Genomic DNA, 121896 nt, shown 5'->3' with positions numbered 1-121896 from the left:
GAATCATGATGGAGTCATCTTGACAGAATAAAACAGACAGCCAACATCCAAAAGAAGAGCTTTGAATGTCTTTCAAGAAGAGTGGAGACTTCCTGGAGACAGCTTAGAGAAATGACAAGAAAGCTTTCCCAACAGAGTTCAGGCTGCGTTGAGTAAAGAATAAAGGTGGCCATAAAGAATAATATCTTCCCAGCTCATTAGAATTTTACAAACTCTATTTTTGCCTTATAGTTGCACGATTCAATAAATCACCACAATTAATTCCCATTTTACTAGCAAAATATAAAGAAATCAGAAATAACCAATTTTTTTATGTTTCTATTTCATATATGCATTTAAGCTTTGTTTTAATATTTTGGTTACAATTTTCTTTAATAAAACTGGTAAATTTCAAATTATGCTTCGTTTTCTTCCCAAGACTCAATTTCCCATGCTGCCTCTCGAGGGGGGCGTCGTCAGCGAGCGCACATGTGCACACGCCGAATAGCGAGCATGTACTGAAGTGTAAATAAATAACCCGTCAATATTATTTGCACTTTTTCCCGGTTTGCCAGTCGGTCCCGTCGGACAGCATGGCCTCAGAGGAGGACGACGTGCTGCTGTTTCTAATCTACCAGCACCTGAAGGTGAACGGCTACCAGAAAGCTGCCCAGGTGCTGGAGAAGCACGTTACCCAGGTAAGAAGTTTGGGTTGAATTTTCAGTGCAATATTTAGCGTGCAGTCGGCAGACTGGGTTCTAGCTCACACACGTTAGTTAAATGTGAGTTAAAGGACGATTTTTAATGCGATTTCATCAGCTGACATGCGCATCTTGCATGTTATATAACAACTTAAATATAAATGTGATGTGTGTGTGTTTGCTTCAGTGTGGCTGTCGGTAAGATGCACTTCAGTCTGTGTGTGTGTGCGTTAAAGCGTGTGGCTCCTTGTTCAGGCCTTCTGGAGGAAAAGAACATTATGTTACAGGAGCTGCACAAAGCAGCCCTGCTCCTGCGGCCTAATGCTGCACGCTGTCGCCCCATTCAAAACCTCATCACCTTTTCATAGTGTTTAGTGATAACAGTTGACCTTTTTTATCTAAACCTTCTGGAGCTGCTGTGATTAGCTGATTAATTGATTCTTTTATCAATTTAAAAATAATCGGCAGCTTTTTAATATTAAATAGTCAGCTGAGATGAACTTCTACTTCCATACTTTTCAAATACGAGACCTGGATGCTTTCCTCTATATTTCGTTGTAATTCGCTCGTTTTTGGAATTTGGGGTATTTGGACTGTTGGACATAATCACTGCAGCTCTTGATTATCCAGTCAGTGTGCCGATGACACCTTATGATGCAACCAGACACTGTAAAATAAACTTTTCTGGTATTTTCTTTTTTTAACAGGGGAAATTTAAAAAATAATTTATTGTCTTATTCTTCCTAAGTTTGTCTGTTAGGAAACATGCGCTTAGGTGTGATGTAAGCTTTTCCTGTAGACCTTATGAGATAAAAATGTCATTGTCAAAAGTTGCTCATACTTAAAGTGGTGGGTGCTCATATTTAACATGATAAAAAAATTCAAAAAATGAGATCAGAGTCGGTACAGGTACAGAGAATCACAGGGGTTCTCTGTTTGCAACAGTTCTTTTCTATTTTGGCTTCACAGGTCTGAATGCATGTACATAAACCCCACCCACCTGCAGTTCAGGCCTTCTGTTTATGGGGGACAGCCAATCTGAAGAAAGTTGGCTTAAAGGGAGAGTGAATTAACTGAGGGGCTCTGCTGAAGCTCATTATAAGATATCATTTATCTTTTCTTTTCATTTTCATAACCACTTATCCAGCGTTGTGTCGCAGGGTAGCTGGAGCCTGTTCCAGCTGTTATAATGCCAGAGGCAGGGTAAACCCTGGATAGGCTGGTTCCTAACCATTAAAAAGAGGGGGAAGGGTTTTTCAGACACTGGATGAGCTGTGGGCTCCACCAAAACATAAAAATAAGGAATATTATACTGTCGTAGAGTTCAAACATAAAAAGAGAGCTGGAAAGGGCATAATACAACACCTTAAAGTCTGAATGAAGTTACAGCAGCAGTCTAATTAGAATTTACTTACGAGTATCCTTCACTCCTCCATGTGAACATTGTGTATTCATCATACTCTCTTCTTTGGCATATTTTACATGAATTCACATCTGGAAGCTTGTGGCAGCATTCCTGCAGCACAGGAAATTTGCTATTTCCCTTTGCTATCTGTGTTTTTCTTTCTTTTTTTGTCTTCTGTCTATGTAGTTATGGGACGCACAGGAAGTTTATCTGAAGTAGAGAGAGAACATTCAGGGTATCACTGAGAAGGACAAATTGTATTTTGAAAACACTCTTGAAGAATCAGCACTGAGCAAGTTTTAAATGCACAGTATTTCTCAGGCTGTTGTGTGTTCTGTTGTAGGTGGAGACACCGCTGGAGAGCTCCTCCACCCTACATGATATCTACACAGGCTGGATGAAGTAAGTCACACCCAGTTACACACTTGTATACATAAATGTATAACGTCACAAGTCACCAAAAAGAAGGTAATCATAGGAAAATTATAAAATGTAACACATCAGATTCTTTGTGCTGTTACTGTTATATGTTCTACAAATCCTGTGAAAACTGACTGTACAGGTGAGCATGTGTAGATTAAAAATGTCAGTAGCTGAAAACAGGATGGGGCTCTTTGGCTCCCAAAGAACCTAAAAACAATCATTTAATGGTCTAAAATGGGATTAAGCCCAGTGCAGTGCATAAATAGTGGCTTGTTTTCGTTTCAGACTTTTCTATTGATCACTTAAATCATTTCTCATCATCCTGTGTTTTTCCTTTATCTCCACATTTTATGACTTTCTGCTTTTTGGAGTCACAGCTCAGCAGGTAATGCGATTCAGAGACACACTCAGCTTAGGTGATTTGTGGACTCCACACTGTCTGTATGAGCAGGATGCGACTGGTACGGTTTGTGTGAGTGATTTCCTGGCCATGTGCCCAGTGCATTCTGGGATCACCTTCAAATCCCTGCCTCCCTAATGAGGATTAAATGGGCATCAGATAAATGGCTAAATGAATGACATCAGCTCATTTGCCAAAGTGAATCTAACACTAAAATAACAGAAATCTGTGGAAGTCAACGAAAATACATCATTATGTCCTGAATATAAGGTACCTCTGATTGTCAGAAAAACACTCTTTTCAAACAGCTGCTCATTAGGGATAAGTACTCATAATGATACTTAGCCCTATTGTAATTAATGCAACTATGAAAATGATCAAAAACCTGTAGTTCATAGGCCTCTGAGATTCACAGAAATGGCTTTAAAAAAAAAAAAGATGGTCAATTCAATTAAATTTTATTTATATAGCATCAATTTACAACACCTGTTGCTTCAACGTGCTTTATAATGTAGGCCCTACAATATAAAAAAAAATAAGAATACACTTAACCTCTCCAACAATTAGCTGACACTTTGTAAGCAAGCACTTGGCGACGGTGGGAAGGAAAAACTCCCTTTTAACAGGAAGAAACCTCTAGCACAACCAGGCTCAGGGAGGGGCGGCTAGTTGGGGGTTAAGATGGAGAAAGACACAGAATTGAATTACTTCACTGCACCGATAAAGAGTAAAGATATGTAAACAGAACAGTGTAGTCTATAGCTGTGCTAGCTATTTGCTTCCAAGCATAGCTAAATCAAGTTGAATGCTTGTTTACGTTCACGACCATTTAGGCACACCTTCCCAGTATCAGGTGGGACTCCTTTTTTGCTTTGAGAACTGCCTTAATTCTTTGTGACATTGATGTGCTGGAAACATTCCTCAGAGATTTTCCATGTTGATAGGATAGCATCACACAGTTCCTGCAGATTTATCAGCTGCACATCCGTGGCTTGAGTCTCCCGTTCCGCCACATCCCAAAGACGGTCTCTTAGATTCAGATCTGTGGAGGCCATCTGAGTACAGTGAACTCGTGTTCAAGAAAACAGTTTGAGATGTTTTGAGCCTGAGTGCTTATAAAAAGATGGATGTGGCCACTGCAACATCACATATTCATGGGTGTTGGAACACTAAGGCTCGCCATTTTGGTGCTGGTGAAACCTGATGTGACTAATGAGAAGTGAATATGATTGCCAAGTCCAGTTTGCCAATCATACTTTATGGTGTTTTTCTGCATACCGCATCCCCCTGTCGCCAGTGGCACATGCCAAAAACGATGTATCAGCTGCTGGTGTGCGCTGCTGTTGTGGTGTCACTTCGGCCGGTTGTGCGCCTTTTGATTTTTGTAATCTGGCTGTTGAAGACTCAAGTGTATAATCACCATGTTTTTTTTTAATGATTCCATCACAGACGCTTAGAGATATACAGATATACAGAGGGAGATGTTATAACAGTTTGAAAACTTGAAACTTATCAGTAAAAATCTTACAGAAGACTGTAGCACAGGCTTTAAGTTACATTATTAGCCATATGAACCAGGGCTGCACATAAGATGTTGAAGAAGCAAAAGTACCTATTAGCATACTCCCTATCTTCTCAAAGATAGCAGAAAAGTGGGTTGCTAATTCTATCATCAAACATCTTAATGACTCGTTATCCGGGTTTGCACCCTATGCAATTCGGATTGCGTTAGCGCACTCTTCATTCAACTGAAACGGCTGTCTGTGTTTTTGTTGAGAGAGTGAAATTAATACTGACAGACAAGAGCAGTTGTGTTGAATATGACTGTTTTCTTGATTTCATCCTAGTGCAAAGACAATGTGAATCATCTTAAGCAAGCATGTCTAGAAACTGTACCGAGTCATTTAACTTTAGTTATCATTCTCCTTAAATGGATACAGTCTTATCTATCATGCTGAAAACAATGTGTGCAAATAAAGAATAGCAAGTCACCTTATATTTTGAAGGTGTCCCCAGGGTTCAATTCTAGGCCCCTAATATTTTCACTTTATGTAAATGACTTGCCTAATGTGTGCAAAAATGTGGACACGATCATGTATGCTGATGATTATTTTTTAAAGCCAAAACTGCTGATGATGCAGCCCATCAGCTTTCACTGGCATTACATGATTTACAAAAATGGCTGAATGACTCATGCCTGTGCCTTAAATTTAAAAAGACCGTATCAATGTTTTTAGTAAACCTAAAACAACCGTGGCTGCAGTAAAAGTTTGCTTGGGTGCACAAGAATTAATTAATGTTGAGGAATTTAAAGTATCTGGGACCGCTACTAGACTCTAAATTATCCTTTAAAAACACATTAGAAAATAGTGAAATATGTAAATGTTAATATAGTTGAACTTTAGACATATCCTAGTATTTAACAGACACAGTTAGCGATTACATTTTAAAATTCTTTGATACTGGCTCATATTGAATATTGTATTACAAGTTGGTCCTATACTGTTCTCTGTTTATTGGGCCAATTGACAGTAGTTACAAAAGAGCATTGAAAATATTAGATAAAAAAGATTTTTTTTAGAATCACCATTGTCAAATTTTAGATAAATACAATTTTTAAATTTTACTAATTTCCTTTATTATTTAAATCTGCCTGTCTAATATACAAAGTTATATTATGGTCTGGCGCCTCCACCAATGAGTGATTTTATTAAACAAAAATCTAGCAGTGTTGCGGGTCTCGATTGACTCGAGCCACTGTTAGAGGTGATTGTGAATTGACATTCATAGACCACCTTTTCACAGAATGCTCTGTCATATCAGGGAGTGAGCTTCTGGAATAGTCTTCCACTGTCAGTGAGGAAAGTACAAGTCTACCCATCTTTAAGAGTCACTTAAAAGGGCGGCTGAGGGACACACAAACATGTGATCATGTTTAATAATCATGCTTTATATTGGACATTGAAAAAATGAGTTGGTGTATTACTAAAAGGGAGACAACTGTTAGTGCAATGGGTGAACAATATCACGATAGTCAGGGCATATGCAATACTGGGGTTTGTGCAATATAATTGATGATGTTTCCGTTATTGTTATCTATGCTGTCCATCTGTGTCCACTCTTCTTGTCATTTGTTTGTTCTGAGTATAATGTGATGACTGTTTTTGTCTCTGTTACATGACCTGTAAATAGTGTCTCTGTATGTTTTTACTAACTTGTGTTTAACACCAACCTGCCAGAGGGTCTGCAGATGGATGTATTAGCCTGGTGGCTATAATCTGTCATATTTACATTTATTAAAATCTTCATTAATATGATTGCCCTTTTCTAAAAAAAAAAAATAATCAAATGCTCTTTAACAATTATTTTGGTGTTCCATCCACCTCTTAAGAAATGTCAGAAGGAGTCCGAACCGTTAAAAAGCGCGTATTTTGAAAAAGTTGTTTGGAGGTGAAAAAGCTTCAAATTATATATGAACTCCACAGAGATGTTGCAGAATATGCCACTAAAACCCCACTCAGAGGACAAAAACAGTTCATTTCAGACTTTCTGGGCTGAAACTTGTGCACGCGTTATCAACTTCTTATCTGGTCTGTGTTTTTACATCTGACAGCGAAAGAGCACCTCACGCCATAACTTATGTGCACCAGCAAAACTCCACTAAAATGATTGCAAAAGACTGTCCACAGGTCCAGTTCATTTTAGACTGAAATAAGGGAGAAAACATACATGGAGGCCAAAAATACTTCTCATACTAGCATGTAAACGTGTTAATTTCATGGCCGAAGTTGGGCATTTTAACACAGGAATCTGTGAGTCTGAGACTCAGTTGTAGAGTCAGCCTCAAGTGGTCACTGGAGGAACTGCAGATTTGCAGTGGCTGCATTTTTCAGCTCATCAGTTGTTGCTTTACCTGATGTATAAGCATAGCCAATGAGAGAAATGTAATTAATGTGTGTGTGTCTTTGTGTGTTACAGACTGTACTCCCTAGCCCAGCATGCCAAACAGGAGTCGCAAGAGTCCAGTTACTCAAAGAAAAGCATCAAAGCTGAGGCTGCAGACAGCAGACTCTCCACTGTCCCAGGAGGAGATGATGTGGATTCCAACCCTCCACTCGGTAAATTTTATGTTTTTAATTTAAGTTTGATTGCAGTAGTTAAGATAAAATATAGCCACTGTTTGATTTCAGTGAAATCTTTAATTACGTGGATCAAACATTATCTAATTAATGCTTGTTTAATGATGATTTATTTCCAGAATTTTTTATTTTTTCTGATGTTTTATAGATAAATAGAGCAACAACTTGGCAATTAATTATTTTAGCAACCCGTCAGTCATACAACTGATTCATTAGTTAGTTTTCTGAAAATGCATGAAATGAAATGCCAAAAAAAATTTATTTATCTAATGCTAATTTAAAGCTAATTTAACAGAAAGCTGAAGTTTGTTCCACAGCGCTGGAACTAAAATGGTAAAATTATGGCTCCCGTGCTTTGAGCACACACTGCAGAGAAGCTGTAACAGCCATTGATTGTCTGTGATTTAAAAGTAATCAGTGCAAATTTTAATTGGATTCTGTAGCAAATGGGAAGCCAGTGTAATTCTGCCATGACTGGAGTAATGTGTCCCATATGTCGAGTTATTGTTACTAACCTCACTGCTGTAAATGGTCAGAAGCTCTCGGGCCCCTCTCCTGCACAGCTAGCTCACAGTTTAGATTCAGGAGACGGACACGTTTCTCTCCTTTTAAGATCAGTCTTCAATCTGCCCTTTTTGTTTATTGTTAGATTCTTGCCTTCTTTGTTCAAACTGGACACTTTTTGTTACTTCCCCACATCGCCTGCACTTTTTAAGAAATGTAACTACTAGATCGGTTGACCCTGACACATCCCTCAGTAATGCTGCTGAGTAACGTCTCGTAACTTGTTCATACAGGATCATCTGATTGTTGGGCTGTTATCTCTAATATTGTAGGGTCCTTACCTTACATTGGAAAGCTCTTTGGGGCAACTGTTGTTGGAAACTTGGCGCTACATAAAGAAAACTGAATTGAACTTTGCATTGTATAAGTTATCCTTTTTTTTTTCACTCTGTTATTATTTCTTTTACAAATCTTGGCACTGGTGACTGAAGCCAGTCTAAAATATATTTGATTTTCTCTTTCAGAGCCCAGGCCTGATGTTGTTGAGCCACTGAAGGCAGAGAGCATCTCTGAGAGTGTCTGTGAGCAGCTGCCGGCTGCTGATAATAAATCCCAAACAACAAACTCTGACAGCGAGAGCACCGGCTCCTCTGACAGTGAAGTGGAAGAAGAAAAGATAAAGGAGGAAGAAACAAAAACAGAGCAAGAGGTGAACATCTCACATATCATGAAAAATGGGTTTGAGTTTTTCTGTGCTAGCTTTGCCCCCTTTTTCTCAAAGTGAGGAGACAGAATACTTTCAGTTAGTGTAGCCCCTGTTATGTCATCGCTAAAGTGTGCTTCATATGAGAGAGCCAAACTGAACAATGAGCGCAGTGAACACAGCGTAAATGTTTGGTATTTAGGATGTGTTGATGAACACGTGCACCGAGAAAACCAGAAGATATCCTGTAGCCTTGAAATGGTACATTTAAAATCACAGGAAAAATTACAAGATAAGATAAGAAGGAGAATATTTTTTCTCAGCTAAGATGCTAACAGTTTATTTCCTGGCATGACTTAAGCTTTAAAAATGTGTTTTCTTAAATCCAAAAGAGGTTTCTCAACAACAGCAGCTGCAGGAAGGCGTGGTTGTGGTTGGTCCTATGCAAAGTTTTGCAGCACGTCTGCATGCTAATAATCCTTCGCTCTGTCACCAAAGAGCTGCGTAAACAGACACAAAGGGGCGCCATGTGTTCTGCTTCTGCAGTAGTATAATGTAGCAGATTAGCTTTTACAGGTAATAATATTGACATTCTGACACCCAAACACTACATTTATAATCTGAAATAAGCTATGCCCTGAAGATAACAATCATATTTTTCAAATAGTAGCATCTGAAAACTAATTAAAGTAGGCGAGGAATCTCCAGCAGACCTTATCTAATTAATAATAAATAAATGTGTATGATTAAGCATGAAGTGAACACAAGTTATTTAAGTCTTATCTCATGAAGCAACTCTTGAAATAACTACAAGCAGGGAAAGATAAAGCTGCAACATGTTAATGATCATTAATGTAGGAATATTTTTACTTGGATTTGATGTTTTAAAGTTTTCATTAAAGTTAAAAGCATAAAGTAAAAAGCGTTCGAGTAAGTATCAAGTGCTGAGCGTTGTTACAGGAGGAGGAAAGCAGTGCCATCATGAACACACATAGCTGTTGTCCAGCCACTGTAATAATGTGCTGATAGATGGACAGTAGCTGCAGTGTTGTTATACGCTTGTGAAACACACGGACACATTTCCACTCGTCTCATCTGTCCTGTATCTCTTAGTTTCCTCTGTTGTTATTACTGCTCTGTGTGTGTGTGTCTGTGTCTTGTCTTTTGTGTTGGCCCAGTGATGCAGCAGATAATGCCGTGTGGACACAGAATGTGTGTGCGTGTGACAACGGTAATCTTCGGAGACAAATTGTGTGCGTGCGTGTTTCTGTGCGAACTATTCATTATGGTTTCTGTTGACAGCTGCTGGAAACACTGATTACTTTGTGTCTAATGGTAAAAGCACTGCGGCTTTCTTTTTGCTGTACAACAGCAACAACACATCACATTCTTAGCAGCAAAGATGTTTCTACTCAGCAGAATTTCTAGTTTCTTTTAGTTGTAGTTTTTCTCCAGCTGGTTGAATTAAATCTGCTCTCTGTGGATTAAAATGGACTTCCTGTGATGTGGAGCGGAGCTAGCAAGTTCTCCAGCGACACTCAGTGGAGTCATATTTTTACTTTTGGATTGCATATAAAGAGTTGCTAGCATCTCCTCCTCACGTGCCTTCATAGCCTGTTTGTACTTGATGGTGTTTTTTTGCCTAAAGTGGTGAAACAAGTTTGTTTTTTTCCATATTTAGTGGCAACAATTGTTTTGCATACTTTGCGAAACAAGTTTGTTTTTTTCCATATTTAGTGGCAACAATTGTTTTGCATACTTTGCAAAGTAGTGTGGTTTGTTGGGGGTTGTTGAAGTAGCTCGCTTTTCATGTAGTAAATATCATTGGAGGCTGACAGGCGAGTATCGCTCTCAGGCATGTCTGGGTTTGTTGTTGTGCATGCTAGGGGACGTAAACACAGGGTGTCTCTATCTATACAGTTCAAATATATTTGACACGACAGGTTTAAAGTCTTTTTACTTTGAAGTCTGTGTGCAAGTATTTAAAATTGCTCTGTTGCATTGTTTCCCCCAAACGTAAAAAGCACACAAATGAGCCACGCTGCTGTACTGAAGCCTGTACACTGTTCTCAGTATAGCACCTCATTTGCAGTGAAATATAGTCTCCAATAAATGGGGGATACAGAGCAGTAAAAAGATCCTCAAGTGTCTTGGATTTGTCTTCCTGAAACTAGCAGATATTCTGAGTAAACAGCAGGATGCAAGTTCTTCAAACTGCCTGTACATATTTTCCAGTCGGCTCCAACTAAAGTGTGCGCTGAGGCGTCCAATGAGGCAGAAAGCCTGAGCTCTGCCTCTTCAGACGCTGAGGAAATAACTGCACCCAGCCAGGTTAACAACAGCCTGGTGTTATCTGATCAGGCTGAGGACCAATCAGAGGTCCCCGATCCAGCTGAGGCCTCAGTTTCAGGCGGTGACCTTAAAGACGAGCATCAAGAGGGCAGTGATGATCTGAAGCAGGTTAGTTCATCTATTTCATTTTAAACCTTTGTGTCAGATATTTATTTTCCTTTTCATCTCATCATATCTCGCAAACCTTTTTCATGCGACTGACGCTTGAGCACATATCCATCACTCACTCTACCTTGATGTCTTTAAAGGCTGACTGTGATGTTTAATTTTCATCCTGGCGCACTGGATCGCTCTGCAATGAGCAGAAATGTTAATCACCTTAAACCACACTCATAAAAAAAATGGGAGTAGCTGTTGATTCCTGGCTCAGCAGAGCCTCCTTCTCCTCAGCTCACCTCTGCACAGCTGAAACTTATTTTGCAGTGGACTGTTTGTGTTGTTACACTTCCAGTAGTCAACACTGCAGGCAGCCTTTCTTTGCTGAATTGTGAGTTTTTTAGGACTTTACTGGAACGTGAAAGATTGCGATTAAATGTCACTGTGTTTGATGTTGCTCTTAATTAGTGCGAGCAACAAGTCGGTGCATTTTAAATCTCTGTATTCATGTTTAAATCATCTGAAGCTCCAACAGAAACAGAAACGTCAGATTTAATTGGCATTTATGTTTAAACAAGCAATTTGGTGCCAGTTGTCAACAAGAAAAAGATCAAATAAAACATACAGAAATTAAAATTATGATTTCTTTGCATAAAGATGAGAATTTGTGGTGCCAACTTTTTACCATAATAATAATTTCGCAACATTCATCTCTCCAAGTGTCAAAACAGGACTGTTAAAAGCCAGCAATGAATAATTCATGTTATTTGATCAGTTAAATAGCGTTGTATTTGCAAGATTTATTGCTCGCATGTGGGAAGATGGAAGCGCTAGTAATAATAAATCGGACATGAGCAATCAAAAAGCTGTTAACAAAAACTCAGATCAGCCAAATATTAATTAATTGTCGCCCAAACTGTTGTAAACATCTGGCTCTGTTTACAGACTAGTGCAGCATGCTTGCTGTGCTATGCATCAAAGATCATTATGCTCGTTCCTCTTATGCTCACATCCATAGATGTTTAGTTTATATCAAGTCTTAGACTATTTTTTAGTTAAAAAAAAAAATCTAAATTTAATTGTCATCTTCCATGAAATCCAGAGCAGCAAAACAATAAATCGTCAGAAATGCAAATTTGGAAACAAATATCAGTCCTCTTGTTATTATTGCCTGCATGCATACATCAACATAGACCTGAGAGTGTGCTGGACCTAAAACTAAAGATTATCACCTGCACTGGTATCTAATTTGGTGCACGAGAAATGCAACACACAAATGAAACTGCATTCATTTTCGTCCCAGCAGTCCCAGCTGTCCTCTTCAGCGAGTGCACCATGCTTGGCAAACTTCAGAAAATGGTGCCGGCTGAGTTTTAAAGCAGATACTGGCCGGCGCTGGCACCGGCGCCGCCAGGCTGGAAGCGTTTAAACCATTATCCATCTGACTTCTCTTTAGTGATGCAGCCATGTTTCCAAGACTTAACTGTGGCTTTGAGTGCAATTTTAGCTTTTATTGACAAAAATGAGCTGCATTAATTCGCCTTTGTTTTCTTGTAGGATTAAAATAAAGAAGTTAAATTGATCTTTCTGCTCGGTTTTTCTCCAGGAAGCAACCACAAACACCTCAGAAGTCATAGAAGAAGCTTCGGCGTCACAGCAGACAGATGTTCCCACTCAGGAAGTCAGTGAAGCCGATTCTCCAGAAGGTGAAGAAGCCACAGCAGGAGAGGTGCAGTACTGATTCATATTCATATATTAATTGATACGAGTACAGAACCTGTGATTGCTTTTATTGTGCAGCCTTGAAGCGCCTGCATATTTTGATGTTTTCACTACAATTACAAAGTATTTAAATAATTCAGTTAAACTAAGGACCAAATCTGTAAAAAGATCAAAAGATCTTAAAAGTAAAAACTTGACTCGTCATGTCTGGTGGTGAAAGAACTCTGTTGACCTCTTACAGATGCCCAGCCTGGTTGAGCCCACCACCTCTGGCTTGACAGCTCTGGAAACCAGTGACCAGCTAGGAGACGGTCAAGCCCCGCCCTCTGGAGGTATGAACAGCCAATAGATTTTTCATTACCGGGTTGTTCTTTCCCCCTAAATGCATGGCATCTTTTCCGTCTCTTTCTCACTGCTCTGACAAGAGTCACAAGCTGTTGTTAAGAAACCGAGGCTTCAGTGCGGCTGCCTCTGCAGCAGGTTTCTTTTATTTATTATGAAAATCAATCTGATAACATCTGCCGTCCAGGTTTGTTTCCACAGTTACAAGAGTTTCAAAATTACACATTTCTGCTCAGGCATCAAAATCACTGCAAGTCGATGATTTAAGAAAAAAAGTGAGATCTGTCTTAGGCTTGTATCTGTAATCAGAATGTTTCTCCTGACTGATTGATTTAAACTTTTCACTAAATTTGTAGTTATGAGCACCCACACATTCATATTTCCTTATATATGATTACATAAGACAAAGAGAAGATGCACGTGCTCATGACCGACATAATTAAATGATTGATTATAAAAAATATTACACACATTCATGTAATCTCTAAAATTGGTTGATCTTTATAGCTTCTTATCTTTATGTGTGAAATTATTGTTGTACATTGTTATGGATGGCCCCGCCCCTCCCTGAGCCTGGTTCTGCTGGAGGTTTCTTCCTGTTAAAAGGGAGTTTTTCCTTCCCACTGTTGCCAAAGTGCTTGCTCATAGGGGGTCATATGATTGTTGGGTTTTCTCTGTATGTATTACTGTAGGGTCTACCTGACAATATGAAGCACCTTGAGACGACTGTTGTTGTGATTTGGTGTTGTATAAATAAAATTGAATTGAATATGTATTTATGATTACTTGGACATCTTTTTTTCGTCACAAGTCAACAATAGAAAAAAAAAAGTATAACATTACTTCTCACTTGGAGTGTGAGCTCAGGCAGCTTGATGTTCATTTTGTAAGCTGTTGTGCCACAATGACAAAGAGTTGAGGTTAAGTAGGATATGCTTTAGGATGCGCTTCCTAACATATGGGCACGAGGTCTTCAGTTTTTCATTCAGCTGCACCGCTGAAGGACCTGAAAACTGTGATACACGAAGTGCTCAAGTCAAGGCAAACGAAAAAACCAGATGTTCTCAACTGAAGAAGACTAAACGGTCTAAATACTCAAAAATAAAAAAGATTTCAGCACTCACAGTTGTGTATACACTGATATTTCATAGCATCAAGAAGAAAGACACATTTCAACCTGTTGCTTTGCTCAGCAGTTTTCTTTTTTCCCCAAAAGATTAATTAACCGGGAAAAAAAACTATATATTGTCACACCTGAAGCACATCTGTAGCTGTGACCTTGGTGTTCGCCATTTCCTCGCAGGACACTCATTTGATTAAATCAGCTGTGGTTCGTCTAGCATGAAGCACGCCAGGTTGTTGTGATCTTGCAAATCTAGTGAGAATCCAGCCGCCTCTCAACACGTTTCTTGTGGTGATGTGACGACACACCTCGGGAACAGAAGGGGAGATGGATGTTGGCTTTATCTGGACTTGTTGTGGTGGATGCGCACAGCTGTGAGGCTCGACTCTCTTTTCATTTAATGGCTGCTGATTTGGACGAACTGACCTAAAAGTTATTCACTGATATTAAAAAGCAGTTCCAAAAAGGGAGTTGTTGTTGGAGCGGTTTCCAACAAAGCACAGCTTCGTCGCTGCTTTTCATTTAACTGTACTCTGGATTCACTTTTTTCCATTTATTTGCAAGGGAGAAAAAAGGCATTGTTTTTTCCTTTTTCCTTTTATTGACAGCACGTCATCTCCGGCTGTTTAAGCACAGACGTTTTAGACCATTTTACTGAAGGAAAAAAACCAACAAAGTTTGAATATTTTTACCCCGAGGCAGCTGGAATCAATGCCAAAACTTGTAAAAGAGTTTGACAGATTTCTGCCAAAGCCGGAGAAACAGCAGTTGTTTTTCGACGCCACTCACTTGTGTAACTTCTCAGAGGAGTTTGTAAAGCTTGTCACAGCTTGTTAAGTAAGCCGGAGTTATGACTACTCTGAGAGTTGCAATCATCTGGAAAACAATCGCATCTTTCACCCAAAAATTTGAAAATGATACATGACGTTTGAATAGAAACGGAGGTTTTTGCATTCTGACCTGTCAAACACGGAGGCAGCTCTGGATTTTACTAACTGAACTGCACAAATTCCTGGAAAGGAGCCTTTTGTTAATAATATTATTATCGACCTGAACTCCCTGCTATGACAAGTCCAAACATCTGCTGCAGAAAGGCTTCAGAGCTGGATTCCTGTGGGGGGTGGGGTGGGGTTCTGATGCTGCTATCAAGAAAAAAATACGACTGGAGATGCTCATCAAATAAGTGTTAGATATATCACAAACATGTCGTAGTGTGAGCTCTGCTCTCCACTTTAATCCTCAATACATCAGACAGAAGCCATCCTGAGATCCCATCAGGACAATTTAAAATCGCTCGTTATCTTATTTTTCTTTTCTTTTATGACCAAACCAAAAAACTGCCTTAACTTTACGTTGTTGGCTCAGACATATCTGTTTGCACAGTTGCCACTGTAATAGACTGTCGACTGATTTTAAAAAGATGATTTTATTGAGTCTCATGTCATGTACCTAATCTTGAAGCTCTGATCGGGTACAAAAGACTACAAATGTAATCTAACGTAGGCATTTTATAATCTTTTTCAGACCCTGATGGTGAATCTCAAAATCCAAAAGAGGAGGTGGAGGATGACGTGGAGGAGACAAAGAAATCTGAGGTGATACACTATTTACGGTGAAGCAGATGGGGAATAATAATGAGGACATTTGCACTATCTGTAATGACTGTGTATATGCAGCATGTTTTATTTCCCGTATGTATCTCTGCACTCAGATGTCAGAGGTCGTAGCTCTTACATCGGAGCTGGAGGGAGACACAGAGATGTTGAAAATCCCCGTGGACACTGGGATCCACAGTGATCTCTCAGCCACTCCAACTGGTATCAAAGTCATGTTGGTTTCAGAAGAGCGATCGGACCCAGAGGCCTCCATCATCATCAACATCACAGTCAAAGATGACGAAGCAGCTGAGCGAGAGACCGGCCAGCTGTCCCCTGAGGAGACTGCCGAGTCCTGTAAAGACCGCAGCATTCCCAGGAAAAAGAAAAGGAAGAGCAAACAGGATTTTGAGACGTCAACAGCAGACACATCGATCACGGACACACCCAGCAGCACTGATGCATCCACCCCGGATCCACTTGCTGACACTCCTCTTCCTAGGAAGTCTGCCAAAAAGAAAAAGAGAGACAAAAAGATACAAGAAGAGGAGGTGACAGAGGATGGCGGAGATCAGGAGAATGAGGATGAGGCGTCTCAGTTAGCTCCACCAGACAAGAAAAAGAAGGCTAAGAAGAGGAAAAGGGAAAGAGACGAAGAAGAAGAGAAGGAAGAGGAAACTCACACTGTCACTGAAAACAAAATTAAAAAGAAGAAGAAGAAGAAGAAGAAGGCTAAAGATGTGGAAGAGGAGGAGTGTGAGGCAGGAGGAGCAGTAGAGGAGAAGGCTGAGAATCCTGCGAGTCTGACAGAGACAACGGAGGAGAAAAAGAAGAAGAAAAAGAGGAAAAAGGAAGGAGGTCAGGAGAACGAGGCAGTGCAATCTGAAGAAAAACCAGCAGGGGGCAGTAATGGCACAGAGGAGAAAATGGAAGCCACAGGTAGAGAGAGAGAGAGGAAAAGCCTTTCCTGAAAGTCCCCTTTAATAAGACATGAACTTGTATTTCATGTGGCCTTTACTCTTAATCATTAGTGGTGATAAATCTAGTGTGATTTTTAGATAACTTTAATTGTGCATTTTATTTTCGTTTTGGCCTGCTCCTGCAGAGGGAAAGACTTCTTTGGACTCCTCGGCCAAAAAGAAAAAGCGTCTCAGGAAGAAGCTCAGCCTGAAGAGGAGATTAAAACTTCATAAGAAGGAGATGATGGCGATGAGGTTGAAGAGCAACAAGTTACCTGCAGATCAGAACCACGTGAGGAGGAAGAAGTGAGTAGTTTCTGCTCTTCATATCTTTGTCATATTTCTTCATAAAACTACACGTGAAACAAAAGCGAAGCCAAACGATTGTAGAACTTGGTGCTGCTATCATTGTTTCAGTTTTGGTGCTGTAGAGGTTCATGCTAGCGTTAGTGCTTCTTAGTATGTGCAGAAGGTTCTTAAGATACCAAGATCACAGTAAAAGTTAAAGGATTACTTTCATTTTTCAGACAGAGACACATAGAAGAAGAAACAGAGGAAGTGCTTCACCCAAAGCCAAGCAAAAGACCCAAAGTTGAGCCCATTCAGGAGGACGAAACGCCAAAGAAGAAGAAAAAGATGAAAAAACATGCTGACCTAGAAGAAAATTCGTCAAAGGAAAACCAACCTCCCAAGGCAAAGAAGGAGAAGAAGAGGGAGCTGCAGGCTGAGGATCAGAGCGGTGTGGTAGATGACCAGAGTGCTGCGATTCTTGATGATGCCGATACGTCGGCGCCTTCAAACGGAGGGAAGAAGAAAAAGAAAAAGAAGGCAGTTAAATGCGAGGAAGCTGCAGAAAATTCAGCTGTAACTGTGAGCCAAGATGTGCCTGCTAAGAAAACAAGTAAGACTTTCTTCTTACTAAGTTAGTATTCATGTTGCGCTGACTTTAACTTTAACATTTAACATGCTAACTGAGGCCTGTAGAGTCTGAGCTGTAGCTCTTGCAGTTTCTCTGAGCATTGCACCGATGGAGCTTATAAGTAACTTGCTGGGATATGTTCACTCATGGGAACATTGTGGCATTACAGTAATACTTCTGAATGCTCCAGACCGACTGCTTTTGATTAGTTAATTAAGTCAATTTTATTAGCAACACCTAGCTGCTATTTAGCCTCTTAATTCCTATGCAGACAGTCAGGATGTGCATAGTTTTTCAGGACACTACGTCACAACAGTGTGCAGTTCTTTAGACTTTAACTATATCTCACTGCCTGTTTTTGGCTTTTGAGGTTCAGTGACCTGCACAGGCTGAGAAAAGGGCGTGTCAGGACAGACTCCATTAAACTGTAATAAAGCACTGTCATAAAGATGCTGTCTACATAAAATCCACAAAGCTTCCTATCAAAGTAAATGGGCTGGTGAGCTTTCCCACAGAGAAGAGCTCTTCAGCGCTTCCACCTAAAGTTCAAAGGTCAGCTTGTTAACAGTCACAGTGCAAGGCTACACAAACTCAACAACCTCACCACAGGTGAGATGGAGCGAAATCACCATGTCTTTAGTTTTTGATGCATTAATGTCTGAGAAGGACAACTTGCTACCCTCTGTAATCTTCCACTGTGGGGCCATCGCCTCACATTTTTGTTGCTTTGCATGAATCAGGGTTCAAAATAATCCTTATTAGTAACATATCGTGCATTAATGTCGCCCCTCGGTTCATACATCGTCATACACCGTCTAAAACAAAGACGTAGCTGCTGTAGTTTTCTCTCTCAGCTCAGAGCTGCACATTTGTGCTGTTGCAGCCACAGCTGAGAGTGCACTCCCTCTCACTGTAGTCTGTTACATGATATTGAATCATATTTATAACCTCTGAAGAGAAACTGGTGTATTCATATACAGAAGGGGAAGAGACAAGATTTTTAGTTCTGGTTTCTTTTTGTAGTCAGAGTTCTAGTGACCAATTGCATTTGAGGAGGTTTTTGTTGCAGGCAAAATTCCCATGTGGAGAGCCAAAAGCAAATATTTCCACCCGTAAAGAATGACCAGCACATTTTTTAAAAAAAAAAAAAAAAAGAAACTGTGGCCCAGATGTCTTTTGGCTTTCCCCAGTTTATCTTAAGTACAACTCTGCTTTCCTATTGCAAGAAAACTATTGCAAGATGATGCTTGCAATCATCCAGAGAGGGGAAAAATGACCATGCAGGGGTTCCACACACCACACTAGCACAAAGTGCAGCAGTTCCTTTAAATGACTTCATAATTGCTGATATTCACAGAGAAGAGCAGACTACAGGAGAAACTAGAGGCGGAGCCTGCTGCAGACACACACACTCCTCCAGCTGTTTCTGGGGTAAGAAACACTCCTGAAAACTCTCATCCTTCCTTTTAAAATATTCAGAGCTATAGTACGCTGCCGTTTACGTTTTCCCCCTCGTTAATGAGACTGACTGACAGTTTGAAGAGACAAGAAAAAGAAATCTTCGGTCTTTGCTTAAAGTTTTTTTTATAGATCTGTGAAGAAGTGTTGGCACTCATCTAGCTGCGAGGCATTTTAAAGTAAAACTTAAAGCTTCCTCTCCAAAAAATTTGCATGCAGAAGCAGTTAAGCAATATTATGATTTTTTTCTTATTCCAGAAAAAGAAAAAACCTTCCAAGAAGAAGACAAACTGATTTAAATTTGGGTGAGTAGCTGCTCCAGCTTTCCACTTAAACTTTATTGAAACTAATTTGTGAATTTAAAATGCTGCTTTCTTCAGAGGTTCAGCTTAACTCTTATACGGCCGTCTCCGAGTCGCTGTGTTTTCTATGTGAAATGAAGCGTTGCTCGTGCCTTCACAGGCTCTTCAGAGGCCGTGTTCATGGGTCATCTCACCTGTGATTTAAAAAAAAAAAAAAAAAAAACGTGCTTTTTTAAAATTTTTTCATTTCAGAACGCCACTGCAGCCTCAGGCAGCGCTGCTTTTTCAGAAAACATCAAACAAACAGAATCAGAAAGTTGTTTAGAACCACTGAAAACATTTAGTGATAGTAGCTAAAACTTAACGCATAAGTCTGGTTTCTCTCTACAGCAGACGCGGCATCATTGTCTGTTTACTGAGGATTAATTATGATGTTCCCTTTTCTTCCCAGGGCGTACTCAGGAGGATGACTGCAACTTGGCCCTGAAAGCCTAAAAATGTCAGCGTCTTTTCTCCCGATTATTCTGTCTGAGATTCATTTTTCCACGAGAAACAGATTTCTGAGAGGTGCTGAGAGTAACTTCGCACTACCCTTTGTTCCTAAACTGTGAATTTAGCACAATACACACCCTAAATCCCCCTTTATTTAGCAGATTCGGCTTTAAAGCTTTGTTGGAGGCAGACCTGCTCTGCCAGGAACAAAAAAAGCATAGTAATTAGTCAAATTATGACTTTATTATGCATTTCATTCAGCGCAGCCTTTTTAACTGGAAGCTTTTCCCATTAAAGTCTCATTAAAGAAATTATTTAAATGAGCTGCCGTTTGAAAGAATTCACGCAAGTGAAACATAAATTTCTATTTAAATCAAAGAATCAGATTATTAACAGAATTGCTATTAATTTTTTTTAATCACAGTTTATCTGTTTAATCATTTGGAGTAAAATGGCCCTCGAGTTAGTCAGCTTGCAGTTAGTTTAAAACTGAGAGAAGATGGGATCTGAGGATGTTTGGAGGCTGTGAAAGATGATTAATACGTTTCGACTGCAGCTCCGTCTTTAAGTTTCAAAGCTGCAGTCTGCATCTCCTCAGCACTGATAAAAACTTATGAAGGGGGAACTTTCACAGTCGTGTCTTCTTACAGTCAGAGGGGCTCACTAAACCTCCACATCTTTGAGTTTGAGTTAGAAATAAGCTAATAAGGTGGGTTGATTTTCTTTTTTGTCAGTTCTTTTCTTTTTATGTGAACTGATTGATAAACCAGCATTTGTGTTTGTTTGAGGTAGAATATGTAGTTTTGTTCTGATGTGCATATGATGCGAACTTTATCGGCCATCAGCTATGCAACTGATTAAATCCCGCTGCTGTTGTTTGAGGAATCTTTGTGCAACTTTAACTGCTTAAATTTGCTGTTTCTAACGATGAGCACGTTTCGAGGATGCCGGTCGTTAATAGCTTTAATTCTGCAGCGGCAGTCATTTTCTTTGTTTTCCTTCCCACACTGTTACACGTGCTGTGTTCATGCCACATTCACGGTGAAAGTCACACTGGGAAACTGATCTAACTTGGCATTAAATTATAAAGCAAATGGCATCACGTCAACACAGCAGTGTTTGTTTCTTAGGCGATTAAACCCAAATGTGATGCTGTTTATAAGGTTTGTGCTGTCAAAGCTCAGCAGGAATCATTTCACCTCTGCATCCATCATTGCTGATTTAAGTGCTTCTCACGTCTGTTTCACAGTCGATCGCTTTAACCAAACCCTAAAAACTTCACATTTTTGGAAGAAATGTTTTGGTTGTGGTTCAGTTATTTTGTTTCCAATTGCAATTTATTTTATTAAAACTAATAAAGCAGACACCAAATAAAGCACTCTGAAACTTTGGCTTTATTTGGTGTCTGAACTTGTGAGCGAAGCAGACTCAGCTTGGAGCCGATGCCGACATCGATTCTGAGAACTATGAGGAGAAATTAGGTTTTCCACACTCGGTGTCTGTGTTTACTCGCCGCTGGTGACGCCGTCTTTCTTTCTTTCTTACACAAACAGCCTTTTTCCCTCTGAAACAGAAATCCATCAAGTCAATAGGCGGGGCAGTTTGCGAACGTCACATGGTGACATTCGATAAACCAGAGTTCAAATCTAATTTGTCCTGAATTAGATTTGAGTGGGGTCAATTTCACAAAATCCTGTTGTGATTTATGGATTATTCCTTGGAAAATTTTCTCATAATTTCCTAAACATTTGTTGCTGTTTAAAAGAAAAATAACAGGTATGCTTTTTTTTTTTTTAAAGATCTTTATTCCCTATGAGATAAAAACAAATGAATTTGGTACTGTAGCAGAATATGGTGCAAATCTATGAGTTCAAAAGATTAAGAAGTGGCTCTACAATGTGCGCTCTGGACTGCTGATCAAAGTAAATACTCGCAATATCAGCTGTAAAGTCTAAGGAAATTATGAGCAACTCAGTGTCTCATGAGTGTCGACAGTTGTCAGATTATCAGTTTACATTTCTGTTCGTGTTTTGTCCTGTAGCTTCTGTCAATAAAATGTTTTCTCCCTTAAAATGACTTTTTTTGTTCTTTTTGTTTGTTTTTCAATATCAGCAGCTGGTTCAGCGTGTAACACTGATCGTTGAACTGAATATAGTCAGAAACATGACTTTACGCGGAGGCATGCCCTTTAACTGCATTAATAAAACATACATGTACATGAGGAACATTCGCGTGATGTGTGTGCTGGCTGCATGCAGCTGAAACTCATTTTAGGTCCACTCATATTACATTTATTCATTTTAAAACCACTTCTTGAATTCGTGGTCATGACGATGCTCTAGCCTATCCCAGCTCACAGAAATGAAAGGTTCATATTTCTGCCCCATTAAATACAGTCAAATCGACCTGAGCAGTAAGATTATTTGCACTGTTTAACCAGTATTATTTATTTATAACAAGTATAGCAAAATTGTTTCTCACTTGCTGTCTTTTTCTAATATTTGTTAAATGTCTTCATGTTTTGCTTGTTCAAGCCTGAAGAATCCTGCATAAGATTTTTCCTCAAAAAGATTTTTACTTTTTAGGGAAAAAAGTTGATTTAAACAGAAATTCAAATATTCTTAGTGCAAATATCCTTTTCATCTGGGATGTGGGGCACAAACAGGGAACAGTGTCCACAGCAATAAAGAAAGCTTCCCTTTTTATTGAGCACCTCTGCTGCTGATCAAAGTAAATACTTGCAAGTATTCATGAACCACATTTATTCATCTCTTAAACGAGACTCATTGACCCAAACAAATATGGCAGCAAGGAAAGCAATAGCTCCCCACCCTGAGTTTTATTCAGAACAAATAAAGATGCTTAAGTTGGAAGAAATTCTAAAAGTTTGAACCATTTAGGTTGTTTATTTGCAGTCTAAATGGATACAATGGTTTTACGGTCGAAAGAGCGAGAATCTGGGAGCGCAGAGAATGATGAGGACACCAGTTCTCACTAAATCATTTTGAGCGACAGATGTGTTTTAAAAGAGTTAACAAAGCAAAATCTCTAAAATGAATGAAAGTACCTTCAGTCTGCTTGACTCCCGAGTGGATTTCCTGCTTCTCTCCCGTGTAATATGTACTCCCAGAGCCATTTTCCTGCTGGGTGCACTGGTGCGGTTTCTCCTGTGAACAAACGAGGCATCGATCAATAAATGGCAAACAATCACCAACTCTGTAAACACATTGTGTCTTGAAGGTTTTGTGTTTTCCAATAAATTTGAACCAAAAGTTTCATCACGACTTTCTCAACAGCTTTTCACATACTTTTGTCTTTCTGTCTTCTCCCTGCATGAGACACCCACACAGACACAGAGAGCGACACCATTACTCAGTGACAGTGTCTGGATTTGATATAGGAATGCTAACAGCAGACAGGATGTTCTTGAGTCTGATTATACATAATTACAGAGCTGATGCAGCAGCTGTGCATGGCCGGCATCTTTAAAGTGGCCGCAATGACATCTGTGGCATAGTATATTGTTTTTACACAACCATATTCGCCATCTGGAGGAGGACATTTTCTTTAAGGTATGAGTGGTGAACTCTGCTGCTTCTTCTCTCTGAACTCGTACTTTATTTATTGTTATTTATATTTAAAAAAAGAGGAGCTTTAACAATAAATTTAGTTCAATTATTAGTTTTTTTTTATATGTTTCAATTGTAGTAAAATACTTTTTTGTGAGTATGCTACAGAACCATGAGCCACTTTAGGGCCACATTTTGATTTCAGGCATGAAGCAAGCAGCAGTTTCCTGTCACACACTATAAAAGATGGATGTAGCTTCCAGGTCTCAGAAGTGGGGCCTGGGTAACCCCAGTCTGGGGGAGCTAACTTGGTCCACATTTTAATTTTCTTCATAGAAGTCTTTTGGTTCGCTCTTGGGAGACCCCAAAAATTATCCCTGACAACATAGCTCCTGGGATAACTAGGACACACACCAGCACGATAATCTGGCAATTCATGGAGTGGTCTCCTTGGTTTTAGGTGTTTCAGGCAGGAGGCCCCGGGGCAGTAGGACACACTGGAGAGATGACCTCTCTTGGCTGGTTTGGGAAAGCCTCAGGAAAAGATGTCGAGTGGTGTCCGGGGAGAGGGAAGTGTGGACTGCTTGGGCTGTTTAAATAATTATTTAAATATTTATAATTATTTTAGCTGATTAGTTCCATTCCTGTTCATTGAGAAATAGCTTGAGAGTCGCCACTGCTGCTCTCCCGGTTGGACTGCAGCCAATTTTCTGTGCAACAGGATTAGGAAGTAGAATTCATCAGCCTCTCGCTCACTTCCAACAATGCAACACAAAAAAAAACCATAAAGGAAAACCTGTAGATATTTTCTGATGCTATATTTTACATTTCCACTGCTGCACTAAAACGCAAGAGATGTTTTTCCTTTCTATTCAAGGTCACAAGAAAGTCTGACAGATGGATTGGAAAGTACAAAGATTTTGATCATTTGCACAGCCACTCATCCTGCCCAACTTTTCACAAGCTGCACATCAGCAGGACTTTACCACGCTTCAGTAACTGCTTGAGAAATCCTCCAGCAAATAACTCCCACCCCCCCTTTTTTCCTAATCGTTTCTTTCCTTCAAGGCAGCTGTTGCATCATTTGAAAAAACAAACCTAATGAAGTGCTGAGTCACAGGCAGATGAACTTATTTAGGGAAATATCCAACAGGAAGTAACGGTAACTTTAAATCTATCAAACGCCTCAAAAAGTTTCTACATTTTCAAAGTGACAAACTAGAAAAATAAACTAGAAAAATAAAGGATATAGTTAGCGTTGTCCAACGATAGTTTGGCTGTTACACCCATCTATTAATGACTGACTTTCAGAGGCATCCTGCTCATTCAGCTTAAAGGTGAATGAGCATTTTATTTATTTATTTATTTTTTCAGGTCAGAGGATTTAGAGCAGGGGTGTTGAACTCCAGGCCTCGAGGGCCGGTGTCCTGCAGGTTTTAGATATCACCCTGTTTCAACACACCTGAATCAAATTATTAGTTCATTACCAGGCTTTTGGAGAACTTCAAGACATGTTGAGGAGGTAATTTAGCCATTTAAATCAGCTGTGTTGGATCAAAGACACATCTGTGTCCAACACATCTGTGTCCTTGATTCAGCTGTGCAGGACACCGGCCCTCGAGGCCTGGAGTTCGACACCTGTGGTCTATAGCCAATCAGGACACAGAACACAATGCACTGTGTAAAAAAAAAAAAGTGCAAAATTGCATTAAAAGAAATCTGCGAAACAGTGAGGCTGCGAAAGGTGAACTGCGGTATACAGTGGTCCCGCGGTATACCGAGGGATATACCGCAGGATATGTTCTGTTCAGTAAATGGAGTGAGTTCATTGTCAAAGTTTATATAGTCAGGTGTTCCAATCACTTCCATGGTGACAGGACCTTGGCATGCAGACTGCTTCTGCAAAGTATTCTACCTTTATAAAGAGTTCGGTAATTTTTCAGCGATGCCTGGTAAACCATCCTACCGGTAATTTTTCAGCGATGCCTGGTAAACCATCCTACCGGTAATTCTGGTAAACCATCCTACCGGTAATTTTTCAGCGATGCCTGGTAAACCATCCTACCGTTAATTCTCGTAAACAATCCTGCCGGTAATTTTTCAGCGATGCCTGGTAAACCATCCTACCGGTAATTCTGGTAAACCATCCTACCTGTAATTTTGCAGCGATGTCTGGTAAACCATCCTACCGTTAATTCTGGTAAACCATCCTACCTGTAGGATAATTTTTCAGCGATGCCTGGTAAACCATCCTACCGTTAATTCTGGTAAACCATCCTACCGGTAATTCTGGTAAACCATCCTACCGGTAGGATAATTTTACAGCGATGCCTGGTAAACCATCCTACCGTTAATTCTCGTAAACAATCCTACCTGTAATTTTTCAGCGATGCCTGGTAAACCATCCTACCTGTAATTTTTCAGCGATGTCTGGTAAACCATCCTACCGTTAATTCTGGTAAACCATCCTACCGGTAATTTTTCAGCGATGCCTGGTAAACCATCCTACCGTTAATTCTAAGTAAACAATCCTACCTGTAGGGATAATTTTTTTCAGCGATGCCTGGTAAACCATCCTACCGTTAATTCTGGTAAACCATCCTACCGGTAATTCTGGTAAACCATCCTACCGGTAGGATAATTTTCAGCGATGCCTGGTAAACCATCCTACCGTTAATTCTCGTAAAACAATCCTACCTGTAATTTTTTTCAGCGATGCCTGGTAAACCATCCTACCTGTAATTTTTCAGCGATGTCTGGTAAACCATCCTACCGTTAATTCTGGTAAACCATCCTACCGGTAATTTTTCAGCGATGCCTGGTAAACCATCCTACCGTTAATTCTGAGTAAACAATCCTACCGGTAATTTTTCTGCAGCGATGCCTGGTAAACCATCCTACCAGTAATTTTTCAGCGATGTCTGGTAAACCATCCTACCGTTAATTCTGGTAAACCATCCTACCTGTAATTTTTCAGCAATGTCTGGTAAACCATCCTACCGTTAATTCTGGTAAACCATCCTACCTGTAATTTTTCAGCAATGTCTGGTAAACCATCCTACCGTTAATTCTGGTAAACCATCCTACCGGTAATTTTTCAGCGATGCCTGGTAAACCATCCCACCGTTAATTCTAGATGTAAACAATCCTACCGGTAATTTTTCAGCGATGCCTGGTAAACCATCCTACCAGTAATTTTTTTGGCGATGTCTGGTAAACCATCCTACCGTTAATTCTGGTAAACCATCCTACCTGTAATTTTTCAGCAATGTCTGGTAAACCATCCTACCGTTAATTCTGGTAAACCATCCTACCTGTAATTTTTCAGCAATGTCTGGTAAACCATCCTACCGTTAATTCTGGTAAACCATCCTACCGGTAATTTTTCAGCGATGCCTGGTAAACCATCCTACCGTTAATTCTCGTAAACAATCCTACCGGTAATTTTTCAGCGATGCCTGGTAAACCATCCTACCAGTAATTTTTCAGCGATGTCTGGTAAACCATCCTACCGTTAATTCTGGTAAACCATCCTACCTGTAATTTTTTCAGCAATGTCTGGTAAACCATCCTACCGCCTCTCGCTAATTCTGGTAAACCATCCTACCGGTAATTCTGGTAAACCATCCTACCGGTAATTTTTCAGCGATGCCTGGTAAACCATCCTACCAGTAATTTTTCAGCGATGTCTGGTAAACCATCCTACCGTTAATTCTGGTAAACCATCCTACCTGTAATTTTTCAGCAATGTCTGGTAAACCATCCTACCGTTAATTCTGGTAAACCATCCTACCGGTAATTCTGGTAAACCATCCTACCTGTAATTTTTCAGCGATGCCTGGTAAACCATCCTACCGGTAATTCTGGTAAACAATCCTACCGGTAATTTTTCAGCGATGCCTGGTAAACCATCCTACCGGTAACTCTGGTAAACCATCCTACCGTTAATTCTGGTAAACCATCCTACCGGTAATTTTTCAGCGATGCCTACTAAACCATCCTACCGGTAACTCTGGTAAACCATCCTACCGGTAACTCTGGTAAACCATCCTACCGGTAATTCTGGTAAACCATCCTACCGGTAGGATAATTTTTCAGCGATGCCTGGTAAACCATCCTACCGGTAACTCTGGTAAACCATCCTACCGGTAGGATAATTTTTCAGCGATGCCTGGTAAACCATCCTACCAGACATCGCTGAAAAATTACCGGTAGGATGGTTTACCAGGCATCGCTGAAAAATTATCCTACCGGTAGGATGGTTTACCAGAGTTACCGTAGGATGGTTTACCAGACATCGCTGAAAAATTACCGGTAAGATGGTTTACCAGAATTACTGGTAGGATGGTTTACCAGACATCGCTGAAAAAATACCGGTAGGATGGTTTACCAGGCATCGCTGAAAAATTATCCTACCGGTAGGATGGTTTACCAGAATTACCGGTAGGATGGTTTACCAGACATCGCTGAAAAATTTGTTAAACCATCCTTCCATGGTTTGCCAAAGTAGGATGGTTAGTGAGAACACTGGTTCTCGATTTCCTGGGCACCTTATTTCCACTGAGGGTGCTGTTCCGTTGCCAGACAAGGTCTGGGCTGTTTCAGATTTTCCGTGTCCGACATCTGTTAAGGCACTGCAGGAATTTTGGGGGATGGTGAATTTTAACAACCGCTTTCTCCCCAGAGCGGCGCAGCTGCTGCAGCCGCTGTACAGCGTGTTGAAGAGAAAATAAGGTTAATGACTCTGTTGACTGGCTCCCGGAACGCATCCGGGCACTTTCCGATGCTAAGTATGCATTAATTAATGCTGCCCTACTGGCCCACCCATCCCCATTGGCGCAGATTCCATTGACCACCGATGCGTCGGACATAGCAGTAGGTAGGTGCAGTGCTAGAACAGCCAATCTCAGGTGGCTGGCAACCGCTTGCCTTTTTAGCCGCACGCTACGGGACAACAAGCGCAAATACAGCTCTTTCGACAGGGAGCTACTGGCTCTCCACCTGGCGACACGTCATTTTGGTTTTTTTCTCGAGGGTTGTGACTTTACCGCACACGTGGACCACAAACCCTTGATGTTTGCGATGTCCAAAGTTTCGACACCTGGGATTTAGAGTTTTTTAAGTTTAATCAGTGAGAGTGTGTGGTTGGGTGCCTCTTTCTGTTACCCCGGTGATGGAGTGGTGACCTGTTTGGGGTGTACCCGCCTCTAACTCTGTGTGTGGGGGGTAAGATTAAGCACACCCATGAATGGAGGGAGTTTTAATTAACTTGATACAATTACCGATACAATACGGAATACTTTAAATGCATGTCACAAACATTTGTGCTTAATGTTCTCCTCCTCATACTTTGCGCGTTGACATTCAATCAACAGTACTTTTTTTTCTAAGCCAAAACCCTCTTTTCGCAGACTTAGTGCCAGATTTACTAATGCACCAAGTCTGTGAAAAGAGCTTTGCTTACTTCACAATAAGGTGCAAACCAGTCACCAACAAGAAAGTCAGATTAGACCTTGGCAGAAAACAGATCTACAGAGTTCTAAAGAGAAAAATATGGAGGAGGAGAGACATGATGATGGCAACATTCTGGCAACATATAATTATTGTTTATTGATGATGCTGTACTGTATACAGAAGCTGCAAAACTGCACTTCGGTACTTCAAAGCACAAATGGGCCCAAAGCATACTGCAAAACCAACCTAATAGTTTCTTAAAGCAAAGAAATGGCACAATCGCAGCCACCTGACCTGACCTGACCTGACTCTGGTAGAGCATGCTTTTCAGTGTCCGAAGACAAAACCGATTGCAGAAAGACCCACAAACAAGCAGCAACTGAAGGTGCTGCAGTAAAGGCCAAGCTGAGCATCTCAAGGGAGCAAAGAAAGCATTTGGTGTTATCCATGGGTTCTAGATATCCATGGGTTCAGTTATTATGGTAGTTTCTCCAGTCAATTTTGTGATTCATTTCCCGTTGATTTGTTTTTGTCAAAACCCTGAAAATCTGCATTTTACTTGCATATTGATCATTTGATTTAAAATCCACAGGTAAACACAGGTAAAATATACTGTTTAGTCTCTAAAACTGTAATGAAAATCCATCCAGAACTTTTCAAGCAATCCTGACAAATCATTTGACAAACAAAATCAAATAAAGTGTCATTTTTCCTTTTGCAGGCATTTTTATACCATATTCTGCTGTAATTTAATTTGACACCTATACTGTCAATCTCATCATGTTTGAAAAAAATAACCCACAAAAACAAAACTTATTCCTTTGTTTAACTAATTACAAAGCCTCAAATTAAACTTGCCCCTCAGTTTTGCGGCATCTTTCTGTGTGAATTGTAATAGCCTCTCTTTGTAGTTTTGAAGTGACTGAATAATCTTTTCCACACAATTGAGTTCTTGGATCTCTCTGACATTCCTAAAACAATGAAACATACTCCTCTTTATGTTGTCACTCTCATTGTGATTGATCGGATATGCGATTAGTTTTCAGTCATTTGAAAACATTAAAACATTTTGCAGAAGTGCATACAGCCGCCTCTACATAGCATTTAAAATGCAACTCTTCGTAATCTAACATTCATTTTTCTCACTGAGACGAATGAGAAATTATCTGCGTGAATGATTTTTGGTGCGGGAAACCAATTATGTGTAATTACAGGACAAATCTGTGATGAGATTGGGAGGTGGGAGAGGGAGAAGCAGAGAAAAATAACCTGCTGTATGAGAGCCAGGAGAGCTTTACCGTGGAGCACACACTCAGCTAAAAACAGCACTAAAGGACAAATACATTAAACAAATGAAAAAATAACTTTTTTAAAGTACTACAGCCTGAGGTGAAGTTGGTTTTTAGAGAGCAGGAGATTCCTACTGTAATGTCCAGGTAATGAAAATGTGCTCTCATAATGAACCTTTTACCCGAAGCAAACTACAACACAATGAAATTATAAATATGTAGTGTGGGTTGTTTTTGTGCAAATTAGTCCTACAGCAGTTTTCTGCAGTTATTGTAGATATATATAATGCACCCCTCTGCTGATGGGCTTTGTTGGAAGAAAACACATAAGTTTGAATGCTGAATGCTGAATTAAGACTTAAACAGAGACGAGTAAAGCAGCATCTGACAGCACAATGGGCTGATCATAGCCATACAAGAGTGAAACTCTGCCAGTGAATCCCAACAAGAGGTTACTATAACCACAATATTTCATTAAAGACATTTGAGTTTTGCTTTGATTAAGACATTAAAACTCCACATCACATCAGTGGATTTTAAATCCACCAATCAAGATGTGATTGAAATGCAGATTTTTTTTAGCTTTAATTCAAGGGGTTTAACAAAAGTGTCTATTAATTGTTTTGGAATTACTGCTATTTTTATGCACAGTCCTTCATTTTCAGTAGTAATTGGCAAGTAGTTTCTTGGCCATGTAAGGCCTGCTCCCTCATTAATCCATGACAAAACTATCCGATAAACAATCTGGATTTGATTTAAAGAGTTGGATTTGTACTTGGGAGCTGATTCACTGTAATTCTCAATATGAGGGTTAATAAGATACACATGACTGGGAAAAACAGCCTCACAACATCCAGCCTCACAACATCCAGCCTCACAACATCCAGCCTAGTTGAGATTCTAAGAATGAAGGTGTATCATTGTCAAGATCAAAGAGTTTACAACAAGGTGCAAATCACCTGTTACACTCAGGAAGAAGAAAGACCTCTAAAAGAGTCGACACAGTTCTGAAAGTGGCATGGTTGTTGGTGCCATACAGGCTGGTCTACCAGCTGACCTACTGGGATTTTCCTCTACAATCATCTATAGGGTCTTTTAAACACCACAGCCTACCAACGTATCATCACTGACCATGACTGATCCTTTTATAACCACAGTGTATTCATCTTTTGATCACAAAGCTCAAATAATCACAACAGTCCAATAGACCAGCTTGTGGTCTGGGAAGTGCTAGAACAGGAAACTTGCAGCAACTTTGTGATGTTATCAACCAAAATATTATAATAATATTTCAACATCTTGGTGAATCTTTGTCACAAAGAATTAAAACACTTCTGTAGGCAAAAAGTGGTCCAACCCAGTACTTTCTTTCACCCCAACCGGTCACAGCAGATGGCCGCCCCTCCCTGAGCCTAGTTCTGCTGGAGGTTTCTTCCTGTTAAAGGGAGTTTTTCCTTCCCACTGTTGCCAAAGTACTTGCTCACAGTGCATACTTGCCAACCTTGAGACCTCAGAATAAGGGAGACAGTGTTTATTTATTTAAAATTATTTACTTAAAGTAAGTTAAATGTCACTGTCATTACTGTGGCCTCAGTGGGCCGGGTTCTCTGAAAAACTGTGACGGTCTAGCCTTCAGAATTACGTCACGAGCTCTCACGGTAGAGTGAAGCTCTGCCGTCTGCTCCTTGCTATCTAAATATAATCGGATGCTGGCGTAAATTCTCGACCATCTCACACTTCTGTTTAATCAGTTTTCTGTTTGACGTTTATTCAACTGTGTGAAAATCCCGGAGGAACCCTCCCGCGGGATTAATAAAGTTTTGTTTAATCTAATAACTTTAATCTCAGCCAAACCGATTTACTCAGGAACAAATAAAACACTGAAAAAAAGCCAAACAATAACATTTATAGGCTATCTAAGTGACTTATACGTGAAAACGATGTGCAATGGGTGTATTTTTAGTTCGCTGTTCTTGCCGGCTCAGATATTGAAGTTCTGTACAGAGCTACATTCTCACTTACATTATAAAATCCGGTCCTTTATCCCCATTATGCTAAAGAACTATTGTTTATTTTGCCATTTCTGACCCAGAAAGAGTAATAAGAGTAATATAAATAAAACTAAGTAGCTGCCGCCATTGTTGGAAACTGATGAATTCATCCATGAAGGATACATTTGACATATGTTTCACATATTATAGCCCAACAAGTTACTTATAGAAGTTTAAATACGAGCAATCAGTTTTTGGCAAATACCGAATCCGTTTTGGCAGACAATCAGATTTTTGGCACAACACCGAGATATTGAAGTTTATACAATTTTGAGCTTTTATTTTAAAAGTTTATTGTTGTCCGGGTTGGAAATCAAGAAAATTCGGGAGAATGGTGGCTCTGGGAGATTTTTTTTTTTGTTGTTGGGTCTGGGTTGGAAATGAAATTTGGAGATTCTCCTGGAAAAATCTCCCGGGAGGGTTGGCATGTATGTCATAGTGGATCATATGATTGTTGGGTTTTTCTCTGTATGTATTATTGTAGGCTCTACCTTACAATATAAAGCGCCTTTGAGGGAGGGACTGCTGTTGTGATTTGAAGCTGTATAAATAAAATTTAATTGAATAGAAATGTATACCTAATAAAGTGGCTGGTGAGTGTATGTTCTGGCGGAGGTACCAGAACATACATACATACTCATCAAGGTATAAGATTGATTTCACTGTCTGGATAAACTGAGATGCAGTAGGTGTAGACGAGATGTTACCTTGTGTCTCAGGAGCAACATATTCAAGGCAGTGATGAAAGACTGATGAAATTTATAGTGACATAAACTGACTGCACATGCTTTTTCATTTATTTTATTTTATGTTTTTCTTTAAAGTCATAGGTTCAGCTGATGCGTTTGAGCCAGACTGCAGCGCTACATGTCAGCTGCTAATCTCAAGACGTGCTGAGAGTGTTTGGTGCTGATAACGATATTGATTTAGCAAACTCCTCAGGCTTCCAATACCATCTATTAAGCATCTGATTAAAGTGAGTACTGAACAATAATTGTTGTGTCTTATTCAGTGTGGCACAATTGACGGAGCATCAGAGACAAATTCTTGCTGTCAGTCAGCTGGTAGAGGAAGGTAAAGGCAGGAAATGTTTGAATACTGCAGCAGTTAGCTTAAATTAGCATTTTTTAATTCTCAAACGCGTGTAAGCACTGTTAATTTTCCTTATTTCAGGCAGATTTCTCTTTAATTAAAAAAAATGTAGCGACAATTTAATTAAGCTTTAATTAAGTGTTTGATAAATTTGGATCAGAAGTCATAGGGGCTGATCCCATCACTGCCACCACCCCCCCTTATAAAATGTTTCTTGGTTTTCCAGCAAACATAGCTCTTAATTGAAGAAACCAGTATGTCAAGACAAAGGAGCTGTTATTTCTGCTCATCTCATGATGTCTGTACTTAAAATTCACTAGTAAACTCAGGAGGTCAAGCATGTGCTGAAACAACCGCAAGTACCTTCATTTTTATAGTAATTGATGCATCTGCTCACATCGAATACAGATGCTTTCAGATGTTCACCTTCAACGACAACAACTTCTTCCGTTCCTCTGCAAACAAATCTGTGTTTGGCGGAGTGAAGCAAATAAAGTTAGAGCGGTAATAACAAGCAGTAATTAAAGCTCATTTCACGCTGCCGCAGTTTGTGATTCTGCACACATCGAGCTGTTTGTCAAAATTAGTTAGGATCCTCAGAAGCACATCGTCCCTGTCAGCAAGTCCCATAACCTTTCCAGACACTGATCAGCTGATACTCAGGTTTTCACTCACTTACATCGTCAATATGAAATAATAGGATAAAAATCAGCTAACCAATCAGGCACGGCCTTATGACCCCTGACAAGCGAAATGAAAAACACTGATTATTGTGGGAATAACTGAACATTTTGTCCTCAAAGCTGATGTGTTAGAAGTAAGAAAAAGGATTTAAGCAAGTTTCACAAAGGGCAGATTGGATTGGCTGTGACTGGACTATAGCATCTCCAAAACTGTGCCTGGTCTGCAGTGGAATCCATGCCATCCATGTGGATGTTGCTTTGACGTGCCACCTATGGGGAGAAAGACTGTTTGCAGAGCATGTGTGGTTCAAAAAATGGTATCCAACAGGCTGTGCTACTGTAGCTCAAAATATACCCTGCCAAAAGAAAAAAAATAGGTCAGGATGGAAAGATGTCAGAATAGTCAGTTTGTTGTGACTTGACCTGCAAAACCACAGATCTCAGTCTACTTGAACCCTGTGCAATGACAATGACAGGGAACATGAGCATCAGGACTGGACAGTGGAGCAATGGAAGAAGGCGGCCTGGTTTGATGAATCATGTTTTCATGCACTCCATTGGCATGCATGTGCATGATCAGTTTGCCTGGCAGAACCTGGCACCAACATGCATGGTTAGGAAGAAAGCAATGCTATGCCACAGTGTGAGGTTTTCAGGCAAAACCTGCTGGAAAAATTTTCTATCAAAGTAATTCCCATCCATGTGGATGTTACTTTGAGATGTACCACCTACCTAAACACTGCTGCAGAGCATGTACACCTTTTCATAAAAATGGTATTCCCTAATGGCTGTAGCCTCTTTCAGCAGAATAATATACCCTGCCACAAAGAAAAAAAAATAGTTCAGGAATGGTTTTAGGAGCACAACAACAAGTTTGAGGTTTTGACTTGACCTCCAAAACCACCAGATCTCAGTCTAATTGAACAACTGTGGCATGTGCGGGACAAACAAGTCTGATCCACGGAGGCCCCACTTTACAGTTTAGAGGACTTCAAGGATCTGTTGCTAACATCTTGGTTCCAGATACCACAGCACACCTTCAGGGCTCCATTGGAGACCATGCTTCGATGACTCAGTGTTGTTTTGGCAGCAAAAGGGAACCAACACAATGTTAGGTATGTGGTCATAATGCTATGCCTGACCGGTGTAAGTGTGTATGCTCATCAAAATCACATTCTTAGAAAATTTTCTATCAAAGTAATTCCTTCATGCCTTAAAAGTGGCTTAAATGTTACCACCATGCTAGAAGATATCTAGCTTCAGGTTCTAAAAAGTGAAGCCACAGTGTAAGTGCCTTAAACCTGTACTACTTTTTTCTTTCATCACAGATGTCAGGGCCAGATGTTCTCTTGACCGACTGACTGTAAAAACAGCTTTTCGGTACAGACCATTGACTGTAGAAAAGCTCCCTGGATGATCTTCAGACTCCGCCTCCCGATTGTGCAAAAATGAACCCAAAATATCCCGCTGTGATGGAGGCTGCCATCTTGCAAATTTGGAGCCAGAGTCTGCGCAGTAGTGACTTGAGGTGATTGGGACGACTGTGTAACTTTACAGTATTATATTCAGTCCTGTAGAAAGTTATATATTTAACAGATATGCTGGACATGACCTGGTATGACGCCCCCTCTGACTCACTTTACGTAGCCACACTGCTCGCAAAAAACTTTTGCTGAATTACCACGATTGACAACTTTTTAATTAACATAAAGTGACAACCATGTCACTGTTATAAAAACATGGAAAATCTAAAAACATCATGCAGAACGTTTCAGTAGTGTGCAGGTGTGATTTGTTCTTTTCATTTAATAATAGAGTCCATATTTTATCAACAGCTACATTCACCCTGGAGAGAAACTAGTGAGGGAGACCATCAGGACCAAGCTGGGTTTCCTGGGTCCAGAGGTTTGGAGAAACTTCTTCCTTTTCTTTGGATGATCTGTCACAGATGTCCTGTTGACCGACTGAGGGAGACTTCATTTAAGAAACACCAGGAAGACTGAAGCTCATCGCATTGATCAAGCAGGACTCATGATCTTCACCAGCAGCTCCCTCACAGGGAATCTTCAGCACTCCTCCTCATATCTGTTGTTTGCCCCGATCCAGGAGATGGATAAACCCAGCATTTCATGAACACTGTGATGGAGACCTTTGGTTTCCACAGAAACCTAAGAATCTATAAATACTCATATACCATCCCCACCAGAGGCTCGAGACTTTTACATAAAGATATTATATTCAGTCCTGTAGAAAGTTATATATTTAAAAACTTATGATCCTCTCTGGTTACTCTGGTATGAATAACTCTGAATCACTTTATGGTAGATAACACACTATCTGCAAAAATTCACTGAAAAGAATTCCAGATGACAAGTTTGTAGTTCAACATACAAGTGATTTCGACCTTTGACCTCCATCAGGTTTTATTTAATTGTGTCAGAGAAAATCTCATATGCCGTTTCATGCAGCTGAGTACATCAAGTGTTTAAAACGGAAGCTGTGCAGGTCTGAGATCAGCAGCTTTGTGAAACATCAAACTGAGGTCCTGTTAGTGCTGATATATAGTGACACAGTTACATGAGTGATTAAACCTTTTGTTTTTTTTTTAAAGGGCTTTAACTTTATCAATAAAGCTGCAGCTGTGTGGTTAATTCACTACAGCACATGTTTAGGCACTTTAACCTTTGTACTGTTTTCATCAGTTCATTTTGGTGCAGTTAACATGTGAACATGTTGGATGATCTGTCTGCTGTCACTGGGTGGTGCTGAGGTCTGAATCTGAGGGCAGAGAGAACAGAACCATCAAACTCAGATATAAATTTTATCCTCAAAATTGAAATAAAGCTGATTCTTCTGTCCTCACACATTCAGGATCTGAAGTTCTTCTCTTTACATTTTTGAGTATTACAGTACACTACAGTGTTACTTTAATCCATAGTTCCTGATTAATGAGGAGTTGCTGAAGTACAAGCTTTTAAAAAGATTTACTGTCTTTACAGATGTGGCAAGAGACTGAAAACATGCTGTTGTTTGCACATATTTAATATTCAGCTCTGCACAGGAGCCAGCAGGGTGCAGCCTGTTGTTTTTAAAGTATAATACTTGTAATAAAAGTGCAGTAATTAGTGACTGATTAGCCCGGAACGTTTTTCTTGATTTCTTTAGTAAGTTCATTCACCTGCACAGATTAGCTGAACGAATCCCGATAGCCGAGTGCTCATCTTAGCTAGCTAGGTCTCAGGACCTAGCTAAGGACAGTAGTTACGGATTAGCTTACAAACACGATTAACTTACCGAATAAGTGCAGCAGGGCCTCGGGTCCTTCTGTCAGGTAGTCCAGTTTACTGAAGATCACCTCAGGCTGTCAGGTTAAAACACTCGGTCGTGTTTTCGTAGCGTAAACGCTACCCCTCCTCTCAGAGCCTACGCTCTATCTGCTATTCCCGAACAGACATACGCAAGTTTCTCCGTGACTGCAGCTGCCAGTCAAAGCTGTTATGATGACGTTTCACCCCGATTTAACATCACCGCGGTAGGAATTAGAATCAAACTTATGGGGAAGGAGACCCCTTGGACATCAATCAGCATGATGAGAACTATTGATAACAAAAGAAAGAATCTTTGGAAAAAAATTATCTAAGGAGAATAAATTTATTTTAGTCTGACCCCAGTCCCATCCACTAACATGGAGGAGGCGGGGTTTATGACCTATACTGCAGCCAGACACCAGGGGGCGATAGAGACGTTTTGGCTTCATTTTTGGGGAGCTGTGGCGTCGTCCATGTTTTCTACAGTCAATGGTACAGACATCTTTGAGAAAAAACAGTTTTTGTTTGCTGTGCATTAAGATCTCTGTAAACACTTTCCTGATGAGTTTGAGCTCATTCAACAGTTTCACATCGTGCTGAATAAAATGTTCAGTTTGTAAATTGTGCTCATTGTTAACTTCAGAAAGAAGGATTATCCAGGATTTGCTAATTGGCTTACAATCACAAGTCTCTACCCAGTGATCGTGTGATGTCCACATCCACTCATTGTTCACCGCAATGCGTTTTAAAACACCAAGCAGGCAACAGCAACCAGGGGGTGACATCACAGAGTCTACACCGATCTTCTACACTGTATGTGACTGTAATTCTATAAAACTGGTCTCAACACGAGCAGGCTTATGAATATGTAAATTGCTATTCAAAACCTCCCTCTGCTGCTTTTCTTGTTCACATTCTCATTCTGCTAATACTTTTGCCACTCACAAATTTTCTTGTTACATAGAGGGAAACGCAGAAACAGTCCACATGTGGAAATGCGCATTAATCAAGTCAAGGAAATTCCAGAAAATGTATTCCATTCATTTGGATACAGAGGAAGTTGTTCAGTGGGGGAAACATTTCATAACTCATCCACTGACTTCTTCAGTCTGACTGCAGGTTTCCACAAGCTGTTAAGTGCCAAGAGCATCGCTGTGGATTACACACTGGAGGAAACCAAACCACTGGCTAAGCAGAGGGCACAATATAGAAGAGCTCTCTCATCAGGCCAGGACTCTGCCACGTAAAGATGGTGGCCTCTCCTTCAGTGATAAAGATATGAACATCCAGGATGAGCAGAAAAAAGAAATGACAATTGATAAACTGAGGCAGGGGCCAAAAGTTTTAATGCTGGAGAAAGGAAAAGGCGCTAAGGTTTGGGAAACCTGCAGTCAGCTAAGACTGAAGAAGACTGGATTGAATGATGAAACATTTCTCCCATATCAATTAATTGGTCAATCGGTCAACCAGTCAGTTAATCCATCCATCGTGGTGGGTGGAGCTGCCATAGGGCAACACAGGTTACACCCTGGACAGGTCTGTCACAGTGCTAACACAGAGAGGCAGCCAACCACACTCACATCCACGCCTATAGCCAATCACCATTTAACCCAGTCCCACTAACTGCACGTCTCTGGACTGTGGGAAGAAGCCGAAGTACCCGGAGAGAAGCCACACAGACACAGGGAGGACATGCAAACTCCACATAGAAAGACCTCAGCCAGAGAGTTGATTCAAACCCAGGACCTTCTTACTGTGAGGCAACACTGCAAACCTGCATTAAGATGAACACAATCAAGTTTCTGGCACATGCTAAGGTCTGACTTTTGTATCACAAGATGGAAAAAAGCCCAGTGCCCAATGAGTAAACCAGCAGGTCTGGCACAAAAAGGCACCATTTCTCTGGGTCAGGGTGACAAACTGTGACAGAATGTATAAAAAAAAGTAAATAAATAATCCCACGCTATACACCAACATAGTTTAGTGCAATGTGCACAATGCACAAAAACATTCACAAGAGATAGGATAGCTTGTTCACACATTACACATATAATACCATCAAAATATGAAACCTGCATTAAACTCTGGGCGATAAAGGGCTATAATGATGCAGCTGGCTACTTCTGCATGTACTGACAGACCAGCCGGAGTTTGTTTCATATTATGGCAAACAAAAAAGAAACACTATTTTTTCAAGTAATGAACATAAGTGGAGCGAGATAAACTGAACAGCTCAAGGTTAAAAGGTCATACAAGAATATAGGATACTTTGGCTAACTTAAAACATTTCCACTCAGGCTCACTGGGTTGGGGCAATTTGTTAAAGATAGAAATTGCTGAACAATAATACAAGCAACAAATATCAAGTTAAAATGAAAAATAAATACAATTGAAATTTGCAATGTCAATTAAAAACAATACGAACCACCTAGATACACTCTGGGGTCCTCAAACTCAATAAAAGCGGTAAGCCAAATGACAAAAATATATTTTAAGGAGGGAGGGAAGTCCAAAGTCATTGGGCCCGTACTGCAAAGACTCACCCTTTAGTGACTAAACAAGACTTCAGAATCAGTAACAAGGCCACGCCAGAAGATGTCAAGCAGCAGCCAGCCTCATATGGAGCATCTCACAGACACAGGCAGGCCTGTGTAGACTTTGAAAACCGACAATAAAATCTTAAAATCAATTCTAAAACTAACAGGTAGCCAGTGAAAGGCTGCAGGGACTCATTCGCCTGCTTTCCAGGCAGCTAGTCTATTCTTTACATCACTTCCTCTTTCTCACGCTGTCAAACTCAGCCTCTGTTCGGTGTGTTTTAAATCTCACTGCTCTTCTGTCATTCTGCCTTCCAGACTCTGGTGCAAACCGCCTCCTCCCCAACTCTCCCCTATCCCCATCCAAGCCTCCATCTTCATCTTCACCACCACCAGTGTGTGGACTCCGGGGAGGAGGGGTCCTGTCATAATTTCTGTTCTGCTATGTTGGTTAATCCGAGTTTAATTGTCAAATAGCTTATTAATCAAAATCTGTATCTTAATAAATCATATTAAATTCTTGCAAATGATCTCTCCTTATTGAACCACCTTTGTTCCCTGAATCTGAGTCAGAGTCAGTGTTGAAATTCAGAGTGTTTAATCCAGGCTCCCCCACAGAGCAGACAGATATTGTTCTGAGATGTAGTCTTCAGCTCTGCGAAGCTGTAATGGGAGTTTTCTGAAGATTCTTTTAGTTTCCTAAATGGAGCAATTAATCAATAAATTGAAATGACATGTTGAAGTCAGTGTAACAGTTATATTAACCTTTTCTTTTGCACTTTCGCCGATAAGCAAGAGCTATTAGGGAACAAACAGCATTTCAAGATAAGTTGATTCTCATGAAGCTTCAGGCTGCCCGCTCACCGTCTCTATCATTCCTGCTGCACGGTTTCATTTTGATTTGTTGGTGAAAAACTCATTCAGCCCAACGAACCATAAAAGCTGAATTTCATCCCTGAGTGAGATAACTTAGAGGTATATTGACTGCATGGACATTAGAAGCAGGGGAAAGAGCATCGCATAGAATCCACCTGTGTCTTACGTCTCTGCGAGTCTCCTTTTTTCCTCTCCATTCATTCACTACGACCCACTGACCCTCTCACTGGGTGCCGTGAAATGGACAAACCTTTCGGTTTTTCAGTGTAATTGAAGACCCCAGCAGAATTACAGGTTTTCCAGTAGGGAGCACTGTTAGTATGTGTCAGTGTGTAACAGCAGATGCCTGCCGAGGTTTGTCCCAGTGATTTGTTTGTCCTGCAGAATGAGTTTGCTGCCTGTCATTAAAGCAGCCAAGCAGGGAGAAACAGTCTGTCTGTCACGAGTCCCTCTGTGGCTGTGCCGAGTTCAGCTTTCCCCAGGCTCGCTCCGTCTATATCTGTCTGTGTTTGTCTCTCTGCTCCCTCGTCCATCATGCTGCAGACACAATCTCTCCATCTACATTTCAAACATTTAGCTGATGCTGTCATCCAGAGCCGATCATAACATCTGCAACTTTTTCAACTTTACTAGAAGAAAACATTGTTTGTGTGCTATAACAAAGCTTTGACACGAGTAGCTCAGTGATAAACACTGTATCACAGTATCTGCACATTTGAAGCCACAAATTTGACTTTAATGGACTTGATACAGTTTGAGTGCATGTGCACACAATCACCATCCTCTATGACCTCATTCACTTACGCTTCAAAGGAGAAGTAGATAATAGATACATGTGGAAAGCTTTTTTTGGAAGGCTGTCTTGCTCAGCCTTAAACATGGATTGATAAGACTGGTCACCTGGGAGCTGCTAAGAGTAGAGCTGCTGCTTCTCCACATCAACATGAGCCAGTTCAGGTGGTTAAGGTGTCTGACTCCTTGTTGTAAGTGACGTATTTTGGATATGTCCAACTGAGAGGAGACCCTGTTGTAGACTGAGGACAGACTGGTGGGGTTAAGATTAAGGAGGAGAGAAGGTGGATGAAGAGAAGAAGATAAAAGCATCTATGTTAAGATGGAAAGAAAAGGTTAGTGGGGTTATTGTGCTGTTGTTGAGAGCTGGAGTTAAACAAAACAAATAAAAGCTTGAAATTAACTGAAGAAAAACTGCATATGTTCTAGATAAGTGAAATTATGGGGTGTCATGTACTGCTGTTCTTAGTAAAAAAAAAAAGAAAAAGAAAAGATGAATGTAGAATAAGTGCTTAGTGCATCATGGGAAGCTCCCCAGCAACCAGACCTTATTGCAGCATAACTAAGGGATGGCTCAGGGTCACCTGATCCAGCTTTAACTGTAAACTTTAATGAAAAACAAAAAAGGGTTTAAGTTTGTTTGTCTCCTGCATCCAAAGTGAGAGCTGGTTCATTTTTAGTGTAAGTCTTCCAATTTCACTGCTAATTGTCTGTTGTCTTCTTACTGTTTTACTTCGAAAGTTCATTTTCTTAGGCGTCTTCTTGTGGTTTTCAGTTCATTTTTATTTATATGGTTCCAATTCACAACAACAGTCACCTCAAGATGCTTTATATAGTAAGGTAAAGACCATTCAGTGTTAGAAAGAGCACTTGGTGACAGTGGGAAGGAAAAACTTTCTTTTAACAGGAAGAAACCTCAGGTAGAACAAGGCTCAGGGAGGGGCTGCCATCCACCGCCACTGGTTGGGGATGAGAGGAAAGAGAAGAGAGGAGAAGCCCCCCAGCAGCCTAAGCCTACAGCACCATAACTAAGGGATGGCTCAGGGTCACCTGATCCAGCCCCAAGTATAAGCTTTAATCAAAAAGGAAAGTTTTAAGCCTAATCTTAAAAGCAGAGAGAGTGTCTGTCTCCTGAATCCAAACTGGGAGCTGATTCCATAGTAGAGAGGCCTCATAGCTGAAGGCGACGCCCTCTATTCTGCTTTTAGGAACCACCAGTAAGCCCGCAGTCTGAGAGCAGTCCTCTGTTACTGTGTAGTCTTCACAGGAAGAAAACTGCAGCACACTGCTGCACTGTTATGGTATTGCCAACAAGTGGTACGCAATGTGGGATTTTAGTAGGATGAATGGATGTCACTCACAATGTTGAATATGTGCGAATTAAAAATACTATTTGTACATAAAGAAGTGTGCAAGGAAGAGCTTGATGAACACGGTGCAGCAATTACTATTAAAACACTTTGGGAGCACAGCCGCGTGCAGACTTATCTGGTTTTAAACTGATGCTCTCTTTTTGTGAACCTCCCTTTAGTGAAATTGTCAGTTTTACTTATGTTCAACTCGTCTCTACAGCTGGAGATTACCATTGTTGTGCAGAGGGAGTGCAAACTATAACTCGATCTATGTTTTCTGCTGTATAAATATGCCGAGGAGGGATCAGTGCAGTCTATTAAAATGATGAGATAGTAAAGTATAAACACGCAGCACTCCCTTGAGTTGTCATAGATTACTCACTATGCTTTGGGAATGTGTTTCATGCATATATCTAAGCTTTATGTGAATGTGAGTACATATATGTGTGTTCCTACCCTTTATCAGAACCTCCCAGCTCTCCAGAGATTTCATTTACAGTACATATGGATTATTGTCTGACAGCTCAGTCTATATTAAGGCTGTTTATTTCCATCCATTGCTCTCAATAATCCCCGAGGTGCAGCAGTGCTCTCATTTCTGCTGCTGCGGTGTCTCCCTTCTCCCATACATTGCAAATGTAACGGTACTTTCTTTGTTGAATGAGATGAGATCTGGGAGCTTTCCTCCCTGCCTGTGTGGGAAGCTAAGCAACCAATCTGTGTGCCTGGCTTTGCATTGTTATTGTTCAGCAGACACTGGAATCAATTTTACAATTGCAGCAGGACAGTAAAAGCAGGAGCATCAGTAGCAGACTGCACTGAGCCCAACACCTTCCAAAATTTCATCAATAGCAAAGTCACATGACACCCCTCTTCACTCCAGAATGACTGGAAAGAGGGCAGTGTAGAGTATGATATAGTGGAAGGCTTATCAAAAAATGCGGCTTTGTGCAATCACAACATAATAGTGACTGTACCCTCCATTCAGACGGTCAGAGATGACTCATCTTTTTTTTTATCAGAGACACAAAAAAGTATTTTTATCCTAAACATATTGAAAATGTTTGCGAAGATCATGTATTTGTCCACAGTTGTAGGATTGTCCTTGACGAGCGCTCCAAAAATACCCTCGGAGCACGACTCTGAATACAGAGGCTGAAAGCAACGGGGTGTGGACGCGTTCATGCTTTAAGATGATTGGAAGCATTTTCAAATGTGAATGCTATGAGCTTGTGCTGCCAGAAACTGCTTATTTTTTCAGTAAATGTTATCACAGGAAGGCAGAAATATGAGCACAGGACTTATAAAAGGGGACATGTCACTTGTATTTTAAAGAAGGAAGGCTTAAACAAGGGAAGGAGAAGGACCTGTATTAGGAGTCAGATTCATCCACAGAAACAAAGGCGCTTTTGAAGAGCAGCTTATGCATAATGTAAATTGCATTGTAAATTTAGCACTTAGGGTGAATGCAGACCTATAAACTGATCATATATGATGCAGAAACTAACTACAAGAATTGATTTGTAACTCTAATGTAAATAAAGCTTTTAGTCACACTTCTCACTAAATTCATGGGTGTAAGAAAAGTAGTTATAGTAGCAAAGTTGGCAATAATTCAGTTCCATTCAACTATTTATATTGCCCCAAATCACAACAACAGTCGCCTTAAGGCAATTGATGTTGTAAGGCAAAGGACCCAACAGTTGGACAAACCCCTATGAGCATTTGGCAACAGTGGGAAGGAAAAACTCCCTTTTAACAGGAAGAGACCTCCAGCAGAACGAGGCTCAGGAAGTGGTGCGATGTCTGCCGCAATGTTACAAGTTAAAATGATGGCCAATGAATACTCAAAAACACACAAAAGCAAAACACCGATTGTCTCCTCAACAGAAAATTGATGAGACTTTGTTCATTTTACTTGGAGAATTTTGCACTGACATAAGTCACAGACTGTATCTGAAAGACAATACACACACAGGTACAGAATCTAAAGCCACACAATGGTCATAATGTCGATATTGCCGTAGTTGTCTATAGCTTGCATGGAAAATATTGCGGGGAAATGCTAACCCCTGGCTAAACAGCAGGAGACATTTTTAAAAATGCAATATAGGAGTTGCCTTCAAAGGAAAAGTTGTGTCTCACTGCCGCAGCCAATACATTTCAGAGGAACAACTTTTACTTTGAAGAAAAATGGTTTCCATTTCCAGTTTGCATTTGCACTCCTCACAGTTTCGCTACTGCCTGGAGATGGTTGTTGAATTTCTGCACACAAGTTGGTGTCTTCACTGCAAACTACAGCTACTGTGGCAATCTGCTAGCAACTGAAGGAATCACAATTTTGGTGCAACACCAAATGTCTCTTTGTGACCAGTAAGACTCCCATAACCTTCAGCTACCACTTGCCAACTGGTGAGGAAATGCAGATTTTTCTCTTGTGATTTGGTAGTTGCGAGGTTGCTGACCGATCTCTCAGGCTGTGCCACTGAGGTTATTTGCACCAATCTAGCTTGCAGTGCAGTGAAAATTTCAACATTATCGTGAACAGGGAGGAAAAGTGTTGAGACCCTGACCATGCTGACTGTAACAATGACCTGTTTGCTTCAGCATTAAGCAACTGGCCTTATATATTTATATTTAAATATATAAGTGGATATATTGCACATCCACACATGTGCAATAACACTAATGTGCAATAATCTTTTCTGGCATCGTTGTATTTTTACGCAGTTGTATATAGCATTTGTATTCTATTTTTATCTTATTGTATATTTTATTCTATTTTATTCTACTGTATATAGTATTTTATTTTATTCTATTCTGTACAGTTGTGTACTGTATTTATTCTTATTTTATTTTATTCTAATTTTTGCTTCATAACTTTTGCACTGTCCACTTCCTGCTGTGACAAAACAAATTTCCCACGTGTGGGACTAATAAAGGTTATCTTATCTTATCTTATCTTATCTTATCTTATCACACTTTGGTTGGACAAGAAAAACAAAAAGGAAGTCAATCTCCTGCGCACTTCCCACCTGACTCCTGGTGGTAAAACACAAAAACACACAATATAAAAAGCTAATTTAAGTATTTTTTTTCTTAAAGGAAACTGACAAATGACTCACAGTTCAACCACTTTGTCACCATAAAACTCATCCAGTTGACTAATCAGTACAAAAGGGTAAATGGACTGCATTTATACAGAGATTTTCACTCCAAGCCACATTTACCCATTCATACACACACACATTCATACAGTGCTCTTTCTTCATTGTAGATAAACAGGGCCTCCTCTATCAATTACTGAATGGCTCAACCTCCTGAGCCATGGCAGAAAGCGCAGTAGAAGATATATACAAAATCACAAAGCATCTTATCTCACCACTCAAAGTCCTGAAAGTTTCCGCTTAAAAATAAAAAGCAAGAGCAAATGAGTAAAATTACCTTTAGCAGTTGTTTGACTGAACTGTTTAAATGCTCAAATCCGATGTTGTTTTTATCATAATATTCAAAACATTGCTTCGACAAGCAGCTTCACCTGTGACACTGCTCTGATTCGGAGTCTAAAGAGCCCAGGAGTCCTCTGGACTACTCCTAACCTCACACAGACTTTGGAGGTACTTCTGGAGGTAAAAAAAGTTTTTTCTTAATTAATATTTGATCTAAAAAGAAGAACCGAGGGTTGGGAATTAAACATTTTTGGGCAGCATCCACATGAGACTGGGGATTGATTTCTCCCCACAACCAGTTTTCTGAAAATCAAGCATGAGACCACTGGAAAAAAACCTCAAAATGATAAACTTTGGATTATTTAAGCAGACATCAACCTGAAGGACCTAAACGAAGCAAGAAAATGACATAAGACACACATACAATTTATCATCTAGTATTCAAATATGATTCTCATTGGTTTTCAGTTTGAATAAAACAGACAGCAACCACTAAATACAGCTTATTTGATATTTAGTAATCGCCTATAAAGAAATGAGTCCAGTACAATGTGCAGTGTTGATAACGTGGCTCGAGACCCCGGCCATTTCATATAAAAGGGTGCATTACAGGTTAAATAAGACTGACCATCAAATTACTTTAAAACAATGAGAAGAAACATTTAAAAAGGTCTCAAAAAGGAAAAATATGCATATAATTAAATAAATTATGTTCAGATTCAACCATCTACTGATATTTTTATTTTTGTACGACTTGGCTTATTTACGCAGTCAAGCATGAAACATGAATGAAAAGAGCTTTTCCTTTATTTTTGTGACTAAGAATTTCATGTTACTTTTTTCATTTTGCATTAAAATAGAATACAATTTTAGGGAACCTGGGGGGGTATTTGGTGAGATGTCCACACCTAGGACGAAGACTGTGGCACTGTTTTAGCATACACTCTGTATACTTTTATAGAGGCGCTCACACTTGCTGATGATCAGTTAACTGAATGTATTTGATCAACTGCACTTAAGGGATTATAGCACCTAACTCCTACAGAAGCAGTAAGAATGGACTTTGTTTTCAGAAGAATCTCTGCTATCCTTTGTAAACCTATCCTTTTCACATGACTGTATGTGATATGGAAAAACCTCAACAGGCCTATCAGCTGTGGCGTGTCCAGCGGGGTGGCCTGGGGGGGGCACAGGCCACCCCCCCAACCAGACTGGCCACCCCAGGTGCCACCCCGAAGCCAAAACAATAAAATCCAATGAAATATCAAATGTACGATTATGTTTTCACAGTGAAGCTCAGATATCCGAGTGTAAGTGAATGCAGCATCGGCTTCTGCGCTATGAGTATCATGTTAGCAAAGGTAGGAGAGCCAAGCACGAAAGACAGCATCACAGAAAACAGTTTTTCGGCGAAAGATTAACAGTTTAACATAGCTGGACTGGCCATTGGCGGAGCTTCCACGGCGGCTAGCAGGTGGATGAGGGAAGGGTAGGCAGGAGGAGGAGAGACCCGAGGCGGCTGCTGGTCCGAGTGTCAAGTGAACTGAACTTCAGGTAAGAAGTTATGACCTGCAGTCTATCTGGGTCAGATATAAACCAAGTTTAGGTGGAGTTTATTTTCGTTGTGCTGACTTTTTACAGTCAGTTACAATAACCCGTACTGCGTACTAGCTAGCATGATGGAGTTTCTATACAGCTGGGTGGGTGCTATGATGTTACTGATGGTGAACTTTATTTTATTCATAAGATTAGTTAGTAGAGTTGCCAACGGCTCCTTAAAAAATGGAATGGTCCCTCATTCAGAGAAAATATTACGCGTTTCGTATTGAGCTGAGAAGGAACACAGTTTGTCCTGTACTTAAGCTAGAATGAAAAAGACACAAAGCTGGAGTTATTCTGTGTCTTTGCTGCACAGCTGCCTCTTCTTCTCTCCCCCTCCCTCTCCTGTTGCTACTTCAATCATGAAACTGATCAATGATCAGCTGATCGCCCACTTTGCGCCAGAAAGAGGAACCAGCGGAGGTCGCGCTAAACAACAGCAGCACCTTTAAGCTTGATCAGCTGTTGTTAGAATTTATTTAATATTAATTTCTAGTATCAGCTGATGTTTGTTGGAGCCACAGCTGTAAAAGCTGCTGGTCATGATATCGGTTTGGTTATCTGGTGAGAGGGAAACATGCAGATGAAACCAGGAGATGTCCTTACTGAATCATCAGAGCTGAACAGGTGATGGAGAAACAGGTTTACATTTTAGGTGACATGAATGAGTTGAAGGGAAGTTATGAACTGTTTCTGAGAGACAAATAACACCAGCATCCTTTTCTGAGCAGCTGACAGCTGGTAACTGTGCAGGGGCGGGTCTAGCAAAGTTATGCCAGGGTGCCAGGTAGGGCATTAACAGGGAAAGGGGGGCACAAAGAAATACTTTTCTTACTTATTCTCATTTAAAATATCTAGCTTTTATTAAATAATTATCTGAATCTTGCGAACAAAGTTTTTATCTGACGTAAAATTGATAGAAATCATACATATACCAACAAGACAGTATACATCACTGTCACAACAGCGTTTGTTTTCATTCAAAGGCTTTATGGCTTTAATACCTGGTGGGCCGGTCTCTCGTCAAATTGCCCAATTTTTTGTCCCAGTCCAACCCTGCAGGTTAATACTGGCAGTGTCACCATACCAGCTGACTGTATTTCATCATCAGCCAGTGTTGTTCTTTATACATCAATATTACCAAAGTTTACCATAAGGCAGCATAGAAAGTATTTATTTGCTTTCAGGTTTCATTCAAATGTTAGTCTTTTCATTTGTTTCCCCACTTTTTCCCTGTTTCAAAATCAAACACCAGTTTGTGAGAAGATTATCTAAAAAAAGAAGATAAAGTTTTGCATTGGCTAATTTGCCAATTGTATGTTAAAAATGTTTGTATTTTAATATTCAAAAATGTTTGTGCCCAAAACATATGTGCACTATATGTCAGTAAAAATACTATGCAAATATTGCTGTCCTTGAATGCTGAGTAAACACTGACAAAGCACTGATTGTATCTCTTGTACTTCATCAACGCAGTATCTAAAAACTTTGCACCGTAGTGGTTAAAACGTCATTCTAATAAGAGTCAAAAGCAAATTCAGTTATTAGGTTTACAGGGTTATTGAATGATGGTTAACTGTTGGTAGAATTTTTTTTAACATTATCTGCCAATTACATCTGCCCTTCACCAAATCTGTGCCCCTACCTGGCCCCCCCAACAAAAATTTTCTAGACACGCCACTGCCTATCAGACGGAGGATTGAGGTTTTTCTGCACAACGACATGCATGTTGGACCTCCTGACTCCGAATGTGAACAGATGTTTACTTGTGTTAGAAATAAAACAGGGTAAATTATTCAATTTGGTGTTGTTCTTCTTATCAACTTGAATTAAGTTGTTTCTGTTTAAGTTTTAAAAAGTCTAAAATTAGATTTTAAAAGCGTTCAACATCCCTAAAACCCCAGGGATGGAGGAGGCTTGACTGATTGCGAGTTAAATATTCTAGTGTTCCTTGTTTCAACTTGTAGTGAACCACTAGAGTATTGAATTATTGAAGTAATCAGTATGTTATTCTGCGCTTTGACCGGAGGCAAAATTTGGATTTTAGTACAGCGAGCTGAATAATACAAAGCAGACGGAGGAGAGACGATGAGGGGAAAAAGGACAGGCCGCTACAGTAAAAACTCATGCAATGAGGTAAACATTTGAAAACGGGAGCACAGGTGTAGTCTGACGTGGAAGCCATTCAACAGGAGATAAACGAGGGCCAGAAAGCGGTACGTGATCACGTGACCTCTCTAATAATAAAGATGACAGTTTACTCAGACACAAGGGAAGGTGACCCCAGACCAACACTGTCACATAATTAATCAAACTTTTTTCGAGGATAGAGATTGAAAGCTACCATTGAGACATTTCTTCTCATACTGGTTTTCCACAGCAGATGTCTTCTTATAAAATTCTAAATTTCTCAGTGACCTAATGCCACCCTCACAAACTAATAAACATTTCACAGGTTTGATCTCAGCTGTAAAAGAGGAATCAGAAGCCATTTACCTGAGTAGAAGTTCAGCAGCATGTTGGCTTTGTTCTTCTTCTTTAATTTTTATGCTACACACCAACATTAAATGTGCACACTGCCACCTACTGAAAGCAAAAACTATTTTTTTCCTGTTCCACTTTCCTTAAACCTTATTCTAAAACAAAAACCTTTAAACATATTAGCATCTTATCGGCTCATGTTAAACTATTACTTTAACAAAAGTGTTTACATTTATCTCATATATATATAATTTATTTACATAATGTCTTTTACAAAAATCCTTGACTATATCTATATAAAAAACATTGGCTTTAAAAGATCAAAGAGAAAAGTATTTTTCAGTTAAAGCTTTAAATCTATATTAAAGCTATTAATGATGTCCCCAAAACAACTGGGATGTTGTGTAAAGTGTAAGTTCCAGTAGATTCCAGTGATCAGCAGATCACTCAATACCTAGTTTATGGTACACCATCTGGTGCCCCTGGACACATCATCAGTGATGTAACCTGGGGTCATTGGGGGTTTCGGGTCTTTCAACAATCAGACCCCCTCTCCCAGGATCAAGCCCCAGCTTGTGTCCAGGTAGCGCTACCCTACATGCCATGCCTCTCCTCTTTTGATCCACAGCCACCTCGATGCTGCTTCTGCGTTGGTGACCAACTTGATAGCTCTTCGCTGGTTAGCCCCTATGATGCCTAGCATTTTGTATGCCCTGTAAAGGGATTGGTCCGCGAATCCTCGACATCCCACTTCCATGGTTTGGCATCTTTGGCTACATTTAATTAAAATAGTACCAAAGCAACTCTTCTTTGAACAACAGTGTTTCAGAGTTGAGGAGACCTGTTGGTGCTGCTTTAAAGGCGAAACGGTTTCCCATTCTCACTTGAGCTGCTCAGCACTTTAGGGGCCTCTTTTGTCATAATACCATGAAGGCATGGTGCTGGATTATGGAGCAGGATGTGGTTTGACATTGTCTTGCCATCCCTGAATAGTTGTTATCTGGATGGCTGCATATGTTGCTTTAAAACCTGTATGTTTTAAAGCAACATACTGGAACCAATTCTATGGAACCAGCTCCCAGTTTGAATTTGGGAGACAGACACTATCTCTACTTTTAAGATCACTTCCTTTTTGCTAAAGCATATAGTTAAGGCTGGATCAGGTGACCCTGAATCCTCCCTTAGTTATGCTGCAATAGGTGTAGGCTGCTCCCATGATGCTTTGAGTATTTCTTCTTCATTCACCTTTCTCACTCACTATGTGTTAATAGACCTCTCTGCATTGAATCATACTTGTTATTAATCTCTGGCTCTCTTTCACAGCATGTCTTGCATCCTGTCTTCCTTCTCTCACCCCAACCGGGTGCGGCAGATGGCCCCGCCCCTCTCTGAGCCTGGTTCTGCCGGAGGTTTTTCCTTCCCACTGTCACCAAAGTGCTTGCTCATAGGGGGTCATATGATTGTTAGGTTTTTCTCTGTATGTATTATAAAATTGAATTGAATTGAATGAAAACCTGCATGTGTTGTTGAATATAACGGGGCATTCACGGATGCCGAGTTTTGAACTGGGCATTGGTAACAGGTTAGAAAGTCTCTGGCCTTATTAACAATATCCACAAAATAATTTCAAATTTTGATTGGTCAGACCACAGGTTACTTTCCCACCTAGCTTCAGTCAGATCAGCTCTTCTCTCATAGATGAGAAAACATTATAAAACAGTATTATTTATACTTACCAGTTGTAACCACATTTCACCCAAAGTCACTATGATTCACTTCAAAACATAAACAATTTAAATTTGCTGTTAAACATCAGTCACTTCCTCTCATGGACATCATGAAAGGTTTTCCTTGCTCCAATCATCCCTTCTGTTCATCCTGGACATTCAGTGCAAGTGATAAACACAAAACACACAGTCCTTATTAAATTCCAAAATGGTTTCAAAAGTTTATGTGAAATTAATATTAGGGTTCAGCAGTCTCAGCAAGGAACATCAAATCCTTCTGCTTGTTCCTGCAACTTAAGAGAGAAACACAATAAGAAAATTTGGCACTTAAACAGCTGCAAAGCTGGAAGCTTAATTTATCTAATTAAGACTGCTGAGGGTTCATATTACCTTCGGATAAGCCCTAAAATACTTTTCTTCACAAAACAGGTGCTGGGAGTTTTGCTTCCCATTACATCATTTGGAGGCACAGGAGGAGGGGATCTCTAAAACAAACACTGCTCAGTGTTCGTGTGCTCCCCTCACAGTTACAAGAGAAAACCGTCAGCCTGTTTAAGCTCTGAGAAGAGAAAGAAGGTTACGAACAATAAAATCCACTTTGCTGCTACAGTTTTATGTGGTTTGGTTGGCAGCAAACCTTTAGAGTTTTATCGGTCACCAGATGCTGCATTGGTGAAATTTCTGACTATTTTTGTACAACTTCCATGGCCAGATAGCAAACATGTTACTGCAGACGACCTTTGTGAATTAGTTATAGCACAGATACATTTTATGTGGCCCAAACAAAAAAACATCTGCAATTTGGCCCATATGAGATGGACCTGTGGCTGATTTGAAGCAGCAGGACACAAACCAAATCAGTCTGTCAGTCGAGGTCAAATACAGTCTGGGCAGACAGACAATCATCGCTGTGTGGGCAATGTTCAGCAAATGTTGCCATGTGACCAGGATATTTAAACTTTGAATAAACTTTTGATTAATTTGTGTCAAACGTTTCGGACGGCTGTATGTATCAATTTAGTTTGTTACACAGTGTCACTTTGAGTGACAGCAATACCCATAAAAATGTTTATTACTACATCAAGATGGATAGCTTTAAATCAGTGCAAAATATACCACAGTGAGATGTTGCGGTGGATATATCATATTTATTTACAGCTCGATATTTTAAATATTGGATTTTGTTAGCGCAGCTTTGGATGATCGACACTCCTAAAATCATTTTTTATCTTATGCAGGGCCTTTGTGCAGCTGCTTATGATTTAAGCAAGCTGTTTCTTTTTCTTTAAGGCCAACCTTGCCTCAAGCCGACCTGCATCACCTGCAGGCTGTACTGAATGCAGCAGCTCACCTTATATCAGGAAAGAAAAGGTATGATCACATCGCTGGAAGCGCTACACTGGTTTCCAGTCGATGTCAGGATCCACCCAGTTTAAATTTCACAGTTTTCAGCAGTCTTAGCAGTTTGTCACCACCCTATAAACTGAACAACTGAACTTTTACAGCCCCATGCTCCTACTAGAGCTCTGAACTCTATGAACCAGCTGCTCTTTGAAATTCTTGGTTCAAGGCTCAAAAGCAGAGGAGATGAAACCTTTTCAGTGGTGGGTCCTACTCTGTGAAGCAATCTACCTTTTTGCATAAGAGCTGCCAAATCACTCCGTCATTTTAAAGCACTGTTAAAAACACGTTTAGTCATGCATGCTTCCAGTTCTAGTCGAGCAGAGTATCCTGGTTTTTCATTGTACAAACACAGTCATATTTCCTTCTGTTACTGTTTAATTTGATGATTTCTTTTTACCAAAAAGCCCCACTGAACGACACAGGAAATCATTCCTGCCTGTGGCCATCTCCCTGTACAACTCCTCCAGCTAATATACTGTAAACACTGCAATAGTTACATCCTTTTGCACACAGTCTTTTCTTACTCTGTAATGTTGCTGTCTATTTTCTTGATATTTATTTATAATCACATCTGTCAACCCTGGATATTTATTATTTGGTGATTTGCATATATTGTGCTATTTCATATATCTTAATAGTCTGGTCTGTTTTTGTTTTTCTTAATGTTACTGTACTGGAGCAATCGTAACCCACATAATTTCCCCAGGGATTAATAAAGTATTCTGGTTCTGATTTTTCAAATTACGATTTATCATTTTTGTTTTTCATTGTGCACTTTAGTCTATATTTATTGTCAACTTACTGACTGCTGTGTATAATACAGATTTTGCATAGGCTGCACAGCAGTTCTTTAGTTGAATAGCCTACTGAAGTTGTTTTAAATGCACTGTAGAAATAAACTTGAATGTCTTGACGTTTTTTTTTTTTATTTTTTTTTTTTTTAACCTGTCCTGTTTGGTTCTTTTGCCATCAGAATTATTGTCTAAAGGCCGAAGAAAGATGCCCAACGGATTTACTTTACCAAATTGACCATCCCAGCCTTGCCGTAATGGTCCATTTGATTCACCTTTATTGTTTATTTTATTTTCACTTGCTGAATACGGGACAGACTTAACTGGGGAAAGAAAGGGAGAAAGAAAGAGGAAAGAAAACAGCGGGGAAGAGGGACGGGGAAAAGGGCAAAAACCAAAACCAACAGAATAAGCAGACAAAAAATACATATATCAATCATCTGGATCACCTGTTGAGAAAGAAAGAGAAAGCAAGCAGAAGAAAACGAGAGTAATAAACAACATCACAATGATCTATGGGAATATGACAGTAAATACTAAATGTTAGACATTATTGTGCAGCACGTAAGATCGACAGCGCACAGTGTGCTTTGAGGTAAGAGCCAAAAAGGGTGTAGTTTGTGTGTGATCACCTGTGTGTACACCTGTGAGCATGTACGCGCTTGTTTTTTTTGTTTGTTTGTTTGTTTTTTAAAGGTTCCTTCATGTAATGATCTGCTAGAGGGTGTGGGGGGCCACTGCCCCGTCCTCCAGGGCATGACGCAGGTATGGAGGAGATCAAAACTCTAGACATCCAGAGGCCCCCAGAACACAAGAGAGCAAGGAAGACCAACAGAGGGGCAGCCGCAAAGGAGAGTCCCAGATGAGGGGTCACTCAGCAGCCGCGGAGCAGAAGCCAGGGGGGGTTGCAGTGACGTGCCCGTGACGTCTTTCTTCTGATTGGCTGTCCATCACAAACTGAGGGTTTCAACTGCAGGTGGGTGGGGCTAAAATACTCACAGCAAGAGAGGCGTGCCTAAAATTGGATTCATACAGAGCTCTGACATCATGCAGAGCTAGGAGCAGAAAAAACATGACAGAAACTGATTAATTGTACTTGTGTGGATCTCATAATTTGAGCATCCACCACTGTAACACAAACTGAATCAAAGAAATGAAAATACGTCCACTTTAAATACTAATTTTGCTGAACTGTTAGAATGAGGTTTTGACTCCATTGCTCATCATAGCCCCGTCATGGCTCCAGACTCAGCCCTCTGGCCCACTTCCAGCCTTAATCAAGTCCTCAGCATCATCCTACACCGCTAGCCTCAGACTCCTGCAACACCCTGCCACCCTTCCAACACTTTGCCCGGCTTCCTGCTTCACTTTGAGCTCCGGCTCTTACCCCTAAACTGTCAATCACCTGCTGCTGCAACCGTGGATCCAGTGGACCGGTGGTTCTGTTTTCCACCTCAGGCTGCAAAACCAATTAGTGTCTGACAGTTGGCTGTGGAGCGGCTCCTCAAGTTTCCAAACGCTGTTTTTATTTTCTTCTCTGCGTGACCACAAAACAATCTCATCCTTTGACCCGTGTCAGTGCAGGTCATGCAGAAAGGAGTCTCTGCAGGATGCTTCATTGTTGTGATTCATGTGTCCCCAGACTGTCCAAATCAGATTGTGTTTGTCCTTGTTTGCATTTCCAGAAGGGCTGTTTGAATCCTCTAATGTGGTGTATTTTCAACCCTAAAGCATTTTTGCATTTACTCACTAGTATTTTCCACACACAAGAAATCCCACAAAAGATGTAACAATCATCAAAATTACCAGCAGAGTTTATCTGAAGTTCCTAAGCTGAGATGAGACCAGGCACAAATGACCCTTGTGGAAGTGTTAATTTGCTTTAGCAGCATGTGTCTTTGTTATTTGCATATGAAATCTGTTTTATTGTTCTCTGATGAGACGTTTAGCTTAGTGGCATTTAGAAAACACAAGTTTCCTCATCTGATTCCATTTGGCAAACACAACAGGAGCAGTTATGGGTCATCATGGCTAAATGTTTATCTCATTTTAAGCATACTGCAACATCTCCATTACAGAAGCGAGGAACTCTTCTCTGAGTGCCGGGAGTGCCAGTCACTGAATTCAGTCTGCATTAGGGATCTGTGCAAGTCCTGGAGAAAGTTTATTGTTCAAACAGTTGTGTAACAACAAAAAAACACTCAAAATCTAACAAAATTAAACCCAGAAAGCCATAAAACACATGTAATATTAATCAACTAGCATAAACACATGTTTCTCTCTACTTATGTGCATGCAGGTCATGGAGGATGCAAATGTTCTTAAAGTGAAGATAGAACCTTGCTTGGTAAAAACCGTTTGAATGCACTGGGTACCTTTGCTGTACCTTGGGAGTAACACCCACATTTATTTAGTTTTTAGACACTTTTACGAATGTGTTTTAGTTCATCAACATCTCCTCTAGCTGTTCTAATCTCCACCCAGTTGTTTACTCTTGTTGTCTCTCTGCTGTTTGATGCTCAGCAGGTTGTGTGCAGTGTTTCTGAAGCTTTCGTGACACTAAGAGAATGGTGGGCGGTAAGCTGAAGCGTTGAAATGAAAACAGTTAACTTAAAGGTGCTAAAGCTCTACACAGGTTGGCAAGTAGTAGAAAATCTGAAGTCAGTGAAGTCTGAAGTCCACCAGTAAAAGTAATTAGAGATTATCATTAAAATAGCTCACAGCTGTACTACATAAATCTAAGGCATAAGCTCTGACAGATGCTGAGAGGGGGGACCTGGTAGAGGAGAGGGGCCTGAAAATGAGCAGCTGAAGCAAACTTCCACTTCCACAAAAGTCATGCATACTACAAAAACCAAAAGAAGATGCAAAGTGAAGTGAAACCCATAATGGGACAAAATCTGGAATGCAGCAGACACGAAATGATACAAAATACATGCAAGTTTCACAGCTGAAGACAAAATAACCAGAAATCATACCTGTGATTTAGATTTTAAAAAAAGAGGGATTGAAAATGCAAAGCAGCTTTTGCCACAAACGGCTGATTAAAACGATTTCTGCTGCAGTATTTCCCCACATAATATACATAGACATGTAGAGGGCACTGAGGTAAAGCTGTAACAGATATAACAAGGTCATGCTAGTGGAGTCTGAAAGCTTTTTGTGTCTGTCGTGTCAGACAGGTGAGTCATAACACCTGGGGAGGTTTGCTCCACTGAGGACAGCCCGTCTCTGACTTTGTATCCACAGCAGGAGTGCAGCTGAAAGGAAAAGAAGGATCTGGCTCTGGGTGTAATCTTACTAAATTCTGGAGATCAGTGTCTGTGGTTGGATCACATGTAAGCGGGAGATGACAACAAAAAGGAAAAAGAGCCAGAAAAGAACAGAAGGGACAGTTGGAAAAGTAGAAAGAGACGCCTGCAGGAAGCATTAGCAGAACAGACACAGTAACACGACCAGACTTACGGTAAAAAGAAAGTTGTCGAGTGTTTCTTTGGATTCCGAATAAATACCAAATGACTGGGACAGAACAGAGAGGTAAAAACACCACCAGGAAATCTCTTATTTGAGGCAGAGAGAAGCAGGAGAGAGGAAGAGAGATAAATGGAGAGCCTCTGGGGAGCTGCACAAAGGAAAAAGCAAAACTGTTACCCTCCTTCACCTTGACAGCTTCCTCCTCCTCCTCTGTGAATTTTCTTTCTCCCTTCATCTGTGACGTCCACCTTCTCACACAGCACTTCTTCTTGCCCATGTTTCTACCATCTTAAACCTTTTATTGAGGGTTCACCCATTAAATTAAATCGCTGTCACAAAAATAAGACAGTGTGCATAACTGCATGTATTACAGCACATACTTAAAAAGCTTGCAGGTTTATGTTTCTTAATATTTAAACAATGTTGTTAATATACAACACAGGCTTTTTTATAAAAAATAATAAAAGTTTATTTCACTCAGAGCATCTTAAAGATAAAATTTTTCAAATATACTTTGACTGTATGTTAGTCTAAAATATATCAGACTAAGACATGAGGGAGGTCTGGCTTCATACATGCATATGCAGCCATTTTCTAGTTATGTGACAGTTAGAAAAAATGAGCAAGATTATTTGCTATACACATAACTGTCATCAGATTTCATCACAGTGCCAGAGAAATGTAAGCCCTACTATCACCTTTTAATTATTTTTTTTTTTTTAGAGGAATATATAATTGCAATTTGTCAAAACAAGACATTAAGTTTCCTCTATGTTGTCACTTTGAGCATCCTATAGAATTTTTAAATATGTTTCTGGTAGCCAGCAGACATCTCTGAAAGATTTGACTAAAGTACATGTAATGTGTACTTTGGTAAAATAATGTATTTGCCGTTTTACGTTCCCTATTTGAACACAATTTGAGCCTAGACTGTGATGCATGACACGTTTCTGCAAATACTTTTCCTTTTTTGCTCTCCACAGTTTCCTTTGTATGTGCCACAACCGAAGCCAGCAAAAACTGATTAGTCATATCAATATGACAACAAGTGGACTTCAGATGGAGTCCATGTTTAGATTAACATGATTTTAAGGAAATAAGCATATATGTAAGAATAACAGAGCTACTCTAAAGACTTACATCCATTGAAATCATTGCACCTTGGGTCTCTCATACATATTCTGTATTTATATGCTCTAATCTTTCCAAACTAAGGTGTAAAACAAAAAAAAGGTCTGTGTGTTTGAGTAGTAACATCAGGCGAACTAATGATCAGGCAAACAGCTTCAGGCTGTTGAACAGCAGCAGCAGCAGCTGGACCGACTCCCACTGGACTCCACCCGAACATCCTCCAGCAGTCCAAACCTCATCAAACATTCCAACACTGATACCAGAACTGGACAATCGACTGAAATGATTAATGGGACTCTGCTGTTTTCACAAGAAAACGTTTCACAGCTGTGATGAAAGCGTCAACGGGGACGATAAAGGAACATAACATATTCTAGGAGTGACTTTAACCGTTTACGAAAGAGTAGAAAAGAGTCACAGAGTGGCACGGGGGGATAAAGTGAGACAAAAGAAAGGGCTGACAGAGGACGGGGTGAGGAGGAAGAGGAGGGAGGCAGCTGATGTGGCTTCAGAGGCTCAGCTGGAAGTTCGTTCATTCGCTTGTCTGCTGATAGAAACATCACAGCTCCATCCTCTCTGACTGAAGGTCTGCTATCAGCGGGCTGCAGCCTGTTATGGGAGACAGAAAGAAAAAGGAAAAAAAATAGAAAGAAAGTGAGGCAGAAAGAAAGACGCAGCCGGGGATCAGCAGCTTAAAGTTCATTATGCAGATTGTGGAGCTAAAATGCTTCCAGTCTGCGAGTCTAATTTCTCTTTCATGGTCTTTGTGAGTGTGGCGTTCCTCCATTACAGGTTAGCAAAGAGCAGCGAGGTCAGAACAATCAGATTAGCAATGCATCCCTCTGAATTCACCATTTGGATTTTTCCATCGGCTTTGAGCAGAAGTACGGTGAGCACAAGTTAGAGAAGGCAGCGTGCAGGTCTCTGAGAGTTTTCTGTTGGGCTTTCTAAAAAAAATGGATATACTGTGATGGAAATAAACATGCACACAAGCTCAAGGTCAAACACTCACACACACAGACTCCCACGCTCAAACAAATAATACGCTTTTTATCTTCTTCCTTTACTTTTTTCTGCAATCGACACTGTAATTTAATTCACTAATTATAATCAGCTTTCGCTTAAGGCGAACAAAGCAGTGCTGTACTGTATATGTATTATGCAAATATACGATAGAGAATTTAACTTGTAAAGCTCCTGTCTGAACATTGTTCTGCCTGTTAAAAAAAACAATAAGGTTGTGCTGTGTGGGAAATAAAATATATGAAGTGCAAAGAAAGGTCATCTGAAGATCTGAAAACTTTTCCATAACATATTAATCAAATTATAGAAGGTCTACGATAAGTTATAATAAATAAAGTACAATAATTAATATTTATTTGTAAATTTAATGTATTTAGGGTAACGTACAAGCCCAGTGACTACTCTTTACCACAGTCATACGGTTAGATATTTATCACAAAAGCTGCAAATGTAAATAATGCGTTTCTTAATGCACGGCGACTTACTGTCCAAATAGCCAGTGAGTGGGCTGATGGGAAGGAGTGGGAGGAAAACTGATAATTAAAAAAGATTATGTTACATCTGCAGATGGTTTACGGTGGTGAGATTTAGGAAATATGCTTCAATTTCTTACTGAGAGAGAAAAAAAGATCAAACTGCTGGTTATCTGAGTCTAGCTCACAGAATGGAAACGCTGGACCGACTTTGTTCAAAGGTAATAAAATCAGCCCATTTGATAGGTTTTCTACCTGCAGAGAATGAAACACCAGACAGCCCTGCCCCCCAAAAATCAGGTTTCAGGACATTTACTCTTATTCTTTTACCAGTTACATATAGATAACTTACTGAGTGATATTTTCTTTTAAGAGGAAAAAAGCACCACATTTATAAAAGCCAGTAGACGCTATAGTTCACGGTCAGACTTCCATCTCCATTAAATAAGCACCAAAAGCACTTTTGCCAACCCTCTGAGGTCTCTGCTTAAACATGGTTGTGCGTTGGTTCCATGTAGAGCCTATGAACAGCACTGCGGACCGTGGTCTACATGTTGTAGTCGTTTATTCCCACCAGGTTTTACTGTCACAAACACCAGCTTGTGGGCTACTCTTGCTAGTGACCTTGAAGCAGCTGTAGAGAAGTGCAGTTTTCACATGCAAAGAGCTGTGAGTAGAGAGTATTAAAAACAATGGACACTGTCCACTGAGCCGCTGCCTGTGCTTTTCGTGTCCCCACCCTTTTAATCTGTGATGTTTTTGCTATCCTACACTTCCAGTCAGGATTCAGTCTAAGAAGAGCATCATCCAGATACACCTAAACATGGGTTGCATACCTCTCTGGGTAGGGTCTGCACAGGCAACTATCTAAAAATGCCAATGTAAAACCTGTGTCATCGGTAATGACTCCAAACCAATTCTTGACTCTAACTGTTGCTTGAAGCAACTTAAAAGAAATCCAGATGCTTTCCTTTCCAAGCTCCTTCGACTACGATGACCTGGATGACTGAAAACCTTCACAGACAGACTAACTGTAATTTCAGTTTTTATGAAACTGTTCTCCCAAATCTCGGCAATCAGGGAACAAAGAAAATAACCGTTCTATCTGACAAACATCAGCAGTTATTCACATTTTTCTCCATTCTGATGTGGAATTATGGTAGGATACAACTGATCCAGAGTTAACATCTATCATGATTTAGACATCAGAGGGTTAACTTATAGCAAAATTGTTTGCTATGGTTAAACACTGTAGACTAATTTTTCTGTATTAAACTAAACTGCTGTCTTTTTGTCACAACAGAAGGACTTAACCGTTGGTAGAACCTCAAATTCCAATCGGACTGGTCCTCGTGGCAAGAAAACACCAGAGGTTCTAGAAAACACTGCAACAGCACACTGAGAGGCACAACGGAAATAGGAAAAAGAAAACACCAAATAAGAAAAACAGATTTCAAAAGCACAGGGAAGTGTTTCTGGGGAATACAATAAACCGAAACCAGTTGCAGGAACCAAACAGATATGCTAAAATTGCACTGGGAGACACTTTCTGAAGGGAGATCTATCGGGTTTTGTGAGGAAAGAAAAGATGAAAGGTGTGTTAGCCTAAAAATCCGTCATCAGTATTACATGAATCATGATAAAACGCCTACCATGTTTTGGGTTCCTGCAACTGGTCTGTCGGGTTATTGTCTCCCCAGAAACACTTCCCTTGCGTTTTTCCCATTTCTGTTTTCTTTTTTCCTATTTCCGTTGTGTTTTGTGTGCTTTTGGAGCCTTTTTCTTATTGCTGGTGTTTTCTTAAGTTGCAGTACGTTTGGCCTCTCAGGGCCACCGTACTTAACCCTTATTAGCTGGCAAATACTAAATAATCCAACGTGTCTACCATATTAATGGAGTTTAATGTAAATCAGCGCTACGTGTGCTATGTTACAATTCAGTTTTCGAAAGTGTGGCCCTTCACTTACTTTAGCTTCATCAGTATTGCCCACCCTGACCTAGATCTCTGCAAAAGTGATTGTTCTGAGGTGTAGCGAACCAAAACTTCATGCTGTAGTGATGCACAAACTGCAGCTTCAGCTTATAATCAGCCTCAAACAGCTCGAAGTCTGTGTTTGCATACTTGTTCTGCACCTTCAGAAGTGTTACTCTTGACCAAAGAACTGGCTCATTGTCATGTTAATATCCGTCTAGTCCACCCTAATCACGACATTCTGCACTGGCAGTATGCTTGCTGCTGCCCACAGCTGCTGGAGTAAACACGGAGATCATGAGACTGGAAAGCAGTGATTAAATTTTCTCTTGAAATGTAATGTGGGCTTCAAAAGTCAAGACATGAAGCAGACTAGAGATGTCAAGACTGGGCCAAAAAAACCAAACAAACAAAAAACAAACATATTCCAGTTTGTAACAATCCTTTAAGGCTTTAGCACCATCATTTCCTCCTTGAATCCTGAATACGTCAGACCTGGAAAGAACTTTTTATAACCATTTTGGCCAGATAGGGAAATAATTAGACCAGCTCCCTGAATTACTGTGAAACAGTTAATTAAGGCTGAGTGGGAGTGGATTTGAGGTCTTGGCAAACATAAGATTAATATTCTTCTGTTTACTCACACACACACTGGATGACAGATTACCCATGAGCCTCTGGGGCCAGGCCAAGGCATGCAGGCAGAGTCGTGGGTGGTCAGTTAGTTGACACACTAACGAGCTGCTAGCCAGTGGCCTTCTGGGAAGGCGGCATCCACGACAGCCTGCGGGCTGAATGAGAAACAAGCAATGTGAGCATTCAGACTCATGATTAATGGCTGCTGCTGGTTTTACAGCAATGAGGAATATAAAAGTAAATGATACTGTGGGTGTTAGAACAGAAAAAAATAACAGCATGTATCGAGGCACAGAATCACTCGCTGATCCATATGTTTGGGTATCGGGCTGCAGAATAATGAGAAGGTCTCAGAAACTGAGCAGAAATGACCCAACAAGGAGAGAACTGAGTAGAGGTGAGCCTCCTGGGAAATCAATATAATGAAACCTTCTCACCTGAAAGCACAGACGGACCGGCCGCAGAGTGACTGCCTTTCATCAGGCCGTCTAGCTGACAGTGTGGACAAACACAGAGGCTTCTGACTGAGGATTTAAGCAGCCTGTAAGGACACAACGGTGGCTTTATACACTGTTTGATAGACTATAACTGCTCTGCTGCTTTAAGCCCTGTGTGGGAGACTTGCATGGTTCCCATTGAAATGCTAAGGAAAAGGGGTATTAAAGGGCTTTTTAAGGAGGCTCTTTAAATGGCAACCTCAACCTCATATTCGTTTAAAGATTTAAAATGACGGTTCTCATGTACTATATTGCCAAAATTATTCACTCATCCATCCAAATTACTGAATGAAGATGTTCCAGTCACTTGAATGGGTGTATCAAAATCAAGCACCTAGGCATCCAAACATTTGTGAAAGAATGGGTAGTCTAAGGCAGCGGTCCCCAACCTTTTTTGCGCCACGGACCGGTTTATGTCCGATAATATTTTCACGGACCGGCCTTTAAGGTGTCGCGGATAAATACATAACACATTCATAACACATGGGAAAAGACCCAAGGAAACAGAGTTAACTATAAAAATGTTTAATAAAAATTAACGCTAAAAACCAATAAAAACCCTGAAAACCACAAATTTCACACCTGAGCCTCAACTCTCGCGGCCCGGTACCAAACGACTCACCCCAGGGGTTGGGGACCGCCGGTCTAAGGAACTCAGTGAAGTTTTGGACAATTTCATGCGCCTAACTTTGTGGGAAGAGCTTGGGGATGGCTCCTTCCTGTTCCTGTTCCAACATGACTGCTTACCAGTGCACAAAGCAAGGTCCGTAAAGATGTGGATGGGTGAGTTTGGTGTGGATGAACTTGACTGACCTGCACAGAGTCCTTCACACTACACTAAACTTTTGGCAGTATAGTGTATGTGGTGTCTTCTTCACTTCAGTCTGGAACAAAGAGTAATTGGGTCAAATGTTTGTAATTAAATCACACAAAAATAGCACATGCAGAGGAAATAAAACAGTTATACCATGAACTGTATATAAAACATCAACGTAACCACCAAGTAGTAACATGTTGGTTTGATAATGGTTTTTACCAAAAAGTGGAGGGTAGTTCTGACCAAGAACCTGAGAACACCTGTGTACAAAAACTTGTCAACCATAATTTACAACATGGATATAATGTTGTGTTGAATATAACTCCAACCTAGCATTTGAGACTCTACATACACTCATCAGGAAAATATTTGCTAAAGTAATAAATCAAGGGAGAAGTAAGGTCGTTCCCTCATAGACCTCTATATAATTTGAAGTCAGGGGAGCCAGCCCTTGCTAGCCATTACAAAAAACTGCAGGTTTAAGACACTTCCACATGCATGGGCTTCACTTTTAGACTCAGTGGCTAGATCCATGGTAACTCTTGCCAGTCTGTTGTACAGTGCAGCATATACCTGTGAAAAGTATGTCCAGTAAAGAAACTATGTGCCATTTGCAGGTCAAATTGTAATAGTGACAAGCAATACCAAAGCTTAGCATGTTATCGCTGTTATTGCTGGCATCTCAGTTGATCATGAGTAACAAACCATTTATATGCTACTCAGTAGTAGCATATATTTAATTGAAAAGTGGTTTGTGGCAATGGAATATCCTTTTCTGCAGAGAGGAATCTGGGTGATCCAGAGCAGGCTTAAAATTTAATGGACATGTCGTGCAGAGGTCAAACTGGAACAATGTGTTACAATAAATATAATGAAATCATCCTGAGAGAACCAGGGCTGTCTGCAGCACATAAGCTGACGCCATTACAGCTTGCTGGACCTTAAGAAGTAAATGAAGGAGCAGAGCTGGAAGGGCTTGGTGTGAGTCTGTGTCAGATTTAAGTGACTTCTATAAACAAGCAGGCTGGTTCACATCTAATATACAGGTAATGAAAAGAGCTGCCGTCTCCAGGAGTGGCCAGTGGGAATAAACAACCAAATGATGCTGAAATGAATATGGGTCAGATCTCATTATAGCTGCACATGTTTTCTTTCAGCCATGTGTGAATTTAATTCCTCTAATTAGCGGTGTGTACGTGCGGTGAAAGTAGAGTCTGGCTAGGTGTTAAATACGTGACACTTTTCATTTGGGCAGAGAAAGTTATTTGGTGTCAGACGGCCGGTATTCCTGCTGAATGTGATTATAAAATAATGCACAGCCAGATCTCTGCCATCTGCTCTGGTGGCTTCACTGGTTTTTATAGATCAGAGGAGCCAGAGATTAAACCACGGATGAAAAATACAGCTGTAGACAGGATGATATGACTGCAGCCAGACTCTGCACGCATGTGTGTACAAGACAGCTTCCTGGTATGGTGTTAGTAGTGTTGATATGCTCAGTAGGGTTGTGTGCACATACAGTATGGGAACCACATTAACCATCTAATGCTCACCTTTACACTGAAGACATAGTTCAAAGTCAACATCCTTGTTTTGCCTCAAATTGTGTATTTCCGCTTGCTACTTTGTTGCTATCTTGTGTGTTCACACTAACACGCATGGCTACATGCATCTGGGGGAACTCAGCTGTTGGTGAAAATCTAAGATCAGGTGCTGCACTGGAAAAAACAGACAGCACCAGAACACTACTGGACCCAAAGCTGGAACCACAGGAGAAATTCACCAGTGATTTTCTGCCCACAGATTCTGTAATGAGTTTCTGCCAACATAAATGACTAACTTCTGCTAGCAATACTACATGAAATACTGCATACGTTATTTTTCAATCCTAAATTTGCTTTGGTTTCAAACGGTATACTAGCCTGGCAGTGGCACCCAGATGGTGGCCCAACAGTTAAAAAGTTGAGTATGAAAAGCTGTGGATGCTTAATGGTATAATAGTCAATCTACTTAATGGCATAGTGGCTGGACAGAGGACAAGGTAACCAACCAGTTTTCAGGTGGTAGGAGGAATGATGGTCTGCACAGATAGCAAAGCCTAAGCTGTGTATTGCTAGCACAGGCAGTATAATAGATTGACATCACCAACATGTGCATAATGTTTTTGCTATTGCCATCTTCCTGTTTTGAAACCGTTTTCTTTAAAATGAAGTGAAACTACTAATTGAGCCTGTAAAGTCATTAGGGAAGTGTTTGCAGAGTGAAGGGGAAATGATGGTTTAGTGGTGGTGGCACGTTGGCACTCTAGTGACAGAGGGGTCCGTCTACCTGAAGAGAGCATCTGTTGTCAGACCGGGTTGTATATGTGGTACAATCAGCCTGTGGGCATCTCTGACTTGTGCTGTTGTTGGTCTGTCAGCCAGCTGTGGAGAAGAGTGAAACTAACATACAGAGTGAAATGGAGTGTTAAAAACTGTGAAAACCGTCCACGTTAGTTACTGTGTGTATTCTCCTTACTGTATTTTTTAAATCTTTGATAGTTGCTCCATAGTATAAGGATTTATAGATTTGCCTAACAAGTAAAAGATACCTGGTTTGATCCTACATGGAGTTACAGATTCCTTGTGGGTTGCATTAGGAGGGACATCTGGAGTGACAATCTGCCAAATATGCAGAGTTACCTGCTGTAGAAACTTCTTGTGAATAAGGGAGCAGCTGAAAGTACCTTTTTGTTAATGTTTGAGTTTTTTGTGCTGCTCCCATTTCTGGTGAACCCAACTGTTGCTTCCCAGTTCTGGATCACTTGTCAGCTAGGCCCAGCTAGCATTTCACTAGCTGGGCCCACGTCCTCATTTATGTTTGACAGCGTTTTAGTAGGTAAAGGTGAATGGCTTGGACACGAATCGAGCTGCAGTTTGGGGAAGGCCTCGAAGGGGACTGGCGGCGGCTCCCGGGCCTGGCAGATCCCCAGAAATGAAAAGGGGAGGGACGGTGGGGCACGTAAATGAGAATGAACAGCTTATAGGACTGGGGGAACCTATATAGATGAGAACCGCAAGAAGCATGTTTAGAGGCGTGGTCCTGCTCCTGAAACTTCATCTTCATTGGACCGGCACACAGCGTCATTCACCTCAAGGAATGAGAAGTCTGGATTTTGGAGGACTGGAAAGAAGCACGTTTTCAGTAGGTGCTCTGTAGGCATATACACATGCAAAGTAATGCAACCTTATCAACATTTATTAAACGTGAAACGTGATTTATTAAACGAACTGTGGACTTGTATGAACTTCGCCTCACCCCCTAGTGGCCATTAAAAAGAATGCACATGTGAAGCACAAGTTTCTTGTCTTCGCTTTTCAGATTTTTATACTGTCTATGCTAGGTCACAGCATCAGTTCTTGGGCACACTGAAATTACAGTGGTTTGTATTACCTCATGTTTGTGTGTTAATTTGCCATTCATGACATAGAAAACAGTGTTATATATGTGTTATACATGGCAAAAGGCCTGACAAGCTGTAAATGTTTGCAAAAGGTGCAAATCATGGTCAAAATGGTGCAGCTGTCATTGCATGTTCAGTTTGAGGCAACACAGTTCTGTCAAACATGTATCACGCCAGTAAGTACTGCACATTGTGTGCTCACAGAAGTACCCAAATTGAGACAGTGTCTGACTCAATACATAAAAGACACTTTCTAAAAGTTTGCCAGTTCATAATAGAAATGCATGGTGAGTAATTTTCAACATATACTGAAGAAATAATATTGTTCGCTGTATGAGCACACAGCAACAGAAGAAAAGTGTAGGAGGCATTTCTATTTTTCAGGTGCAATCAGCATCGCTAAAGTAACTCTAAGTGCGTCTTTTAAAAAAAAATGTGTTTGCTGCATGAAGCGTGAGAGGGGAGGAAACAGTGTTTACTTGAACAAAAATAAAAGGCAGTCATTATGTGAAAGGCAGCCAGATATAGAAAGAAGAAAGGAACTAAAGCAGGCAGGTATCTAAGATACAGTGAAGGGGTCACAAATTCAGGCTGGCAAGACAAAAAGAGGACAGAAAAATATAAATCAAATGAAGTAAGCTGGAGAAGTTTATAAATGTGAGCAGGGTAGTATTCATTGGAAAACAGGGCTGATGACAAATGAGATGCAGGTATGTGGTGAGGAGACTGACCAGGCGTTGAGGGCACGAAGAATAAAATTCCAGTCACATCTTAAACGTTCAGCGATTCTGCTTTCTATAAACTATAAAGAGCTCGACACATTAATTTGCACTGTTTACTGATAAACTATTTGGAATGTGCTACAGTTTGACATAATGGTCAATGGATCATAGCGTAGCCCCTTATTTGTCCATCATTCACTTTGTATAACTAGAATTTAAACTGAAACATGAAAGAGGAATGAGTTGTGAGGCATAAATATTTGGTAAAAAGTGGCTAAAACTAACATTCTACAGTTAAAGATGCAATGAAATGAAAAAAGTAGTATCTGTTAGTGACAACCCTACAATGACTTATCACCTAAATCTGAGGCTCTTCTTGGCTTCACAGAGTTTTATGGTAAGTTGTAGCTCATTGTTTGGCTGTCCAGCCTCTAAATTTATAGTTCTGTTCCACTCTCACTGCTCTCCTATCGTCCTTGGCACAATAGGAACTACTCTCACAGATCAGGGAACCGATAATTGTTTGACGACTTGGCATCTAGGGTTATTGGCTAGTTTTTAGGGGCTTCCAGTATGAAACATTTTGGTAATTTTCATTGCATAAAGTCAAATGAATTTGTGCATTTCTGTGTCCATCCATTGAAAGAAAGGCACAGATGCCTAAAAATCCCTCTCTACAGCACTTCTGTGCAGTTACTGAGAGATCCCACATGAATGTGGAGGAGCAGCTCCTGAATGACAGAGGTCCTCATCCTCTCTAACTGTATCCATGATCTTATTGTTTCAGTTACCACCCAAAGTTTGTGGCCATAGGTGAAGAGTTAATCAACCAGTAAATCAACAGCTTCACTTTAATGCTAAGCTTTGTCTTCACTACAGCAGATTGGTACAAGATGCGCATCACTGCAAATTCTGCTCCTGTGTCACCAGCTCCACTCTTAATCCACTCAACCATTAAAAGCAACCAAATAATTAATACACATAAAGAACTTTTCATATTTATATGAACTTCCTGAAGAATCATCCTCAAAAGAAAGATGTTCTTTGAAGAGCCAGGGAGCCTTTAAATCTTTAAATAACCATAATTTTTCTTTCTACTGTACACATATGGGGACCAAAACGTCTTGTGTGTAGTGGAGTTTTGAAGTCCTGTTTTGAATACAGGTAAATTTACAATACAGTAAGTAACAAAAACCTTCATGAGGGGATAGCCGATGGTTTTGTGATTGCTATTCAGCCAGTGTGCCCTTCTGTGATCTCCATGGAGACAGTTTACCTACAGAATATAAACCCACAGATGATTCAGATGGGATGGATTAATACTACTCGGACAACAAATGTGTGATGACAACTGAAATGCTCTGGTAATATTCATGTTTACCTTTTTGTCTTATTTTTACATTGTGCTGTAAAGCTTCCGTGATTATAAGTTAATCAATTCTAAATTTGAGTTGGTTTGTAATACATGACAGCTAAAGCTATAGTCCAAATGATGGCATAGAATCTGTTTTGTATTGCTTGTTATGATAATATGTATATATGGTATATTAATTACTTTCTGTTCTTTTTGACTTACCTGGCTGCCACGCCAGTCCTTCCTGGTTTGGGTGAAAGAGGAGGCTGAGGGTGGAGCTGGTTTAAATGCAGAAGCCAATAAAATGGACTGATCCATCTATTGTGACCATGCAGGGGGGAATGGGGTTCTTCTTGAATTATGGTTAGCTGGTATCTCTGTGGTTTTCACCTTTGGAATATACAATGGGGTTGTTTCTCATTTGGGCAGGTCAGTTGGTTGAGTTATGTTTTATTAAGTGGCTTTTGAGTAGAAATTTGTTAGAACCTCCTTTATATTTGTTAACCTCCTAAGACCTCTCTTCCACAGCATGCATAATTTCTCTTTGATATTTTGCCCCCGACTGTAAAAACAAAGGTTCTTATTTTTTTTTAAGAAAAATAAGAGCCACATATGTTATTCGTTTTTTTGATAGAACAGTTTTAAATTTTGGATATCAGACCCTAATTTTGGTCTAAATTTGATGTCCTTGGGCGCCAGGTCCTAGGGGTTTTGTAATAAAATAATTTTGTCCTTTTGGGGTATAATAAAACCCAATTTTTGAAGATTTCACCTGTGTCTGTATGTTCTTGTCTGCTTGGTCCCTGATAAAATGGAAACCAGAGAGTAAAATCTTTTGTCACTTGCCACTAGATTCTGTGTGCTCAAATGCAGATCTCTATTCATGGAGATTACCCAGAGAGAAAAAAACCAAATCTGTCTGTTAACAACTTCACCAAAAAGGCATGACGTGACTGATGTGAATGCCGCTTTCTATAGCCTGACCTCAGTGCTGAGGTCTCCACTGCTTCCAAGCTGCACATAGTCAGATTTCAAATTCAAATTTCACACATGATTAAACCAACTTAACTCTACTCAACCTTAGACCATTAGATCATTTTTATACAAAGGAGTGATAGCAGGTGATGGTGACATAGCTCACTCTCCCTGAGCCTCAGATGTGTGCTGCATGCGGCCGGATTGGTTCGCCATCTGCATCATGATGCAGACTTCCAGGAGTCCGTTCGAGCAGCAGGTGCGCCTTTAAACAGCTGCTTATGTTGCCTAATGGGCCACGCCAGCATCGGTGAAAATCTCCCTCGATAAATAAAAGGAGCTGCCTGCTTTTTCAAAGTCACACTGCCGTCGAGCTTCAAGACAACCACAGAAAACCCAGCAGGTATCTGCTTCTATCTGCTTCTAATGAGGATGTTCTGCTCTGTTTTGTTTTGCAAAACCCAAGGGGTGTGGATTTTGTTGCACCTCTGCAGAAGTTTCCCAGTCTTCTGTACTTTCTAGAAAGCCATCCCTGCATTTTTGATCTTGCAGCCATTTTTCTGTTCATATCAAATTGTTTCTTGGAGCTGTGAAAGCCCCGTGGAGCGTTGAGCTGTGCCAATTCTTATCAAAGCCCCCAAGACTGGGTCTGAAAACAACAGTCAAATCACAGCAGGCCTGTTCAATGAGCAGACAAAGTGGTGGAGGTGGCTGTAACAGGCAGGTGTGTATTTAGAAGAACTGTGACTGAACATGAAAAGCCCAGAGCAAAGCCAGTTTGTTATTTCCTTACCAGGTGAGTCCCCACAGATCTCCTGCACCTTTCAAACAAAAACAATCCCAAACACATGATTGTGTGGTGCGGAGCAAAGACAGGCATAAACAACAATCAAATGACTTTTGTAGTAAAACCAGCAGGTATTATTAATTATTTAGCAATAAAAAGGAACCAGCACTGAGGAGAATCTCTCAGGATTACTCGCAGGGCTCGTGACACTAAATGTGAATAAAACAGGATCTACTCTTCTTACTGACTGAATGCAGCAGCGAAAGAAGATGCAGGACACCTTCCCTTTAGGTGAATTCACTTTCTGTATTCATGGAAACAGCTGACATTTTCTCGCAAATTCCCTAAGGGGGAATTCCTCTGATTTTACACATGAAGCTCAGGTGAGAAGTACAAATCAGTCAGTCAGAACAGGAATTTAATGTCTTCTGTGGAACTTGATACGGCAAGCAAAAACAATTACAAACCTGAGGTGTGCTGTGTTTGCTGCTTTCACACAGAACCACTTCAATTTGAGTGTACATCCCTGGTGCAAACCTTGCTGTCACATCAGATAAATGTCTAAAATGATCTGCTTCTGTTTTGTTAACCAGGTCCTTTGAATAAAAATATTGACATAACCACCTGCTGGTTTGTTGAAACCCACAACATAATGGCCATAGTCCTCTGGATTCTTTGGAACCTGAACAAAATATCTGGATGAGAAAGTGAAAGAAAAGAAAGAAGTTAATGCCTGCAAGCTGTGTGAGCAAGGTGCAGCCATACTGTATACTGTGTGTGTGTATGCAATGCAGATGCTAATTAGTGCTAAATTACCTACAGTTTGGAGCACAGGCAGCCATATTATAATTATAGCAATGACACAAACGTATTCAGGAGGGCCAGTTCAGTAAAGTAGTAGCGAAGTCGACCAGATCTAGCTGCTAAAGCTGCCTGTGATCCCCAACAAAGCATACATTTATATTAATTCAGAAGTTTACATTTCAATTTCAATAATTAACTTATGATGTTCTCTCAGCAGTTGTGATTAAACAGGCAGTTTATTAATAAAAATTAAAACAGCTTTTTGTGTGTGTGTGTGTGTGTGTGTGTATGTGAGCCTGTAAAAATGTTTATTTCTGTTGTAAAGTTGGGCATTTCAATGTTGAAGGCTATGAGGGCGTGAGTCTGTGTGTGAGGGCAAAGGTTTATGTTGTTTCTTACCAAATAAATCGTGTTAAATTACCCGAGTGAAATTAAAGGCACAGTATTACTGGGCTGCAGTTTTGTGCTGCTGTGAACCAGCTGTGGGGGATTTACAGCTGTTATGATTCAGACCGACAGGAACATTTTTCCCAACTCAGGGATCATAATAATAAAAAAAATATAATGTTAAGACAGTATTAAGAAGGCAGAGTTAGTCAGTCTAAAGCAGGGGTGTCAGACTTAAAGTCTGGGGGCCAGAATTTTTGTAAATTAACAAAACTTTCTGCTTCATAAATACGGGACAGTCTGAGCAACAAGCTACCAGAATTTGTTTCCATAATTTTCAGAATACTTTATTAATCTCTGAGGAAAAAACTATTGTTTACAATTTAAGTTGTGCTGACAGATTTCTTTCATTCGATACAACAGCATTTCTGTATCATGCAGGAAAACTGAGACGTCTTGTTGAAATTGCACTTCTTCTTCTCATATTAAGACATCTCAGGGATTGAATGTGTTGTTAAACTTCTTTACTCCGACAGAAAGGGGAATTTCACCAATCTGGCCTACTTAAGATCACAGTATCTAGCCCTTGATGCAAAATCAGGTTGACATCCTTGGTTTAAAGCTGTCTTGTTAGTCTAGTTTTGGTAGTCAAACTGGAGTAAAAAGTAAAGATGTTATTGCATCTGTTGTTTTGACTTTGACTGTTTACTTTAAAGTCTTCCTATTCTGAGTAACTTTATGGAAGTCACTGATGAGACCTGATAAAATTTGTAAATACATTACATATTCAGAAGTTGTTTGTTTATTCTTCAGAGATATACAAATGAATCAAGATCGCTGTAATTGTAAAATGTAAGCTAAATGGCTAAAGCTATCCCTTTGTTCCTTCCTCATGGGTAAAGTAGCAAGTATCTTTTTAACCACATTTGTGATTACATGTAAGGGATCAGTAAGACTCACTGGTTTGCATATTTAGTGAAAGGATGGTGAACAGGTTTCCCCCTTGGGACAGTAGTTTCCACTCTTTTTTTGCATCTAGAAAAATGTCCCACCATTTTTTAAATAAATTATGGAGGTGGTACAACAAAGAAAGAAAACATACCTATATGACAGCGATTGTCCAGTGCCTTGAGAGCTTATTTATATGCAGACTGCAGAGGCTTTATTACTGCATCAGTGGTGAAATAAAAAAAAAGAGGTTGTTATTTGAAGCAATAATAACATGCAAATAAATCTGAACAGCTTCCGGTGTTGGGTAATCATGAATAAATTTAGTTTAACTAAGATTTTGCTTTTGTAGGAAGGCGCTAAACTTGTTCTTAAACCAAAAAAAAAAAAAAAAAAAATCAAGGCTTTACTTTAAAATGATACCACGATATTTAAAATTGGACCTACATCACTGACTGAATATCGCATTTTTTATAAAAAACACAACTTTTTAAAACAAATTTTAGCATAAATACAAAAAAAGCTGCAAGCCACACATACAGTTACTTTAAAAACAAACATACACAACAGCAGAAATATTCTCCTCACAGACTAAAAACAATTAGGCAACCAAATCAAGAGTTCAGGCAGCAGCTTTGGTTCAGTCCACTGATGCTGTCTTCCTTGCAGAGCAGCACGGTACCTTCTAGCAATGTTTGACAGCTTTGACAACAGTTACATCAGAATCTGACATACTCCTATGACTGCTGGTTTCCCACCTGGCACGCTTCTCCCTCACAGAAATCTCAGGAGAGCAACTCCATCCTGTCTCATAAGACAGAGGGGCACAGGAGGAATTCTCCGCTCAGTTGGCGTGCAACCTGCTGCAACTATTTCAAGTTGCTTGACACTAACCTCCTCCTTCAGGCAGAGAAAAATACGACCTCCATTCTGGTGCAGAACCAAAGCGAAGCACCAACATGCAGAGATCTTCTATGATGGAAGCTCGGTAGCTTTGACATCTCTGCTGGGCAAATGTGTGATGCAAAGGGCTTGTCAGGAAAAAAAAAAGTGTAAAAACTGACCCCGTTGAGTCTGATTACATAGTGAAGCAGGAAGAAGAGTAAGCTTGGGGCTTTGATGCCCCGTGGTGCCACAAGATGAATTTGAAGAGATGTAGTCTGATATTTTTTTCTTTCCTGCAAATTCTGAACAATTTTAACTCATTATTCAATTTAAAAGAGCAAAATAGGAAGGATTAATCCTGCTGTGGTCTCAGTACTTAATGTCAAACATGAGAAAAACAGAGATCCTGGACACGGTGGCCATAATATCTCTTGAATAGACAAAGATAGAAAGCCTGCATTAAGGATACAAAAAGACTGGAAGTGCCGCCCTTGCTTGGCGTGCCAAGGCTAACTTTACGTGCTTGCATTGTGGTTAAAGAAAGATTACATTAAGCACACCATAAAAGGACTACTTAAATAGAAGCACTTTAACATCAAGCACATTGCAAAGAACCACATGCACACAACATAAAATACTGTAATCAATAAAGTGCCGGCGTCAACTGATTTTGCAAAAGTAAAGGTTTTTGCAACATAAAGCATAATAAATAGCATAAAAACATATTGCGTGTGGACTGTGACTTCTCATCTTGTATGGTGAGAGTGTGAACAGTCTCAGGTAGAAACTGCTTGTGTGTCTGTAAGTCAGTTTTTAGTAACCTGTAGCATCTCCCTGACCGCAGAAGGTCAAACAGATGGTCTCTGAGATGAGAACAGTCTTTTACAACATTTTGGCCTCTGGAAAGGTGACGTATGTTTGCAACGTCTCGAAGGGAGGGACGGGGCAGTCAATTACTTTTTGGGCAGTGATGATGACCCTCCGTGGAGCTTTTCTGTCAGCTACAGAGCAACTGGCATAACACACTGTGAGGCAGTATGTGAACATCCTGTCTACTGTGATATGGCAAAACATCACCACAAACTTTTGTTTAGAGGTTATTTAAACGAAGGTACCGGATGGGCCTAGCTGCAAGGCTGGGTATGACAAGGAATGACATTAAGCTAATGGTCTGATGATAATAATAGAGAACTAGCTTCACCAGGTTACTGTATAACTAGCAAGCTGCACAAGAGGCATCTCTACATACACAATAACCAGCGTTCACACAGCCAGCTCGTAGACATTTTTAAGGCCATGAAAATGCAATACTCAGTGTCAAGAACATACTATGAGATACAGAATCCTAATTTTTCAGCATTTTATTAAAAAATGCTGATGTTATTTATTGAGGTTACCTGTTACACATTTCTTTATTTTTATTATTTCACTCTATAGCAAAGTAACTACGCACAATGCAAGCGCTCAGTCTATCCACAGTCTGAAATAAGCTGCTCATCTCTTTAAGCCAACTTTCTTCTCATTGGGTGCCCCTCGCTAACGAAACATTTTCAGGTGGGTGGGGCTTCCGTACTCTGACCATATTAGGGCTATCTGCTATTACTGACACCATATTGGTGACATCAGATCAGTCTGAAGCCTGAGTTTTTGGCTCACTCCAATTACTTTAGTCACACCAAAAGACCTTTAAAATTCACCGTATTTTTCAATATGAAAGACTAAACGCATGAAGACATTTAATTCACTGGAGTCTTGTAGTCTGTGAAGGAAATAATGTGAAGCACATAGTGATTAAACAAGAATGTGCCCTTATCTTTGAAAGGAAAGCACTCTTATTACAAAGTAGGGAACTGCTGTTGCTGTAACGTTGACATTTAAAAATGATTTATACTCTTTCAACGCCTCAGCTCTGTCTTTTCAAATTACACATAATCAGGCCAGCGCTCTTAGAAAGTCTAGAGCAGAATTTTCACCTCATCTGTATTCAAGCATGAGGTTATATGGAAAATTTAAAGCAAATTTAAGGCTGTCACCAGCAAAGCTCCCGGAGAAAAGCTGCAAAAGAAGTGAGAAGTTTAAGGTCAACGCAGTCAGCAGATTGGCTAAAGATTTCCTATTCCATGTCTGTCAGTGTGATTTGTTTGACTCCCATACAGTATCTTCTTCTATCAGTATTGTCAACACAAAGATAAAGTCCCATGGGTTTTTTGTACAAGATGATCAAAGTGATTCTGATTGTTGTTCATTGTCCCACTCAGGAGAACTTAGAGGTCATTTTTCATCCAGCCACTCTGATGCTTCAGCCTGAAACGCTCCACAGAAAACTGCTTTTCTCCGATTCACTGAAATCTGTCTCTGTCTCATGCAGTTCAAAGCTGTGCAAAGTAATAATCCATCATTGGGCGCTCTGACCTTGGGACATAAGTGGCATCACAACAACAACACAAACAACTTTTAACACCTGCTCCGACTGGCTCGCTGCCCGTTGCCAATATGGATGAGTAGAAATATGGATCCAGGTGGGATGTGAATATGGATGCGATTACAGCTCTGATTATGGTGGAAACACAGTGAGATGGAGCTGGGAATAGATTGATGGATACATGGCGAGATAAAGAGAACGAAGTTATATTCGTGTAAAATATTCTGATGTAGTGAATTTAATTATGATGACAAATCTGGTTATACATGAAAACAGCATGGGTGGCAATATAGATGGTTTCAATAAAGTTGCTTTAATGCTATCCAGATAAATCCCTTCATATCTGCTGCGCGTGGTAAATTAATGACTCCAAATGTAACTCTATATCACTGCTCAGTGGCGCTCTTGATGAATTTCTGATCTCATATGTTAAAAAAAGAAAAAGAAAAACACAGCAGGAGACACGATCATAAGGAAGCAGGCCTAAATACCCCCATTCACAAAAAAAGATGTGAGGGAAAGATACTACGATCTGTTTATTTGAAGACACTAATGCCATTAAGTCCTCAAGCAACACGATCATCACAGTCAGGCGTTGTTACGACATCTGAGGGGAACCTGCGTACTCGTTCTGGAAACATTTCTACTTTAAAAGTGGAAACAGGAGAAGGATGGGTGACGCAATGCTCAACCAGGAGTAATAACACAGATTGAGTCTTTCCCACTTACTAGTTGCACTCAAGTAAACACAGAACTCGATATGAACATGGAAGGCTCCCTTTAATTATTATTTTAATTAAATTTCATGCTTTTTTTTTTTTTTGAACAAATCAATGGTGGTTTCATGTAAATGGTCTTTTTTTGCACCATGCAGATATGTAGTTCAAGCTACAGCGTTCAAGTTGTATGTTAAACCTTTCATAAACTTATTACTGCTGTATATAATCAGGATAAGGAACAACATTTACCGGTAGATCTTATTTACATAAAGGTTTCCACAAACTGGGGAGAAATTTCAAATATTTTACTTTTGCAAACAATGAAATGCTTTCTTAATGTGATTTGTTGCAAAATACATTTGTTGCAGGAGTGGTACTAATTTTTGGTCTGGATCACCAGTTTTTGCTAATATCTGCAATATAAAGAAATCAACTCTCTCTAAAAAAAATCTAACTTCATGGGAGCCTCTGCTTCGCCTCCAGCTGGGAGCGAGGAAACTGAAATGTTTTCATTTAATTTCTCTGAAAGCATATCAGTGAGGGTACAAATCCAGCTTTTCTGTGAAGCTTTACACTAAATAATACCAAAAGGATGAGAAAGGAAAAAGATTAACACGACTGATCTCAGCCTCCTCTGGACAGAACGTTCAATCACAGATGGTTTTCTTTTCTCTCTCTTTGACACTTTGTACGTGAAGAGGATTTCTCACCAGTGACCACATGACTTCTGAATTTCAATTAGGGACCTGGAATATGTGGACAGCTCTCACTTAGCAAAGATAGAGATCTTTTAAATGCCTTAAAATCTATATACACTTACTGGTCACTTTATCAGATACACCTTGCGAGTATTGATTTGGATCACCTTTTGCCTTCAGAACAGCCTTCATGTTTTCATGCCATAGATTCAGCAAGGTGCTGGAAACATGATAGGATCACACAGTTGCTGCAGATTTGTCCGCTGCACGTACATTATGTGAGTCTCCATTTCCATTACATCCCAAATGTCCTCTATTGTAGGACTGAGATCTGGTGACCGTGCAGGTCACTTGAGTACAATGTTCAAGAAACCAGTTTGAGATGATTTGAACTCTTTGACTTGGTGTGTTTTCCGCTTCAAAGCAGCTCGCAAAAGATGGGTACACTGCGGTCATAAAGGGATGGACATGATCAGCAGCAATACTCCAATTGGTGCTAGGGAGCCAAAAAATATACCTCAAAAGATTACATCACCATCAGCCTGAACTGTTGATACAAAGGAGGATGGATCCATGCTTGTTGTTGAGCAAAACAATCATATCAGTCATGCGTTCTTAAGAGATGAACTAGCCCAACTGAAGGTAAGCTGTGTACACATTCTTGAAACATACAAGAGACTAATGTTGTTTATAGTAATCCTATTACCTGGTGCCCCATTTTGATGTGTCCAGGTGAATTTTAGCCTTAGTTTCATGTTATTAGCTGACAGGAGAGTGTGGTCTTCTGTTGCTGTAGGTCATCTGCCTCAAGGTGTGATGTGCTGGTTTTTGAGAGATGCTATTCTGCAGTGGTGTCAAACTCCAGGCCTCAAGGGCCAGTGTACTGCAAGTTTTAGATGTGTCCAACACAGCTGATTTAAATGGCTAAATTACCTCCTCAACATGTTTTGAAGTTCTCCAGAGGCCTGCTAATGAACTAATCATTTGATTCAGGTGTGTTGACCCAGAGTGACATCTAAAACCTGCAGGACACCGGCCCTCGAGGCCTGGAGTTCGACACCCCTGCTCTTCTATATTCATTGGGTGTAATGAGCTCAACAGAGTCAAGTAATTCTGCTACACACTTTTTTGCATTCTCTCTTTTTCTGGACCACTCTGTAAACCTTGATGGTTTATAAGTCAAACCCTGAACCCTGAAGCGGTTTGTGGGGATAATCTTCATTTACTTATTTTCTGTACTTATTTACTTTTGTCTGTTGTGGCATTTTTCTGTTTTTCTGATATATACCAAAGCAACATGTATGTCCTATCTAATACGTGGTTCTGATTAGACGTTATTGCCACTGGTCGTGTTCATGTGACTTATCACGGGTGATTTAAAATGGCGTTTCCCTGTGTTTCACTGTCTGTTGAAGAGGAGGTGTCCTCAAACCATCGCACATTACTAGATGCAGTAAATAAGAAAATTTGAGTTCTGCTGTGTGCAAACTGTCAGTTCTTTTCTATGTTCAGTTCTGCACCTGCCCCACGTGGTGGTGAGGATGTACATGGATTTCTTTAAATAACAGTTGAACAGGAGTACTTGGGGAAGTGGATGGCGACTTTTTGATGCAACATTTCGCAGCCTTGCCTGGTGCAGCATTAAATGCCTTCTGTGTTTTCCTATAAGTCCAGTCAATTTGATTTGTAATGACTTTAATCAAGGCTGCAGTCTCACAGGGCTTCACGACGCCTACATTTTGAAAGAACAAATGAAAACAAGGGTAGCAATGCTTTCTAAAACTAGAATCTGCCTGGTGGGGAAATTAAACCACAGCTGCCAGTTCTAACAGCTTTCTCTGAGCAAAATAAATAAAAAAAAATGCAGAAAACCGATGTGAGGTTAAATAGATCTATTTAGAAATACATTATTCATGTGCCCTTCAGTAGACATTAAACTGACTTTAAATTATAGCCTGAAAACATTTCTCTTGCCTCGTTGTTGGCTGAATATATTGCCCTTTTAAAGCATCTGCAGGGATGGTTTTGCACTAATGATTCCTGCAACGCTTGACCATAATCCAGTTTACTCTGCTGTAGGTTGATAATATAAATCCCACTGTCACAACAGGAAAACATGTTAAGAGATTTGTGGTTATATTTACAGAGTTTATATCCCGTGTACTTTGGCTTAATAAAGCTGTTTTCTGAGCATCTTATCGAGCACCGAAAACACACAACCAATGTCAGTGTAATCCTCATGGTGCCAGGTGACTGTCAAAGCATCTTTGTTCCTCTGCCCGTCACCTGGATAAAAAGTAAACTGATCCTAAATTGAACAATATACGCTGCCACTGCTGCTCCTGTGAGAGTCATTTCGCATTGACTCTGGAAAATCTTTTGAAAAAGCCCTAAAATAAGAGAAAAGTTGACCAAGTTGAAGATAGCCTGACAATATCTGGGAAAATATAACAGCAAACTGAAGAAGAAGAAAAAAAGAGACAATAATTTGAGGGAGAATGAGATGGAGGCTCCTGCTGAGCAGAAAATAGCTCACCATCTCGGTTTGTGAGATAACAACAAATAGGAGGCTTCTGTAAATGTCATCCTGTGGGCGTGTGTAATGGGAGGTGTGTCACAGGGTAAATGAGAGACTTTAGCTGGAGAGAACCTCATGATATCGACTGTAATGGGACAGCTTAGGTGATACCTGCAGGAAAATGGAGGCTTCTTACCGAGATAATTATATATGACTGAAAACACGGGTAATTTTCATTACAATCTTAAAGAATTGAAAATGACTTGGGCTTGTTGAATATCACTTTAGAGTCCAAGTCATTTACGTGCAAACATGAGAAAATTGGCATTTGTGCAGGTGGAAGCTGAATTTGTGAATTACATTATGTTTCAATAGAACAGGCAGCTCATGTTCTAAAATGAACCGAGGCTGCTGAGAATAAATCGGAGTTTTTTTGCATAGCAGAATGTTTTTAAAGGTTTAGTTTCATTAAAAAAATCAAAGAAAAGAAAAGAAAAAGATTTTGCTGTACTAACATGGATTAAAATGTGTCTAAAACTATCAAACAGATTATGACATCTAAATTTTTAAGGTAACTTCTATTACAGGAGTGGGCAATCTCAGTCCACGAGGGCCGGTGTCCCTGTAGGTTTTAGATCTCACCTTGGGTCAACACACCTGAATCACATGATTAGTTCATTACCAGGCCTCTGGAGAACTTCAGGACATGTTGAGGAGCTAATTTAGCCATTTAAATCAGCTGTGTTGGTTCGAGGACACATCTAAAACCTGCAGGGACACCGACCCTCGTGGACTGAAATTGCCCACCCCTGTTCTATTATCTTAATCTGTTAACGATCCTTAGACTGCATTTAAAAAAATGGACATCTTCTCATCTGAAAAGTGAGGCTGTGACTCAATAGCATAGCAAAGTGTGTAATGGACACACTGGTCCACCCTGTGAATGTCCAGCTTTCTCTGTCCTAAGCGTCAAATAGACATGCATGGTTAATTTGCACTACCAGCATGGGGAGAAAATATTTAAAGCCAACAAGTCGCTACCAGCTGAGGAAGATGTGAAATACATTCCAGGCCATTCCAGGAACTATTAAGCTAGGTGGCTGATATGTATTTAGAAGTAAATGTGCTAGCAATGTCTCTTTAAATGTTTTCCATTTATTTTTTCATGTTGGCTTGAAATAAAATATCGCCATCTGCTGGTATTGCAACTTACTGCAACTTAAGCAACTTACTTTCGACAGGCAAAGCTTGACGTCGTTATACGGAGTGTCGCAAATCTGTATTTTTTTGAATGCCCACCCGGGGTTACTCATCTGGCTGCAAAAATAAATATGACTGTGTAAAAGTGTAACAGAAAAAAGCTATTTTCAGTTCAGATCAGTTCACAGTCTTAGTAGCTCGTTTGAAGACTTATTTAATACTACAAAATGTTAAGTTTGTAAATTATGGATTCTCTAAGGCTACGTTCACACTGCAGGCGAAAGCGCATCAAATCCAACTTTTTTGACCCTATGACAGTGTGAACAGCACAAATCCGATATTTTCAAATCCGATCTGGGTCACTTTCCTATGTGGTGCTGAATCCGATACATATCCGATGTTTTAGAAAGCGACTGCTGTGTGAACGGTCAAGTCGCATTAAATCCGTCTTTTATGTCACTGACACAAGACAGACGCCAATTATCAGCGCCCGAGAAGACATCGTGAACACTTCCTGGCCATTCAGTGAAACTGTTGGGAAGACAACGTTGGAGAAACGTGAACATTTTATTTGTACTGTATAATCTGCAGATTTTGACACAAATCTGCAACTATCCTTTTAAGCACCGCTCCTCTAAAACAGCAATAAGGATCATTATTAGGTTATTTACATTATTATGTAAATAACAAACAACTTAAAGCAAAATTGGCAAACGTAAAGTCTGAAATAAGTCTTTATATTAAGGGCAATCAGTCAAACAATATTGTTTGCTCTGGGTCTAAACAGCGCGTTGTGTGTCACGTCTTCTTTTGCGCATGCGGGCCGCTTTGAGTGTTCACACTTTGCTGTCACATTTTATTTGTGTCAACATTTTACAAAAAGTGTTGTGGTGGACCACTCGGAATTGAGCCATTAAGACCTGCAGTTCTCAACGAAGAGTCAGAGTACTGTGATGGACTTCTTTTGGAGGGTAAAATGTGACCTCACAGTGTTGGACGAGGAATAACACCATGATAATTTTGATGGGCTGCAGCTCCCTTGTGACCCTGAATTGCATAACATGCAGAAAGGTAGAGAATGGATGGATGGATATATGATGGAATAGAGACAGAAAGGAAGATCAAACAAGATATGCTTTAAGCTGGGATAATTGAATTGCATTTCTGTTGCAGAACTTCTCATTCAGTATTTACTTGCTTACAAAACACCTCAGCTTGATAGACTTATTTAATACTACGTATGGAGGTTAAGTCCATCTTTACATTATGGATTCTCCTTTTCAAAAAAAGACCCTTTTCCGACTAAATGCTTTGCTTCTGAAATGCTCCCAGTGTGACTTAAAGTTCTGCAAAGGATAAAAACCAACAGTCTTGGAGACACGGCGCCACAGACATCCAGCTGATGCATTCCTGGGATTAGATTGTTGGACAGTGTCAGAAACCTCCCACACTCACAATCTTCCTGCTGTCAGATATTTGAAGGTCCTTCCGGCACATTTTTTAAACTTTCCAGTTTATGCAGAAATTTTTGAGGAGATGTGAAATTCTTTCAAGCTCTCTCTCTTCATTCTTCACATTTGTGCGTACTACTGCGACAACAGAAAGGAAAGGAAGAGCCCCCTCCTGTTTTAGAACAATGGACTTTTTAAATTACATCATGAAGAGACAGGGGAAATACATATTTTCTTATTTATTGCAACAACAAAGTAACAAAAACAACACAAGCATTATTTTTCAAATATATGACAAGGTATATAATGTCTAATGACTTGACTGGATAAACATCTGACAGCACTGTGTTCAGGTTAATTACACCTGCTAAAGGCTCCAGGATACATGAGCCAGGAAGTGCAGGGCGCAGAGACAGGTTACATAACTAAAGGTAAAGGATGAGAGCGAGCGTTAAAAACAGGACTATATTTTATCCATACATGATGGTGATTAATAATGAAACCAGGCAGCTAAAAGACAATAGAGATGATGTAATCATAATGGAGTTAAAGAAACAAAAATTAGGAAGTAAAGAAGACACGGTAAACACACAACAGGCTAGCACTAAAAATGAAAAGCTGAAACCAGAAAATGTCTGTATAGGTTTGGTAGCCCTGAGAGCTTTTTGTTCAAGCTCTCAATAAACTAGAAACACAAAGACAAGCAACAAAACCAACAAATATAACAGGGACAACAAGAAGCTGGTTCACATGTAGACATAACATTGATTTTAGGCAGCATCATGTGTCATCGTTGAGATGCGGTTGGATTATCATGCAAATGTCGGGCTACAGTGCGTTGCTGATTGTTTTTAAACCAAGTTTTCCTCCATGGTCACAGTGACTCACCAGTCTGTGATTGAGTCTAACAGTAAAACAGACTGATGAGGGTGGAAGATGAAGGAAAGAACTCAGACAGAGGAAGGTAGAAGGCAATGACAAGTCAAGAGACAGAGTTTAAATGGAGCATTAGCTCTCCCGGTCTGCAGAGAATATTTATCAGATTGCTCCACAGTTCCCCAGCTTCAGTTTAAGAGCACCTTGACTCTTCCAACCTCTCCTTCTTAATAAGAGATAACACTGGTCTAATCTCTAATGGAAAAATAACAGTCCCCAGAGAAACAGAGCTAATCTGTGACAGAGAAATAACAGCAGACGAGGACAACTTTTTAAACATGGCTGCCTGCAGACGACATGTACTTTTAAAGGATTATCCACACACTCATCGCCTTCTCTCACCAAAAACGTTTCCAGCCTCTCCTCTGTGTCTGCTTCCACAGAGAGGAGTCAGTGTTTGCCCTGATTTGTATCGGTTATCACGGCAGAGCTACCTTACAACCTTGCTATCCAATAATGAAATGATTTTCCAGTTTCACCTCCAAATGCTCTTATCAGCCATGTTGAAGGCTGTGAGGAGGAGGGTCAAGCTTTCAACAGCCCATACATTTTTTCTATTAATTAAGATCTTTTATCCAGCTTTAAATCCCTCTAATCTGCAGGTAAAGACTTAAATCTGATAAAAAGTTAGAAATCAATTGGATTTGTTAATTATATCTTGAGTATTATGGAAAAAATGCTCAATATATAGAGCCTGATTAAACACCAAGTTTACTGATGTTTACCTTACAAATATAAGATTGTCTGTTGTGTTGCCTGGATTTACCCTATTGTGCAGCAGTGCAGTGTTGTTGCTGCATGAATGAACCATGGTTACTTTTCCAAGCAAAGCAACACATTCACAGTCACACAGAAATGCAAAACCAGAAACAGAATGAATTCTTATGAACTGATTATCGACATGCAGAGAAATGTACAGTCCAACATTATCCTGTGAAGGTCGGGAGATCCCTGAGAATCTCCATATTGAGTATTTGAAACATCCAGGAATTTGTTTGAGCTGGTTAGGCAGCGTTTTTGTGCAAAATCTTAGATGTGGAGAAGTGGGGCCCAGTGATCTTCTCCACTGACCTTACTCTCTACAGGCTCCTGACCACACATGCATGTGGTCAATAAACTGTCTATAGTGCCGATATAGTGCTGAGGGTGGGAGAGGGAAGGTGAGCTCCTCTCAAAAATTGCACGAGCCGCTGAGCTCTCTTTATAAGAGCTCCGGTGTTCAGTGACCAGAACAAACTGTCTGTTATCTGTAACCTTTTTATTTATTGAAGTAAAAGAAAAAAGAGAGGCTAAAACCTCCATCTAAACTTAAATACACATGTACGGTATGGAATCCAGGGCAGTTCTAGTGGGTTAAAACTGCTTTTTCATATATCTTTGTCACATATTTCCTCTGAACCGCTTTAGTTTTTTTCTGTTTTATATACTCATTCAAAATATAAAACATATAGGGAATATGAGTACAAATCTTGGTATAATACGTGTAGCAAATGTGCATTTCAAATGGCAACATGTTTAAGGTGTTAACGAAATTATTGAAAAGTAAAGCACGTTGCTGTCAAACTATTTTTCTGCTTCTGTTTAGAGAAATAGAGAAATAGATCACTTTACATATACAACAGTGACAAAAAATGACAAAAATAAAAAATACAAATTAGGTAAGGTAATAAAGAGCAAAAAGTAAGACTGAGATTATCCAAGAGAGTAGTTCAAATTTCATTGATAAATAATAAGTATGGTATAAATCTGAGAAAGAGCTGCAAGAAGGTATAATACAGAAAAATGCATGATAGGTATGTTGATGTGCCACAGAATGAAGAGTTATTGTTCAGTTTTATACAGAACCGTGATTTCCTGCAGCGTTCTTTATGTCAGAAAGATAAAAACCCAAAATGTAATTCTTCAAAGTGTTATAACTAAAATGCAAATGGATAGAGCTGATTTTAACCATGTTGATCGGTTTCTGACATTTAGGGACAAATAAGGCTTTGCACTTGATTTAAAAGAGAGACAAAGTTGGAGAGGCAAGTTTGAGATGTCTTGGACATGTGCTATGGAGGGATAGTGGATATATTGGGCAAATGATGTTGAAGATGAAGCTGTCAGGCAGAAAGAAAAAAGGAAAACCACAGAGGAGATTCATGGATGTAGTGAAGAAGGACATGCTGACCACTCTGATGCTTCAGATGAGGTGAGACTGAGGCAGATGACCCCTAAAGGAAGCAACAGAAAGAAGAAGACAGGATTTAAGCACCACTTTCTCAGATGAGAGCACCATTATATGAATCCCTATATGGATTTCCTATGTCTCACCTGATCTGGTCTGAAATCCCTGTGATAGACCCAAGTCTCTACTGACAGGATCGTTTTTCTCAAGCCTGAAAAAGAGGCCAGAGGAAATACAGGAATCTGGTTCCCTCTCGGAGCACTCGAATATGCTGAAAAGCTAACACGGCTTATTGTCCAGTGACACCATAAACACTCTGCCTAACCCCAGCTTTAATTGATTGTAATGAGCTATTCAGATAAGGCTCCTGTGTCAAATGTCTGAGTGTCTCATTTAACCAGCCCACACATGAATGGAATTAAGTGTGTTCATTAGAGATGAATGAAGGAGAAGTGGAGGGAAGTACCAGCGGACAGACTTTGTTACTTCCTACATGCTGTACTGTAGGTGGGCTGATAATTAGCAGGACAAACTCTGCCATCTAATTACTCCGCAGTCGGTCAAATTATAATCTGTGGGAGGTCTGGATGATTACCAGAAGCCTGCTATTAGAGAAGAGATCTTTTCCCTTCAGCAAAACATCATGTCAAGATATCAAGGGCTTCAAGCTGAACCAGACACTGCTTTTTAATGAGAGCGCTTCTCTGCTCTGCTCACTTCCCTGAGAAAGCAGCACAGAACTGGTTATCATGAAATAACTACCTTTGCTGGTAGCTGTAAGGTCTCTAACATCATGTTGCGATGGTTTGATGCTGACATGGTGAGCAGAAAATATATAAAAACCGTATTATGTGCTGATCCTTGTAGCTGAATGTGAGGAAGAGAATTACAGACATTACAGCAGAAGTTCGGGCTGTTGAGGGTCATTTGTTTAATTCATTCAGTAGCAGGTGCTGTAAACATCAAGGAAAAAACAGCATCTTCACCCTGTTACGGAGCTTCAAAGGCTAAATTAGACTGGGTTCCTTTAAAAGCTTTGAAGTCTGTAATGCAATGAATTTTCTGTCTTTAGTTGGTGCATTAACACAGATGTAATATGCTTACATGCAGTACTGATATGACATGGCCTACTCGCGCCCATAACCTGTTCCTACCAAGTGGAGACGCTGGACTTTGGTGAGACTGACTAACGATTATACTTTTTATTAATGTTGAATTTGGAATAGATATTTAATTTAAATGGTGTAGGTGTGTGGGAGAAAAATAAGAGGAGCAAAAGAAGGGAACTGAAGACTTTAGTGGGTTGTTAATAATAAGCTAGCTCAACCCCACCGGTGCTCTGCCAAAAGTTTAGATGTACCCAACAAACAGCAAAGCAACGACAAAGCCAACACTGGTCACTACCAATTATTACTTCACGCATCTGGCTGAAGAGTCTCTTTCACTTTGTCTCAGAGCATTAGCAAGCTTGTATTTTCACTATGTACACAATGTGCAGGGTGGTTGAGTCCAGCATCTAAGAAGGCAAGTTGTGATGACCTCACTGACTGCAGTAATCACCTGCTAAAATCTGCCAGCTTTTGCTCACTTAATTTAGCTATCGTGTACCTGCTGCACGGCTTGAAGTTTTTATAATTGCTCAGTCACACTAGATTAAAAGTAGCATTGCAACTTTCCAGCAACTGGGAAAAAAAATAAGTGGTTTCCAGTTTTTTTGCATTTGGTTACTTGGTTGCAAGTAAGTGTAGGGACCTCTTTGATCACAAGGCGATTGCACATGTTACCTAGTCAGAGGTAACCCAATTCCAAACAACTGTGGTTGACTTTGTCTGAATATGGTTTGCAAATAACTGCCATCTAATTTATAAATGCAGACAGACTGCCAACACATTGCAATGAATCTGACTCAGTTCAGCTGGATGTAGTTTGGTTATATTCCCAAGCATCTGTGTTATTTTAAATTGCTGTCATACAGCAACTATGTAACTATTTGTGAGCCTCATATATTTATGTTTATCTTGATTCCTTGAAGTTGAATTAAAGACGGCAAGTGGCTGCAAGTGGTTGCAGAGCCGTTCCCCAACTTTGAAGCAATCATTTCAAAAGCACACACAGTTGCTGTATTTTAGTCTCCAACCACTCCTCCCTAGTAAGTGAAATTATTATTTTGCAGTGTTTACTGTTACAACTGTAAAAGATCAAGCTTCCTTGGTTGCCAAGTTCGAAAATGTATCAGCCACATCCATCTACAGATGTTGGCTACACATAAGTCATTGCATTTTAAAGTGATGATGATATGTGTTTAATGTTAAGGTTAGATTGAGACTGGGACTACGTTGAGGCCCTACAGCTTTCCTATAACCACCCTATAAATACTTTGGTTTACCATTAATTCAGTTCAAATGAGTCGCCTCAAGATGCTTTAACGGAGTGTGTCTCACAGTAAATAATGATGAGATTTTAGGACATTACTTGATATCAAAAAGAAGAAAAACAAATGCAGAAAAGCTGGAATCAAGTCCCTAATCGGAAGTTCAGTTTTTTCTACCCTGTCTTCAGCTGAGATGAGGAAACACACAATATCTCTACACTATCAAAAGGCCTTTCATAGAGCCCAAACAGCGCTCCATTTTTCCTGCATCCTAAAAAATTGCGAAATCTCACCAAATACAGGGTTTATAATCTGGGTACGGCTGCACTACTTAAACACTGATCTCAGCCTAACAGTATGTGCAAATCCATGCATTATGTACTCTTAATTGCAAGTATGAAAGAACATGATTTGACACACAACAAATTTTAGTTGGTTAGCTCTGGGTTAACTGCAGGGTTTAGGGTGAGCAAAGAGTCATTTCAATTGCAAAGCGGGATTAGTGGCCTATTCATGAAAATGTGTATTTCCATCCGTTCAACTGGCTTACAGTACTATTGTGCTATTGCATTGCCACATATTCTGCTCATTTATTGTGTGAGTGATGACATAACTGCATACTTACTGCATTAGCGTCTTGTACGTAAAGATTAAAACATAATTGCACCATGTTTACAGGCGCACAAAAAGCATGCATCAGCAGCTCTCATCAACATGCAGATCTGTCCCGCTAAACCCTCACTCACCCCTCTGTCATCTAAGCAGCCTTTAATATAGCTGAATACCACAGTAATTACAGATTTTAAAGCTGCTGTTTACATCGCTGTTGAGGAGTAGAGGTGAATAATTGAGGGATTTAAGTCAGCAAAGTGGCCAACTGGCCAACTGGAGGAGAAAACAGAGCCAGAGATTTTTAATGGGGGAAAAAACATGAATAATAACAGCAGTACCTGATTTCAGCAAAGGTCATGCTTTTTAATTTCACTCAGGTTTCTCTATTTTCTGCTGATGTGACTTATAGATCAAACTTACCTGCCCATTCATGACAAAATAAAGAAAAACAAAAGCAAAGAGATGCCAGTAAAGTTTAAATTATTCATCTGTGTGGAGGTGCTGTGAAGTAACTCTGCATCTACAGGCAGCACTGGGTGATATAGTTCTGTCTCAGACCACTGACCACTGCTGTAATACTGCTGTAAATGGTAAATGGACTGCATTACCATGGTGGTTTTCTGGACTCAAAGTGCTTTACGCTATAAACTTCATCCAGCCACTGGCACGTGCTTTAATATAAATGGAAGTGATTTCAATTCACCATTACCCACCATCAAAACAATATCTTTTTCATATTGTTTTGATGGTGGGTAATGACTATGGAACTGCCTACCTTTGTGACACACACACTTTCTTAAATATATTAATAAGTAATACAGCTTGAAAGTTCAGATAATAATAATAATACACGTGAAACCTTTTCTACATTCATATTTCATTTGTCTGTAATACAGTGATGTAATGCATTACAGTATCTAAATATAATAATCACATTACATTTACAGTTTAAGGTAGTAAAACCTACCTTGCCTTGATTCTGTGAAGCCTCAGTCACACAAACCTCGAGACTGGTCAGTGACTCCCTCACTATGGATAATGTGTACACCTGGACCATCGATGAGTGGTTGCTAGATGTTACTGGCAGTCACTAGTTGAAATTGATTACAAAGAAGTGCCATATTGTGCCACATTAAAAACCTTGCAGTTGCGTAGTTTGCTAGCAGACTGCAGCGGTCGCCACTAGTTTGCATGGAAGATATCAGCTGATCTGCTAAAAATCACAAACATCCATGAAAACTGTGAAAAGTTCAATCTTCAATCTAAAGATGGGCTTTTTGAAATGTAATGGTTCAAATTTTAGTCTGAAGGCAACTGGCAATAGAAATTGCCAGTTGAGAAGCAGTTGCTCTCACTGAAACTTTTAACGACCAGCTTGTACTAACCAGCTATGTGGTTGTTTGAGGGTGAAACCATACCATAGAGGGTCCTTATATAATTATTGGGGTAAGTGGACTTACATTATGTTTATTGTTATATTGTTAGCATTTATCTCCACACAAAAAATACCATAAAAAGCAGGAAGTAAAATAATGCATTACTTTTAAAAAGTAATGTGTAATTTATAACTTTTAACCAGAACAATTTTCAGGTGCCTTTATCTAACATGTGAATGAACATCAAGCAAAACTATAATAATGCCAAGCTAAATTAAAACATATTTGTTGCATTTTGTATATTTTGCAAAAATACTGTATGATTGTGACAAACTTGCACAGCACACCATTCAGGAAAAACGCTCAGTACGGCATCAACCGGTGCAGTTTTAACACAACATCGCTTTAAAACAGAGGCAGCTCCAAAGCTTTAACCACGGTGTGTATCCAAAATAACCAAAGGAAGGGAGCTACATAAAGCCCCGTGAGTCACAGCGCCATCGCAGATGAAAAAGCCAGCACATCAAAGCTTTTTCAAATGTTAACCCAGGATGACAGTCTCTTTCCCTCTGCTGTCAACTGATTGGCAAAGAGGGGAAGAGACTGGTATTTATCATCCTAATCAGACGCATTAGATGTATACCGCACTGCCCACAGCTGAGACTGAATCCTTTAACGAGTTTAAATTCTAGTTGGCTGTAGAGATTATTTGATCCGTTTGATGTTTTCTTCAGCGAGTCTCTGATATCGCCGCTGATGCTGAAGATGTCAGTTATCAGCTTTACTTGTGGCCTCTGATCACAACCAGTAAGCGGATACTTAAATGAATCGAGCAGGGACCACTGATGTGCGGCAGCTGAATCATATCATAACCTCAGGCGTCTTAGCGCTTGAACAGAGAGAGGCGCTAAGTGACTCTTCACAGGCAATCACTTTGTGACACTCTGCTCCTGGATGCCACACGGCTTTACATATTTCTCTCATCTCTGGGATGTTAACAGCCATCATAAATGTCAGCACTGAAGGATGAGCATCCTCCCACACTCCAGTTAAAAGGAACACACATAAAAGATGTAAATGTATGTAAATTGTTATGGTTATTGAGGGGGAAGTCTTTGCTGTATGTCACATTCATTTAACAAAGAAACAAAAGATCGCAGTGGTTTACATTTTTTTTGTAAAGAATCTTACCTCAACTAATTTTCTTTCATTTTGTTTCAGAGACACGTGTCATCGTCCTGCAGAACCCTTCAGATATGTAAATGCAAGAACAAATTGATTCACAAGCACAATTACTGTTAGCGTTTAACACTTCTGTGATTCATGTGTAAAGCATGAAAACGTGATGGATTTTTTAAAAAAAGCATTGTTATTTATTTTCATCAAACAGGCCTTTTTTGTTGATAACCAAACAACCAGAATTATGGATGAAAGCTGTATATTTCTATTGCATGTCACTCACACTCACATCACTGTATTCACCAACACTACAGATACACTGACAACATTTCATTGTTAAACAAGTGCATTGTCAGAGAGAAACTACACCACTGTCAGTCAAAAAAAAAAAAAAAAAAAAAAAATACTGAAGAATAAGACTTTCATTACTCTATATTTATCTCAAAGTCAACAAATCCCATGAAAAGGTCAAATTTCACTTCCCCAAACTTTTTTTTCTAGCCTCAGTACTGTTGAAAAAACCCAAAAAACTAACTTGAGACCATGGTAGTTTTTGGCAAACCTTACTGGGATTTCGATACGTGCTTTATTTTTTAGCAACTCAGTTCAGCAGTAGATTCACAAATACTTTAGCAAGCATTTCCCATAGCAGGACAGTTTATGCACAGACAGTATAAAGGATGGACGTAGCCACTCTGACGTGGCCTGTTGGTCAGTAAAGTCCTGTTATGAAGCCTTGAGTAGAGCATTTCAAGCCATTTGAAACCAGATGCAATGAGGGAGGGGCAGCTCCAACTGTGAAATAGTGTGCATTGAGCATATCTTTGATAAGTCCCTCACAACTCTCTGGATGACAGTAATTTACAAAATGGGTTTAATGTTGTTATTCGTTATGGTGAATGACCATAAATCCATCAGGGGAATATTTACTGAAGTCACACAGAGCAAGGGAGCCAGGGACTGTTTTCCCATAGACTTCTATACAACTGTAAGTTTTATTGAAACTAGAGGAGTCGCCCCCTGCTGGACAATTAAAAAAACTGTAGGTTTAAGGCACTTCAGCAATGCTTTTCAGACCTGGAAGCTATGTCCATGTTTTATCCTGTCTATGGGTGCACCTGTGTACTGTGTTCACGGTAACAAAATGACTCGTCAATCAAAGTACAGAGAAATATATATCACAATTAATATCAGTTACCTGTTGTTGTTGTTGTTGTTGTTTTTTTGTTGTTGTTTTTTTAACTTCACAGAGTTTGATGACAATAAGAAAACTGCATAACTTCAGACCTGGTCACATGATGTAAGTTTCATCAAATTAATAATAATACCCCCCCAAATCTGCTAGGGTAATGATCTAACATGGCACCAATGAAAAGTGAATTGATGCAAATTTTTTGCTTTATTTTAATCACATTAATTTAGGTTATTAGCCAATTTGCGTATTTTATCCACATCTGAGGGAACATAGAGCCAGAGATCATAGAGGAAGGTTTTGTGGGTTATTAGCTATGTTGCATCAATCACTTCTATTTAGATTATCAAAAATAAATAAAATCGGGAACTTGAAATTTAAAATACATGATTTTAAATATGTATTTAAAACGTGTAAGTTAGTAAGTGGACAAACCTGGTGACAATAAGGACTTCCTGATTTTATTTTGGAAAGTTCTTTACTCAGTTAATCTGTACTGACAAATATGATGACAAAATGACAGGCAGTGTAACCAGCCCGGTACACAATTAAACTAAAAGACAGTCCAGAAGCTGTAGCTCATCAGCTAGTGGAGCATTAAGAATGTATAGTTCTTGTGGCTGTGCTCACATTACAGGCTTTGCTGCACCTTTCTGATTTTGAACTCGTTTTTTTTACTCTTTTTAGACAATTTGTTAACTTTTTAATCGTCAGAGTTTGATACATTCAGCTCAGTAACAGATCAAAGTATTGGACCAAAAGTTCAGTAATGCTTTGAAAGTAGCGGTATGATTATTTCAGTAAAGTCCATTAATGTGTGTGAGGGAGCCAAGTGGAAGTCAGTAGGAGTGGCATGTGGGAGTCTCGGGTATGCATGCTCTCTAGAGTGTCACAGATAATATTCCTATATTCAGGGGGCTTAAATTTGGCGAGCATGCAGAGCATACAGGATAACTAGCCCATGCTTTATTTAGAACCTGAATGAAAGAGCCACAATGTTTTAATACAGCATCCAGTTCTCTTTAATACGTCCACTTGATGACAACAGAAAATATACAACAGGAAGTGGGATGTAACCCCCCCACCTCCCACACCAACGGTACCACTCTGAAGTGGTTGTATGGCCTAAGATAATATAATATAATATAATTAGTGCTGTCAGAGTTAATCTCGTTAAAACGACATTAACGCCATAACTACATTAACGCGGCAAATCTCCGTTAACGAGTTACTGCGGATTGCCCCGTGCGTGGGGCTGCACAGCATCAACGCGTTAGCAAGGTTAGCTCATTAATGCATTGACGTTGTCCAGTTATGGCGTTAACGTCATTTTAAGGAGATTAACGCTGACAGAACTAAATATAATATAATAACCCAATTTCCGAAAAACAGTGGCTTCCTTAAATTCTCGTGTGACCAGGTCTTCATCCTTTAAATGACAAATTAACAAAATTCTACATAATACAGTAGAAAATGATCAGCCTCAAATGTAACATGGTTGTATTCTTGTTCTGTTGTGTTAAAATGGTTTGACAAAACCAGAGATGCTCACAGTGACAGTTTGCACACGGTTTCCACAAATCACTTCACAAATCCCACATTAGTGACTGGTGCCAATGTTATGCTGTGTTTGCAGAGGAAACTTTTGAAAATGTTCTTCTCTGGGTCTTGAGAAACGTCTTATTTGCTTTATACATATGCAGCGTGTCATCCAGCACAGTTCAGTCTGCACGCTCGTCTGGATGTCAAAGTTACCTGTTGAGCCTAAGTAATCGAGTGCTGCACTGCAGTAACTTCTGCTGCGAGGACAGTCAGTGCTTCTTCACCAGAGAATGAACTCTCTGGAATCAAGAATGGGACAGACAACAATGCAAAGAAAGAGATGAATTATGCACTTTGAAGATTTAGCAACTTTTGTCATTAAAATCCCATCTGTGCATTGGGGTCTCTCAGAGAGACGGTGGCGTGTGTTGATAAACAGCTGCTGTTGGGCCTCTCTGCTTGGTGGTGTTTTCATTATAACCATGTTTGCTTGACACAGTCTCTCAGATTATCTTTCAGTCTTATTATTCTCCTCTGTCTCTGCTTTCCATCAAATCACAATCCACCTGTCAGATCAGAGCAGATTAGCATTTCAGAAACACATTAACCGTCTCTGTGTGCAGTGAATGAGGTGACAGACAGCCACACTGTTACCGCCAGCATTAAAAACTTCCCCATTCACAGACATTTAGAGCGTTGGGAGAGGATGCTCCCTGCAGGCAACATGCAGCAGGGAGGAAACTTCAATAAAAGAAAAAATATATAAAAAGCCAGGAAACTACAAGAAAAAGTTTAATGTTGTGGTGTGCTCAGAAGAGAAAAGAGACTGAAAAGGAAAGAAAGGAGAAAATGAGTCCCTACTGTATAAAAATCTCTTATCTCCACAACTGCAGCATACCAACAGTACAAATGCAATATGTGCTTATTCATGAGTGAGCAAGACTGTTGACTTTAAGATGTCACTTAAAAAGGACCAAAAAATCTGTTCTAGCACAACATGGCTGGAAAGATTTCACTCAATAAAATGTATAATTGAAATGCTGACAAAAGCAGTTCATAGATGTCTGTTAGCTAAATTCCTCTGACAAAGTACAATTGTACAAGCTCGCACAGGTTTCCTTTAAAGACGTCTTGAAGGCTCCAGAACCTCGAAATTGTTATTCTCCCAAAGCTTCCCGCATAATAAAAAGGCATTACAAATGAACAAATGCCAGCACTTACAGAAGTAGTCTTCCTGAGGGCCTGATTAAGGGACAGACTTTTCCACTTCCCGTTAAGCAAACAACATTCATCACCCTCATAAAAATGTACCATCAGCCAAATAACTGCAAACACCCTGATTCACAGGAATAAAGAAATAAAGTTAAATCAACCCATAAAAAACACAAAATACCTGCAACCTTTGAATATGACAGAGTGACGATAGCTAGAGACTGCTGTAGACATAATTTCCAACATATACATTTTTTTTTAAATATTTATAGTAGTGGAAACAAGTTTGTCAACACTTTTTAGGTCCAGCACTGTAGTCTGTTTGATTCACTATATACATAATATACAGTAAAAGATAAAACTGTTCCTTTTTTACGTTCTCTATTGCGTGGAGCCGCTGCGTTGTGGCTCAGTGTGCAGTCTGAAGTGCTGAGGGATGACGGACAGTCCGGTCTGCACCCCTCCAAAAAACCACCATCTCATCAGGCATTCAGGATTCTTGTTAAATGATATACTCCTTTGGGTTTTCACTGGGAACGCTCTGGGAATCAGCCTGGTTGCTAAAAGGAAAATCCTGGCTGTTTTCCTGCCGGACTTCCTTCACTTGCTGGTTTCGATACGTCTCTTTTCTCCGGTAGAGGAATCTGGCCGTTATCGCCAGTCCAGTCACAACCACAAAGATCACAACAGCGATGACACCTGCAGGGCAGACATATCCAGGCATTCAGGTTTGCACAGGTCTTTTATGTTATGTAGCCCACACTTAAACTTTGTATTTGTATTAATGGAGTGGACTTAATAATACACAATAGAGTTTAAAAGCACTACAAACCTGGAGAACTACAGAAATCACAAGAAAGCTTGCTTAACAGAGATCAGGTTGTGTTTGAGAGTAAAAGGTGGTCAAACCAAATATTGGTATGATCTTGGTATTTCTGCCTTATACCCTGCAAGTCCTTGTATGTTTGCACATGTTTCAATAAATCCCTGCACCTATTTGAAGTGGCTCAAAATCTGCTCGCAGTGCTGTTTATTAAAAGAAATGTTAATTAAAGAAGGTAAAAATAGTTAGTGCTGAGCAGCTGCTGTTGGGTTTGTTGACACAGAGTGGATATCTCATCTCGGGGACAAAGATATAACACAAGAAGCCCTTTAAAAGGTAAACACTAACATTTTTATTTATTAAAGTCTTACTTTTCTTATCTGACTGTAAGTTTGCCAATAACAGTAACACGCTTAGCCTTTGGAAATCACTCATCAAAAAAACACAAAGCACAGACATTATAAGAAAGCTGGAAATAATTTTATGCCCTGCAGTAAAACAGCTAATACCTGCAGTCCTATAATTTGGTTAGACAATGAACTGAGTAGAATCCACATTGCAATTCACTTGTAAATCTCTCACAGTGCTCACAGTACATTGTCTGCCCATCTCTCCTGGGTAAGTCAGCTTTCTTGCCCTGCAGTCTGGTTGTTCTAATCTAACTTCAGTACACACTGAAGAGAATTTCACACATTTGTACTCAGCTGGACTCCTCTGTTTGACACATTTCTTCATTCAGAGAAAGTTTCATCTAATTGGAATTCAAAAACAGAAATCAATTTTGCGCTTTACTACTTTGGTTTTAAAACTTTTGAAGATAACAGTGTGAAAGTTTCAGCAGAGGTTTGGTTAGTTCAGCTGCCCTTGTACACTGAAACATGTTTAAACCACTTGACTCTCTCACTTTTGTCTCGCTACAACTTTATTGGAACACTTTGGAATCAATCTTCATTTTGAATCATTCTGGAGAGAGGAGGCGGGGATGTAATTTAGTTCAAATGAAATATTTTGCTCATCATATCACCTTTGCCGAAAACCCCTTATCGCTGAAATATTGAGTCTCACGTAGTTCAAGAAAAGTTTAACAGCAAAACGCAGCAAAACAAGGTGAAAAGGGTTCACGGTATAGTGAAGTATGTTTAAAAAAAACAGTACCTCCAATAAGAGCCGAGTCCGTCCTAATGGCATTGATCAAAGGTTGACCTGAACCTGCTGAACCAGACTGATCTACAGCAGAGAAAGGATGAGATAAAGAGGGAAAAACGAGGTAAACAGACGCAGTAAGGATGAAAAACCAAGGCAACATGAATTAAAAGAAGAGATACAGAGAGATATAGTAGAAAAGTGAGGTAAGGTAGATGAATAGAAGAATGAGAAGCAATAAGAGGAAATAAACAGGTCAGACAAAAGAAATGGACATGGGCGATTTAGAGAAACAATAACACCCATAAAAACAGATACAAAGCGAATACTACAGCAGCGTTTAGACGACTGTTTAAGGAATATAAAACTGGATGAAAACAAGAGCGGAGGAACTGTTTGTAACTCCCCTGTGTGGGCCTAATTAATTATGTTATCAAGCACATTGTCATTTGTCGCCCCAACAAGGTGTACAAATTTAATGAGACCATAATGCAGCTCACAAACAGCAGCTCCCATCAATAAGACACACACACACATGCACGCAAAACACACAATGACATTTTAGTTTTTATTTGGTTAGCCTTCTAACCTACTATTGCACATTTATCATCACGTTAAAAGGGTCGGAAATTATCAGGCGTTTAGGCCAGCGAGAACAGCAGTTACATTTAAAATGAAAGGGCAAAGGCATCCTCTGAATGCTTTTTTTGGGGCGTGTTTAATATATTTTTCCAGAAATATTAATAGAACTCCCATCTGCAGTGAGCAACAGTACAGCACCCTGGGTGATTCAAGGGCTCATACAGCAAGGCTGATATTTCCAGTGCAATTGGGCTTTCGCTTTTTATGAAACAACTTTCCAGCCATGGCATGAGGCAAAAATTCACTGTTGAGCCTCTATTGACCTCCCATCCCACCCTCTGCACGTCACGTCTTCTCCAAACTGCAAAGCACACAGCGGGCTATATGACAGCTTGATTGGACCCAGAGAACTAAGCCTGAGCTGGCATGATAAATTCTGGCTGGAGGATTTCTGTGTACCAAACAGTTTACACAACCATCCCTTAGAAATTATGTATATATACACACCTACTTTACAACAGCAAATAAATTCTGCAGGAAAACAGCATCTAGAATGTGTTTTTAGTGTTAGTTATGGAATAGAGCAAGTTAACTTGTATAACTGTTATATTACAGGTACCTTGCTTTTCTCCAAAATATCCATGGAACAATGCCATTGTGCAAAGACTTAAAACTGAAGTAAAACTAACAGATAACGTATGAAATTATCTTTTGAGGTTTAAGTTAAGACTCTAATAATTTGTGATCAATTTAATTACCATAAACAGCTTCTTTACAGATACCAGATGATGCAAATGAGGCTCCTCCTTTCTTACCTGACAGGTGGTGTGTGTTCTCAGCTGCATAGGGATTGGTTGAAGCTGCAGAGCCACAGTTAGATTGGACTAAAGGTCCAGTGATGATGACAGGGCTGGTGTCTGAGTGGCGAAGAGCTGCTTTCAGAGGACTAATGGTGTTAAAGTGAACCACCGACAGACAGCCGGTAAAACCGAGGGACGCCAACCTGGCCAGGTCTGGATCCAGGTCATCAGACTCTGGGAATTAGAAAATATCAGACTCTTAAAATAAAAAATACCAAAAAGTCATTTTTGTGACAACCATGTAATCTCACTTTTGACAGTTTTGTTCTTTTGTCAATTATATAATGATTTAAAAGTGTAACTTTACAAATCAACCAGCAACCCTTGCTCAAGAAGGATCGCTCTGCTCGCTGGAGGCGAGTTGTTGTACAACTGCAATGTGTAAATGTGAGAGTGAGATAAGCTCAATGAACATATAACTCATTGCTCAGAGTATTTGAGACGTGCATGTCTTTGCTTTTCTTGGCAAGAGTTTAGTGAGAAGCACTGTATCACTAGGAAATATGTATCTATTGTCAGCCGTTGTTACGACCCGGCTCAAAGGCCGCAACATAAAAAAAGAGATGAATACCAGAGTGTTAGTGAGAAGAGGTTTTATCTTAAAATGGAATAGCAGGTTGGCTAAAATGGCTGATGCCACCAAGGCAAAGGCAAGTGAGCTTCCTAAAAGCCTGCCTCAAGTATGCTTTTATCCACACCTGACTAGGTGTGGCCAATTAGCACCAGCTGAACATACTGAGGAAATTAGGGGCTGCAGAGGGACGTAACACCTCCTCCCTCAAAAGGGTTCCTCTAGGACCCCTAAATGTATTAAAAGCCCCTCTGAAGCCTTCAGGTCCTTGACCCACAAACCTGAAATAAAAGTAAAAGCTAACAGAAGCATAGTGTTCACATTATAGTTGGCATCTTTAAGCATGGATGCCCCTGCATGAGGATTTGCAGTTGCCACACTGAACATACACAAAAAGTAACATGTGACCAACACAAAGGAGTGCAACAGTCAAACTCAATATGATTACTTTACCTGCTACAACACAAAACCAAAAGTAGCAACAAATAATCACAACCAAGTAATCTGGTCACATACAAGTGGCCTTGTACCACAACAAGTTACTTTAGTCCAAGGTTCAGTAAAGCAAGCACACTAGTGACCCACCACAAAATGGAGAGCTCACTTGTTTTTGCCTTGGTGGCACTAGCCATTTTAGCCAACCTGGTATGCCATTTTAAGATAAAACCTCTTCTCACCCACAGTCTGGTGTTCATCTCCTTTTATGTTGCGGCTTTTGAGCCGGGTCGTAACATAAGTTAGCTTCACCTTGTAAATTTAATCTATAGTTTTACAATTTACTGGCACGCCACAGCAGCCAGACGTTGCTGTTTTGTTTTATTATCCGACTGAACTTGTTAACTTGGTTTTAGGACCAACTTTAAATGTAAATTTAAAATGTAAACAAAATGCTTTATAATTAAAGAAGCCATGTGTGTCATCATTTCAACAACAGCTTTAAAAATATAAACCTTATGGTTTCCATAGGACAGTTTAGCTAATCACTTCAGATAACTGAACTTTTAACCTTTCAGAAGCTTGCTCTGTCAACCAACAGGGTGATCTGACTAAGTAAAACACGACAAACACTGACAGGTACATGGATCCTGCTTCACATTCCCACGTTATCAGAGTGGGACAATAGTGGCAGCTCATTGACTGTCATAAGGACACACACAACCTCACACACACTGTCAATACAGCACAAACCGTCAGCTGGTCAGCTTTAAAGTCTGCATCCATCACTCCGTTTGACACGTGCACCCTCCAGCTCTTTCTGTTCATTTTATTGACTTCAATCTCTCCATCATCACCTCTGCTCTTTCACAGCAGTGTAAACAGCAGCTGCAGAAGCCCACATTACTGCTGGAAACAGCTGCATCACTATCTGTTCAGATGACTGAGAGGTGACTGTGGTTTAAGCAGCACACATCTGCATGTTGATGAGAGCAGCAGGAGACACTGCTGCAGCCTGTAAGCTCCTCTCAGCTGATACACTACAGCCACTCTCTCTACCCCCACTTTGTTTCTGTGTATTCCTTCCGGGTCCATTAGTTAGGCTGATGGATGACAGGGTTCGAGGGGAGTGACAGAAAATCCACTTTCCTGCTGCTTTTCAGATCCTGATCTGACTCCCGGCCTCTTCTGGTTTGACAGAGGGGAGGACCGGTCACATGCTGACATGACAGGGTTAAAACCCACAGTGGAACACTGAGCACATTCACTGCATAAAGAAAAAAGAAAGGATCCTGAGGGGGATTTGTATTAGTTGTGTAATAAGACAGCATGAGTGCACGGCTTCTATTACATGTGGATTTACATTATTTCGTTAATTGTTGTTCTTTTAAACAGTTAAAGATTTTGCCACAGTTTTTCAGTTCTTACATGGTGCAAAATTCTACATAAACCTATGTTCATTATATAGCACGTCCTGATGGATGCCCCGGATGAAAGGCATTTCATTCGGCTGACTCATGTTTCACTATTAATTGCAGAGTGTTACGTTTTAAACCACCAGTGTGCTGCTGTGACTCCGAGTCTTATCAGAAAGCTGTGACCACAGCCTGCAGCCTCTCAGCACCTCGTGTTATTAACAGCTTATATCTCAGCCTGTCTTTGATGGTACTGCTCAGGGAGAGCATGAATAAGTCATGACAGAGCCAATTTCTCCCTCACCCCAGCACTGTTACAGGTCCCAGTTCAAGAGTATGCATTGGAGATCAATGAAGATGTGGTTTAACCCTCCCAGAGAGTGAGCACTTTTCCCCAGGTGTAAAATCTGCACTTGTGCATTAAAGCAAACACAGTTCTGGTTTAACCTCACCCACCAATCACGGTAAACCCTCGACGGAACCCCATTTGCCAGAATAACTATCTATTTTTGTATGATAGAAAGGTAAAAAAGAAAAACATTTATATTTATTTTAGTCGTTATGTAATTTTTAAATATCTACATGTCTAAATTGCACATACTGTGATAATAACATGCATTTTACTATAAGTGAAGTGGTTATACCATCTATGAAGATGTTGACATAACCATATGTTTTAAGGTTGCAATGCTGTATTGCTTTATGCATATACTGCATTATACAGAGAAATGTTCTGAATATGTATCCTCGCCTCGTTAATAGAAATGGGATGGACAAAATAATGGAAGCGTAATGCAATTCAGAATCCCATATTCTCCATTAACTTAACATTTATGAATCCTTCTCACCAGCACATCCTTATACTGGGACCAAACAGATCATATCCATAATTAAAATGCAATAAGTACCAATTTGTGAATATCAACAAAAAGATTATTTAGTGGTACCACGATTTACATAAATGCACCATCGTTGTGTTTCGTTTCATTTCATTTGCATAGTATTTGGTAGAAATATAAATATCCTTTATTGTCCCTCACTGGGGAAATTCACCTGTTCCAGCAGCAAAGTGAGAGAGAGATGGAGCGTGAAGATTCACACAACATCTTCACGCTGTTGAAATGTTGTGTGGTTACTGGACTTCCTGACCAACCGCCCCCAACATGTCCGACTGGATAACCGCTGCTCATCAACAATCACAATGAACACCGGTGTACCACAGGGCTGTGTGATGAGCCCTTTCCTCTACTCCCTCTTCACCCACGACTGCAAACCTGCTGATGGTTCCAACACCATCATTAAGTTTGCAGATGACACCACGGTGATTGGCCTCATCAGTGACAACGATGAGTCCGCCTACAGGGAGGAGGTGGATCGTCTGGCTGAGTGGTGCGACACAAACAACCTGCTGCTTAACACCGAGAAGACTAAGGAGCTCATCGTGGACTACAGGAGGAATGCTGACCCACATCCACCCATCCACATTAAGGGGATGGCTGTGGAGCGTGTGAGCAGCTTCAAGTTCCTGGGAGTCCACATCTCCGAGGATCATCATCTGGACGACCAACTGCTCCAAGCTGGTCAAGAAGGCTCACCAGCGCCTCTTCTTCTTGAGGACTCTGAGGAAGAACCACCTGTCCTCAGACATCCTGGTGAACTTCTATCGCTGCACCATCGAGAGCATCCTGACCAACTGTATAACAGTCTGGTACGGGAACAGCTGCTGCCTCGGACCGGAAGGCCTTGCAGAGGGTCGTGAAAACTGCCCAGCGCATCGCCGGAGCACCACTTCCTGCCATAAAGGACATCTACAGGAAGCGGTGTCTGAAAAGGGCTGGGAAAATCATCAGAGACCCCAGTCACCCATCACATAGACTCTTCACCCTCCTGCCCTCTGGGAGGCGCTACAGGAGCCTCCGGACTAAGACCACCAGGCACCGGAACAGCTTCTTCCCCACAGCTGTCAGACTCCTGAACTCTGCCTCCTGACATCTGAGCCACGTTAAACTCATGGACTGAACATACACACAACCACTAGCACTTTACCACTACTGTATAGTTCTGTGTAGATCAGGGGTCCCCAATCTCAGTCCACGAGGGCCGGTGTCCCTGCAGGTTTTAGATCTCACCCTGGGTCAACACACCTGAATCACATGATTAGCTCATTACCAGGCCTCTGGAGAACTTCAAGACATGTTGAGAAGGTAATTTATCCATTTAAATCAGCTGTGATGGATCAAGGACACATCTAAAACCTGCAGGGACACCGGCCCTCGTGGACTGAGATTGGGGACCCCTGGTGTAGATAATCATTCTGTACATACGATAATTTTTAATCCCACAACTGTTTATAACTTACATAGTTCACATTTCTGTATAACTGTATATCTCAGATTTCTGTATAGTTTTTATTTCATATTTATATCCTGTACATAGCTTGTACTCACTACAGCCTGTACATACTTAGTTATAGAATATTCATAACATACTTCACACTGTGTACATTATAACATACCATAATAGACCCATTTCTGTAATATACTTACACATCTCTATTATTGCTAATTTATATTGTAATATATCTATATCACGACTAAAGCACTTTCTGGATGGATGCAAACTGCATTTCGTTGCCCTGTACCTGTGACATGTGCAATGACAATAAAGTTGAATTCTATTCTAACAGAAAAGAATAAAAAATACAAGAAATAAGAGACTGTACAGGGCAAATTTACAACACAAGAAAAAAAATAATACTGTAAAGTTAGTGACCCTTATTTTATTGAAACCCTAATTGAAAAGTGGTGTAATCCCGGATACGTTACTGCAAAAGGCATGAGGTTCAAACTCCCCAGCTGTTGCTGAGGGAACTTGTAAACTTCATACAACAACACCTGCATTCATCTTAGACTGAGATTTTGATTTTCTGTATTTCCTATTTACTGAGCCGAAGTTGTTCTTCATGTTTTCACTATGAACTGGCGATGGGGATGAGTTCTTACGTTTATGTGTTTTTAAAAAACTACAGCATCTCAAAAAATTAAAATATAGATTAAAAAAAATATCTATATAATTTCATTGAATTAGCAAACCCCGACACTATGAATGTGTCTCAGTGCTCTGCTGAACAGTCGACGTTCAAAGACGTTGGCCCTCACAGTGTTTATGCAAAATTTCATGAAGATTGATCGAGTTGTCTAGAAGGAGATGCTGAAAGGAGAAATGTATTTATTAAATAACGTGTGGAGAATGAAGCCTCTTAAAGCTCAAGTTGTCTGTCTGAACTAGCTTCCAAGCTTCCATTAATTACAGAAATAATATCGTCTGTGACATTAATAGGAATGCTAAAAACAAGATTTAAGTGCAACAACTGGTGAAGCCAAGTGAGTCATGCCTACACTCATCATATTTCAGGCTTACACATACGCAATGATGTTTCCTTTAGTTTGTTGTAATGGCAAATTTTCCCATAATTGACGCCATTAAAATTAAAAATATTTCCTGTGTAGTTTTATGTTCAATTCAAATTGGTTTTATTAAAAAGTGCCAAGTTACAAGAGCTTACACTGTAAAGACACTAAAGTAATACAGAGAAAACCCCAACAATGAAACAATGTTTAATCAACAATATTGTATCGTTAGCTTTATTTTTTCTAAAATCTTGTTTCTATTTTTATTTCAGTTAACTGAAATGTTTTTATATCTACTTTTTAGTTTTAGCTACCTATAATCCCCAGTGTTTTATAGAGAAAATGGACAATGGTATGAAATATTTGCCATTTTCAGGAAATCATATGTTAAAGTCGATATCATTTTTGCTTTTTTGGCTTCTGAACTATGGCATCTTTTTTAAATGAAAGATATCAGAAATGTCTGAACGTCAGTTCCTGCAGCAGCTATACACGAAGTTCAGGGTTAAAGTCATGATTAAAGACATTTTTCCATTTTGCCTCAGTCTTTTTTTTCCCAGATAATCTGAATAATCAGGCTTGCTGAGAACAGCTAAAGCTACATTTATTTCTTTAAGTTTCCTAAAGCTGAGTGTGAAATGAGGCCAAACACCCCAGAGCTGTTATTCAAATGAGTGTGAGTCTGAGTGTTCTTTAAGTAAAAGGGCTTCTTCTCTATTTTTACAGGCTCCTCACTTACCGTGCACTCTGCCCAACACCAGCGACTTCACAGCGTTGAATTCCCCATCAGATGTCAGATTGAAGTCTTCTCTGGCATTTTCATCAATCTGAAGGAAGAGAGCTATTTCCATTATTTAAATAGGAAAGTTTTGTTTTAATTTTGGCGACTTTGAGCGGTAAGTGTGGCACGAGAAAAACAGAAATGGTTCATCACCAGGAACATGCTCTAAATTTGATGTAAATTTGTTTAAAATGGATGTAAAACTATCTTCATCACCTTATGACTCCTATACTGTATGCTGCTAAACATACAACAATTCAGTATGATGGAAAGTGATAAGATGAAATGTGCCTCATAGTTTACTGGAGCCTCACAACACAGTGAATCAGGAGGCTACACCCACGCAAGACAAGGTCACCTTGTAATTTATCTCACAGTTGATAATTATATAGGCATTCTGGCTGCTGCCTCCTGGTTAGATAAAATTTACCTCATACATCATCTGAGGCTCTTGTTAACAAGATAGGAGATTCAGGAGATCCAGATACGATGAAGATGCTTCATATTTCATCTGTGCCTTATTTAATGGGCGGTTTGTCCGCGCTGTCCTGCTATAGCTGCATCCAACTACTGTGGGTGGAAGTGAAACTAAATTGCTGACTGGGGCTTAAAACAAAGAGGGATTTTTTTACAATAGTGTAGTGCGGTCCACATCAGAACTGCTTGTGTGTGTGTGTGTGTTATTGCCCTTGAGATAAGCTCCTCATTGCCAAAGACATGGAACAAAAAAAGTTTATCATAAGTAGCTTTGCACCTCGTCTTCTTTATCTGCGCGTACAAAAGCACATCATCGACATAAAAGCAGCAGGTTTTACAACACAGTGATGCATGACTTTGCATTATTTATGGAATCATTTTAGCAAGTGGCCCAAGCACCATTACATTACTGGTAACGATACTGGTTACTGGATCATCACAATTAGGATATTGTATTTTCACTAATCAGTTATTACTGATCTCCAAAAGTTGAATCTGTTCATCTGGACGTAGCGTTTTGTGGGAGAAACGCAGTTATTACTGACTTTTTTTTAGAAAATAAGAATAATCCAACTTTGTTACTGTGTTCTTAGTCCCTCTCTTTGTACATAAATTATGCTTAAAATGAGAGTTAAGAGAGTTGAAAGGAATCTGTCAGCATAACTGCAGGAAAGAGACTGCAGGAAAGAAAAAGACCAGACTATTACTTATGTGTAGTATTAACGTAAAAACCCAAATTGCAGATATCTTTGTTTTTTTTGTAATTATGTGTGAAGAACGACTAAGTTATTCAAGATGTATTTCTTTTCCAGAACTAGACAGCAGCAGAATTCTTCATAACCATTTCTTAAAGTCAGGCACAGACTGAGCTGTTGCAGATGAAAGATGACATGTGTTAAAGAAACGTGGTGATATTTTGTGGTTGTGGTTCCAAAATGTTGGTATTTACAGAGTTCAGCAGTGACTCTTGTAACTTTGATGCAACATCATAACCTGTTGCATCAGGCTAAATTCTGGAAGTGTCAGAAGAATCACTATACCTATCTCACAATGAGACTGCTGCGACCGCTACGAGCCACACCCGATAATCATTCTGGAAATACAAAATAAAATGATTCTCAGTGTGTGGTTCAAACATGCAAACTAAATGTTTCCAGCAAAGATGAAACTGTTGTTGAGTTGTGGCAGCAGAAGCTTGTTTGTATGATGTTTTCTGGTGTGATAATGACAGTGCAAAGGAGCAAGTAATATGGAGAGAAACACCCTCGAGATTGCTGCAGGGGACTGAAATTCTATAGTAGTTATCACCTTTACAACAGTCTGTAAACAGTGAATGAAACATGATGTTGTGTACCAAAGTTTATGAGATCCATGATGATGAAATATAAGTTTGTAGATGTTTTAAGGGTTATGAAGCGAAGGTGGCAGGGATGTGGCCAAAGGTTTCTAATTGAATGGGTTGCTGTTGTCACTGGCATTAACTCTGCAAATGGGATAATTTGTGTTCTGCTAATCTGTCTTTTGTTCCTCCAATGTAAGAAAACAACAACCTTGCAACTTTGCATTAAACACTGGACTTGTTTTTTTTTACCTAAAACAATACCTTTGCCTTTGTGCGTGCTGGATTTCTTTGCACTTCACTAATTTGCAAACTTGCTGATGAGGTGGTTTTACCTGCACAGACACAGAGTCTGTCAGCCTCTTGATGGTAACGGTGTGCAGCTGTCCATTGGCCACGTTCCTCACGCTGCTCCTTAACACTTCAGCATCTCTGCTGCTGTCCAGCTTGTATCTCACCTCCAGCTTATCTTCACACATAACAGACACACACAAATACTCTTTAAATAACAGTGTTACAACTCAGATATATGAAAGAAGTAACAACATTTCTACACTTTCACAGAAGAAGGATTTGAGATCATCAGCATTAAGTTTTGTCTTTTCCTGAAAATTCGGCTTTGCTCCGTTGTATAATCTTCACCAGCAGGGCAAACATACATTTAATCCTTCATATATGAATCTGAATGTTTTGATGAAGTTGTTGTTCTATTAATTGAGATTTGCATATTAAGAGGATAAGCGCTAATTCCCCATCAATAACAGCACTAATCCAATTAATTCCCCTAATAGTCAAGCATATTAATTGGAGATTTATCAAAAGAGTGAAGATTAAAGATTGTTTTTAAAAAGTAAAGTTTTTTTTCTCACATCTGCAATATTTCCATAAATCAAAGTGAATAAATCATATCACAAGGTCAAAATTACAATTCAATATCTTCTTTTTGAGGCGCTGAGGAAAAGAGGGAAATATTAAAGACCTCCAGGTACCAGCTAGTGCTCTAATAACAATAAATGTATTCTTTAAAAAAGGAAAAAGGGCCCTAAGTGAAGCAGTAGTGCTTGGGCTGAGGGGGTTTAACTGCAGTCAAGGATAAAAAGAAACGAGCCATCTTAGGGCAAACAAGAGAAAGCTCTCAGGGATTTAATTGGACGCTTCATTTTAAGAGCATTTACCTGACGACTCCACGGTCAGCAGCAAATCTTAATGCCCTGCTGTCCATCAGCTTTCTCTGAGTCATTAACACCAGAAAAAATCCATTTACAACTAATCTAGCAGCAAAGTGCCAATTTTATTAGACTCCTGGATGCTGAAAATGTAATTTTCAACTCAAAGTGCCTCGTACCACTCTTAGAAGTCAAACTCACAACACAATTATTTCACACAGAAGCTAAGAAAACACTTCAGCATGTTTCCGGCTCTTTTATTCAGAAGTGCGCTGACCTGCCTCCTATTATCGGCCGACCTAATCCTTATTCCTGCAGTGTCACTCATTGGGTCTCAGAGATAAGTCCAGAAAACGCTTTATTCTCAACTTGAGACAAAACCTAATAGCTGGCAAAGCTGGCTGTATAGAAAATGCTAAAGGCTGACGAGGCAAATCCACAGAGAGGAGTGATCTGACAGATTTTGATGATGCAGAGCAGGAAACGAGGTCAAAATCAGGAAAAGTTGTTAGGAATGAATAGGAGAGAACAGGAGAGAATAAAAGGAGAGGAGAGGAGAAATGAGAGGAGCATCAGGAAGGAGAAGTAAATTTAAAAAATATAACTAGACAAAGTTTAGGGAGAAAAATGAGGGCTGGCATTAAAAGTTTCTGAGATTTCAAAACTTAAAAGTTGGGAAAACTAAAAGTGGAGTTAGCAGGGGTAAGACTGAGAAGAACAGTGTACAAGGAGGATCAAGACACCTCTCAATTAACTTAAGCAGGAGGATAAGGAAAGAAAGGAGATGAGATCATTAAAAGGAAAACAAGAAAAGAGAAACAAGCATAGGAGGCCTGTGCCCCTCTTACCATGCTTGCTGATGAGCACAGCCAGGTATTCTCTGTAGTAGGAGCTGACGTAGAGCAGCAGAGCTGGACTCTGGTTCGTCCTGAAGCTCAAAGAGATGTTCTCTGCTCTCAGCGTCATCTCAGAGTAGATGGAGGACGGCAGAGCGCTGCTGTTCCTGCTCAGCTCATAGGGCTCCTTGAAGGTGTAGCTGACTGATGTTCCAGGCTTGAAGCTGGCCGACACCTCTGGCAGACAGGACAAAAGAAAATAGGCGAGGATTTAGAGCGCTGTTCAAATTAAACATTAAAAGAGTTAAAGAGGTTATATAATAGTGCAACAACATCTTATTGTTGTTATACATACATCAAATATATGACTTTCTAATAATAAAAAAAGTCAACTGACACAAAATTTTAAACTCACATTGCATATTTTATCATCATTCTGAGGCAGCGGTCCCCAACCCCCGGGCCACGGAGCGGTACCGGTGTGTGAGTCGTTTGGTACCGGGCCGCGAGAGTTGAGGCTCGGGTGTGAAATGTATGGTTTTCAGGGGTTTTATCAGTTTTATCATTATATTTTTATTGTTTTTATCGTTAACTCGGTTTCCCTGGGTCTTTTCCCGTGTGTTATGAATAAATCTTCTGTTTTTTTGGTACCGGTACTGGTGTTATTTAAACCTTAAAGGCCGGTCCGTGAAAATATTGTCAGACATAAACCGATCCGTGGTGCAAAAAAGGTTGGGGACTGTTCTGAGGTGTCAGTGTGAGGGTCATTGGAGCTCAAACTTAAACTTTTACTTATCTACTATTTTTCAGTCCTGCACAACGAGATCAGCCTTTGGAATGAACCCATCAACTTACAGTATCTATTTTTTCACTTTCTGCCTCTTACCCGGGTCCAGTTTGCAAGGCTAGGGGTTTGAGCAGCGATGCCCAGAATGTCCTCCTAGCTGGACATGCCTGAACACCTCACTTATAAGCCATCCTGAAGACATCAGAGCTAGATGCCCAAACCACCTCAGCTAGCTTCTTTCACTGTGGAGGAGTAGTGGCTTTATTTAAACTCCCTCTTAAATGAAAGAGCTCTAAGGGATGAAGTTTATTTCTGCTGCTTGCATCCACAATATCATCCTTTCAGTCACTACTCATAGCTTGCGGCTATAGGTAAGCGTAGATTAACTGGTAAACTGACAGCTTCGCTTTCACTCTCAGCTGTACCTTTACCACAAGGGAGTTGTACATTGTCCACATCACTGCAGACATGTGTGAGTCTGCAGAGCGAGTGAGGTGTGTTGCCCCTGTGTGACAGAGTGAAGCTCAAGTACCCCGCCTGAACTAGCTGGATATTTGAAACCCCCCTTATTTGTTTTACCAGTTTACTGACGTCTCCAGAATTTCAGTTATCAAAAATATCATTAATAATCTTCTGCTTTTCAGCTGATTGCTAGAGCATTAGCAATAATTTGAAAACTTCACATCCTAAGTTTTCAGCCTACATGAAAAAGATTCTAGTTTGAAAAGTGTTAGCTCTGCTTTCAATAATGTAAGAGTAAACAAATTATTTCTGGGGCACAGAACAATAAATATATACAAAATTATCCCCATAGTGTTTTCCAACTTTAATTAACTTGAAATGAGGGCTGTGGTGTAGGAAGGATCGTGCATGTCTTATTACTTAGGAACTTTATATTCCTAATTACAGAAATTAGTCTTTAGAACTTCTTGCTTTCATTTTCCAACCAGATACAGAGATTAACTTTTAATATATCAAACACAGAGTGTGTCACTGTGACTCACAAAGAAAAACAAAGCGTGCATCAGCATGATGTGGGAGATCAGTAGATATCGGTGTTTAGTGGGAGGAGGCTAAAAAAGGACAGATGGTTGAACTCAGTTATTGAACTAATGGAGAACACAAAGGTCACCGTGGTGACGCACTGTTAGTGACTTTAACATCAAAAACAAATCACTAAAATAGACTTCAACCATATGAAACAGTAGCTGTCTACATCAAACCACATCAAGTACTTCTTGATGGGTGCTGAGTAGCATAAAAGCAGAAAAATGTTTTCAGTAAAGTATAGGTTCTTAACCTTCAGGCAGCAGGATAAACACTCACTTGTAAGTGCTTTGGCATTATTTCAACTTCCACTCCATAAACTTGAGGAATTTCACCCATCTGTATTACAAATAACTCTGAAAGACTGATTTTCTATGGTGAGAGACACAATCAGGACTGATCTTCACAGTGAAGGACTCTTCTCAGACAAATAAAACTAACCTACATACCTTCAAACTATGCTTTAACCTTAGTGTGCGAGATGTATAAGGCAGCTGTGCTGAGGGAAGGGGATGGAGGTATGATGTGACACTGTGCAGCAAACTGTAGAGAGTTTAGACAGATCCTCTGGAGAGGGGTCAAAGCAGGTGACACCACTGAATCCAAACTCTCTCTTCTGAGTATCAAATGATTTGCCATCTCCAAAACTTTTGCTTTTCACACAGAACAGTAGTTATGGTCAGGATGTTACAAGAGAGCTAAAGACAGGGGAAGGGGTTCACTTCATATTTCACAGTGCTTATCTTCTGCTCTTCCCACCCTCAGAAGAACTTGTGTTTGGTTTCTTTACCTGTGTGCTTTCAGCCAGTCAGCAAATTGCAAAAACAACTAACCATAAGGTCTGAAAATGCCTTAGTATAGAAACGTTCTGGTTAATTTAATATTAATGTGTGACTATAAACCTCAATATGCACAATGAAAAGCATGTGCATCAGAACAGTTCTGCATGGGGATCCTGACATAGGCTACTTAGATTAAAATACGCTTGTGCATTGATTAGCTTGATGCTGTTTTGAATCCAGGTCAAACTGAACAGTTCTTTTTGTATCACAAATAGTCATTAGTCATTGTGATCTTTGTGCTCTGTGTTTGAGATTTAAAAAGTAAAAGTGTCACGATGAGCTGTGTGCCTGGCAGTGGCTGGACCCAAGTGCACACTGAACTAAACCTAAGAACAAACGTAGGATTATCATATTCAAAACAGGACAACTAAAGAATTAGAAAATAAACCATAATACAGAAAAATACCAAAATACAAGAAACTGAAAATGCTGGGTCAAAATGACCCAGAACCGTGACAAAAAGTATTTTAAACGTCAAGTAAGATCTCACGGTTTGTTTCTAAAATCATGCTTCCATAAAGTTGAACTCTACATTACTGAGAAGTAATCTTACATTAACTAAGAGCTCAGCATTTTTTCATCAACGATGAAGCGCCTTTAAGACATTTTGGTTATACTGGACTTTTACTCTACTCATTCGACCTCAGGTGTCTCATCAGTAAGAAGCTACCCAGCAACAGACAACAAAAAAGACAAACTTTTCAAAAAGCCCAAATAAGATAAGGGCGAATGTCTGGGCCACGTACCTCACCTTGTTCCTCTACACATAAACAATACATTTGTCATGTTTAATGAAGTGAGAGGAGGACGATGCAGAATGCGTGAAGCAGACTGAGACTTTTATGAACGGCTGATGAAAAAACAGTTTAACCAGACTAAACTAAAACCGGACACAAGAGAAAATAACTTCCAAAAAGAGACGAGAAGTGAGAAACAAAAAAACGAGGGAATACAAACACATGAATAAAGTTAACATAAGGGGAAACTCACAGGAGATGAGGACAAAGGAAACATTGAGGGAAATATAAAACACTAAATGAAAACCGTAACTAAAACAAAGAAGGACTTAAGGCACTGACAAATAGATAGAAAACCAAAACCTGCATTAAATAAGATAAAGAACAAAGAAACCATAGGAAAATAAACCCAACATAAAACAAGGACTCCAAACAAAAAAGCCTCTAAAAAAATATCAGTGGGACAGACCTGGGGGTCAGCATCACTAAGTATCTAAAACAATCTGTTTTTATAAGACAAAAGCTTGTGCAATCAACTTCCTAAGCCATACACAATATTAATATTAAAATGTGTATCCCTGTATCTGCTCACCTGTTTGGCAGAAAACTCCAGCATACGCTGACAGGCTGCAGTCACACTGGAAGCCACTGGCTCTCTCCACACAGCGGCCATGGTTCTGGCAGAGCGAGCCGTAGCTGCTGCAGTGACCCGGGCAGCCTGGTTGAACGCCTGGTGTTATCTTCGCCCTCTCCTCCAGGTCCAGAGTGACGCCGTTCAGCTGCAGAGAGCGGATACAGCCCCGGAAGCCTTTCTGCCTAGATGCTGTGCCTCCTGATAACACAAAAAGAGGGCATGGCATTAGCATCCCATTTCCATTTTAAACATTAATGAACTAAAACCTCCAAAACAAAGAGGAAGCAAAATTCTGCATGTTTAGCTAATGATCTACTACAGCATGACAACATGTTGTCTTTGTTTCAGCCCTTCTTTCATTTCTTTATGTGTTGACAACTTCTCCTGTCAACTACAGCAGATACACATGTCGCCTGTGCTTCCCCAGAAGCTCCAAACTGTCAAAACAGTTTTTATGAAATGACTCAACGATAAAACAGCAATGAAGCAACAAACTGTAGGTGGGAAACAGTTTGGGGGACGTAGCTTTTATCATCCATCTGTCTGCCTGTCTAACAGGACATTCCACATGCTCTCTTTAGTGCAAGTTTAAACCTTGTTTTCATTGTTACACACTCTCTCTGAGATCTTACACGGTCACCGATTCTCCACATAGTTCAAATAAGACAACCCCTCTTTTTCTGCATAGATCAGAGTCGATCTATTACCTCGCTCGAGGCACTAACTCAGCAGCTCTTTGCAGTCAAAGTTAGAAGGAGACAACGTCCTGTTGTTCAGCCGCAGCTTTTCACACCAAGTCACTGATCTCTGTTAGTCTCCTCTAGGCCTTCCGTCTTTGCTCTGATACAACTCCCATAAATGATTAAACCAGTAAAGCACCGCATAATATGAAACTTGCTTCTGACACAACATAATAGTCATTTGAATCCTCATAGACTCTCCTGGAAGTCATTGTTCATGATTCAAATGTCTACAGTCCAGTCATCCTGTCATCCTTTCAACTGTTAATCTTTAAATAATCACTCAGAGAGGTTCGACACTTGGACGACTTCACTTGCATAACAATGCAACCCTGCAGTGGTCAGACTTCCAGTGTAATCACATGTTAATCAGTGTTATAATCACAGCTATTGTACCACAGCTTCCTTCACAGTGATTCAAATTAATACAATATGCAAACACCTTTCTTTAACTGTAAATGTGTCCCGACCCACAAATCTCCAGCTGTAAATGTATTAGAACATTTTACTCTGCACTTACTAAAAGCAGGTGTACATACAAAATTGTGATAGTCAAACCGGAAGCCACATCTGAACAAGTATGTGGCTATAAATCTTCAAGTTATTGCTGTCACGTGTTTAAATATGCCTCCTGGACATCCTGACACAAGACAAATGTTTTTACATTTTTTTCAGTCAAGAGTTTCACATGTAAAAACTGGGAGTTTAGGCTCATGCTGACATTCTTAATCAGTGCGATTCTTAATCTCAGCATGGCCTGAGATTAAGAAGACTAGGAATCATATTACTTATTACACCATTTTTTATAAAATTTCCATTCAGTCATGTAAAGGTTTAGCTATTAAGAAGATTTCTTAAAAGTTGTAGATTTGCATTCTGAGAGTCAGAAAGCACAGTTTAAAAAAACATATGTAGTTATCTTAAACTGGCCTTCAACAACAACAGCCCAATATAAAGTAACTGAAATAACTAACACAATCTCACGCTGTGACTCTGATATTAAAGCTACAGCTCACAGCTGGCCTATTATACAACAGTGATTTCAAATACCCAACAGGAAGCAAGTTTGGCCATTTTAAATAAAGTTTCAAAAGGTTCCAGGAAGAACGCCCAGCACACATAAAAGTCATTTTTACCAAACACTAATTTGACCCCTGGGAGATATTCACACAGTTAAGATTTTTATGTCCTTTGTAGTTATGACCACCAGTTTTAATTACTTCAGCTTCATTTATCAGGTATTCTATATTTTGTCCCCTTAAGAGGCTTCCTATGGCTCCTAATATTACCAATGACCTTCAGTCCTTTGCTTTTTTGAAGAGATGAAAACAACGAAAGCTGGCAAAAGAGAATAATATATTTCAAAGTAAATTATTATTAAATTCAGATTCATTCAAATATTTATCCAGTAAGTAAAAGAAAACCTTTATCAGAATTATACAATTACAATCATTAGCTTCCACGCAGCCAAATCAGAAACCTGCTGACTTGATGTTTCTCCCAAAAGTGCATTTTGAGAGTCACCATTATCTGCTGTTCTTGAGTTTTATGCATATTTTTTCACGGAAACAGACATCTTTCGACACAGATGCTCATATTTCAGGACGAACATTTTAACAGGATATTTTTCACGTCTATCCAAGCTTTAAGTGCTGCACTCAGCTTTGTCACGTCAAAAACCCCAGATGTCGGAAATATCTTACTCCACTTCTGTTTGGCAGCCAAAAGAAAAGCTTTAGTAGCGCTAGAAATTTTTAAATGGCAGTGTGTGAGAGTGAAAGAGGTGACTGTAGCAGTGAGCAGAAAAGCATCCCTGAGGACCACCACCTCTGATCAAAGCAATAAAACAGCAGCAAGGAGAGGTTATTAAAGAACAAACCCTCCTACCAGGGAGGCTATCAGAGCGGTGAGGGTTTTCAACAAACATCCTGCCGTACAACTTCAGCTCCAACAAGGATTACAGACTCTTCACATCAAATGGAAACGCTGCTTAAAGAAAACACTTAAAACAGCATAATGAGGGATTTGTGATGTGGGGATCAAAGCATACATCAAAGAATTGAAATGCAGATAAACTCCACCTCTGACCAAAGGAGCAGAGCTACGAGTAAGACCTTCAAGAGAATTTCAACCTCATATCCATCAAAAATGCATCAGCTCTAACAAGACATTTTCAGTGTCTACTATACGTCTGGATCCTGTGTAATACTGGACACGTGAGACGACATGAGAGTGAATAGAAATTAATTAGTGAAATGGAGATCAAAGCTGATGCGTGTTCAAGCTTGAACACCGAGCTCAAAAAGCAAAATGCAGGAAAAAGAAAAGTTAAACTAAGAAGGAGCAAAAGCACAGCACAGCCCCAGCTCTGAGAAAAGACTGAAAATCTCAATATGAAACCAGGATATTTTCTGAAAACACAGATTAAAAACAAACAACCAAAAACAGTATGCTGTAGGATGAGCTGACCTGCACCGCTTGAGCGATGGCGAACAAAACAATCATCAAACACTATATGTGCTGCGTGGGCTGCTTATGCTGCACACATGAAAAGAACATATAGATAACATGGCAATTTATATATATGTTCAGCCTAAACACTTTACATTTGATGTCGATTCCACCCTTACAGATAAGAATCTGTAAAGTTGAAATTATAAAAAGGAAACATACAGTTTTGTTAGCCTGTTTATTCCTTTCTTCACTCATTCACTGTTCCTTATACAACAGTTGCTCAATTTACTCATTACTGAGAAGTAAATTTCAGATGTTTAAGCAAGTATTTACTTTGTACCATCACTGATAAACACTGATTCACAAAATAATCATTGCCACATCTCAAAATTTGGGCAAGATAAGTTTTACTCGATAACTGTGCGTGCAGGCTGGGTAAGAATATTTTTATAATCTTTACTGAATAGAACACAGAGGCATATAAAAGCAGTAAAAAATGGTAGCAATAAAAAAAACACTGGAAGTTAGGCAATAATTACACATGCCTAGAAACCTGTTTGATAGCTACAGGTTGCTAGGGAAGAATGGTTTATTCCCTGATTGGTTGCTAAGTGGTTTCTGGCAGTTGCTAGGTGAAACTGGCCACCGGATGGTATACAGTGCTGGACTGAAAACCTCCTTGTGATTGCTTTGATCGTTAGCGGGTTGCTGTGACGATTTGCAAGGAAGATGTTGACTCGTGTGCAAACACTTGACTCTTGCTGAGCAATGGTTAGTGTGAAAAATACAGTGCAAACTGCAAGTGGAGGCTATGATTTCTCTCCATTTATCCTGCAAAAAAGAAATAAATTCTGAATTCAAGTAAAACAAATGACAGAGGAAGGATAGAACATAGGGAAAAAATACTGAGCATAATAATTAAATAAATTATCGTTTTGTCTCTTTGACGGTATATTCAGAAAACAGAAAAGCTCTCCACTTCAGAATTCACTTAAGAAGTCATTAATAAGCAGTTGTTGCCTGGTTCCACTGGCCATAACACTAGCTCCATCATGTTTGACAGATGATGTGGTATGCTTTGGCTCATGAGCTTTTCTCTCTTTGCCCATACTTTTTTTGTATTCTCAGCCTCATCATCATCATTCATGAGGGCATCTCCTGACTGTTGAACTGGACAAAGATATGTCTATCCTCCTAATGAGTGTTTTTAACCTAGCTAGATGGAAATGGAAACAATGGAAATAATTCTTTGATCATCCACAAAAGTCTTTCAGGCCTTTTGGTGTTCTTGCGCTGGTCATTGCATTCATTCATTTTAGGAATGTATGCAGTGATCAGTTGGCCTCTGCTAAAACTTTGCTATCCCTCTTTTTTTGTTTTGTCAGCCTAATGATGACTTCCACCTACATCAGCATGTCTTTGGACCTCAAATTGAGAGTTCCAATAAAATGTTATGCAATGCCAGTTCAGCACTTTGAATTAACCTCAAATTGTCCATTCCTCTGCTGGAATTACAGTTTACAAATTTTTGTTTTGTGTATAACATTTGTAATGTGAACTCTCTGATGAACAGGATAAGAACACTGATAAGTTTTTTAAAGAAAATTCTTTTGTCATCACTGGTTTAACCTGCAGGTTGAATATAACTTTTCATAATCAATGTAATCAAATTAGATCAACACATCAGGGTCCCCCCCCAACCAAACCAAAAAAACCACTAAGCTGTGCTTCAAAGAGGATTAGAAGAAAAATAACAACCTTGACTTGACAGGATACCGTGCACACCGTCCTGTCTATAATAGGACAATCTGGTGCCAGTGCAGCTACATTTCGAGGGATATGAAGGGAAGATCAAAGGAATCCTGAAAATCCTTGTAGAGGATGGAGTCTCATCTACACATCCCAGCATGGAGGAATAAACTGTGCATCACTATCAGTTGGTAGATAGTGATGCTGCACAAATATGCAAAGGCTCAACTATCCAAACCAAACAAAACAACTGCTCCTAACCTTCACAAAGGAAGTGATTTCTGCTGAGCTAATTGCCGAGCTCACTTTAAATTGCTGTGTATGGATTTTTAGCACCTCCAACGCAAACAGCATGCTGGGGATTATAAATCCATGCAAGGCAATAACACGGCTTATTAATCAAGACAATGGAATCCGCTGCCTTATAAAGCAAGGCAGGATTATGGCACATAAGTACAGCATACATTGAAATATGGCTTGTGAATTTATACAAACCAACACAGGAGCTTATAATTTACACAATAGAACAGTTTTGCCTTACAAATGGAGTCTTATAAATACAATTCATGTGGTAAAATGGATTGTAAATTTAATCACGCCCATGCTGAGGCTTGTGAATGCAAATAACTTAATATTCAGTCTTTCATATTATGTGAACAAGGAGGGACACGGTGAGATACTGACAATGTAGAGAGAAATCCGAACACGGCTTTAAAAGCTCACCCCCCGTCAAGATGCTAAAAGGGTTACATTTCATATATAAGTTTTACACTTAAAATCTTATTAATAATTGTACGCATTATTATGAGTGTAATATAGCTGAATGATATCTTTTAAGAAACATGTTGGATGACATATTACCCTATAGAGGTTTGATATTTTTAACTTTTAAAGTGAAATGGTTTGGTACAAACTGGGGGGGGAGAGGTAGAAATAAGGAGTCATCTAGCTGTCAGGAGGGCTTAATAAAAAACATGATATGAGATTACAGCCATGCTGGGAGCTGTGTGGAGGATGTACTTAGGCACCGTGGTGGTGAGAGAAATGCTGACATCAGCTTGCCGTGCTGATGTTTAGCAGCTAATGTTCAGCATCTTAATCGTAGTTTATTAGCATGCAAATTTGCACAAAATTCAAAGTACAGCCAGGGTTGGTGGGAATGCAGTTAGTTTTATTTATTCATTTTAGCATATATTCAGCAATAAACCAAAGAACCACACAATATAGCTACAGTTTTGATCTGATGATGGTGATAGGAAAAAAGAAAGGGGCATATATAAAATAAAACAGAAATTTTGCTAGGAAAAAACAACAACAAAATTTAACAATTTATTGAGGGATATGTATCCAAACCAAAATTTTTAGACATATCTAGACATGATCCTTGAGGCCTTGCTGCTAGTATGGCTAATAACCAACTGAGCTGTTTCATAGAAAATCACATTGGACAGCACGTGTTATCAAGCTGATGCTAAATAGCCCCACAACAGCCATGAGGCATTCATTTAAATATTACTCAAAATGTGATTTGGGGGGTCTCAAGCCATTCTACTCCTACTGCTGGTCCCAGGCCCGGATAAATGGGAGGGCTGTGGCAGGTTAGGGAAATGTAAAACCTGAGCCAAAAATGTAGATCCATCCAAGTAAGGGAGTAATGCTGCCGTCTTCAAAAAAATTCAGGTTTGTGAAAAAAAAATACACATGAAGAAAAAATCTCTCATAAATAAACTGCTGGAAAAGGTGTGTGCATCTAAGACCCTGCCACTGATGATAAGCACAATGTGTTTGCCCTTCAAAAGCAGCGTAAATGAATAAATAAATCTCAACAATTACAAGTCATTAATCAGTTTGTTGACTTTGGTGCCAAATTATGAGTCTTCTGCTCAACAACATCATTGCTAATATTTAAAACATTAATTCACAAATAAAGCTAATAAAATAAAATATAGAAACAAAAAGAGAACCAACAAGAAACCAGGTAATGTAGTTATCATCCATCCAGGTATCAATTGATGTCAACTGCTGCTTTTTTAATTACTGACATAAACTATCAGTATAAACAGTAGAGTACAACTGCTTGCTGTTTAAAGAAAAGCTACAGTATGAACCACCTGTTTTTTTAAAATTTACTGTCAGTTTATTGCAAAAGTCATCTCGATGTTCTTTATATTTTAAGGAAAGGACAGCACAGCTTGATCAAACAACACTCACATAAGCAAGCACTTTGTGAATGTGGGGATAAAGAACTCCATTTTAACAGGAAGTGACCTCTATCAGAATCAGACTCAGGAAAGAGCAACCTTTCACCATGACTGTTTGAATGGTGAGGGGTTGACACTGAAGCCTGTTGTTTTTGTAATGATTTCCTCCAGTTGAGTTACTTTGTTTGAGAGGGACAGGTTGGGTCAGGTAATTTGTATACAGCCATAAAGAGATGCTGATTTGAGGAGAATTCATGTGAAACTGACCATGACCATCAGTAAAGACAGATCACAGACTTTATAGCACTTTAATAGGGTATCTCATCAGATTTTACAGCTGCTGGAGACAGCGTACAAGTTGCAGAAGAACCATAATATACAGGAAGCAGCAAAACTTTCCACGACAGCAGATATTTTTCTCTGCCACCCGCTGCCTGCTCTGCTTTGTAGGTGAGGTGCAGTTAATTTACAAAGAGCCTATTGGTTAGACACATTCAGCCAATCTATATTCTCCTTGATTTGTCTGTTCTTGTGACCATCAGACAATTTCAGAGTTTGTTGGCTTGTTTTCCCTTCAGTGTGATTACTGATAAGAAGTGAAAGACTAAATATTTACAGAATAATAAGACTTGAATTGTAGAATTGTACTGGCTGTAAATTAAATAGGGGCGCTGCATTGATGAAGTTTGTAGCTGGTTAATAAGAGAACTGTGAAATGAATAATTTAGAGGTTTAGAGTTCTTTGTAGTTTATTTAAAGTTTATTGCTGGAAGAAATCACACCATGCCCTATATATATATATATATATATATATATATATATATATATATATATATATATATATATATATATATATATATATATATATATATATATA

General features: G+C 39.8%; 2 protein-coding genes and 2 long non-coding RNA genes across 5 annotated transcripts in view; 1 reads left to right on the top strand and 3 right to left on the bottom strand.

Moving 5' to 3' along the window:
• The first annotated feature begins 453 nt into the window (after window positions 1-453).
• On the top strand, window positions 454-21402 carry LOC116331655 (ABC transporter F family member 4-like). 2 transcript variants are annotated; one of them, XR_005609165.1, is made up of 15 exons: window positions 454-677; window positions 2429-2487; window positions 6887-7026; window positions 8076-8260; window positions 10490-10714; window positions 12309-12431; window positions 12666-12756; window positions 15414-15484; window positions 15601-16423; window positions 16590-16749; window positions 16971-17344; window positions 18720-18793; window positions 18953-18999; window positions 19079-19125; window positions 19574-21402. XR_005609165.1 is itself a non-coding variant. In XM_039602791.1 (14 exons), the coding sequence occupies exons 1-13, from the start codon at window positions 573-575 to the stop codon at window positions 19112-19114; spliced, it is 2466 nt and encodes an 821-aa protein (XP_039458725.1). In that variant the 5' UTR covers window positions 454-572; the 3' UTR covers window positions 19115-19125; window positions 19574-21402. The 2 variants fall into 2 exon arrangements, 1 of the variants encoding a protein (XP_039458725.1); XM_039602791.1 differs by lacking the exon at window positions 18953-18999.
• On the bottom strand, window positions 19132-50219 carry LOC120434548. Its single transcript, XR_005609166.1, has 3 exons — window positions 50162-50219; window positions 22682-22781; window positions 19132-19316 (listed from the first exon to the last, which is right to left on the bottom strand). It is a non-coding gene; the product is annotated as an uncharacterized LOC120434548 (long non-coding RNA).
• Window positions 50220-58024: 7805 nt separating this feature from the next.
• LOC120434522 lies at window positions 58025-79101 on the bottom strand. Its single transcript, XR_005609146.1, has 5 exons — window positions 78941-79101; window positions 64088-64158; window positions 63215-63318; window positions 62786-62932; window positions 58025-59282 (listed from the first exon to the last, which is right to left on the bottom strand). It is a non-coding gene; the product is annotated as an uncharacterized LOC120434522 (long non-coding RNA).
• Window positions 79102-93831: 14730 nt separating this feature from the next.
• The window catches only part of LOC116331656 (contactin-associated protein-like 4), a 148318-nt gene continuing 120253 nt past the window's right edge, over window positions 93832-121896 (bottom strand). Inside the window, exons 18-24 of the mRNA XM_039602839.1 lie at window positions 113834-114073; window positions 109841-110065; window positions 108162-108295; window positions 105969-106056; window positions 99354-99572; window positions 97969-98040; window positions 93832-96689 (exon numbers count right to left, since the gene is read on the bottom strand). Coding sequence (XP_039458773.1) covers window positions 96493-96689; window positions 97969-98040; window positions 99354-99572; window positions 105969-106056; window positions 108162-108295; window positions 109841-110065; window positions 113834-114073 — 1175 coding nt within the window. The 3' untranslated portion in view covers window positions 93832-96492. The remainder of the gene's footprint in view (window positions 96690-97968; window positions 98041-99353; window positions 99573-105968; window positions 106057-108161; window positions 108296-109840; window positions 110066-113833; window positions 114074-121896) is intronic.

Source organism: Oreochromis aureus, linkage group 18 (assembly GCF_013358895.1).
Source record: "Oreochromis aureus strain Israel breed Guangdong linkage group 18, ZZ_aureus, whole genome shotgun sequence".
Classification (NCBI taxonomy): Eukaryota; Metazoa; Chordata; class Actinopteri; order Cichliformes; family Cichlidae; genus Oreochromis; species Oreochromis aureus.
This window is presented reverse-complemented; position numbering and strand designations above follow the sequence as displayed.

What these genes read in the sequence shown, in the direction of transcription:
- LOC116331655 (XM_039602791.1), top strand. Translation starts at nt 573, where the DNA reads ATGGCCTCAGAGGAGGACGACGTGCTGCTGTTTCTAATCTACCAGCAC. An exon ending in AACCACGTGAGGAGGAAGAA is followed by an intron (nt 16,750 to 16,970) that starts GTGAGTAGTTTC and finishes TTCATTTTTCAG; the next exon opens with ACAGAGACACATAGAAGAAG. An exon ending in CTCCTCCAGCTGTTTCTGGG is followed by an intron (nt 18,794 to 19,078) that starts GTAAGAAACACT and finishes TTCTTATTCCAG; the next exon opens with AAAAAGAAAAAACCTTCCAA.